The 121,896-nt window shown below is 47.1% G+C and overlaps 5 protein-coding genes, 1 long non-coding RNA gene and 3 pseudogenes across 16 annotated transcripts; 5 read left to right on the forward strand and 4 right to left on the reverse strand.

The window, feature by feature from the left end:
* Positions 1-19,915: 19,915 nt before the first annotated feature.
* RNF39 (ring finger protein 39) lies at positions 19,916-25,094 on the forward strand. Its single transcript, XM_051855821.2, has 4 exons — positions 19,916-20,482; positions 22,049-22,071; positions 22,286-22,377; positions 23,695-25,094. The coding sequence occupies exons 1-4, from the start codon at positions 20,120-20,122 to the stop codon at positions 24,273-24,275; spliced, it is 1,059 nt and encodes a 352-aa protein (XP_051711781.1). The 5' UTR covers positions 19,916-20,119; the 3' UTR covers positions 24,276-25,094.
* PPP1R11 (protein phosphatase 1 regulatory inhibitor subunit 11) lies at positions 25,027-28,473 on the reverse strand. Of its 3 annotated transcripts, XM_008262651.3 has the most exons (4): positions 28,020-28,041; positions 27,163-27,191; positions 26,961-27,069; positions 25,027-26,248 (listed from the first exon to the last, which is right to left on the reverse strand). In XM_008262651.3, exons 1-4 carry the CDS (start codon positions 28,024-28,026, stop codon positions 26,046-26,048), a joined length of 348 nt encoding a protein of 115 aa, XP_008260873.1. In that variant the 5' UTR covers positions 28,027-28,041; the 3' UTR covers positions 25,027-26,045. The 3 variants fall into 3 exon arrangements, with proteins under 3 accessions (XP_008260873.1, XP_002714389.1, XP_069930938.1); XM_002714343.4 differs by lacking the exons at positions 27,163-27,191; positions 28,020-28,041 and adding an exon at positions 28,144-28,473; XM_070074837.1 differs by lacking the exon at positions 27,163-27,191 and having other exon boundaries at positions 28,039-28,212.
* Positions 28,445-29,596, forward strand: LOC138849820 (uncharacterized). Its single transcript, XR_011389036.1, has 2 exons — positions 28,445-28,557; positions 29,391-29,596. It is a non-coding gene; the product is annotated as an uncharacterized lncRNA (long non-coding RNA).
* Positions 29,597-31,419: 1,823 nt separating this feature from the next.
* On the reverse strand, positions 31,420-34,435 carry POLR1H (RNA polymerase I subunit H). Of its 2 annotated transcripts, none has more exons than XM_008262652.4 (5): positions 34,246-34,435; positions 33,970-34,125; positions 33,692-33,792; positions 33,420-33,529; positions 31,420-31,628 (listed from the first exon to the last, which is right to left on the reverse strand). In XM_008262652.4, exons 2-5 carry the CDS (start codon positions 34,103-34,105, stop codon positions 31,604-31,606), a joined length of 372 nt encoding a protein of 123 aa, XP_008260874.1. In that variant the 5' UTR covers positions 34,106-34,125; positions 34,246-34,435; the 3' UTR covers positions 31,420-31,603. The 2 variants fall into 2 exon arrangements, with proteins under 2 accessions (XP_008260874.1, XP_008260875.1); XM_008262653.4 differs by having other exon boundaries at positions 34,210-34,356.
* Positions 34,436-36,889: 2,454 nt separating this feature from the next.
* Positions 36,890-89,809, forward strand: ZFP57 (ZFP57 zinc finger protein). Of its 7 annotated transcripts, none has more exons than XM_051855798.2 (6): positions 82,913-83,033; positions 84,143-84,270; positions 85,947-86,417; positions 86,783-86,909; positions 87,312-87,413; positions 88,555-89,809. In XM_051855798.2, the coding sequence occupies exons 3-6, from the start codon at positions 86,025-86,027 to the stop codon at positions 89,748-89,750; spliced, it is 1,818 nt and encodes a 605-aa protein (XP_051711758.1). In that variant the 5' UTR covers positions 82,913-83,033; positions 84,143-84,270; positions 85,947-86,024; the 3' UTR covers positions 89,751-89,809. The 7 variants fall into 7 exon arrangements, with proteins under 7 accessions (XP_051711762.1, XP_008260864.1, XP_051711758.1 ...); XM_051855799.2 differs by lacking the exon at positions 82,913-83,033 and adding an exon at positions 83,057-83,332; XM_051855802.2 differs by lacking the exons at positions 82,913-83,033; positions 84,143-84,270; positions 85,947-86,417 and adding exons at positions 36,890-37,515; positions 37,901-37,976.
* LOC100354118 (gamma-aminobutyric acid receptor-associated protein-like 1 pseudogene) lies at positions 55,463-55,813 on the reverse strand (annotated as a pseudogene).
* On the forward strand, positions 63,619-67,054 carry LOC127493151 (T-complex protein 1 subunit zeta pseudogene; annotated as a pseudogene).
* MOG (myelin oligodendrocyte glycoprotein) lies at positions 88,362-102,973 on the reverse strand. Of its 2 annotated transcripts, none has more exons than XM_008262640.4 (8): positions 102,790-102,973; positions 101,215-101,562; positions 95,951-96,064; positions 94,307-94,327; positions 93,707-93,727; positions 92,213-92,329; positions 91,950-91,970; positions 88,362-90,723 (listed from the first exon to the last, which is right to left on the reverse strand). In XM_008262640.4, the coding sequence occupies exons 1-8, from the start codon at positions 102,800-102,802 to the stop codon at positions 90,710-90,712; spliced, it is 669 nt and encodes a 222-aa protein (XP_008260862.1). In that variant the 5' UTR covers positions 102,803-102,973; the 3' UTR covers positions 88,362-90,709. The 2 variants fall into 2 exon arrangements, with proteins under 2 accessions (XP_008260862.1, XP_008260861.1); XM_008262639.4 differs by having other exon boundaries at positions 102,709-102,971.
* Positions 102,974-106,165: 3,192 nt separating this feature from the next.
* LOC108177334 (COP9 signalosome complex subunit 8 pseudogene) lies at positions 106,166-106,842 on the forward strand (annotated as a pseudogene).
* The last annotated feature ends 15,054 nt before the right edge of the window (positions 106,843-121,896 follow it).

Raw genomic sequence — 121,896 nt, forward strand, 5'->3', positions numbered from 1 at the left:
TTGTTCCTTCTTACCAGCTTGCCCTCTGCCTTGACCTCAAGTATCCCCTCCCCAGAAAGCCTTTCTTGATGGCCCTGACTCACAGACTGTTTTAGATTTACCTGCTCCATGATTGTATAGCAGTCCCAAGGGCAGACCTCAATCATTGCACTTATCTCCACAAATCACAATGCTCTGTTTATGTCTCTTTCCTAAACTCTTCCACAACTGAGAACTTCCTGAAAACGAGGGATAATGCTTGACTTGCCTATTGTCCCTAGCACTTTGGAACAGTCTGTAGTATATGTGGGTGCTCCATAAATACCAGTTGGATGAATGCATCACTAGATTTGGCCCTTCTAACAGCACCTCTTGCCTTCATATCATCTTCTCCCACACGGGGTGGGGCCGGATCCTCCATATGGGTCCCAGAGGGTAAGAAGGAAGAAGAGAATACTGCAGGTGATCAGTAGCCTCCAGAACACACCTGTGGCTGGACAAGTTGCAGGGAGGCAGAACACACCCCATGAGGAACCACGGGACATTTCAATGACAGACTGTTAGGGCTGGCCTTGCAGTGCAGTGGGCCTCTGCCACCCATGTGTGAGGCCTAAATGGAGTTCCTGTCTCCTGGCTTTAGTCTGGCCTGGGCCTGACGATTGCAGACATTTGGGGAATAAACCAGCAGGTGGAAGATTATCTCTCTCTCTTTTGCTCTTTCAGATAAATACAAATAAATAACACTGAAAAATAAGAGTGTGTTAGAAAACAAGCTATTGTAGGAGCTGGGCTTTGGTTGGATGATTGTGAGGAAGGTTTAAGAGTGAGTCTGAAGGGAGGTTGCTCTAGATTAATGCTGTGGAAATCAGGGTGAGTATTCTATGATTGAATATCTAGTTAATCTTATCCGTAGGAAGCGGTGACTAGAGCAAGGATAAAACTGTAATTGATAAAAAGCAAAGAAGGCCTGTTTAGTATTTTGTGGGTGGTACAGTGACTTCACTTTGTGTTCAGATAAAATTATGAACTGGCCTTGCTTTGTCTCGTTTCATCAGTCTCAGAGTAGACTTGTCTGAGATGGGTGCTCTGTAAGACAGCTTATACATAAAAGGAGAAAAGCAGAAGTCAGATCTGAGTGTCAGGACAGCTTCTCAAAGTCAGAAGTGCCCTTTTTTTCTCTCTTGGAGTTTAGACAGAGAGTTGGGGAAAAGCTGACAAAGTGGAGCATGTAAATTGTACATGTAGAATCCAGGCCAAACAGAGCAAGTCTTGAATTTATCTCCAAGGTGTCTGAGCCTCAGCTCCGAGAGATAATCCTTGGCCACAAGGCTGACACACTTAGCCCCCATAAAATGGTACAGGTGACCCTGGACCCTGGTGAGGCTGAGCACTAACAGACAGGTGCTGGCTTCCTTGGGTGGCCCTAGCTGGGACCCCTCTCTGGCCTCTGGCCCCCACATCTCTCACTCTCCCAAGGCAGACACCTGCAGCTTGTGTTGTCAGTGGGGCTGTTTTTGTTTGTCATTCTGCCTGGTGTCACAGCCTCCTGGTGACTCCCATACCTACTCATTTGAGCCCTGAGGAAAACCCATTAGATATGAATTCTTTGTTGGTTTTGTGACAGTGGCCTCTGACCAGACGGGTTCAGCTTCCTGGACCCCAAGGGCCTTCTTGTCGCTGCTCCTTGCCTTTTAGGGGTGGTGATCTCACTCTTGCCATTAGTTTCAGGGATCCAGTGACTCATTTCAGGATAAATCAACAGCCTGGTAGATGCCTGGTACCTGAGTTCTCTGAAGACACTCTCTAAGGATGTGGGGCCATGACCTTTCCACCTTTGGGGCAGTGCTTCTGTCTGATTTAGCCCCTGAATGACCACATCACAGGACGACTGCAGCTAAAGGAGACTTTCATTCTATCTGTCTTACTTAAGTGGTTTACAAATGAACACATACAGTAATGACTTACTAGGTATTAAAAACATGAATGCTCAGAACACTGCCAAAAGGTAATTACCATCACCCACAGTTTACAGGTGCAAAACCTGAAGCCCAGAGAATTAAGTAATTTGTTCCAGGTCTTAGAGCAGGCAAGCAGACCTGCTAAAAAGTAGATCTGAATCTAAAGGATGAGAAGGGAGGGACTAAAGAAAGGCAGGCATTGTGCATCTGTGTTGGGGGTATGAGGAACCTTTGAGAATAGGAGAGAGTCTGCCTTTGGCAAAAAGGGATGATGAAGGCAGGAGGCAGCAACATCAGTGCCGTGTGGATGGAAAGAACTGGTGAGGGCTGTATCAGGGCATCAGCTGTCTGCATCAGCCATGTCAGGATCGGCTGCCCACTCATGGCCTCAGACCAGTCTGACACACTTTCTTCCTCCCCCTCGCCATTCCCACGGTCCAGTTTGGAGCAGCTCTCCTGGTCTCTCACACCTAACTGGTCTCCCTCCCTCCTGTAAGTCATGCTCCGCCTGCAGCCAGAGTGACCTCCAGAACACATTTAATCTGGTGCATTTCCTCTCTGCCTGAAAGCCTGGGAGGCTTGTCTAGGACACCTGGATTGATGGGAAGCCCTTGGCACCATGAGCTCTGCGTACTTCGGAGCTCGAGCCCCAGGCACGGTGCCCAGTGCTCACGGCGCCCTGTCCTCAGGGCCGCCATGGGCTGCCTGCCAGCCTCCACATGCACCCCGTTCTCAGGCAGCCCTGGCTCTGTATTCCTTGTTCCTGCTCCAAACACTTCCCCCGTGTGTGTCTCTTCAACATGGGTCATAATTCATAGTACATAATGTTCTGGACTTCTTTGAACCAGGAGTCTTAGAGAACTTGTGTCAACCCACATGGGCCTTCTCCATTCTTATGAACATGAAGAATGAAGAAAAAATGAATTAAACTGCACAATGTGTGAAAAAAGTATGCAAAATGAGCACTTTTTAAAAAATATTTACTTATTTGAAAGTCAGAGTTACACAGAGAGAATGAGAGGCAGAGAGAGAGAGAGAGAGAGAGAGAGAGAATCTTTCATCTGCTGGTTCACTTCCTAATTGGCCGCAATGGTTGGAGCTGCATTGATCCGAAGCCAGGAGCCAGGAGGTTCTCTGAGTCTCCTACATTGGTGCAGGGGCCCAAGGACTTGGGCCATCTTCTACTGCTTTCCCAGGCCAGAGCAGAGAGCTGGATCAGAAGCGGGGCATCTGGGACTCAAACCGGTGCCCCCATATGGGATGCTGGCACTGCAGGTAGTGGCTTTACCCACTACGCCACAGCACCAGCCCTGAGCGCACTCTTAATTCCATTTTCCACAGACTTATTGAAGTCCCCTCCTGTGTGAACGCACCTTGCATCTAGGAGTGCTTGCTGAGTGCTCCACTGAAGTTGCCATGCCCCCAGCATAACGAAGATGCACCCCTGTGATCCTGTTGAGGTCCCCTCTCCCCTAACGTCAGCTCTGCTGTGTGTGCTGTCTTTGTTCTCCCCACTGCGTCTTCAGCTTCTTCCTCCAGGTTGCTTCCCATCCCTCCTTTGTTCTCTTTGGACACACCCAGCGGTGTAGCCCTCCCACACACAGGGCTTACTGGCTGTAACCTGAAAGGCCCTCTCTCTCTCCCCCACCCTCCAGCCCAGACTCTGGGGCGATGCCTCCCTTCTCCTGTCAGCTTTGTGAAGGCGTGTAGCTGCCCTCCCCAGGGGAGCCCCCTGTCTGTGCGGTCTGCTTGCTCCACTGCTCAGCTGGACACCCAGTCTTGGGAGGCCGACCTTGCGTGTTTCCATGCTGAGCATGTCTCCTGGCATCTACCATGTGTTCCGTGAGTGCTGGGTGAAAATCCTCAACTTCCTAAAAGTCAGTCCCTCTTATCCATTTAGCATGTTATGTACAGAAGCGGCAGCAGCTGTGGTATAAAAGATATATTCAGATTCTTCCTAGCTGTGCGACTTGAAGCAAGTCCCTTAATCTCTCAAACCTCAGTTGATTGGTAAATTCAGAGTAAAGGTGTCTACTACACAAACGTGAAGTGAGTTAAGATCTATGGAGGTGGGGCTGGTGCTATGGTGTAGTGGGTAAAGCCGCTGCCTGCAGTGCGCTTTTCCAGTCTTGGCTGCTCCACTTCCATTCCAGCTCTCTGCTATGGCCTGGGAAAGCAGTAGAAGATGGCCCAAGTCCCTGGGCCCCTGCACCCACGTGGGAGACCTGGAAGAAGCTCCTGGCTCCTGGTTTCTGTGTAGCCCAGCTCCTGCCATTGCGGCCATTTGGGGAGTAAACCAGCGGATAGAAAACTCTCTCTTTCTCTCTCTGCCCCTCTGCCCCTCTGTAACTCTTTCAAGTAAATAAATAATTTTTTTTAAAAAAAAGCTCTGTGAAGATGTTCTAAAAAGGCAAGAACTAGTATTATTACTCTCCGTCTTTGACCTCATTTTCAATTTTCTGTAGTTCTGATAAAACCCTCCCCCCAGGACAGCCACCCCTGCAGAACCGTGGGCTTTCCCCCGCTGACGCGTTTCTGGGGCTGCTGTTTCACCCCCTCCCCGTTGCCTCTACGTCCCTCGGCGGGCCCCCTTTTCCCCTAACTCCTCCTTGGCATCTGCTTCTCTGTAGCCCTCGCCGGCCTCCTTCCGGGCATCCATCTGTCTTCGCGGCTTCCGCAGAGCGACCCCAAGAGCTTTCATAAGTGTCTCTTCCTGCTCTTCCTGTCCCCGATGCCACCACCCTGCGGGCCGGGAAGCTGGGCCGGGGCGTGGGCTCCTCCACCTCGCGCAGCTTTCATGGACGCTGGCAAAGGTGCCCCGAGACTGCAGATAAAAGGGAGCGAGAGAGGGAGGTGCCTGGGGCCAGGGGCCGGGCGGGGCGGGACGGGGCCGCTCTGCAGGGTGGCCGAGGGAGAGGCTACCGGCGGGGTGCCAGCAGCGTGCCGGCCGTGTTTCGGCGACAGGTCACCAGGGAAGAGGAAGGAAGGGAGGAGGGAGAGTCTGCCACTCGGGCGAGAGCAGAAGGCACCCGGGCTCGCTCCCAGCTCGCCGGTCGTTTCTAGGTCACTCTCCGCGGGCTTCCTCGCCAGGTGCCTCGGGCTTCTTTTCATGTTCCTGAGTTGGTTTCTCTGACTCACAGTCCATGCCCCTGACCCTCTCTTTGTGTCTGTGCCCCTGGGAGCTGGGAGTCCGGGTTCTAACACTGTGTTGGGGAAAGAAGAATGGAGTCCCTCGCTTGCCCCTGCCCCCGCCCAGACTCTGACCTTTGGCTGCAAGCCACTTGTGCGGTGGCCTTGTTTCCTCCCTGTAGCAGGAACGCTACACACTGTCACCGAGGAGTTAACAGGTCAGCAGAAATGTTTAAAGCTTGACCCATGTAAGTTGTTATACTATGCTTTATATTAAATTTTATTTATTTAATTGGAAGAGGCAGAGACAGAGGCAGAGAGCTCCCAGTGGCTGAGGCTGAGCCTGGCTGAAGCTGGGAACTCAGGCCAGGTCTCCCATGTGGGTGGCAGGGACTCAACCACTGGAGCCATCACTGCCTGCCTCCCAGGCTCTGCATTCGTTGGGAGCTGCAATCCGGAGTGAGGCCAGAACTCCAGCCCAGGCAAGCTGATGCCAAGTGGCATCTCGACTGTTATACCAGACACCTGCCCCAAACTACTCTCATTCTTTTTAGTTCTGCCGCTGCTCATACTGTCATGTGATCACAGAGGGGCTGCACGGTTCACATGCTGTTGGGTGTCCAACAGGCAGCTCAGCTTCACATGTCCCACATTTAACTCCTGATCTTCCCACCCAAACCAGCCACTCAGTCCTCCTGGCCTGTCACCAGCAGCTCCATCCTAACAGTGCTAGGCAAAACCCCACAGCGCATCCTAACCACCCCCCCCCCCCGCGCCCTGTGATCGCATATGCTGCATCCAACCCAGCAGCACACCCTGCTGGCTCCCCACCACCTCAGGTCCTGGAAACAGCCCCTTCCCACCACCTCTCACCATCAGCTCGCCTTGCTCGGTGCTAAAGCAAGTCTGTACAGTGAGCCCCAGTGCCTCTCTGACTTTCCACTCCCCTCCCACTGCTCTCTCTGCTCCAGCGCACGGCCCTGGCACCAACTCTAAAGCACATCATCATCTTTAAAATGAGGAGTTTGGGCTCCTCTGAAGCAGTGGATTTCTCTTGATGCCTGCACCTCTTTCCAGTGCCTCCTCAGCTGTTTCAGTCCAAGTACCGTTGCCTCCTCCCAGCCTCGTTCCTTCCTGGTGTCCAAGAAAAAGAAGTTAAATTGTTTACCAGGCCCACTGGAAAGCTAGGGGTCACAGAATTACAGGAAACCTTTCCTTTTAGCTCCCTGTACTCCACCCATTGCACACTGGCTGAGCCTCTGAGTCTGTAGAGGAAGTAGGATAACTACAAAGCAAAAAGAAAGGAGAGACAATAAGAAAGAAAAATATGGTAGAGGTGAGGCCATGGAGGTGTGGTGGTGGGAGAGACAAGAGAAGAGAGAGAAAGAATTAAAGCACGTTAGGGACTGTTCTGCAGAGAGGAGAGGCAGTGGTTATGCACTGTTGTTTGAATGGAGCAAGACATCACTTTGTCCTTACCTCCTGCTGGGTGATTCCTTCCCAACACCCAAAGCCCACTAACAACTTTTCCCACTTCAGGGACTGTGGTGATAAGGACCAGAAATTAGAGTCATCCCTGATTTTCCTCTGCCTCGTCTCTCAGGAACACGCTAACATTTTTGTCAGCTCTAGCTACAAAATATGCTTCAAGTTAGCCTGCTCATTTCCAGCTCCACTGGACCCCATTCACTCAAATGATCATCATCTGTCACCTGAATTACTGGAATTGTTTTCCCTTTGCAGGATGAGCCCCTTGCACAACTCTGGGGGATGCCATTAGCATGGCCCTGGGGCTCCTCCACTCCACTTTTTTCTTACTCCACTACTGAAGACTCCACTGATCCAGTCCCTGTCTAAGTCTTCTCATTGGATTGCTTTTATTTTTTTACTTTATTTTTTTTACAGATTTATTCATTTATTTGGAAGGCAGAGATACAGAGAGGGAGAGGCAGAGGCAGAGAGAGAGGTCTTCCATCCACTGGTTCATTCCTGAAATTGCCACAAATGGCCAGAGCTGAGCTGATCCGAAGCCAGGAGTCAGGAGCTTCTTCCAGGTCTCCCATGTTGGTGCAGGGGCCCATACTTGGGCCATCCTCCACTGCTCTCCCAGGCCATAGCAGAAAGCTGGGTTGTAAGTGGAGCAGCCGGGACTTGAACTGGAGCCCATATGGGATGCTGGCACTGTAGATGGCAGTTTTACCCACTACGCCACAGTGCCGGCCCCCTGGGATCGTTTTCACTTTCATTTCACCATGTACTGGCTTTGCTTAAGTTAGTCCAAATTGTTCTTGTCTTGGGGTCTTCCCAAAGTTGACCTCTGCTGGGATGCCCTTATCTCCTCTCTGTGCCTGATGAACTCCCTTCATCTCTCAGGTCTCCCTTTAAATGTCAGCTCCTCAGAGAGGCCTTCTTCAACTCCAAGCTAAATGAAAGACTCCTGCAGTCTGACTCTGTGCTGGGTATGTGTAAGGTTGTGAGAGTTAGCAGATAAAAATTTAAATAATAATTATCTAGTGTAAGTTTGGCCTAAGTACTGTTTGGGAGATATTTGCACTAATAAATTGTTATTCACATGAAATTCAGATTTAACTGGGCAGCCTGTGTTTTATCTGGTAACCCAAAATCTGTGGACTGACTTCATTTCCCTTTTATTCGAAGAGAATGTAAAGCACAGAACTCAGTTTCTCAGAATTCTTTGCAGCTAGATGTGGGGAGCAATCCGGACTGGACTGAGTTACTGGAATTAAGACTTATTCTATGCATCTGCTCTCCCACAATATGGCGCTGGGAGAGAAGTAAACAGCTTCCGCACAGCTGCCTCCAGTTCAACCAATAAACTGTAGGACTTGCTCCTGATTGGAGAGCAGCGTACTCGGCGTGTGGGCAGCTGAGTTGGGATTGGCGGAGGAGGACTATAAAGGAGGAGAGAGACGGCATGCACCGGGGAACATCTAAGGGGAACATCTAGCTGAAGGAACACCTGTGCAGCCCCCCGAGAAGAGCCGGCCGGCGGTGTGCCGCTCCCCTGCGGAAGTGGGGAATGTGGCCAGGGGGAACTGCCCTTCCACGGAGGTGGAAGGGATAGTAGCCAACCCGGGAAGAACCAGCAGCAAACCCGGGGAGGGCCGAGCAGATGAAAGAACAGCGCAGGGTCCTGTGTTGCTCCTCCACGAAGAGGGGGAGCGACATAATGGTGCCGTGACTCGGATAGGAAGCCTAGGCAGGGCTTAGTGTCGTTCCTCCACGAAGAGGGGGAGCGACATAATGGTGCCGTGACTCGGATTAGGAAACCTAGGACGGATAGCAAATTTAGGAGGGAAGAAACGGGAAGAACTGGGAAAATATCGGAGAGAGAGACTAGCAAACAGCCTAGGGAAAATATCGGAGAGAGAGATTAGCAAACAGCCTAGGGAAAATATCGGAGAGAGAGACTAGCAAACAGCCTAGGGAAAAGCCGGACGAAAAGGGTGCCGGAGGAAGCTATTGAAAGCCTAGGCATAGATTCGGATACGGACTACGGGGGGAAGCTGGGAGAAATCTCTAAGGTCGAAAGCGAAAGTGAAAGCTAGAACAAACAGACTCGGATGCGGATTGTGGGGAGAGGCCAGGAGCAATGAGGGAGGAATATTGTTGGAAGAAAACTTAGGGAAACATACCGGGTAGAGAAAAGTGTTAGGGAAATTGAAGCTGCGGGGGGCAGGCCGAGGCTGAAACGAAAGCCACTTTGGGATTCTCAAGTTAGCCCGGGAATAGGGGGCGAAAAGTTGAAACCAGAAGCTGAAACGTAAGCCAGATTGGGATCCGTCTGATTAGCCCGGGGAGCAAAGGATGGGAAGCCAAACCGTGGGGCGGAGACGTAAGCTGGGTTGAATTCGCCAGGCTAGCCCGGGGAACTTAGATTGAATGCTAGTGGCGGACACGTAAGCTACGCTGTGTGACTCGCGGAGGCTGCCGTGCGCAGAGAGAGCGTGCGGGGCACAAGTAGATAGGGAACGGGGCTGGCGCGAGGCCGTGGTTCAGACGCGAAAGGGTTAAGTGCGAGACCTCGGAGTGTGCGCGCAAAGCCGAGCAGCGCAGATGAGAGAGGCGCGGGCTGAAGCGGCTCAGAGCCGGAAAGCTGCTGAGAAGCAGCCTCGGGGCGGAGCCCGCCGGCGGGGCGAGGCGCTGGGAAGCTGCAGGGATAAGAGAAATAGAAGTTTAGAAGTAAAGTGAGAGAAATAGGAATGTTGGCAGACAGAAGTAAAATGGGAGAAATAGGAATGCCCGGAGATAGAGAAATAGAAAGGCCTCCCTACAACACTGCAATGTGAGAGCTTGGACTCGGTCTGCCTGATTAAGTGAGGCGATGAGCACCTGCGGCGGCTAGCAGCTTATGCGCCGCAGGTCACCGAAGACAGGCACGAATTAACATCAGTAAGGCTTCCCCACAATACAACAATTAGGAGGCTTGGATTCGGTCTGCCTGATTAAGGCGGTAAGCACCAGCAAGCAGCTCGACCAGAGTATGAGCTGCAGGTCACCGAAGATAGGCACGAACCAACACTAATAAGTCTCCCCCACAATACGGCAATGAGAAAGCTTAGATTCGGTCTGCCTGATTAAGGCGGTAAGCGCCAGCAGGTGGCTCGACCAAAGTATGAGCCGCAGGTCACCGAACACAGGCACGCATCAGCGCCTAAAAACCTCCTCACAACATGGCGAAGAGAGGACCCGGATTCGGTTTGCCTGATTGATAGGACTTGTAAGAACCTGTGGCAACTCTAGCAAGTAGAGCAGAGTGTGTGCCGCGGGTCACCAAAGACAGGCGCGTATCAACGCCAAAAAATAAAAAGAAAGGGGGATCTGTGGGGAGCAATCCGGACTGGACTGAGTTACTGGAATTAAGACTTATTCTATGCATCTGCTCTCCCACAATATGGCGCTGGGAGAGAAGTAAACAGCTTCCGCACAGCTGCCTCCAGTTCAACCAATAAACTGTAGGACTTGCTCCTGATTGGAGAGCAGCATACTCGGCGTGTGGGCAGCTGAGTTGGGATTGGCGTGTGGGCAGCTGAGTTGGGATTGGCGGAGGAGGACTATAAAGGAGGAGAGAGACGGCATGCACCGGGGAACATCTAAGGGGAACATCTAGCTGAAGGAACACCTGTGCAGCCCCCCGAGAAGAGCCGGCCGGCGGTGTGCCGCTCCCCTGCGGAAGTGGGGAATGTGGCCAGGGGGAACTGCCCTTCCACGGAGGTGGAAGGGATAGTAGCCAACCCGGGAAGAACCAGCAGCAAACCCGGGGAGGGCCGAGCAGATGAAAGAACAGCGCAGGGTCCTGTGTTGCTCCTCCATGAAGAGGGGGAGCGACAGCTAGAGTTCTGGATATGAATTAAGTTCTTCTAATTGGATGAATCTAACAAGACTGGAAAAGTGGGAGTGAGGTGCAGGCCATTTTCCCGAAGCACAGAATGTGGAAAAGCTCTAACAAAGCTTTCTCGAGTAAGAAGTTCACGGGGTAGGACAGTTGGGACAAGGGTCACTGTGCTACAGTAGCTACAGCATTTCTGACCCATGGTGGCTGACCTCATTGAAGTTAGAAGTTCAGTTAGGATCTGACTTCTAATCTTCCAGCCACTTCAGTGACTTTCTTATTGTCAGCTACCCGAGCCCACCTTCTTATCCCAGTATTCCTGTGCATGGACCTCTCATTTGCTGCTTCTATTCCTTGTGAAGCTGAGCCTCAACTCCAGACATGTTGTGAGTGCTCAGTTAATATCTTTTCATTTAAATAGGTGCCCAAGAAACAGGAAGGAACCTGCTCCTGCATTCCTGAGGGATAAGGATCAGAAAGATTCCCTCACTTACACACCATCTACCTTGGACCAGTGAGGTCACCTCTCTGGACATCAATTTTCTTATCTATAATGTAAAGGTCAGACTTCATGCTATTCAAGTCACCCCTGACACTGATATTCTACAGATCTATGATTCTGAACTCTCTAATAGAGGTCGATGCTGGGATCAAACTTGCTACACTGAAACACTTATTAGAGATCCCAGTACAGGGTCATAGCTAATTTGAAAGATCCATACTCAGGCCAGCGCCGTGGCTCACTTGGTTAATCCTCTGCCTGAGGTGCCGGCATCCCATATGGGTGCCGGGTTCTAGTCCTGGTTGCTCCTCTTCCAGTCTAGCTCTCTGCTGTGGCCTGGGAGGGTAGTGGAGGATGGCCCAAGGTCTTGGGTCCTGCACCCGCATGGGAGACCAGGAGGAAACACCCGGCTCCTGGCTTTGGATTGACGCAATGCCAGCCATAGCGGCCATTTGGGGGGGTGAACCAACGGAAGGAAGACCTTTCTCTTTGTCTCTTCCTCTCACTGTCTGTAGTTCTACTTGTCAAATAAATAAAATAAAAATTAAAAAGAAAGCTACCTTTCAGAAAGAAGGAAGGAAGGAAGGAAGGAAGGAAGGAAGGAAGGAAGGAAGGAAGGAAAGAAAGAAAAAAATAAGGAAGGAAGGAAGAAAGAAAGAACCCGTTCTCCCTGATGGGGAAGCAGACAGGGGAATGTGAAGAGGCATGAGCCTTAGCAAGGGAAATGGAAAGAAAAGACTACTAGGAAAAAATGAATTCCAAAGTCCATACATTGGACCATGTTTTTTCTTTTAAGATATATTTTTATTTATTTGAAAGACAGAGTTACAAAGAGAGAGGTCTTCCATCCTGGTTCACTCCCCAAATGGCTGCAAAGGCTAGAACTGAGCTGATTTGAAGCCAGGAGCAGGAGCTTCTTCCAGGTCTCCCAAATGGGTACAAGGGCCCAAGGACTTGGGCCATCTTCTACTGCTTTCACAGGTGCATTAGCAGAGAGCTGGATCAGAAGTGGAGCAGCCAGGACACAAACTGACGCCCATATGGGATGCCAGTGCTGCAGACTTAGGCTTTAACCTGCTCTACCACAGTGCTGGCCCCAAACTGGACCATGTTAATCCCCCATTTATAGCTCTTCAGTGGCGTTTCATGGTGTTAGAACAAAACCTAACTCCTTATCCTGGTCCCTAAGGTCCTGCATTCCAGTCCCATGGCGAGCCATTCCCAGCACTTTATATTTCACCAAGATCATTCCCACTTCAGGGGACACTGTTGCCATTGCCTAGAGGGCTCTACCCCAGCTCTTCTCACTGCAAGATTCCTCATCAGTCAAGGACCAGCCGAGAGTTTACTTCCTCAGAGAAGCCTTTTCTAACATCCTATTAAACACAGGGCACACCTCTCCAGTTAATTCCTCTTATGTTCTTTATATTCTTCAAAGCACTATCACAATCTATAATTATGTTGCTAGTTTATTTGTTCACTTGCTTATTGTTGATCTCTCCCAGTAGAATCTACATTATCAGAGGACAAGGGGCCACATCTGACTTGTTCTTCACCGTGTCCCTAACTCCTGGAAAAGTGCTGCTTGGCATAGAGTGGATACTTAGTAAATAGCTGTTGAATAAGCAAACTATTGTATGAATGGATACACAGCTCTTAGGGGGAGAATGCTAAGGGACTGGGGAGTAAGTAGGCCTAGGGAACATTGAGAAGCGAGGAACAATAATGAGTGTGTAAAGGGAGACTTTAAAGGATGGATAAAGAAATATCAGTGACATTGATCAGTTGTTAGAAGGAAAGAGAACAAATGAACATCCAGATGACCCTGAAGGAATAATGATGTCTCAGAGAAACTGCTAGCCTAAAGGAAGCATTTAAAAGGAGAGAGAAGAGGCCAGCACTGTGGCTTAGTGGGTAAAGCCACTGCCTGCAGTGCCAGCATCCTATATTGCACTAGTTCAAGTCCCAGCTGCTCCACTTCTGATACAGCTCTCTACTATGGCCTGGGAAAGCAGTAGAAGATGGCCCAAGCACTTGGGCCCCTGCATCCGCATGGGAGACTGGGAAGAAGCTCCTGCCCAGCTCCAGCAGTTGCAGCCATTTGGAGAGCACATTGGCAGGTGGAGGATCCTTTCTCTCTCTTTTTCTCTAACTCTGCCTTTCAAATAAATAAATAAAGGAGAAGAAAGAGACTTCCACTGAAACAAAAAAAGAAAAGTGAAAGTCTCAGGAAAAAAGAGAATTGATGTGTAAGGGAAAGTGCACAGAATTTGGAGGCAGGAGATTTGAATTTCTTTCTTGGCATTGCCTCTAACCAGCTGTTTGAGCCTAGAGAAATCCCTTGCCCTTCCAAAACCCCAGTGTCTTCACTGCAAAATGGCTGACGTGGCCTCAGAGTTGTTACAGTACTGACAGAATGAACACTGGGGGGCTGGCGCTATGGGGCGCCGTGGTGCACTAGGTTAATCCTTCACCTGCGGCACTGGCATCCCATATGGGTGCTGGGTTCTAGTCCCAGTTGCTCCTCTTCCAGTCTGGCTCTCTGCTGTGGCCTGGGAGGGCAGTGGAAGATGGCCCAAGTGTTTGGGCCCCTGCATCCGCATGGGAGACCAGGAAGAGGCTCCTGGCTCCTGGCTTCAGATCGGCGCGGCTCCTCCTGTTGTGGCCATTTGGGGGGTGAACCAACAGAAGGAAGACCTTTCTCTCTCTCTCTCTCTCTCTCTCTCTCTGTCCGTAAGCTCTACCTGTCAATAAAAAAAAATAATAATAAAAAGAATGAACACTGGGGGTGACATTCCATAACACATTTACTCTCTTTGAGCATCAGGATTCATAGATTAACCTGGCTGAGTCTTCTATCTCCAACTAAAGTTCACTGCTGCTGAAATTGGGGACCTTAAGGGCTGTTTTACCCAGAGTCCTTGGAGTAATCACAAAGGAAAACTGAAGAGCTCTGAGGGAAAATTTCAGTTACATTAAAGCACTTCGTCAGTTACAGCCTCTTTTGAAAGATGAGTCACTGTAGGAGCAACTGAGATTGAAGACAATCTTTGCAGAGGGAACAGTGACTGGGAGGCAAGAAAGAATTGTGGGTTCCTCCATTTGTGTTTCTTATTTCTTGGGATTTTTTCTTACTTGCAGTTTTTTTCTCCAAAGATGATTCACATTTTTTTAAAGAAAATATTTTAATTAATTAATTAATTAATATGAAAGGCAGAGTTACAGAAAGAGGAGAGAGAAGAGAGAGGCTGCCATCTGTTGGCTTACTCCCCAAGTGTCTGCAACGGCTGAGGTTGGCTTCTGGAACTCTATCCTCATGGATGCATGGGTGCAGGGGTCCAAGCACTTGGGCCATCTTCCACTGTTTTCCCAGGTGCATTAGCAGGGAGCTGGGTCGGAAGTGGAGCAGCCAGGACTGGAACTGGCACTCATACAGGATGCTAGTGTCAGAGGCGTCAGCTTAACCTGATGAGCCACAACACTGGCCCCAGCTTCACATTCTTATTCAGAGGTTTTTCACTTCTCTCCCATTCAACCCAGCCCTCTCTCAGTTACGGTCACTTCTGCCAGGAAGCCTTTCTGAAACCATTCACACCTGCCCTCCAATCTGTCAACAGAATCTTCAACACAGACTTCCCTCTGCACACCTTTATAATTTTGTAATGACAGATTTGGGTTGATGATGGATATATCTTATCTGACTTATTACACATTCTAATTCAGTAATGATAGATTCTGTTTGGTGATGGATACACTTATCTGTCTATCATGTTCTCTAAGGGCAAAGACCATGATCTCATGTCATCAGTCTCCCAAACACCTCTCATACCTATCTCTCCCCCTGGAATGCTCTTAATGACTTGTAGACTAAAAGGATGGAGACATTACACTGGAGAGTAAACAGAAGGAAAGGGAGGAAAAGAATAAAAGGAAGGAGTGGACTAAAGCCTGTCCCACCTCTAACGTGTGTTAGTGAGTATAGCCGGGTATAAAGCGGCAGCATTCTACACCACCACTATCAGGCATCCACAAAGGAGGTGGAATGGGTGGAAGGAGAAGATGGGGCTACTAACAGAGTCAAGATGCAGTCATGGACAACTGGAGCAAGCAACGCCAAGCACACACACAAAATCATCTCCACCCTTCTGGCTCTCTGGAGATAAGATGAACTGAAGGGAGGATTATGGGATCAAGTGTTGAGTTGTTAGGGATTCTTGAGAGGGAGGAGAAGGTCTTGAGATGTGAGCTTTTTCCTGGCAGGCTCTGTCTCCAAATGCCTTTTTCCTTGCTGGTGTCTTGGAACCAGGGTGTAAAGACTGAACTGCAGCATTATTAACAGGAATCCTCATCATCTGATTACAGGAAGCAAATGACAACTAGCGATGGGCTTCTTAAGCCAGACTGAGCACCATGTATCAAACTACATGAGCTGGTACCTGCCAGTGAGGAATGGCTATTGATTGAAAAGGATAAGAATGTTTTTGTCCGGCATTTGGAAGGCATATGTAGAGTCAGCCAAAAGATCCTTGCACTTTTCCCCGTCAGTGATGAGTAATTCAACCAATGGCTATAGATTTATTGAGGCAGGTACCATTCCAGGTGTAGGGAAAGCAGCAGTGAACATGGGAGCTGGGTTTCTATTCTGATATTACTTATTTCCTGTAGAATAGAAACAAATCAAAAACAGATGAAGCGATTACTGTGGACAGTGATCAATACTACAAAGTCTGAGTAAAGAGATACTGAATACCTTTGAGGAAAACTACTTGAGCTACAACATGTAAAAGAAGACATCTGAGGGCTGACGCTGTGGAGCAGCAGGTTAAAGCCCTGGCCTGAAGCGCCAGCATCCCATATGGGCGCCAGTTCTAGTCCTGGCTGCTCCTCTTCCAATCCAGCTCTCTGCTATGGCCTGGGAAAGCAGTGGAAGATGGCCCAAGTCCTTGGGCCCCTGCACCTACGTGGGAGACCCAGAAAAGGCTCCTGGCTCCTGGCTTTGGATCGGCGCAGCTCCGGCTGTTGCAGCCATCTGGGGAGTGAACCAGCGGATGGAAGACCTTTCTCTCTGTCTCTACCTCTCTCTGTAACTCTGTTTTTCAAATAGACAAAATACATCTTTAAAAAAAGACATCTGAATATGTTACCTTTGGAATAAGACCTGAATAAGAAGATGGGGAGAGTCGTGTGAAACTCTGGAGAAAGAGGGGCACAAACAGAAGGAACAGTGAATGCAAAGTCTGTGCAGCAAGACCAACCTTGGCATGCTTGTACAGAAATCAAGACACTGCAGCTGGGGCCAGGGCTGTGGCATAGTGGGTAAAACCTCTGCCTGCAGTGCTGGCATCCCATATGGGTGCCAGTTCGAGTCCTAGCTGCTCCACTTTTGATTTAGCTCTTTGCTGTGGCCTGAGGAGGCAGTAGAAGATGGCCCAAGTGCTTGGGCCCCTGCACCCACTTGGGAGACCTGGAAGAATCTCCTGGCTCCTGCCTTCAGATTGGCACAGCTCTGGCCATTGTGGCCACCTGGGGAGTGAACTAGCAGATGGAAGACTTCTCTCTCTCTCTCTCTCTCTCTCTCTTTCTGCCTCTGCCTCTCTGTAACTTTTTCAAATAAAATAAATAAATCTTCAAAAAAAATAAAGACACTGCAACTAGAACATAAGGAAGGGAATGGAAGGGGCAGGTTCACCTGTACATGCCATTATGCAAGACAGTGATTCCTCCCTTGGTTAAATATTGTAGCCACCTTGGAGAGCTTTTAACACCACTGATACCTGGGACCCATCCACAGAGATTCTGTTTAATTGGTCTGAGGTGTCATCTGGGCATCAGGCGATTAAGTTCCCCAGAGGGTTTTAAAGTATAGTCAAAGCCATGAATTACTGCAAAGTCCCTGAAGGCTGTGTCAACGCACTTGCGTTTGTGACCAAGAGTACAAAGTTTCTGAAGAGACCTAGAGGCATTTCCGCAGTACTCTGGGCAGAGATACTGAAAGAACTCGTTGTCTGAGTGGCCATGGAAGTGGTGATGGAATCAAGGAAATGAAGCAATCCAAAGGAAATGAGACAAAGGGCTGAGAGAGACAGCAAAATCAGACAAATTAAGAGGTGCAAAAATCAGACCCATGGGGCCTGAGACTGAGGAAGAAAGGACACGCATGTGCATTTAGTTTCCTGTTGCTGCTGTAACAAATTACCATGTATTTAGTAGCTTGCACGTAACACATGTATTATCTTATAATACTGCAACTTAGAAGTCAGAGGGATCTTACTGGGGTAAAATCAAAGTGTGAGCAAGGCTCAGCTCTTTCTGGATGCTTTAGTGGAGACTCCATTCCTGTGCCTTTTGCAGGTTCTAGAAGCCACTCTCTTCATTGGCTCACAGAACCCATCTCAATCCTCAAAGCCAACAGCATCAGGCTGAGCACTCCTCCTGCTGCTGTCTCTCTACTTCTCTTCTGCTCGGCTCCTTCAAAGTGAAGGATCCCTGTGATTTCACTGGACTCACCTAGATAAGCTGGAATCATCTCCATACTTGAAGGTCAACTGATTAGCAAGTTTAATTTTACCTGCAAACTTAATTATCCTTTGCCAAATAAGTTAATGTATTCACAGATTTCAGGAACTTGAATGTGGTATCCATTATTTTGCCCATTATAGTATAAAAGTGCATCCTTCACAAAAACAGCTTTTGATTGTATCAGTTGTCTGTTGCGTGGGTATTTTATTTGCTTTCATTTTAGGAGCACTGAGCTGGGAGGTGTGTCCCAAAATGAATGTACCTGGGTTGTTTATGTGGGTTTGTTTATCAGGGTTTGTATTAGAGTATCTCCCTAATAAGTATGGAGGAGGAGGAAGAAGGGTGCCTGGAAGGGGTGCCTAATAAAGTACTGCTGCCCCATAACAACTCGGTACTGTTGCATTGTTGTTCTTATTGACAATAAAACTAATGACAGAGTGGCTCTTTGCATATTTTCTGTAAGCATGTCCATCTGCCCCTAAATAACAAGGTGTACCCTCCTAATGATTCCAATGTGTATGGATGACTCAGATCTAGCCATCATAATTGCATTACAGTATGAGTACATCTGTCTAAGAGCTTGGGCACATTTGGGCATTGGGATGTCAATGAACACACATGCATGTCGTTCATGTGTGCATGAACTTCAATATTTCCTCATTCACAATGTCTCAAGAATATCCAGATGGAAAAGACCTGGCATCAAGGAGGCAGAGGAACTAGGAAGAGAAAGAAGGAGAAAAGGAAAGGAGGGAAGAGGAGGGTGAAGGGAGAATCTTTTTTTGTTGATGTTGTTAACATTTTGTTTATTTCTTTGAGAGGCAGAGTTACAGAGAGAGAGGGATAGAGAAAAAGGTCTTTCATCCACTGGTTCACTCCCCAGATGGCCGCAACAGCTGGAGCTGGGCCGATCAGAAGCCAGGAGCCAGGAGGTTCTTCCAGGTCTCCCATGTGGGTGCAGGGGCCCAAGTACTTGGGCCATCTTCCACTGCTTTCCCAGGCCATAGCAGAGAGCAGGATTGGAAGTGGAGTTGCTGGGACTCGAACAGGTGCCCATATGGGATGCTGGTGCCACAGAGGGAGGCTTAGCCCACTAGGCCACAGTAGTGGCCCCAAGGAGGGATTATTTCAGAGATGTAAAGAAGGACATGGCGGGGGAGGGGGGGGACCAGGGAATATTGAAAAAAAAAATCAGAAAGCAGAAGGAACCTCCAGACCAAACAAAAAAAAAGGCAGAGTTGGGTTGGAGCTGAGGCACAGGTCAGAAGGTCTGAGTGTGGCGGCCCCACTTTTGGCTGTTCCCTTGCTGTGTGACCCTAGCAGTCCATATTCTCTGGGCTTCAGTGAGCTAAGAGATTTGACATAGATGATCCTTGGGCAGATTCCAAGGAAGGAGAGCAAGAGAGACATGGAAATAAAAGCACAGATGGGGCCGGCACTGTGGCATAGCCGGTAAGGCCGCTGCCTGCAGTGCTGGCATCCCATTCGAGTCCCAGCTGCTCCACTTCCAATCCAGCTCTCTGTTATGGCCTGGGAAAGCAGTAGAAGATGGCCCATGTCCCTGGGACCCTGCACCCATGTGGGAGACCCAGAGGAAGCTCCTTTCTCCTGGCTTCAGATGGGTGCAGCTCCAAGTGAACCAGCAGATGGAAAACCTCTCTCCCTCTCTGCCTCTCCTTCTCTCTGTGTTACTCTTTCAAATAAATAAATCTTAAAAAGAAAGGAAGGAAGGAAGGAGGGAAGGAGGGAAGGAGGGAAGGAGGGAAGGAGGGAAGGAGGGAAGGAGGGAAGGAGGGAGGGAAGGAAGGAAGGAAGGAAGGAAGGAAGGAAGGAAGGAAGGAAGGAAGGAAGGAAGGAAAACACACAGAGAGATAGAAAGAGCCAGAAAGAGAGCCACAGGGAGAAAGTAAGAAGAGGCCCTGGGAGGCAGTCAGAGGCAGCGCAGAGCCTGTCAGCTCCTCGGGGCAGGAGTGTGGGCTCCTGCTCCCTTTGCCAAGACTTTGGAGTGTCCTAAAGCCCTTAATAGGTAAGGCAAGAAGATGGAACAGAGAGAGGTGACAGCATGATAGCCGCACACCAACACTCAGAGGCTTGCCAAAGCCACACACACCAACATCTGAGCTTCCGGCACCCAGCCCCCAGGTGTAGGCGTGCCAGCCACCTGGGATGAGTCACGCCCTGGCGATGCGGGCGCACACGCCGGGAAGGAGCCTGGGCGCCCTGCCCACTGGCACACACAAGTCGAGGGGCAGGTGAAATTCGGCTCTTGGAGGGGGTTGACAGGGATCTACCCTCCCCATTCACAGCCGCATTACACGCCCCTACCCCGCCCAGAGCCCCAGCCCCCTAGTGACCGCCCCGGCTAGGTGCTGCTTTCTGGGCTCCCTGCCCCAAGCCCAGCCGGCGAAGCGGGAGAACCAGATGAGGTGTTACGCAAGGCCTGATGTTTACCTGCCGCGGGAGCCGCCTCCTCCCTATAAAGCCTGACGTGGTGGGGAGATTCGCCAGGACCAAGACTCTGAAAAGAGAGGCAATCCCCGGAGAGGGGCCGAGAAGCGGCGGAAAGTTAATGCGGGAGACGGAAAGAGGCAGCCCGAGTCAGCAAGCGGCAGGGGCTGTGCGTGCTCCAAGGCGGTTGCGGAGGTCGCGCAGGGGTTGGCGCCCAGACCCGGGCTCCCCATGGAGGCGCCTGAGCTGGGCCCGGGGCTGGTGGAGCGTCTGGAGCAGCTGGCGACGTGTCCGCTGTGCGGGGGCCCCTTCGAGGACCCGGTGCTACTGGCGTGCGAGCACAGCTTCTGCCGCGCGTGCCTGGCCCGTCGCTGGGGCAGCCCGCCGGCAGCTGGCACCGAGGCGCCCCCCACCGCCTGCCCCTGCTGCGGCCTGCCCTGCCCCCGCCGCAGCCTAAGGTCCAACGTGCGCCTGGCGGTGGAGGTGCGGATCAGCCGCGGACTGCGGGAGAAGCTGGCCGAGCCCGGGGCCCGCGTGGGGAGACGCCGAGGTGGCCGCATCCCCACCATGGGTTGCCTGGACCCGCAGGGAGAGGTGAGGCGGGGGTGCGCCGTGCGGGTCGCGACCGACGGGTGGGAGGGGGGATTCGTGGCATTTCCCGCAGTGGGCGGTCAGGCGAGGGCTGTCGTGATGGAGCGGCCGGGGCTGGCTCTGGGTCCTCCAGAGGAGAGGCGCCACCGGGGGAAGCAGCTGACACCTGGTCCAGAAGGGAGGAGGCTGGACGGGAGCCCGAGTCTTGTGAGAGGAGCTGTTGAGAGACGGTTCAGGAGGCACAGGCGGGTTGGGACGGCGGTTGGCACCCGGAGACCATGGGTGCCCCCGTGGAGAGCGCGGGAACGGCGCGAGTAGGGGCGGGGCGGCCATCGGGCACCCAGGGGGACCGAGGGCCGGCGGCGGCCGAGGGCGGAGGTGGGCAGGGATGAGTGGGGGGCGGCGGGGAGGTCCGAACCAGCGCAGAGCGCGGGGAGCAGACGGCTCGGGGAGAGCGGGGACAAGGCTGGAGTGGAGGTTGAGGAAGGATGAAGGGAGAGGGGAGCAGATCCGGACGCCCCCACAGCTCGTGGCCCTGGGCCGGGACTCGGGCCCCAGCCCAGCTGAGTTGCTGTTGTTGTTTGTTCTCGGCTCCTCCCAGGTCCCGGGGCAGGGGCGGCGACAGGTGGCGGCGAGGTCCAGGCCTCCAGCCATTGAGTCCCCTGGCTCCTCGCCACATCCCAGCCTTATCACCCACCCACCCCTCCTGCCCCTCCTGGGCCCCGTCTCCCTGACCACCAACCAACCCTGTTCCCTTGTCAGACTCCCAGGCGTTAGGGACGCCCGACCGAGTTCTCCCCAGCAGCCTAGCCGGGCTTGGGTCTGGCTTCCGTCCTTTGAAGTCTTCATAGACCTAATTAGTCTGGATGTAGTTGGCATAATAAGGCAAACTGCCCTTCCTCCGCCCTCCCCCTCCCCACCACGCTGGCCAGCTCCAGCCGTCTTCCCGGGACAGCCGAGCAGGTCCGTGGAGGGGAAGCCTCCAGCGCCCTCTCCTGGTCCCCGTGGCTCCACTCGGATCTGTTGAACCCCTTGGAACGCATCCAAGTCCAGCTGCCTTCCTTGGCCAGGGTAGAGACACAAAACAAAGGACCCAATAAACGCCACTGGGCTTTTATGACAACAGGGGAAGCAGCTTTATTGTAAGGCTTTTATATGCCAGCTCTTAGTGCTTGGGCTTTGAGCGTGTATTTGGTCTGTGTGATGGGGGTAGGGGGACAGATGATTGGATGCACTCAGAAGGTGGATAAGGAAGGGGTCACTGAAGGAGGCAGGATGGGGCTGGGCAAGCAGGGAGGAAGGCAAGGACTCTGGGAACAGATGTGGATAGCGCTAGGGGAAAGGAACTGATAATCTTTGGAGAATGGAGAGCGGAAGAAGCGGATAGTGGAGGTGGAGTGAGGGGAATGAGGAAGTTATGAAAGAGGAAGGGGGAGGGGAGCAAGAGAAGAGGTAAGCTGCTGTGTGGGGGCAGGGAGGACACCATCAAAGAGGACGGGGGAGGTGGCCCCATACCAGGAAGCCTGAGCTCACATCCATGTTTGTTTGCTTGTTTTTTGCCCATCCCAGGAGGTGAGGAAGACATGGAGACGGTGAGTTCCATTTTTTTCCCCCCATGACCAGCCACCATAGTCATCACCTTCCCACTGGGCACACTTCTCTGTCCCCACTTTCAAGTGGGTTTTCTGGGGTGTGGTCTCACCTCTTCCTACCCCAGGATGTGAGTAGGGCAGGGGTGGGGGCATTGGTATCAGAGGGCAGAGCACTGTCTGTTTATGTACTGACCCTTCTCTCTCATCTGTCCAGATTTGATGTCCGAACACCCAAGTCATCAAGCTCAGAAGAAGAGCTCCCTGAAGATTACCCAGTAGCCAAAAACATGCTGCACAGGCTGGCCGGTGAGTGACAGTCTGTTAGGCTTGCTCCCTCTTAGTTCCCCTTGTGTTCCATCTGTGTTAGCTTCCTAGGACTGCTGTAACAGAGTGGCACAAGCCAGGGTAGCTTCAACAACACATGTATTATCTGGAGGTTCTGGAGGTAGGAGTCTGAAATCCAGGTGTTAGCCAAGGAAAATCTGTTCCATGCCTCCCCCAGCTTTTTGCTTATACCTGGCCTTCACACTGTCTTCCCTCTGTGTGCATTACTACGTGGGTCAGCATTTCCTCTTTTGATAAGATGGTGGTCATACTAGCTTAGGGCCCACCCTGATGACCTCATTTTAACTTTAGTACTTCTGTAAAGACCCTTTTTCCAAATAAGGCCAGGTCTGAGGTATTGAACACTTCAACACATCTTTGTGTGCATGTGTGTGCATGTGTGTGAAGTGACACAATTTAACCCATAACAATGCCCAGTCTGGAATCCTCATATTCCAGCCATGTTCAGACCGCTTTCTTTATCCTACGCTCAGACCTGGAGGTTAGCTGCCTCCCAGGAATCTCTGCCTTCACCACCCCCCACCACTCCTCTCCAGAAGGGTCCCTGGAGCCCACCACCCTCCCTGCCCTGCCTTCCCTGCTCACTCCCAAGGTTGCCCTCAGTGCCTCTCTGCACTGCCTAGAGAAGATATTCTACCCTCTTGGTCACCCATCATCCTATCTAATCCAGATTGATTCTAGAACCCCCAATCTAGAAGTCTTCCTTCAAAGCACTCTGTACATACAAGGCCAATGGTCCTTTCTGGCCCCTTTGACTGTCACCAACTTCTCTCTGCTGGACAACCCCTATAGAAATAGACCTGTCCACCCACACCTGTTCCCGTGAGTGGGTGGGCTGGTTTCTCAGGATGCCTTGGATTCCTGCTTCGGTCCCTCCCTGCTGTTGCTTGGGGTTCCAGTATCAAGTATCAGTCTCTGATTCACCTGCCCCTTGCAGCTGACCCAGCTCCTGCCCTACCCTAGATGCTGCAGATTGAGGTATCAGTCCTCACTCCTCCCCTACTCTCATCAGACTCACTCTTCTCCCACAAGCCAAATGGTCCTTTCATCTGTGCCCTGGGTCAGCATAATTCTTCTCCAGGTCCAGCTGTACAAAAGCAGGGCATCGTGCGCAGGTCCAGGTCTTGCCAAGCCTGCTCTTCATATTTGTCCCTTTTTGGTCTCACAGCTGACTTCTGAGCTGTTGCAGGGTCTCTTAGGAGTCCTGCACTAGTAGTCTTACCCTTCTGGTTCAGAAACCCCTCTCACACTGTTCTCTCTCTGCTTTCTCTTCCCCAGCTGACCTGACCCTGGACCCTGGCACCGCACACCGCCTCCTGCTCATCTCTGCCGACCGCCGCAGCGTCCGGCTGGCACCCCCAGGGACTCCTGCGCCCTGTGATGGCCCCGCGCGCTTTGATCAGCTCCCCGCGGTGCTGGGCGCGCAGGGCTTCGGGGCGGGCCGCCACTGCTGGGAGGTGGAGACCGCAGACGCAGCCTCCTGTAGAGACTATTCAGGGGAGGACGAAGACGACGGGGAGAGCCGCTATGCCGTGGGCGCGGCCGGGGAATCGGTGCAACGCAAGGGCAGCGTAAAGCTGAGCCCTGCGGGGGCCGTGTGGGCCGTGGAAGGCCGTGGCGGCCGCCTGTGGGCTCTCACGGCACCGGAGCCTACCCTGCTGGGTGGTGCCGGGCCCCCACCACGGCGCATTCGGGTGGACCTGGACTGGGAGCGAGGCCGCGTGGCTTTCTACGACGGCCTCTCGCTGGACCTGCTCTTCGCCTTCCAGGCGCCCGGTCCCCTAGGGGAGCGCGTCTTCCCGCTGTTCTGCACCCACGATCCCCGAGCCCCGCTCCGCATTGTGCCAGCGGAAGGCTGAGCGTCGCCTCCAACCCTCTTGGTAGTTTGACCCAGCCATCCTGGAGGTGGAAATGATTCCAGGGATCCTGTCCATAGGCCCATTTGAGTACAGATAAGCACCCCTGCCAGTACACATTATCTCCCCCCACACACCCAGGTAAGACCTCAACCGGCCTCAGGTTTTCCACATCCATGCCTAAAGCTGAATTCATTCCTGCTCCCTCCCTCTTGGGAATCTCTCCTCACTGCTGAGCCCTCCCCTTCTACACTGTTCCAGACCTGCACTGGGGGAAGAAGCCCTTATGCCCCCAGGATTGATAAACGCCCTGTGATTACTACAGAGGCCTTGCTAGTCACACATTTAACTCCCACTCTTGCCTTGTCCAGCTCCAAAGAAGGGTTCAGTGCCTTCTCCAGAGTTCTAAGGCTTGTGTTTCCCCCCTGTGCTGTCCACTCTGAGGTTTCTCTTCAGGAGACAAGAGGCTTGACTGAGGGCTGGGCCCTAGGGCCTCTCCGATGCTTAAATACCCTTTAGGGTGGGGAACTGAGCAAGCCAGTTCTAGTCTACCTTCCTTAAGTGACTTCTTGCTGTGCTCACAGCCTTTTCCCAATAAGCCTCTAAAACTTCTTCCTGCACATACTCTCAGAAAGGAACCAATGGTGCTACCTCTCCGCTCCTCAACCTGGGAATGGTCCAAACATTCCCAGACTCACCCTTGTACAGTCTCACATCTCTCCCCATACATAGAAATGGGCCCGTATTTAACACATTTTGCAATGTTGGGTTATTTATTTTGCGCATCTGTGGCAATAAACGAGATCTCAGTGGTGGTATGGATTTGATTGATCTCTGATAACTGTGCATGGCAAGAGGCCTGGAAAATGATGACCAGATCCCAGAGTAAGGGGCAGGGAAGGTGGAGAGAGCGGGACATTGGGGCTGGCAGACATCAAAGCCTTGGAAGGAAGGGGCAAGAGTGCAGTACAGGGGACACACACTCATCTCCTTGCATAGACTAGGGACCCTGCGACTATGTTGTACCTCTCTCTGAAGCTCAAAGACCACAGGCTGAGGAGATAGTTGGCTCTAACTGACCTGTCTCAAGCCAGCTTTGTCAGAAATCCTAACTCACATGGCAATTGTGGGCACAGAAGACAAGGCTATTTTCCATTAGAGGTGAGAAGAACAAAGACCTCTCTCCTAATTCCTCTTGAGTGCATGAAGTATAGGCAGGAGGGGAGGGGCTGGAAGGCCTGAGGTCTCTCACAAGACCTCATATCCCACAGGCAAGGACAGAATTGGGTTACATAAATACTTTAGTAGAGGAGCTCTAAGCCAGAATTAACAAGCATAGCTAAGGTGAGATTGCCTGGAATCTGACTGGGACCCTGGCAGTGAAAGCTAAGACAGTTGGAAACTCAATTTAAGTATTTGGGACTCAAGTTGAGAATGCAGGGGGCCAAGATTACTGGATCCCAGGACAGGCAGTTTGGCAGTGAGAACAAAGGGAGGAGACTGGGACCAAATGCCTGGATCCCTGGAGAGAGGAGGGTGGGTATTGAGAGGAGAAATGAGGGCTGAGGGAAACCCAGAAACCTGGGTTCTGGAATAGCAGCAAGTCAGAATTCCAGGATCCCTGTCCACTTCCTCTTCCTTTTCTCTCTATCTGGTAGAGAATAGGGAAGGAGTGGGCTGGAGAAGGGATGAAACCATGGGTTTAGTCCCCAAGTAGCCACATGGACACATTCAGGGCCAGACAGACACAGGAATGGTGGGGGAGAGAGGAATTTAGTGCTGCATTGGCCCTGGAGGGGGTTGGGAGGGGTCAGGAGGCTGGGGAGGGGTGCTGGGAGTCGGTCCCAGGGCTGCATGACGCCGTCCTCTGCGATGGCCCCGTACACAGTGTGTATGACCACAGCCCTCATCTTCCTCCTCATCACTCTCCGTGGAGCTCTCACCAAAGGCCCGAGGTTTCTCATAAATACAGCAGCCTGAATGTGGAAGGAGGAGTCCAGTTAAAAAGGAGAAAGAGTAAAATGTATAGTGCATTCCGTTCCCACTGGATTTCAGTGGAAGTAGCGACTTCACTGTCTTCCCCTACCTTCCAGGATCCAGCCTCTCCAGGCCTGCTCCCTGGTACTCAGGCACCTGAACCCACTGTCCAAAATCCCACTTCTCTAACCTCTGGTACCTCTTGCCTTTAGGCCTTGGCACATCCCAGTTCTAGCCCCTCCTACATCTTTAACTTCCTTTTCCTGATGCCAGAGAACCACCAAGAAAGTGAAAGGACTATGACCACCTGAGGGCTTCTGCAAGGCCAGGAAATGCAAGAATTCCATGGCTTGGCGCTGGCCATGTGATGCAGTGGATGAAGCCTCCACCTTCGACACCAGCAACCCATATGAGCACCAGTTCTAGTCCTGGTTGCTCTACTTCTGATCCAGCTCTCTGCTAATGTACCTGGGAAAGGAGCGGAAGATGATCCAAGTAATTTGGACCTCTGCTACCCATGTGGGAGACCTGGATGGAGTTCCAGGTTCCTGGATGGCCCGCCCCAGCCCTGGCAGTTGTGGCCATTTGGGGAGTGAACCAGCAGATGGAAGAATCTCTCTCTCTCTCTCTCTCCCTCTCTCTCTTTTAAATAAATACATATTTAAAAAAATAAAAACATCCCATGGCTACTGTGGGCCCACAATTACTTACATTTTGATGAGCGGCGTCCCATATGTTCGTTGTCCACAGTGTCACTTGTCCATTCCACCTTCTTCTCTGGCTTCCGTTTCCGAAGTTTGATGGTTAGGCTCCGGTTCTCCTAGAAGGGTAAGAGGGATGGGCATACCTGTCTAGCTCCTCCTGACCCTTCCCCTTCCCACTCCCCTCCTCACTTCCCCAGCTCAATCAGTACCACAGACACAGAAGCAGAGGAGCTGAGTGCTGGAAGAAGACAAAATAGCACGGGTCTGGACAGAACAGGCCTGTGACCTCACTAAGTCCCTTGAGGAATAAGTGCTATTTCCTATTCCTGAGGACTATTTGCATACACAGAGACACAATTCCTAATCTAGGGAAGGTCCCAGCAAATCTTCAAAGAAAAGTAGAATCCTTGCTGCTTCTGTCTTCCTCCCCAAAACATCCTTGGTGGTATTAATACATGAAAATTATCATCTCAGTGCCTAATCTCTGCTCTCCCTCTCTTTTTCTGGACCCTTATTTTTTCTCACTATAGAAGGACCTACATTCTTATCTCTCCCGTCTTTAAGCTCAGGCTCCACTACCTGTCATCCACCTATTTCCTAGCATCCTGGCATCTCTGGTAGTGACTACTGCTGAACTACCAATTCCTAAACTCCCTTAATCCAGACGTTATTAAGTCCAACGCAACATTCTCTCTTGGAAAGCCATTTAGCTTGTTTGTACCAAAACGCAATTTGTTTTTCCATCTCCTCTTTCTGATTTCTCAAAACACGATCCCGTCTCTTTTTCTTGTTCCTTCACCCCCTCCACTTCTCTTCACACTCATCCACTCAGCATTTACTGGTAAGTGTGCTTCTGGTCCGAGTCCCCTAGCGCCCTCTCCAACCACACCGAGTACACAGCCTTTCCTCAGCACCTTCCTTGCCCCAGTCCTCCATTCCATTCTTTCACTACTTCTACCCAGTACCGCCCCAACAGCACCGTCTAACTTCCTGCTGCTTGTCTCTTGACCAGCCGTAAGCACCTCCGCCACTCCCAGTATCTCCAGTACCCTGTGGTCCTCCTAACCCGACATTCATCCCCGCACCCCAGGTCCACAGGCCCATTCCTCCACAGCTCTCCGAGGCCCCGTGCCCTCCTCCCTCCCCGGGTCTCCCAGACCCCTAGGCAGCGCCGCCCCCTCCTTTCTCACGGGCTCGGTTGTCACGGTAACCGTTGTCTCAGTGACGGTCTCACTCAGCCCGGCCCCTGCCTCGGCCATGGCTACGGCTGAGAGGGAAGAGGGAAGGGGAAGGAGACGCCTCTCCCTTTTTCTGTGTCTCAGATCTAAGAGAACCGGTGTCCGATTCAGAGTAGTAGCCAGGATCCTCCGCCTTTTTCCCCCTCCTCCTGGGCCTCCGCTTCCCCACCCCTGGGGATAACCTGTCCAACCCCACTTCCGGCTCTCTGCTTCCGGGTGTGACGCATCTGCAGTCCCCCTCCCTTTCCCTTCCCTGCACCAGATGCGTCAAAGCGCAGGCGTCGACTGATTAGTTCCGCCGTAATACGGAAGCGCGCAGGCGCCGCCCTCCGGAGACCAAATTTAGTGGAAGGGGCGTCACTGCGGGTAAGGGAGGAGGGGCTGGTCCTGGGTGGCCGACGCGCTCCCACCGGCGGTGAAGAGGGAGGGTAGGATCCGGTGTGAATCTGCGGACGTAGTAGCGAGTCGGGGAGGTGGGCGGTGCACCAACTTAAGTCGTCCTGTAGCCGTGACCCTGGGTGGGCGGCAAGGCGGGGAAACAGGGCGATAGGCTCGACCCTCTGTCGGCTTTCTTCCCTAAAGAGAATCGGGCCCTGGGCGCCGTTGGAGGAACTGGGTAAGGAGCAAGCCGCCTGGGTTCTCTCCCTGTGCTGTAGGATTTGAGCAGGACACTTAGTGCACCTTCGGCTGGGGAGTGTGCCAGGCTTTGAGGCTGCGATGCGCAAGACGCCCAGATCCTGCCTTTTAGCCCCCAGCCTAGAGGGGAAGACAGGCGAGCCCCGCAAATCATCAGTGAAACTGGATTTATATACTGTCATTCTCTGGGATGATGAATAGGTTTAAAGCAAAGTTTAAGTTACAGTATAGGTCATTTTATAAAAATTAAGCGCAAGTTTCTCATCAAAACAAATGGTAAAGCAAGAACCAGCAGAACAGACTTCTCTTTCTGAGGCAGAGAGCAGTTTACAAAGTCTTAAATGTGTGCGGAAGCAAATGCAGTTTTGTACTGCCGGGATGTGAGCTAGGTAGGGCATGGTGAAAACTGACAGGTTAGTAGTGGTTCCATAGAAGGCCTTGTGTGCTTTGCTAAGAAACCGTGGGGGCCAGCGCTGTGGCGCAGCGGGTTAAGCCCCAGCCTGCAGCATCGACACCCCATATGGGCTCCGATTCTAGTCCCGGCTGCTCTGCTCCCGTTCCAGCTCTCTGCTATGGCCTGGGAAAGCAGTGGAAGATGGCCCAAGTCCTTGGGCCCCTGCACCCACGTGGGAGACCTAGAAGCTCCTGGCTTCGGATCAGCTCAGCTCTGGCCTTTGTGGTCATTCGGGAGTGAACCAGTGAACCTCTCTCTCTCCCTTGTTTTGTAACTCTTTCAAGTAAATAAAAATAATTCTTAAAAAAAAAAAAACCCTCTTACTTCATCCTGTGTTGTGGGCCAGAGAGGCCTAAAGTAGGACTGAAACAAGAACAATCTGTTTGAGATTTCAGTAGTGGGTTAGGAAAGTCAGATTGGCAGCCAGTTCCCATGTACAGTGGGGCAAGACTCCCTGCCTGTGTTAAGTTGCTGTGGAAAGGGGGATGGGGGGGGCGCACAATGTACATTAAGGTCTCTGAATGCATATGGGGCACACAATTACAAGATAACTGTCACTGCATTTGTCTCTCAATCACCATGTAAACGAAGGAGCGAGAGGGTTTTTGGCCTAGTGGTTGAACCACCGGTTAGGATACCCACGTCTCTCATCAGAGTGGGTTCAGTGCTTGCCTCCAGCTTCTTGCTAATGCAGCCGCTGGAAGGCAGCAGTGATGGAGACCTGAATTGAGTTCCTGGCTCCTCTTTGGCCTTGGCACAGCCCACGCTGGCTGCAGGCATGTGGGGAGGAAACCAGCAGATAGAATACTGATTTCCCACAATCAGATCTTGAATGTTTTATATTGTGCCTGAGCTATGTATTTGTACTTCTTGCAAATTTTTGGTTCAAATTGAAAAAAGCAAGATTTAACATGTACTGCATAGCTCATTTGAAAAACCAGGGACAGGCACCTGGCCTAGAGGTTAAGACGTCCACATCCCATATCCAAGTGCTCAGGTTTGAGTCCTGCTCCAGTCCCCAGTCTAGTTTCTTGCCAGTGTGCACTCCTGGCAGCAGGTGATGTTTCAAGTAGTGGGGTCCCTGATACCCATTTGGAGGAACCAGACTGACTTCCTGGCTTGGGGCTTCAGCTAAGCCTGACCCTCAAATAAAGGAATAAATAAATTTAAAAAAAAGTTAAACCATATACATACAAACACGAAGACACTTCAAAAAGTCCTGGAAAATGGAATTTATTTTGGTGCAAAAACTTTTTGAAATTCAAACATAGTTTTTCGTAATACACATTTTCCATGAACTTTTTAGAAGTTCGTTCTTTGCATGGATTTTGAATTTTTCTTGCACCAAAACAGTCTTTCAATTCCATTTCCATGGACTTTATGAAGACATTTGTATTTCCATACATATAAAATACAGATGCATAATTTGGTTATCACTGTGGAGTGGGATTCTTTGTTTTACTTTTTTTCTACCTTTCTGTATAAGAATCTATGCCAATGAATAAATATTTATCTCAAGAGAAATTAAAAGTCTTCTATAGTAAGTACATACTGGTGTCCCTTAGTATCCCAGTTACCCAAATTTATATGCCAAATAATCTGGTTAAAGTTGCTGTTGAATCTCTCAATATCCAAATCCCAGCTTTTGTTTCCCTAAACTCAGGAACCAGACAGACAGGGAATACAAACTGCTTTTTTTTTTTTTTTTTAAAGATTATTTATTTGCTTGAAAGGCAGAGTTAAAGAGGGAGAGACAGATCTTCCATCTGCTGGTTCACTCCCAAATGGCGGTAGCTGAGCTGATCCAAAGCCAGGAGCCAGTAAGTTCTATGTGAAGAGGAGGGGCCCAAGCAGTTGGGCCACCTTCCACTGCTTTCTCAGGAGCATTTTCAGGGAGCTGGATCAGAAGTAGAACAGCCGGGACTCAAACCAGCTCCCACATGGGATGCTGGCACTGCAAACGGCAGCTTAACTTGCTACGTCACACTGCTGGCCCCACAATTGCTTTTATATTAGCCTAATTTCTGGCTCTAGTCTTTTGGTCTTTTCTTTTTTTGTGGCCATTTTCATACAAATGTAGCTCAGAAAACTTACTTAAATTCCTTTGGGATAAAACAAATTATAAATAACATGTAGAGTTCTTAGAAAAAATACAACTTTAATAAGTAAACTCAACTAGAGGTAGAAGTACTCTGGGGACAATGGTAGTCCCCACATGATGATTGAGCCAAACTTTGCAACTAATATCCAATGGACAAGGCATCTAAGAACCAATATGTTTTGCTTCTCAAGGAAGATTTGTAGAGTTGCCCAGAAAAAAATTTATGAATCTTCCTTCTCCTGGAACCTATGAAGAAAAAAAAGACTTGTTACACTGGATCAGAGGAGTTCCCAGCAATGTAAGATGAAATATTCCAACATTCAAAGGGCCTTTTATTTATGATACTGTGGAGACCTGGCTCCCCTAAATAAATCCTCCAACAACTGAAAATGCTGGGATTAAAAATAAATCAGATGAATTAAGACAAAGTATGCAAAGATGTCTTAGAACACAAAAGGCACTAGCCATGAAAGAAAAAAAGAATGTTTAACTGGACCTTATAAATATTAAAAACTGCTCATATAGGAAAGATATATGACCATAAATATTTTTAATCCACTGGTAAATTCCAAGAAAGGAAAGGCCATCTTCACACTGATAAATCCAGACAGGTAAGTTAAAACTGAAGCCCCTACTACTATGGTGTAAACATGTTTGATATATCTAATACACATTTAAAAAATAAAAAGAGATTTAAAATACAATTAAGGAACTGAGAAGTAAAAAATGATTGATGGGCCACCACCACTGTGGAGTAGCAAGTAAAGCTGCTGCCTGCAGAGCCGGCATCCCAGATGGGCGCCGCTTCGAGTCCCAGCTGCTCCACTTCCGATCCAGCTTTCTGCTATGGCAAAGGGAAAAAAAAAAGCAGTAGAAGGCCTAAGTACTTGGACTCCTGCACCTACGTGGGAGACAAGGAAGAGGCTCCTGGCTCCTGGCTTCGGATTGGCCCAGCTCTGGCTGTGGCAGCCATTTGGGGAGTGAACCAATGATGAAAGACTTCTCTCTGGCTCTGCCTCTCTATAACTCTGCCTTTTGAATAAATTTTTAGACAGGGTGAGGAAAATGGGAGGATGAGGAGAAAGTATAATAAACAATTAGAACTCCAGTATGTGAGAATTAAAAACATGGGAGAAAGACAGTATTAAATGAGATAATGGCTGGTAATTTTTCAAAGTTAATGAGAAATACATCAATTCTCATTTCAGAAAGTCCAATAAAATTCCAAACAGGATAAACAAAAGCGAGCTACATTTTGATATATCCTTTATTTTTTTTTTAAAAAAATTTGATTGAAAGGCAGATTTACAGAGAGGGAGATACAAGAGCAGGGGACTGGAAATGGGAGAGGGAGGAGGTGGGCTGGGAGTGGGGTGGGTATGGTGGGAAGAATCACTATATTCCTGCAGCTGTACTTACGAAATTTGTACTTATCAAATAAAAGATTTCCTTGGGGGGAAAAGAAATGAGGGAGAGACAGAGAGATCATCCACTGGTTCACTCCCCAAATGGCAGCAATACTGGGGCTGGACCAGGAGGAAGCCGGGAGTCAGGAGCTTCTTCCAGGTCTCCCACGTCGGTGCAGGGGCCCTAGAACTTGGGCCATCTTCTACTGCTTTCCCAGGCACATTCGCTGGGAGCGGGACTGGAAGTTCAGCAGTCAGGACATGAACCCAGGCTGGTGTCCCAGGCGGCAGCTTAACCTGCTCCTCCGCCACAGCGCCGGCCCACAACACTCTGATATATTCTAGTGGAACCAGAACACTAAATTCTGCAAACCATTCAGAAAGCTGCTGTTCTTTAAATCCCGTGTGACTAATTCTTACCATGGTCAAGCTACCTTGGCTGCAGTGAACAACTCCAGCCTTCTCTTGTTTTTTAATGAAAAAACAAAATAGTAAACGGTTGAGTTCACTGGATATACAAAAGACAAGTATTTCCTATTAGGGATGGAATCATGGAAGCAAGTGTGTGGTACAAGAATACGCCACTGAACATGTCAAGTGCGCAGACAGAGGGAGGGGAGCGGAGACCCACTTGCAGCTGGTGCAGGTGTAGAAGACGGTCTGCCCCTCGTCGGCTGAGCGCATCTGCCGGGTGTGGTACGCCATTCCCTCGTGGCCACAGCGAGAGCAGCGCCTGTCAACCTGGCCGGGAAGGGGTGCGTTAGGAGGCGGGGGCGCGCCCCTCACTTCCCAGGCTCTCCGCCTTCCTGGAAGTCGGTGCAACACTCTGCGGACCCCGCACTCGCCCCTCCGCTTCCTCTCCACGCCCCTCTCTGCAGCCAGCCCTCCATCTCAGTAACTCACCACGGGTCCCTGGAACTCGGGCCCTTCCTCCGCCGACGCAGGCACGGCTGCCCCCAGCTTGTGGAACACAAAGGAAGTCTGCACGACCTTCCCTTCGAAGTCTGCACGGGGCAGCAAGAAGCGGCTGTGGAGGCCAGCGGAGGGCGCGGACGGCCGCCTCGCCCCCGCCAGGCCTGCCTGCCTCCCTCAGGGTTCTTCCGCAGACCAGACGTCCAGGCGCCCGCTCTAAGGCTCTCCCTCCCCGGTCTCCAAACCGCGCACCGGCCCCCGCCCCTCACCCCGCACGTGGATGGAGAAGCCACAGCGAGTACAGACGACCGTATCCTGAGCTCCGGGCAGGGGCAGGACCGAGCCGCAATCCGGACAGAAATCCAAGTCCGACTGAAAGCTGGGGCAGGTGCTGGCGCCGTCCATGACGGACACGCGACGGAATGCTGGAAAGGGAACGACCAGTTCGTTAGGACACCAGAGAGCCGCACCCTCCCCACGCAGGGGGCCTCCCTTGTCTGCCCCAGCACCTAGGCACAGATAACCCGACCCCTCCTCCCACGTACGTCTCCGGCCTCGGCCACCAAGCAACCAGCCGGCGACGCGGAACCCCGCCAGGGCAGGCGAGAGGGGCCGGGTAGCGCGGGCTAGAGCGCCGGCCGTGCGCAAGCGGCGGGGCAGCGAGCGCGCCGAGGGCTAGAGCGCCGACGCGTCCGGGCGCACAATTTGCTGTGACGTCACTATTCCTCGCGCGCCACAGCGGGGGGTTTAGGGCGGGCAGACGGGCTGGGAGCGCGTTTTGCTGCGTCACTTGCCGTTTGGTCTCGTGGTGGTGGACCGGAAGGCGAGTCGCTGGCACTGCGCCTCCGGCTCCTTTTCCCACCTGGACACAGTAGTGGGGTATTCCTCTTCCTTGTCTCGCATCTGACTCACTGGCTTCCCACTCACGGGGGCCCCCAGAAAACAAGAGTTCGTTGGATTAGAAAAGTACAGGTCCCGCCGTTCCCAGCGGCCCTTTTTTCGCGGAGCAGAGGGTGTAGCTAAGCGTGCTGAGACTCGCTGGGCTCCGCTGGCCGGACGGGAAAGACGGAAGGGGCACGCCTGGGAGGGGGCCGAGGCCTTCGGAGGGGGTCATACACCACAGGGACCCTGGGCCGAGGACCTCGGAGGGCATCAGACACCACAGGGACCTGGCGTTAGGCCGGGGACGCCTGTAGGCAGGGGTTGCTAAGACCTGGGTCGAGTTTGGCTTTCAGTCTTCCACTTGGTCCCTCACCTCCAGTCGTGGTCATCCAGTCGGTGGTTAATTGAGTTGCTCCTTGTTTATAAAACATGAGAATAAGGATCTTTAGAAGACCTCACCATTTTCACGCGTCAGTAGCTTAGACTTGACCTGAAGAAACAGTTTCTATACGAGTTTCCTGGTTCTAGCCCTCCCACCACCATCCAGTTGTAGCTGTTGTGGGGCTCCTGCGTGTGCAAGCTCTGGAGCCATCTCTTTTCTAAAGGACAGATGTGAATTTACTTGGGAGAGAGGCACCTGTCTGTCTTTCCCTGCCATAAAGGAAAGACAACCCTAGTAAAAAGTTAGGAAATGCTGGGGAAATCACAAGCCCCTAATATCACTTAACCATGAAATCGGATGTCATTTTATTTATTTATTTTATTTTATTTTTTTTGACAGGCAGAGTGGACAGTGAGAGAGAGACAGAGAGAAAGGTCTTCCTTTTGCTGTTGGTTCACCCTCCAATGGCCGCCGCAGCCAGCGCGTTGTGGCCAGTGCACCACGCTGATCTGATGGCAGGAGCCAGGTACTTCTCCTGGTCTCCCATGGGGTGCAGGGCCCAAGCACTTGGGCCATCCTCCACTGCACTCCCTGGCCACAGCAGAGAGCTGGCCTGGAAGAGGGGCAACCGGGACAGAATCCAGCGACCTGACCGGGACTAAAACCCGGTGTGCTGACGCCGCAAGGCAGAGGATTAGCTTAGTGAGCCATGGCGCCGGCCATTTTATCTGTCTTAACAGATGGAAGTCTGTTGCTGAAGTTATGATGGTAGACACTTTATTCTCACTTCTCTGTCTCCTTTGAAAACAGGTACTGAAATTATCCCTACATCCTTCTCAGCTTTCCCTTATTAACTTGACATTCAAACCAACCAAAGCTCACATTACAGTCAATAAGTATTTTGAACTTACGTCAGGCTTTTAACAGAGGCAGGAGTTGCAAAGCTAAAATCTTGTGTTCCCTAAGCTCTGAAAGCACCAATGAATAATTGAGATACAATGAAAGTACACTAGGAGGTACAGAATGTGAAAGTCCAGGGCAGACTTATAAAACAAACATGTATATAAACTTCAAAGAGCACTACTAATGACAGATAAAATGTTGTGACAAAGAACAGGATGCTCAGATACATGATAATGATAATCAGCATTCAACAAATCATTAATTTTGAGAACTTAAGATCACAGACTCCAGTGTTAAGTACTGTGTTAGATGCTATGTAGAAAGAAAAGTAAGATGGTCATGTATTTTCAGATCTCAAAATAGATATACATAGGCAAATAAGAATGCATAAGATGTCAGTGAGGCCAAATATTTTACATCTGATCCTTTTGGTAATAAGCAGAGATTGTTGTAGATACAAATTTTACTCAAATCTTTTAGATACCTAAATTTCACTCCACATTCTGGAGTGCCTGCTTCAAGTCCTGGTTCCACTCATGGGTCCAACGTCCTACTAATGTGCATCCTGGGAAGCAACCCATGATGGCTCAAGTAATTGAGCCCTTGCCACCCACATGAGAGACCCACACTGATAAGAGTTCCTGACTCTGGGCTTGGACCTGGTCTAGACCTAGCTGTGGTGTGAACTAGTGAATGGGTGCTCACTCTCTGCCTCTCACGTGAATAAAATATAATAAAAAGTTGAGTGACATGTGAATACACATATCACAATGTAAATAATTTTCAAATGAATTATAGACATAAAATTGTTAGGCGTTTAGAGGAAGACAAATCTTTACGACAGAGCAGACTGAAAAGATTATAGAGTCAGGGGTTTGTGAAGGGTAGATGACTAGCATCTACTGAGAACATATATCAAGTATTATGTCAGTCTCTTCACATCGAATTCATATTTCTTCTTCATAATCCTAGAGGCAGGTTTTTGTCTTATCTCCACTTTATAGGTGAGGAAACTGGCTTAAAGAAAAGTTATTTACCCTGAGTTGTACACCTAGGAAGAGGTGGAATTAGAAGTAGCCCTGTCAGACTCTGAAGCCTAAGCTTTTACCCATAATGGTATAAACGGCACAGTGATAAAATGGCAGATATCCTCAGTGCCTTAAATACAACCTCATAGTGAACTCAAATTAGACTAGGGGTGATACATAAAAGTTGGTAGTTTTCATGGATGTTGTCATCTGCTTGCTCTACAAACAAACTCAGAGTAACCACACATTTCCATCCTCAGGGGTTCAACAGGGAATGTGCTCATAATGGATTTAGTGTGAAGGATGATGGGCAGTGTGAGACAGGCAAGCAGATGGGTAGGCAATGACACAGAACAGAATTTCAGAATAAGGAGTTGAAGTGCAGAGATGCTATATATGCTGATAGAGGCAGAGAGAGCCCGGAACATGAAACTGCGTGAAAAGAATGAACTGACAAACCCAGGGGTTAGAATTGTCTCAGAAGACAGAGGAGGTTGGAGAACTGACCCACTTGACAAAAATGGGCTTTGGCAACGTCTCACCAAGGAGGAGCCTGTCTCTTCCCTCTACCAAACCCCATTGCAAGATTCAGAATGGTTCACACTGAGTCCACAGGAGAAGTATGTTTTTGTTCATATGGAAGGAAAAATTCTTTCTAAAAAAGATTTTTAAACACTTTTGGGTGTACATGTAATACTTGTAAATTTTTATGGCATACTTCATATGTGTACAGCATAAACTAATAACAGCACACAATTAGAATTTCCATTTCCTTATCTTTTTTATTCTTTTCTTATTAAAAGAACATTTTTTATTTTCTGCCATAGGAATGCAGTGGGGAAAGGACCTTGTTATAGTCTTGTCCGTCAGCAGATTTTCTCTTTGTAAGGGAAATAGCCTTGGTCTTGGCCAAAACAATTGGGTTCTATGACTCAGACAACATGTAAACACATGTATTGTGACAGCTCCCACATTCTCATCTACCCCTTGTTTTTTATCTTCCAGATTGGCCTGGGCGAAATCGTCTAAGGACCCTAGGGTTGCTGTAGGTCAACAGTCTCCACTGGAGAAAAAGATCTCGGTAAATACATGACTTTCACATCATACAGTTTAGGTAACTACTCAGAAGGAACCATAAGTCTGAAATCCTTCTGCCCAAGTGACACTCTCACGTTGATATCTACACTGGCAAATGTTTGCCAGCTGTAGCCACAGCTGCAATATATATATATATATATATATATATATATATATATATAATTTTGAAAACTCCCAACACTTTATTTTTAAAACTGGTTGCTAATTTAGTGTGGTAGACTCATAGGTTTGCCTGGGAGTGATGGGAGTAAAATCCAATTATTGTGCTAGTAGATGTCTTTTATTGATGTCAGTAGAAAAGATAGGCTACTGTTTAAATGTGTTGAAAACGATGAATATATTATAAAATTTTGAACCTCATTTTTAAAGAACCTAGGTGGTGTGCATACAACAGCAGCGAGACAATTGATAATTCAGAAGCATCGAGAAGAATATGAAATACTCTGCAGGGAGCAAGCTCTTTCTCTTGACTACTGGCTTGCTAAAGCAGAGTCTTATTATAATAAAAGGATAATGACCATGATGAAAGAAGAAGGGACAGACAAGGAAATGAAGAAGGAAACGGAGGAGACCATAACTCAAAGCATAGAGGGGCAAAAATGTTACTATTTGGTACCTGAGAGAGAGTTGAAACACATGGAAAGGCACATACATCAAATAAGCCAGGCCAGAGGACTTAAAAAGAAAACAGTTAGGCAACAACCGCGACCCCCTGATAAAATCACATTACCGAAAATTGTGCCAGAAGAACACAGCATGCAAAGTGCACAAAGAAGAAGAAAGGTAAAAGAAAGGGAACAGATGCAAATAAAAAATCACCAGGAACGCATGATTCGAGGGAGAGAACTCATAGAGCAAAAACTCAAGGAAAGAATCTTGAGGAAATGTCAGAACCAGCTACTTAAACGTGAGAAGTGTGAGAGAGTAAAGAAAGAGATTAAAGAGTTTGAAAGAGTTGTTGCATATCCACTTTTCCAGCCAGACAGCAGAAGTCAGATTAAAGTGAATATTCTTATGGAAAAGTCTCTGAATAGAGAGATAGCAAGTGCAATTGTAAAACCAGCTGAAAGAAAATTCTTGGCTGTGCCACCCTTCTTGAGAAGTCAAATAGGAAAAATAAAATATTAGTGATGGAATCCTGAATCTTGAAAGAATCTTTTTCTTTTTAATAGTTATTTTACTAGAAGTTCGGTGAAAATTCCCATTTGTGTCAGACACAGAAGTGTAAGATAGTTCTGAACTTGAAATTTGCTTAACTATTTTTAGTTGCCTTGTGTTTGTTCAAGTTGCTTACCCCTTTCCATATTGAGTTTCCTCATTTATGAAATGGAAATAATGATATTTCATTGCATAATACTTAGGGGAAGATTATGATTTTTGTGAAGCATTAGTGTGCATTAATTGCTAAATAAATGTTAGTTTCCCAACTTGAGAAGCCTTAGCTTGGGCAATGCCTTTCTCATTCCTCCTGCTCCTAACTTTCCAGTTGATATAATTGCTAAGGTTCAATATGTGGTCTTTAATTTCTCTTTGATTCCTTCATCAGAAAACTGTTAACCAAGCCCTAAAAATCTAACTTTCACTGTACCATTTAATTATATGAGAAACTTAATTTTGAGGACTTCCTATAAACCAGGCATTATATTAGTTACTGGGAATGAATACAGAGAAGTTCCTGCAATGAGTAATTTAAAACTAATGGCACAAATGACTCTTTAAGCATTTAACATAATGTAGTAAAGATTGTGATTGAGGTGTGTGTGGGGTACTGCACAAAGGAAGGATAGTAACATCACCCAGGAGGGCAAGCAGAAAGGAAAACAGGTCAGAGAAGGTAGTGTAACAGTCTCATGTTTTCTCCAGCTCTGCATCTTGTCACTTTTTTTTTTTATTTTTAAGATTTATTTTGTTTATTTGAGAGCAAAGTGACAGGGAAGGAGAAACAGATCTTCCATCTGCTGGTTCATTCCCAAAGCGTTCTCAATGGCTGGGGCTGGGCCAGGTGGGAGCCAGGAGTCTGGACTCCATCTGAGTTTCCCACACAGGTGGTAGGGTCTAAGTATTTAGAGCATCTTTCACTGCCTTCCCAGGTGTAACAGCAGGGAGCTGGATTAGAAGTGGAGCAGCCAGGACTCGAACCAGTGCTCTGATATGGGATGCAAGTGTCACAATCAGTGGTTTAATCTGCTGTGCTACAATGCTGGCCCCATATTTTGTCACTTTGTATCATACACTTAAAACAAGACCTTCCTACATTTGGACCCATTCAAGGTTGACCCAACTCAGCTTCTTTCAAACACATGCCTCCAATACTATACTTATTGATAAGTCAGAAAGCACAATTTTGAATTTAGTAATAATTTTAATCACCAAATAGAATGTGATTTATTGTTTCCTTGTCAGTTCATTATCTTCCTAGATACCAGAAAGTTGTGAAAGTAAGGATTCATAGTTGGTTAGTACAGAATAGAGAAATAGAAACTGGATGCCTTAAGGATTGTTATACTTGGGGCTGGTGCTGTGGCGTAGTGGGTAAAGCTGCCACCTTCAGTGCCAGCATCCCATATGGGTGCCAGTTTGAGACCCGGCTGCTCCACTTCCGATCCAGCTCTCTGCTATGGCCTGGAAAGCAGTAGAAGATGGCCCAAGTACTTGGGCCCCTGCACCCACATAGGAGACCCAGAGGGAGCTCCTGGCTTCAGATCGGCATAGCTCCGGCCATTGTGGTCATCTGGGGGGAATGAACCAGCGGATGGAAGGCCTCTCTCTCTCTCTGCTTCTCCTCTCTCCGTGTAACTGTGACTTTCAAGTAAAATAAATAAACCTTAAAAAACAAAAAAAGAATTGTTATACTTAAGTTGTGATGAATTTTTTTAAAAGATTCATTGTATTTATTTGAAAGGCAGAATTACAGAGAGAGAGGGAGAGAGAGACAGACAGGGGTCTTCCAGCTGCTGGTTCACTCTTCAGATGGCCACAATGGCCGGTGCCAGGAGCCGGGAGCTTCCTTTTGATCCTGCACATGTGTTCAGGGGCCCAAGGACTTGGGCCATCTTCTGCTGCTTTCTCAGGAGCATTAGCTGATCTGGTGTATGAGCCTGTGCCCCATTCCTTGGAACTGTTTGTAGCTCATTCTTTATGTACACTCATTTGCACTGTCTATCCTCTGGTCTTCCATTACTGTGTCCTGATTTTAGATTCTTTACTTTCCATAAAAGTGGATCATGAAAATGCAAGAGTCAGAAGACTTAGAAATACAAAATAGGGTATTTACAAACCTTTTGAGTTAAATGGAACTGAAAAGTCATCTAATAAATGCCTATTAATAGTTGTTTATCATTAATATTTTCAGTCCTGGACACATATGGTGAGTTTGCTTGCCCACCCTCCTCCAAATCTAGCATATAAGTAAGATGATAATGGGCAATTCTACATCTAATATGGATATGAATGAAAATCTGTGGTTAAAGGGTTCACTTTTGTATGTTCTTTCTTGCCTCTGTCTCTTTCTCTGATTAGTAAAACTTTCCTCACTTTGGAGAACTGCTCCCAGATCCCTTTGGCTACAATAATTGGCATCATTTAACCATATAATATAAGAAAGATAATATCTGTGTATGTTACCAGTACATTTCAGAAAAGCAGAGAAAATTGTTGGTTAGATTCTTACCTCAGATTTTTCTGTCAATATGAGAGAATTTGTTTAAAAATTCATTTGTAACTTAGTCAAGAAATATAAATTTCCCTGGGAACTCCAACCTGGTCTCCCACATGAGTGGCAGGAGACCAATTCGAGTCATCTGCTGCTGCTGTCCCATGTCCATTAGCAGGGTGGTTGATCAGATGTGGGGTAGTGGGTACTCTGATATAGGTTATAAGTGTCACAAGTGGTGGCTTAACCAGCTGTACCACAACACCCATTCCCCTTCACCTATTTTTAAGTTGTGTTTTAAAATTTTGGTTATAAGAGTTCTTTATATATTCTAAAAGCAAGTCTCGTATCAGATATTTGATTCATAAATATTTTCTCCCTTTCCATGGATTGTATTCAGTTTCTTGATAGTATCTTCAAGAGCACAAGTTTTTAATTTTGATGAAGCTCAATTTATCTCCATTTTCTTTTGCTACTTTTTGTGTCACATCTAAAATTCCATTGCCAAATCCAAGTTCATGAAAATTTACCCCTGTGTTTTCTTGCTAAGAATCTTACAGTTTTAAAGCCGGCACTCAACAGGCTAATCCTCCGCCTAGCGGCGCCGGCACACCGGATTCTAGTCTAGTCCCGGTCGGGGCGCCGGATTCTGTCCCGGTTGCCCCCCTTCCAGGCCAGCCTTCTGCTATGGCCCGGGAGTGCAATGGAGGATGGCCCAAGTGCTTGGGCCCTGCACCCCATGGGAGACCAGGAGGAAGCACCTGGCTCCTGCCTTTGGATCAGCGCGGTGCGCTGGCCGTAGCGCGCGGGCCGCGGCGGCCATTGGAGGGTGAACCAACGGCAAAGGAAGACCTTTCTCTCTGTCTCTCTCTCTCACTGTCCACTCTGCCTGTCCAAAAAAAAAAAAAAAAAAAAAATCTTACAGTTTTAGCACTTACAATTAGGAGTTTCTTCCATGTGGAGATAAATTTTTATATTATGTGAGACAAGGGTCTGAACTAGTTTCTTAGAACTGCTTTAACAAATTACTACCAATTTGACGGCATTTTCACTCACAATTCTGGAGGCCAGAAGTTTGAAATCAAGGTGTTGTAACCAGTGTTGTTTCCTTCAGAGTCTGAGGGAGAATTCATTCCATGGTTCTTTCCTAGCTTCCGGTGGTTGTTGGCAACTGGCAGCATTCTTTGACTTGTACATCACTGCACTCTCTGCCTTCATCTTCACGTCACCTTTTCTGTGTCTCTTCTGTGTGTCTGTCTCAGATCTTCCTCTCCTTTCTTTTAGGGCCTACTCTAAATCCAGGATGATGTCATCTTGAGAACCTTAATTATACAGGCAAAGACATTATTGTACTTCCACATAAGGTCACTTTTGCATGTAGCAGGGGTCAGGTCTTAGGCTTATATTTTAGAGTATACAATTCAACACCCTAGAGATTTCAACTTCATCCTTTTGTACGTGGCTATGCGTTCCCCAGAGTCAGTTGTTAGATCATTGTTTCACCGTTGATTAGTCTGGGCATTGGAAAAAACAAACGGCCTCTCCATGTGGCTAAGTTAAGTTTACTTTTATTGAGGATTTTTGTATCTATATTCTCAAGAGATATTCTGTAGTTTTCTTCTAATGTATGTTTGGTTTTGATATCTGACTAATACTGGTGTCATAGCATGAGTTGGGTTGTGTTCTCTCCCTTTTGAAAGAGTTTGTGAAGAGTTGGTATTAATTTTTCTTTTTAAAAAAAAGATTTATTTATTTATTTGAGAGAGAGAGTTGCAGACAGTGAGAAGGAGACACAGAGAGAAAGGTCTTCCATCTGCTGGTTCACTCCCCAAATGGCCAGTCTGAAGCCAGGAGCCAGGAGCTTCTTCTGGGTCTTCCATGAGGGTGCAAGGGGCCCAAGTATCTGGGCCATCTTCTACTGCTCTCCCAGGCCATAGCAGAGAGCTGGATCGGAAGAGGAGCAGCTGGGACTAGAACTGACGCCCTTATGAGATTCAGGCACCACAGGAAGATTAACCTACTGAGCCACAGTGCCATCTCAGTATTAATTATCCTTTAAATATTTTGTAGAACTCATTAGTGAAGTCATTTGGGTGTAGACTTTAACTCATGGGTAGTTTTTGATTACCAGTTTAGTCCCTTCACTTATTTTAGGTATATTCTGATTGTCTATTTATTATTGAATCAGCTTTGGTAATTTGTATTCTTCTAGGAATTGTTCCATCTTATTTCTGTTATATAATATATTGACAATTTTTGCACCCAAATAAACTGATTTTTTAATTCAATTTTCCTGTGTACTTTTTGAAGTACTCATGTATTTTGCTGTTGGATATAGTGTTTAGATGTCTGTCAGCTCTAAGTTGGTTGATAGTGTGTTCAAGTCTTCTGTTGCCTTGTTGATATTTTGCTTCACAATTGAAAATGGAGTTTTGAACTTTCTCACTCCCAGTCTGCTCAGGCTATCATGCCAAATACTGGTTGGCCTGCACAACAGAAATTTATTTTCTCCAGTTTTGGTGATTGGAGCTCCAAGTTGAAAGTCTTCTAAGGTTGCTTCCTGTTGAGTTCCTCTGCATGCATGGAGAAGAAGAAATGGAGCTCTGGTGTCTTCCTCTTCTTATAAGGACACCAGTCTTAGTGGATTAGGGTCCCATTCTTATGACTTTACTTAACCTTAATTACCTCCCTACAAACCTTGTCTCCAAATAGTCACATTGGGGAATGAATAGGGCTTCAACAAATGGATTTGAGGGAGAGGGGTAATTCAGTCCAGAACACCATTCTCTGCTTCTCACTTCATTTTGCCTTCATGTGCTTAGCTAAGCTTTGCTATTTGGTGCATGCATGTTTGTAATTCGTATATCTTACTGATTATCATTTTCCATTATGAAAGTTCTGGTTTATTTCTATTAACCTTTTTTAAAAAAAAGTCTTTTTAGGAGCTGGCACTGTGGCATAGTGGGTACAGCTGCCGCCTGCAGTGCCAGAATCCCATATGGACGATGGTTTGAGTCCAAGCTGCTCCACTTCCGATCCAGCTCTGCTATGGCCTGGGAAAGCAGTAGAGGATGGCCCAAGTCCCTGGGTCCCTGTACCCGCATGAGAGACCCAGAAGAAGCTCCTGGTTCCTGGCTTCAGAATGGTGCAGATCTGGCCATTGCGGCCATCTGCGAAGCGAACCAGTGGGTAGAAGACCTCTCTCTTTTTCTTCTCCACCTCTGTCTCTCTAACTCTGCTTTTCGAATAAATAAATAAATGAATCTTTTTTAAAAAAGTTTTTTTTACCTGATATTGTTGTAACCATTTCACATTTTTTATGGTTATTGTTTGCTTGTTAGATCTTTAACATTCCTTTAGTCTATTTGTAATTTTGAATCTTTACTATGTGTGCTGTAGACAGAATATAGTTTGTGGACTTACATGGTGATTGCTGGCGCTTATGCCAGCCAAGATGCTGACCATGCTGTGATGTCCTACAGCTGGCTCCCAGGTAACGGAACCTTTTAATCAACCTCAACTTTGACCAAGAAAACATCAGTCACATGTGGGCAAGGAAACATCTGCCATACCTTAAGAAGGAGAAAGCTTTATGTGTTAGGACAATAGTAGGAAGAGTGATCAGTGACCCACTGTTTGCCTCTCCTTACACATAGGTGACATTCCATATAGGACTGAGTATGGGAGTGTAAGATGGCTCCTTAATCAATAATCAAGCCTGTTAGCTATTACCAGGTACTCTTCAATTTTCAATGAGGTATTCTTTTATTTTCAATGTGATTGATAACCATACATAAATATGTATTGTTTTAAACCTGACAAATGTATGTACTAACCCTGTAAGAGAAGCATAAAACCTGTAACTTGTGCCTGAGTGAGTGCTGACAGAGGAGTGCCACTTACTGATAAATTTTGGAGTCTTTTATAGCCGGCAGCTGAGAGTGGGCTCATGCCCCAAAGACTTCTCAACCCTAAAGCGCAACAGGTTTTTTTTTTTTTAAAGATGTATTTATTTATTTGAAAGTCAGAGCTACACAGAGAGGGGAGAGGCAGAGAGAGAGAGAGAGAGAGAGATCTTCCATCCGATGGTCCACTCCCCAGTTGGCCACAATGGCCAGAGCTGCACTGGTCTGAAGCCAGGAGCTTCCTCTAGGCCTCCCATGTGGGTGCAGGGGTCCAAGGACCAGGGCCATCTTCTACTGTTTTCCCAGGCCATAGCAGAGAGCTGGATTGGAAGTGGAGCAGCTAGTTCTCGAACCGACGCCCATATGGGATGCCAGTGCATAAGGCCAGGGTGTTAACCCTCTGTGCCACAGCGCTGGCCCCAGCAACAGGGTTTATAAAGGCAAAAAGCACAAAAACAGGAAGGGGAATACATGGTTACTGGAGTCAAGCTAACCTAAGGCCTATGAGAAACCAATATCCTGGCCGGCGCCGCGGTTCAATAGGCTAATCCTCCACCTAGCAGCGCTGGCACACCGGGTTCTAGTCCCGGTCGGGGCGCCGGATTCTGTCCTGGTTGCCCCTCTTCCAGGCCAGCTCTCTGCTGTGGCCAGGGAGTGCAGTGGAGGATGGCCCAAGTGCTTGGGCCCTGTACCCCATGGGAGACCAGGAGAAGCACCTGGCTCCTGCCTTCGGTGTGCCGGCCGTGGCGGCCATTGGAAGGTGAACCAACAGCGAAAAGGAAGACCTTTCTCTCTCTCTCTCTCTCTCTCACTATCCACTCTGCCTGTCCAAAAAAAAAAAAAAAAAAAAAAAAAAAAAAAAAAAAAAAAAACCAATATCAATTATAATTTTGACAATACCAGTTACAATCTTAATAAGTCCAATTATAATATTGACATTTATCCAAGTATTGGCCTAAATCATATGTGGGACATAGACAAATTATAATCTTATTAACCCAGGTGCCACCTATCTTTTTTTAAGTTTGAGTGATCATGCTACGGGTTTTCTATGCTCTGCCAAGTGTGATGTAGTGGATTACTATTGTCTGAGTTTTTCAGATCATAGTTTTAGACCAGAGTTTCACAGTAGGGGGTGCTTTCTCAAGATGGAGTCTTGGGTGCTCCAAAATGGAGTCCCTACTGTCAAGGTGTTACTTCATAACCAAACCCAGGTTTGCAGAACAGCCAGCTAAGGCAACCGATTTGTTGTTTCTGAGTTTAAATCCTCAGTTTGACTACTGAATAAACTTTAACTGATTTTTCAACTAGATTCTGATTCTCCCCATTAAGAATTTTTTTGTTTTTTTTTTTCCAGTCAGTCTGATAACCTCTGCCTTTTTTTTTTTTTTTTTTTTGACAGGCAGAGTGGACAGTGAGAGAGAGAGACAGAGAGAGAAAGGTCTTCCTTTTGCCGTTGGTTCACCCTCCAATGGCCGCCGCGGCTAGCGCGCTGCAGCCGGCGCACCGCGCTGATCCGAAGCCAGGAGCCAGGTGCTTCTCCTGGTCTCCCATGGGGTGCAGGGCCCAAGCACCTGGGCCATCCTCCACTGCACTCCCGGGCCACAGCAGAGAGCTGGCCTGGAAGAGGGGCAACCGGGACAGAATCCGGCGCCCCGACCGGGACTAGAACCCGGTGTGCCGGCGCCGCTAGGCGGAGGATTAGCCTAGTGAGCCGCGGCGCCGGCCTTACCTCTGCCTTTTGATTGGCTTGTTTAATCCATTTACATTCAGTATTAATGTTGACACAGTTAGATTTGTGACTGACATTTTACCTTTTGTTTCTTGTGTGTTTATGTTGCACTATTCCTCATTTATTGATTTCTTTTGTGTTAATTTTCTGCTGTGATCTTTTAATTCCTTTAATGATTTTTCACTGTATTGTGCAATTATTTTCTCAATTACTGTTCTAAGGCCTACCATATATATCTTTTTTTAAGATTTTTATTTATTTATTCGACAGGTAGAGTTACAAACAGTGAAAGAGAGAGAGAGAGAAAGGTCTTCCTTCCATTGGTTCACTCTCCAAATGGCCGCCATGGCTGGAGCTACGCCAATCCAAAGCCAGGAGTCAGGAGCTTCTTTCCTGGTCTCCCTCACGGGTGCAGATGCCCAAGCACTTGGGCCATCCTCCACTGCCTTCCCAGGCCACAGCAGAGAGCTGGACTGGAAGAGGAGCATCCGGGGCTAGAACCTGGTGCCCATATGGAATGCCGGTGCCTCAGGTGGAGGATTAACCTAGTGCGCCACCGTGCCGGCCTCTACCATATACATCTTAACTTAGCAGAATGTACTTCAAATTTATACTAACTGAATTTCAGTGAAACAAACTCCATTTACTGTTCATTTTTTGTATACTGCTATTTCTTTTTTTTAAATTTTTTGATTCATTAATTAATTTATTTTTGACAGGCAGAGTTAGACAGTGAGAGAGAGAGAGAGACAGAGAGAGAGTTATAGACAGTGAGAGAGACAGAGAGAAAGGTCTTCCTTCCGTTGGTTCACTCCCCTAATGGCCTCCATGGCCGGCGCTGCGCAGATCTGAAGCCAGGAGCCGGGTGCTTCCTCCCTGTCTCTCATGTGGGTGCAGGGCCCAAGGACTTGGGTCATCCTCCACTGCTCTCCCGGGCCACAGCAGAGAGCTGGACTGGAAGAGGGGCAACCGGCACAGAACCTGGTGCCCATATGGGATGCTGGCGCCGCAGGCAGATGATTAGCCAAGTGAGCCAAGTATGCTGCTATTTCTTTATACATAGTATATCTAATTATGTTAAAAACCCATTAATACATTGTGATAATTACATATTTTATATAATTTTAGAACCTTTATATTACTATATAAGGGTCACTAATCTTTTCTTCTTCAGTATTGATATAGCATTAATCCCATCTCACATCCAGACATTTTCAACTCTAGAAGTTTGTTTGGTCTTATATGAGGGATTTTCAAAATGTTGAAGGAAATGCAAGTTATGAAAAAATGCATATATTTCAAGCATTTTTGCATCAAAATAAACCAATCTTAATTCTATAGTTCCATGAACTTTTTATAATTTTTAAAAATCATCTCTGTGAGTTTTTATTGATGGTCAACTTCATACTCACAGATATAGATGAATTGTGTACAACTAGGAATGCATCATTTCCATGAAAAATTTTTTTAAAGATTTATTTTATTATTTGATAGACAGAGTTACAGAAAGAGGTAGAGACAGAGAGAGAGGGCTTCCATCCACTGGTTCACTCCCCAGATAGCCGCAACGGTTGGAGCTGTGCCAATCCGAAGCCAGGAGCCAGGAGCTTCTCCCAGGTCTCCCATGTGGGTGCAGGGGCCCAAGTCCTTGGGCCATCTTCTACTGCTTCCCAGGCCACAGCAGAGAGCTGGATCAGAAGAGGAGCAGTCAAGACTAGAACCTGCACCCATATGAGATGCCAGTGCTTTAGGCCAGTGCTTTAACCCGCTGCGACACAGCGCCAGCCCGTCCATGAAATTTTTCAAGTACCCTTGTATATATATATATATATATATATATATATTTTTTTTTTTTTTGACAGGCAGAGTGGACAGTGAGAGAGAGACAGAGAGAAAGGTCTTCCTTTTGCTGTTAGTTCACCCTCCAATGGCCGCCGCAGCCGGCGCGCTGTGGCCAGCGCACCGCGCTGATCCAAAGGCAGGAGCCAGGTGCTTCTCCTGGTCTCCCATGGGGTGCAGGGCCCAAGCACTTGGGCCATCCTCCACTGCACTCCCTGGCCACAGCAGAGAGCTGGCCTGGAAGAGGGGCAACCGGGATAGAATCCGGCGCCCCGACCGGGACTAGAACCCGGTGTGCCGGCACCGCAAGGTGGAGGATTAGCCTAGTGAGCCGCGGCGCTGGCCCTTGTATATATTTTTCATACCTTATATAACTTTTTGAACATGTGGAATACAATTACAATAACTGTTTTCATTTCATTGTTAATTCTAATATCTGGATCAGTTCTCAGATTGATTGCTTTTATCTGCATATGGGTCATATTTTCTTTGTATGCCTGGCTATTTTTTATTTGATGGCGGACATTATAACTTGTTAGGTACTAGACATTTTTCATTTCAAAAATATGATGTAGCTTTTATTTATGTGACACAGTAAATTATTTAGAAGCTGTTTGATTCTTTTAGGTCCTGCTTTTAATCTTAGACAAAAGTCAGAAAGCGTTTAGTCCAGGGTTAATATCTCTTCACTTCAGATACACCTTTCTGTACCCAGTGAATTATAAAGCTTCCCAGTCTAGCTCATGCACATTATTCCCAGCCCTGTGGATCATACCATACTGTTGTCTGTTGTCTTTTTGGACCAATCTTTCCTGTACTGGAAAAGTTTCCTTAGTGGTCTACATGAACAATGTCTGGACATCATATCCTACCCATTACAAATTATGAGCCCAAGAAAACTTACAGTGAGACTTCTACATTTGACAAATTCACTCAGATTAAAGCAGCTTTTCCCTCTAGATTCATGCTCATATTTTTATTTTGACCAAATTGAGTATTCTCTTGTTTGTTCTTTTGTATTTTTAGATGCTTTTTAAATGTTTTACCTAGTACTTTTTAGTTGTTTTCAGTAGAGAAAAAAGCCTTAAAATCTAGCCCAACCTATTGCTAGAAATGGAGTCCTCATTAACAACTGATTAATTCCTGCTGTTTGTCTACCTCTGGAGTAGATGCTAGAGTACAAGTCCATCTAGAACATTGCTCATCTAAGTGTAGTACTACTCTATGGGCTGGCTATTTGTTATCATCCCAGAAGGAGATACAAATTGGGAATAGAGTTAGCATGTGAACCTCACTATTACCTTGTCCCTGGCTGGTAACAGTCACACAAGGCAAACATTGACAAACTGTCTTTTGTTTACTTAAGACAGCTTGAGGGACCAGCATTGTAATGCAACAGGTTAAGCCACTCCTTGTGCTGATTCTAGTTCTGGCTACTCTGCTTCTGATGTAGCTTTCTGCTAATTCACCTGGGAAGGCAGCAGAAAATGACTCAAGTTCTTGGACCCTTGCCACCCATGTGGGAAACCAAGATGTAGTTCCTGGCTCCCAGCCATGGCTTAGCCTAGCCCTAGGGGTTGCAGACAACTGGGGAGTGAACCAGTGGATGGAAGATCTCTCTCTCTCTGTGTCTCCCTCTCTTTCTCTCTCTCTTCCTCTCTGTTGCTCTGCCTTTCAAATAATAAATACAAAAATAAATCTTAAAAATGTTCTGTTATTAGCTATTTATGGACCAGAGTTTGAGAAACAGTTTGTAAGCTAGGATGCTTTCTCTCTCTTTGGGTTTTCTGCCTTTAGAATACATAAAAATGAATAAAAAATATTTTTAAAATGGGGCACATGTTGTGGCCCAGCAGATTAAGCTCCCACATGGCATCCTGGCATCCCATTTTGAAGTGCCAGTTTGAGATCCAGCTCTTCTGTTTCCCGTTCAGCTTCTGTTCACTCATCCTAAGGAGGCATCAGAAGGTGGTTCAAGTGCTTGGGTCCTTGCTACCCATGTGGGAGATCAGGATGGAGTTCATAGACTCCTGACTCTGGCCTAGCCCAGCCCTAGAGTTTGTGAGCATTTGGGGTGTGAAACAGTGGATGTAAGATCCATCTCTGTCTCTTCTTTTTTTCTCTGTCACTCTGCCTTTCAAATAAGTAAATAAATATTGGAGGAAAATAAAACAAGGGGAAGGAGTAAAAATGTTCTTTATCTTTGGAGTCAGATAACACTGGCTCTCATTCAAGATGCTGAGCTTGGAGTTCTAAGACTATGTCTAGGGGCCAGTGTTGTAGCGTGATGGTTTAAGCTACCACCTGCAATGCCAGATTTTCATGGGGGTACCTGTTGGAGTCCCAGATGCTCTGCTTCCAATCCAGATCCCTGCTAATGTGCCTGGGAAAGCAATGGAAGATGGTTCAAATTTTTGGCGCTCCTGCCACTCACATGAGAGATCCAGATTAAGCTCCTGGCTCCTAACTTCAACCTAGCCCAACCCTGGCTATTGCAACCATTTGGGGAAGTGAACCAGCAGATGGGAGATTTCTCTGTCTCTTCTTCTCTGTCTGTAACTCTGCCTTTTAAATAAATAAGTCTTAAAAAAATGACTTAATGTCTATCCTGTTGGGGCTTGGTTTTGCTTTGGACTAATTACCCCCTTCTACTTCCCTGCTTCTACCTTTTGGAATAGAACTGTTTTTCCTATCCCTATTTTGTCATTGTATTTTGGAAGTATGTAACTTATTTTTTTATTTTTTTAAATAAGGACTCATAGCTGAAAGAGTTTGCCTTGAATCCAAGATGAGATTTTTAGCCTGGACTCTTTAGTAATGCTAGAACAAGTAAAATTATAGGACTACTGGGAATGAAATGAATACATTTTGCAATATGAGAACATGAATGTTGGGGAAATAGGGACAGAATACTACTGTGGTTTGAATGTTGTTTGTCCCTAAAAAGCCTTTCTGTTGGGAACCTTGGTCCTTGTGTAGCAATGTTGGAAGGTAGAACCTTTACAAGGTAGATCCAGTCTCTCTGGTGCACTGTTTGGTCTTGTGACCTCTTCTTCCTGCATGTGCTCCTGACATCAACTATGGGTCCCTGGCCAGATCCAGTGCTATACTGTTTGGACTTCGAGCCTCTGATATAGCAAACTAAATACACCCCCTTCTTAATCAAGTAAGCCAGATATTTCACCATAGTAATGAAAGACTAAAAGGGAGGATGAGGTAGAAGAAAATGGTATGTGACGGAAGTCTGACCAGGTGTGTTGACAGATTTTAGTCTTCCTGTGGTGTGGGTTTGGTTAATGAAACTCAAAGAAGGGACTAGAATAATTGTTGACTTTTTTTGGTAGTCAAGACTTTAAGCAGATTTAAGGATATTGGAAAATAGTCTCTTTGCAGCATTTGCTGTTCTCTGAGTTTCTTTAATATAATCAGCATAGTAGGACATCATATTTTGGAGTGACAATTCCTGTACTCCTTCATAAACAACTAGATTGTACAGACATTAATTAAAGTATGATTTAATACATCAAGGTCATAAGTATTCAAAAATGCCTGCCACTTGTGCTAATCCTTGTCTGTTTTACTGGGACTTCACTTATCATTCAAATTCAAATGATTTTGCTTCTACTTCACCCTTGAATCTCTTTCTCCTCATGTACTCTCTATCTTCATGAAAATATCCCAGCTGGTGCCACGGCTCAATAGGTTAATCCTCCACCTGCGGCGCCGGCACACCAGGTTCTATTCCTGGTCGGGGCGCCGGATTCTGTCCTGGTCGCTCCTCTTCCTGTCCAGCTCTCTGCTGTGGCCAGGAGTGCAGTGAAGGATGGCCCAGGTCCTTGGGCCCCGCACCTGCATGGGAGACCAGGAGAAGCACCTGGCTCCTGGCTTTGGATCAGCACGATGGCCACAGTGCACCGGCTGCAGCGGCCATTGGAGGGTGAACCAACAGAAAAGGAAGACCTTTCTCTCTGTCTCTCTCTCTCTCACTGTCCATTCTGCCTGTCAAAAAAAAAAAAATTTCATAATTGTAGAATGATGAATTTTCTAATCATGACCCCAAAATGAAAAGCCAAGAAAAAAAAAAAAAAAGAGAGAGAGAGAAAAGTTCTCTAGGTCAGCCACAAACTCACACACATATAAAGCTATGACCATAATTAAACTCAAGGACACAGGAAAATTTTTTTTATAGACAAGTAGATAAGATAGGCCAATGCCTTTCAGTCAAAGACTACCAGAAACAACTACAGTACAGGTTGGGCTTATTACCCAGCAAAGCAACAGAATACTCACCCAAAAGGGAAACACAGGATTTCATAATATGAAGGTGTTAGAAAGAACATACTATTGGGTTTGTATTTGATTGGATATTTTGGGGGAAGGACTAAGGGAGGATGGATTACTTTAGTGGGCAGTTTTACTATTAGCTTTCTCAATAAATCTTGTCTATGGGGAGGAAGGGCTAGAGTGTGTATAATGCTGTAATTGATAACCTAGTAACTATCACTCATATTAGGACAGGAGGACATTTGGTACTTTGAAAGTTGAACATTGTCTAATTTTTGTCTATGGTTAAACATGCATTGGTCTTTTTTTTTTAAATCTCATCTATCAGGATCTAATAGTATTCTTGTCTGATGTTGATGTTTTGTAGGATGGTTTATGTCAAACAGGAAAATAACATGGCCTAGCTATGAGCACCAGACCAGCTTCTAACAACACTGAGGCGTAGCTATAAATCTCAGGCCTGTTCCTAGATGAAAGGAGACAATCAGTAGACCTATCAGGACCTTGCTATTATATCAGTAACATCCAAAATATTTTCTTTTAAAAAGGACATGGCATTTATTAAACAAGAACATAATTATATACACTGATATATAGTCAGAGAATAAGAAACAGCTCTTGGAAATTAAAAATACAATCATAGAAATGAATAAGGTACTAGATTTTTCCCCCAAAGAAACCTTTTATTTAAGGAATATAAATTTCATAAGTACAACCTTAGGAATATAGGGATTATTCCTACTATACCCGCCCTCTCACCCATACTTCCACCCCTCCAACTCCTCCCCTTTCCAGTTCCATTCGCCATTAAGATTCATTTTTCAAATAACTTTGTATACAGAAGACCAACTCTATAACAAGTAAAGGTTTCAACAATTTGCACACACACACACGCGCGCGCACACACACATAAACTGAGAACAAGTTTTACAGTTAACTCTCATAATACAACTCATTGAGGACGGAGGTCCTGCATGGAAGTTGGTGCATAGTGACTCCTGTTTTTAATTTAACAATTAACACTCTTATATAGGATGTCGGTGACCACCTGAGATTCTTGACATGAGCTGCCACAGCTATGGAAGCCTTTTGAATCCACAAACTCCATCAGTATTTAGACATGGCCATAAACAAAGTGGAAGTTCTCTCCTCCCTTCAGAGAAAAAGTACATCATTCTCTAATGGCCATGTCTTTCTGCTGGGGTCTCACTCACAGAGATCATTCATGTAAACATTTTTTGTCACAGTGTCTTGGCTTTTCATGCCTGAACTGCTCTCATGGGCTTTTCAGCCAGACCAGGAAGCCTTAAGCTGATTCTGAGGTCACAGTGCTGCTTAAAGTGCTACTTAAAGTGAGTCTGCTGTGTAGACTGCTTCCCATGTTGGAACAAATATCTGGTAATAATAATAGATAGAATTAAAAAGGCACTAGTTTTTTTTTTTTTAATTAGCTTCCAGGGCCACTGCTGTGGCATAGTAGGCTAAGCCTCTAACTGTGGCACCAGCATCCCATATGGGCACCGGTTTGTGTCCTGGCTGCTCCTCTTCTGATCCAGCTCCCTGATAATGACCTGGGAAATCAGTAGAAGATGGCTCAAGTCCTTGGGTCCCTGTACCTGCATGAGAGACCCAGAAGTAGCTCCTGGCTCTTGGCTTTGAATTGGCCCAGCTCTGACTCCCATTGGGGAGTCAACCAACAGATGGAAAACCTTTCTCTCTCTCTCTCTCTCCCTCTCACTGTCTATAACTCAACTCTACTTGGTATATTTTGTCAGTAGTAACAGCTGTCCAATTTCAAGGGTTTGGCCAAAATTCCTTAGTTGTCCATACTTTGCTACATGTGATATTTGTTGGGCTTGGTCTTCTCCTGTCCTCTCAATCCTCACTTTCTCAATCAGTTCCCTGGGCACGATTTGGTGGTTGGTGGATTCTTGTTATGGATCTTCCTAACTTCCTTTTTGCTGACTCTGACACATTTCATGAAACTCTATAGAGGTAGACACCACAGGGAATATAGCCCCAAGTCCAGGTGCTCCCATCCGCTGGGCTTCCAACACTCATTTCCCATAAACACTCTCATTGCTGTCGGCCACATACAAAATAGTTTTCCTCATGGTTGTCCTCATACAGCTGGTCTCAGGTGGCATTAGTGGAAGGGATAGTGTTGCTGACAAAGAAGAATAAGACGTCCTCAAGTCTCAAGTGGATCCCCTCCAAAGTAAGATGTAGAATTGGCCAATAGTGAGGCCAGAAGGCAGTAGGTACTTCCTCTTCTCCAGATCTGGTACTCTGGCTTTAGGTGCCTTCTCCACAATTACAGGGACCCTGTCCGGATATTTCTTCTGGATCTTTTCTCCTTTCTTTTTCCAGTACTCAAGAGGATGGTCCTCCTTATACTGGAACTTCATGATGGACCACAGGTTTTCCAAGATCCTCGCACAGAGCCTGCCTCTCTTGCAGATGGTTGTGTCTCACGCTTCTCTGCCCTCTGCCAACTTCTGTGGTACCAGGATTGCCTCAGAAGCCTTCACGCTCTTCACCACGCTGCCTGGCCTCATGCTCAGGAGGGATGCCTTGGGACCCTGACCTGGAGGTGGAAAGTGGCCAGGTGAGGAAATGCAGGTGCTCTGCTCAAGCAGGCAATAGATGAATTGCAAGAAAAAGTCATATTCCCATTACGTAGTATAAATGGAAAGGTAATGGGAAACTACAGATAACACAATGAGTGTTCCCAACCATCGTTATGAAATCATGAAACTTAGACTTTGAAAATTCTAAGAACTTGTTTCTTTAACCAAACCAGTTCTGAAATCCAGAAGACACTGAAGCAATGCTTTCCAGATTGCAAGAAAAAAATATTTTAACACATAATTCTATACTAAAACAAAATTTGAATAGCTGTTAGGTAGCCTAAAGAGATTTTCAGATGTTTAGGCTGTCAATATTTTACTTTCCATGTTCATTTCCTCAAAATACTATGGATGGGGCAAGCATTGTGGGATAGCAGGTTGGACCACTGCCAGCAAATGCTGGCATCCCACATGGGCACTGGTTTGAATTCTGGCTGCTCCACTTCTGATCTTGCCCCTGATAATGTGCCTGGGAAAGCAGTGAAATATGGCCCAAGTGCTTGGGCTCCTGTGCCCATCTAGGCTCCTGGCTTCTGCCTGGCCCAGCTCTGGCTGTTGTGGCCATTTGGGCAGTGAAATAGCAGATAGAAGATCCCCCCCCCCCCACATCTCTTGTAACTCTGCCTTTCAAATAAATAAATAAATAAATATTTTTAAAAAATGCTACAGGGAAAAGTGGGAAAACTGAAGGAGGAAACCAAAGAGGGAACACATGAGATCTAGGCAACAGAGAAGCCAGCATGAGAGTGGCAAGGAACTGTCCAAGAGGTGAAGATCAGGGGACAGCACTGCCCCAGATGTGCCCCATGTGTGGAGGAACTTAGGGCAGAGGAGATGAAGTTGGTAGAATCCCAGCTGTTCTTCAGTATATTCATGGAAAGTTAGACCCTGGAGGAGAGTTTGGGAACAAATCTGTAATGAGGACAACAGAAACTGAGTATCTCAGTCTTCTTGGGTCACTATAACAAAAGACTATAGATTGGGTGGCTTATAAACAACAGAAAATTATTTCTAACAGTCCTGGGGGATAGGAAGTCCAAGATCAAGGGACCACTAAATTCAGTCTGGTGACTGCCCACTTCCTAATTCACAGAGGGCTGTCTCGACAGACTTTTTGCTGAGTTCTCAACATAGTAGAAGGGGTGAGAGAGCTCTCTGGTTTTTTTTTTGTAAAGGCTCCACCCTCATGGCCTATTCACTCCCATAGTCCCCACCTCCAAAAACCATCACACAGGGGTTGGGTTTCAACATATGAATGGTGGTGTTTTGGGGCAGGGGCAACACACAGATATTCAATCTACATTACTTAGTAAATCAAGGAACTTGGAATTTGTCAATACAGGGATAATTTATAAATCAATTTCATAAAGGAAAAATAAGCATAGTCTACCAAATGCCCAGTCCTAATAGTATTTATGAATGGCCATGATAATGTAAACATTGAGCTAACCAAAATTGTGAAATCATTATTATGAGAGGACAAAGTATGTGTGAAAGAGATAATTCACTATAGATAACACATACATCTGAAAAACAAGCAGCTCAATAAGGTGTGACTTAAATGTACAGAAGTAACAACAAGAGAACCAGGGAAAAGGAGAGATTGCCTCAGGTTCAAAATATGGGGTGCATGGAAGGTCGGGGATGTCTGTCTTCAAAACAAGCCTTGTAGGAGAATTAGACATTTTTATTTTATTTATTTATTTGGCAGGTAGAGATAGAGAGAGAGAGAGAGAGAAAGGTTTTCCTTCCGTTGGTTCACCCCCCAAATGGCTGCTACGGCTGGGGCTGCGCCGATCCGAAGCTAGGAGCCAGGTGCTTCCTCCTGGTCTCCCATTGGTCTCCCATGTGGGTGCAGGGCCTAAGAATCTGGGCCATCCTCCACTGCACTCCCGGGCCACAGCAGAGAGCTGGACTGGAAGAGGAGCAACCGGGACAGAATCCGGCACCCCAACCGGGACTAGAACCCGGGGTGCCGGTGCTGCAGGCGGAGGATTAGCCAAGTGAGCTGTGGTGCTAGCCTTGCTTCTTTTCTTTTCTTTTCTTTTCTTTTCTTTTCTTTTCTTTTCTTTTCTTTTCTTTTCTTTTCTTTTCTTTTTTCTTTTCTTTTCTTTTCTTTTCTTTTTTTTTGACAGGCAGAGTGGACAGTGAGAAAGAGAGAACAGAGAGAAAGGTCTACCTTTGCCGTTGGTTCACCCTCCAATGGCTGCCGCGGCCGGCGCGCTGCGGCCGGCACACCGCACTGATTCGATGGCAGGAGCCAGGTACTTCTCCTGGTCTCCCATGGGGTGCAGGGCCCAAGCACTTGGGCCATCCTCCACTGCACTCCCTGGCCACAGCAGAGAGCTGGCCTGGAAGAGGGGCTACTGGGACAGAATCCGGCGCCCCGACCGGGACTAGAACCCAGTGTGCTGGCGCCGCAAGGTGGAGGATTAGCCTAGTGAGCCGCGGTGCCGGCCACTCTTAATTTATATTATCTTTCTTTTTTTGGACAGGCAGAGTGGACAGTGAGAGAGAGACTGAGAGAAAGGTCTTCCTTTTGCCGTTGGTTCGCCCTCCAATGGCCGCCGCAGCCGGCGCGCTACAGCCGGCACACCGCGCTGATGTGAAGGCAGGAGCCAGGTGCTTCTCCTGTTCTCCCATGGGGTGCAGGGCCCAAGCACTTGGGCCATCCTCCACTGCCTTCCCAGGCCACAGCAGAGAGCTGGCCTGGAAGAGGAGCAACCGGGACAGAATCCGGCTCCCAAACCGGGACTAGAACCCGGTGTGCCGGTGCCGCTAGGCGGAGGATTAGCCTGTTGAGCCGCGGCTCTGGCTCAATTTATATTATCTTTAATTGGAGTGTGAACCAGTAGATTTATTGTAGTTGTTATGATAGGTTTTAGGTCTGCAATGCTATTTTTCCTTCTGTTTCTCCTTTCCTCTCCTATGACTTCATCACAGAACCAGAAGAAAATTCCACAATACGCTTAAAGTTCTGAAAGAAAAAGGTGAACCCAAAACTCTATTTGTAGTAGAAATGTCCTTTAAGATTGAAGGCAAAATAAAGAGATATTCAGATAAAAGAAAATTCAGAGACTTTGTCACCAATAGACTCTGGCCTGTAAGAAATGGCAAAGGGGGCAGCTTTACCTGCTACACCACAGTGCCGGCATCCCATATGGGCATCAGTTCGAGTCCTGGCTGCTCCACTTCTGATCCAACTCTCCAGCTATGGCCTGGGAAAGCAGTGGAAGATGGCCCAAGTTCTTGGGTCCTTGCACCCACACGGGAAACCTGGAAGAAGCTCCTGGCTCCTGGCTTCGGATCAGTGTAGCTCTGGCCGTTGCGGCCATCTGGGGAGTGAACCAGTGGATGGAAGGATGGAAGGCCTCTCTCGCTTTCTCTCTCTCTCTCTCTCTTCTCTCTGCTTCTGCCTCTCTGTAACTCTGCCTTTCAAATAAATAAATAAATGTTGAAAAAACTTCTATATTTAGGTGAACTGGTACATTATTACCTGGAAGTAAGGCTATTAAAGGCTAAGGATGTGCATGGTAATTCCTATGAAAACCACTTCAAAAATAATGAAAAGAAAAACTAACAGGAAAATTTAAGTGGGAAGCTAATGAATTTTTAGTAGAACTTATTCCTGCTTCTCTAACTTCAGAATCTGGTTCCTTAAAAATGACTGGAGAATGGGGCCAACACTATGGCATAGTAGTAGGTTGGGGCTCCACCCATGGCACCAGCATCCCATGTGGGCACTGGTTTAATTCCCACCTGTCCCACTTCCAATCCAGATCCCTGCTGATATGCCTGGGAAGGCAGTGGAAGATGGCCCAAGTGCTTGGGCTCTGAACCCATGGAAGGCCCAAAAGGAGCATCTGGCTCCTGGCTTCGGATCTGCTTAGCTCTAGTTGTTGTAGCCATTTGGTGAGTGAACCAGCAGATGGAGAACCCCGCTCTCTCTGTATCTCTCCTTTTCTCTGTAACTGTGCCTCTCAAGCAAATAAAAATAAATCTTTTAAAAAAATGGTTGGAGAAAAGACAGAAAATACAATCCAGAAAACAGCCTTGGAAGGTGGGGAACAGTTAGACTGTCCTGAAAATTCATCTCTTGGCGTCAGAGCCTCCTGTGTGCAGGGGCTTTCATGCGCCTTATGAGGACAATGACAGAAAAAAATGCAGCTGCCCTAGAGGAGAATGAGACCAGAATTCACATAGAGGAACAAGAAGAACAGGTACAATCTTCCACAGAAACATAGGAACAAAAATCAAACACACAAAAAATCGGGAGCTGAGAGCCAGACACAGGCCTCAGCTAGACTCAGACCTAGGTAGACCTGGTCAGAGGACCTGCCCATGGTCCTGCATACAGGACAAGGCCTTGGCAACATCTCTGTAATGAAAGGTTTCAGTGGGACAAGATTCTGCTGGAGGGAGTAGGAAAAACAGACAGCGAAGATGACTAAACTAAGGAGTGACTAAATCCCCACACCATCTGCCTGATGCCTGGCCGGGGCCTAAGGCAGCGGTTCTCAAATGTTTGGGTTGCAGAATCTCCACATGCTCTCAGGAATTGCTAGGACTTAGAAAGTGATCTTGCTTTTGTGAGTTATGCCTATCAATATTTACCATATTACAAATTAAAGCCACTTTAAATGAATTTATTTAGAATATTAGTGGTTCATTGTATTAACAATATTTTTAATGAGAAATTCCAGTCTTCCAAAATAAAACAGTATAGTGAAGACAAATGGGTTTTTCCACACTTAACATTTTAGCAAGGCCATTTTTTTTTGTCTGTCTCATCGCAAGATGTGGGTTTTCACAGGTACTGAATTTAACCTGTTGTTATGGTTGAAGTATATGGGGAGAGAAAAAGCTCAGCCTCACATAAATATGAGCAAGCTTTGCAAAATTCATGAAAAACAAATACTGTGAAAAAATATGCATGGATTTCAAAAATTTTGCACCAAAATAACCTTATCTTTTAATTTCATTTTCCACAAACCTTTTGGGGTCCTCTCTTATATAGGAAGATTTTAATAACATTTAAGATAATGATAGACACATTCGTCTTTGGTACTACAATGATAAAAGGTTATTCTCCAAGGTTATTTTGCAATGTGGAACCTGGAACACTGTTGAATATTTGGTGTTCTGTTACATTAAAATCTATAGGTCTTGTACATGGGATGTATGTTGTGCTAATGCATGATTTTTAAGTGATATATTGTTTCCCCAAGTTATATAGGTTTTCCAGTACTGACACATGTAATTAAAAATTATCAAAAATTCATATTCATTAATATTGTGCCAGATCCCACCAGAAAAGGTTGTAAGTATTGGGAAGATGCCAAGCTGTCAGTGGCAGATAGAAGTTCTTCAGAAGTCTAATTTTCACTTGAGAGCGTGCACTTTATCATCAAAAATACTGTAAGAGGTTTACCTTGAAGAAGCAAGGTTATGTGCAGCTTTGGAATACCATTTTTACATGAAATAATAAATCACAGAGAAACTATGCTTAGATATTTAGCTGACACTTTCAGTTGTCCACCGTGAAAAGTTATATTGTGACTCATAAACTGAAGTATGTTAAAAATTGTTTTCATGTAGAAGCCAGGGGGTTGTCTATGTGAGTCTTAGACACATCTCTAATATTCATCATGCCCAGGAATGTTGAATGTGCATTTTAACAACTAGGATGTACAGATTTTGCCAAAACGTGTTTTATCACCTCAGGATCATAAATTTTCAAAAATAGTCACCACTAAGCTAATCTTTGTCTATATTTCACTAGAAGTTTTGGTGATATTGTTTCCTTTAGCTTGTTGAACATGAAAAGACACAAAAGTCTTCACTTAGCCCCAAAGAAAGTATGTATTGACGATGGCATACATATAAAACATCCTGCAGTTCCTGTAGATATATTTTGTAAATCATAAACAATATATTTAGAGCCATGCTGAGCTGGCTCTTGGCACTCCTCATGCCAGTTTGCTCCTCTCCCTCTGCTGAGTCAACTAAGGCATCCGTGAAGACCCTGAAAAGTGGCTGGAAGTGGCTTGAGCCCAGGAGGCCCTAGGAGTCAACAGCAGCACAGCACAGGGCTACCAAACCTTCCAAAGACCAATTTGAGACCCAAGGGCATTAGGAAGAAGTTTGTTTCAGGTGCTGCAGACATTGAATTAAAAAAAAAAATAAAAAGGCAGTGTACTGCTTCGTGAAATAAAAATTTAACCCTCAACAGCCTCTTTAACAGCAAAAGTAGCAACATCCCAAGGTGATTGACCTCACGATGGTACTACTTCCAATGTTCTTGTCACTGGAGAGCTGCTTAAACAGGTGGATTTCTACAGTTCTGAAGGTCTTCATCCCAGAATAATCAATGTAGGCTTTGGAACTGTAAACGGCCTTTAAATTTTTTTGAGTAAATCAAAGCTGGCAGAGAGGTGGACAGGGAAGCACTTATGGATGTGGCTAGAGCACCTCTATGCACTGGAGTTTGTGTTGAACTTGCTCTAACAGGATGTTGTGGACTCACTGTGGCCATTAAAATAAGACAAACCAATCACGGTGATGAGACACGAATCTGAAACTGATGCAGGCTTGGGGCCGGCGCCATGGCTCACTTGGCTAATCCTCCACCTGCGATGCTGGGCGCCGGGTTCTAGTCCCGGTTGCTCTTCTTCCAGTCCAGCTCTCTGCTGTGGCCCGGGAAGGTAGTGGAGGATGGCCCAAGTGCTTGGGTGCCTGCACCTGCGTGGGAGATCAGGAGGAAGCACCTGGCTCCTGGCTTCGGATGGGTGTAGCTCTGGCCATAGTGGCCATTTGGGGGGTGAACCAACGGAAGGAAGACCTTTCTCTCTGTCTCTCTCTCTCACTGTCTGTAACTCTACCTGTAAAATAAAAAAATAAAAAATCTTTAAAAAAAAAAAAAAAGAAACTGATGCAGGCTTAACCAGAGGTTTTGTTGTGGTCCATGGGGCATGGCATCCTGATATGAAGTAAAGAGTAGAAAAAGTTATATGTTGCCAGAATTTAAAAAAGCAGAAGTGAATTCTGGATTTACTTGTTTGTTTTTTACAAGAGTGCAGAAGAGAGAGGAAAAAAAAACAGTAAAGGCTGAAAGAGAATTCATTGAAGAGAGTTAAAAAAATTGAACTGAAAAAGTCCAAGGTGATTAAGATAAAATTTTTCTTGTTATTAATCAAAAAGGAATTGACACCTTTTCCTTAAATGTTCTTGCCAAAGAAGGCTTAGAAGCTCTGCACAGAGGCAAAAGGAGAAACTCAGAAAGGTTGATCCTTGTTTGTGGTGGAGCCACTACATTTTGCTGTTTTTAGAGAGGAAGACACACACACACACACACACACACACACAGAGCTTCCATCCATTGGTTCACTCCTCCAATGCTTACAGTGGCCAAGGCTGGATGAGTATAAAGACTGGAGTTGGGAACTTAATCTAGGTCTTGCACATAGGTGGCAGGGACTTAACCACTTGAGCCATCACCTGCTGCCTCCAAGGGTCCACATTAGCAGGGAACTGGAAATGGGAACAGGAGTCCTGACTCAGACATAGGTAAATCCTGACTGGGATGTGCAGGACTTGCTGTGAGAACACTTTGGGAGAAGAGAAGTTCACCATTGTTAAGAAATGTAACAGTCCTTGCTCTGCCACATCATTGGTCAAAGGACCAAGCAGACATAGATTTATTCAAATCGAAATTGCATTAAGAGGTGGCATAAGGGCTGTATTGTTCCAGGTACTGGTTGAGTAGAAGCAGCAGTGGCAGAAGCCTTCATTAAATGTAAGGCCAGTTCAGACATTTTCTGGTGCACTGCTCATTTACTCAAGGTTTTTGCTTGGAACTCTGGCTTTGACCTTCAGGATTTTTGCTTAAAAATCAAGCAGAACATTCAGAATCAGAATGTAGGTGTGGGCTTGAACACAGGTGGGCCAGTGGTGGCAGCAGAAGTAGGCTCATGTACAATTACTGCTTAAAGAAACAGCTTATTCACTCCTGCGCTGTGATTGCCACCAACCTTCTGGCTGCTGAGACCATTCGGGCTGGAAGGTCTTCCCTAAAAAGTTGTATTGAGGGGCTGGTGCTGTGGCGTAGCGGGTAAGGCCACTGTCTGAAGTGCCGGCATCCCATGTGGGCGCCAGATCGAGACCTGGCAGCTCCACTTCTGATCCAGCTCTCTGCTGTGGCCTGGGAAAGCAGTGGATGATGGCCCAAATCCTTGGGCCCCTGCACCTACGTGGGAAATTCAGAAGAAGCCCTGGATCCCAGCTTTGGACTGGCCCAGCCCAAGCCATCAGGGCCATTTGAGTGGTGAATCAGGGGATGAAAGATCTCTCTATATCTCTGTCTCTGTCTCTCTCTCTCTGTGTAACTCTGCCTTCCAAATAAATAAATAAATAAATCTTTAAAAATAAATACATACATAAATAAAAGAAAGAGTTTCAGAATAAGAGAGGAAGGGAGGGAGAGGTCTTCCATCGCTGGTTTGCTTCCCAGATGGCTGCAATGGCCAGGGCTGGGCCAGGCTAAACCCAGGAGCCAGGAGCTTCATCCAGGTCTCCCATGAGGGTAGCAGGGGCTCAAACACTTGGGCCATCTTCTGCTGCTTTTCCCAGGCCATTAGCAGAGAGCTGGATTAGACGTGGAGCAGCCAGGAAATGAACCAGCTCTCATACAGAATGCTGAGGTTACAGGCAGTGGCTTTACTTGCTACTCCACAACATTGACACCATTGTTTTGAACTTTTATGCTCGTATAAATGGTACTTAAGTAATTTAAAGTTTTAAAAGACTTTCTTGGCCGGCGCCGCGGCTCACTAGGCTAATCCTCTGCCTAGCGGCGCCGGCACACCGGGTTCTAGTCCCGGTCGGGGCGCCAGATTCTGTCCCGGTTGCCCCTCTTCCAGGCCAGCCCTCTGCTGTGGCCAGGGAGTGCAGTGGAGGATGGCCCAGGTGCTTGGGCCCTGCACCCCATGGGAGACCAGAAAAAAAAGCACCTGGCTCCTGGCTCCTGCCATAGGATCAGCGCGGTGCGCCGGCCGCAGCGCGCCGGCCGCGGCGGCCATTGGAGGGTGAACCAACGGCAAAAGGAAGACCTTTCTCTCTGTCTCTCTCTCTCACTGTCCACTCTGCCTGTCAAAAAAAAAAATTTAAAAAAAAAAAGACTTTATTTAGCACACATTTTTAAAAACATTTATTTACCTATTTATTTATATTGGAGAATGTGAGAAAGGGAAAGACCACCCCCCACCCCCATACACACAGATCTTCCCTCCACTGGTTCACTTCACGTATGCCTGCAAAAGCTTATTCTGGGCAAGGCCAAAACCAAGGGGCAGAACTCCACCTGGGTCTCCCATATGAGTAGCAGGGACCCAAGTACACGTTTATTTTCTCAGTTTTTAAGGCAGGGAAGTCAAAGGTCAAGGCACCATCTGGCAAAAGCCTTCCTGCTGTGTTTTCACTCAGCTGAAGGGGGAAAGGCAGGTGGTGAACCTACTCCTTAGACAATGGCATTGACCTCTAGAGAAGGCAGAGTCCTGGTGACCCAAACACCCCCAACTGGATTCCACCTCCCAACACTACCCCATTGGAGACCAAGCTTTCTTTTATTTTTTTTCCTTTAACTTTTTTTTTAAGAAATTTTTTATTTAATAAATATAAATTCCAAAGGTACAGCTTTTGGATCATACTGGTTCTTTCCCCCATACCCACCCTCCCAACCCCACTCCTATCTCACCTCCTACTCCCTCTCCCATCCCATTCTTCATTAATATTCATTTTTAGTTATCTTTATATACAGAAGATCAACTCTATACTAAGTAAAGATTTCAACAGTTTGCACCCACACAGACTCACAAAGTATAAAGTACTGTTTGAAGACTATTTTTACAGTTAATTCTCATAGTACAATGCATTAAGGACAGAGATCCTACATGAGGAGGAAGTGCAGAGTGACTCCTGCTGTTGATTTAACAATTGACACCCTTATTTATGATGTCAGTGATCACTGGAGGCTTCTGTCATGAGCTGCCAAGGCTATGGAAGCCTTTTGAGTACACAAACTCCGACCTTATTTAGACAAGGCCATAATCAAAATGGAAGTTCTCTCCTCCCTTCAGAAAAAGTGGAGACGAACCTTTCAGCAGGTGGACACATTCAAACAATAGCAGAGACCCTGGAGGAACCTTGGGGAGGGATTTTGCAGTGAGAACAACAGAAACTTAGCAAATGAAGAAGATGAGAGCTTCAGGGAAATAAAAAAAAAATCAATTCAAGCAAAGAAAAGTTATCATAGCCACTAGCCTAGTTGTGATAGAATTTACATGGTCATTGGGGGGCCGGCGCTGTGGCGCAGCGGGTTAACACCCTGGCCTGAAGCGCTGGCAACCCATATGGGCGCCGGTTTGAGGGCCAGCTGCTCCGTTTCCTGTCCAGCTTTCTGCTATGGCCTGGGGAAACAGTAGAAGATGGCCCAAGTCCTTGGGCCCCTGCACCCGCGTGGGAGACCCGGAGGAGGCTCCTGGCTCCTGGCTTCGGATTGGCGCAGTTCTGGCTGTTGTGACCAACTGGGGAGTGAGCCATCAGATGGAAGACCTCTCTCTCTCTCTCTCTCTCTCTCTCTGCTTCTCCTTCTGTCTGTGTAACTCTTTCAAGTAAAAATAAATAAATATTTAAAATATAAACACTGAACACTGAGCTAACCAAAATTATAAAATAGACACATTGGCAGGACAGGGGCATGTGAAAGGAAGCTATCTACAAATGATGATACATAAAACTGAACTGAAAGACAAAGAAGGAGGCCTAAAAGGGAAGGCAGACAGGCACAAAGATCTTTAGTGGCACAGAGGAGACAATAAAAGAATTAGGATGCTTGCCTCTGGGATCAGCAAATGGGGATGCAAGGAAGGCTGGGGACGTCTGTTTTCCTAACAAGCTTTGTAGAAATATTTGACTTTTAAACTAGCTAACTTCATATATCCATTTTATTTTTAAAAAATAAAAATTCAGGCACTGACGCTGTGGCACAGCAGGTTAAAGCCACTGCCTGCAGTGCTGGCATCCCATATGAGTGCTGGTTCGAGTCCCACCTGCTCCACTTCCAATCCAGCTCTCTGCTATGGCCTGGGAAAGCAGAAGAAGATGGTCCAAGTCCTTGGGCCCCTGTACATGTGTGGAAACTGGAAGAAGCTACTGGCTCCTGGCTCCAGCTGTTGTGGCCATTTGGGGATTTAACCAGTGGATGGAAGACCTCTTTATCTCTCTCTGTCTTGCTATAATTCTGCCTTTCAAATAAATAAATCTTAAAGAAAAAAGAAATGGAGCTGTTATGCTAAAAAAATAAAAATTCTTTGCTTTAAAGCAACAACTTGAGGGGTGGACATTGTGGTACAGTGGGTTCAGCCGTCATCTAGGACACCCACATCCCATATCAGAGTGCCTGGGTTCAAGTACTGGCTACTCTGCAATTCCCATTCAGCTTCTTGCTAATGTGCCTGGGAGACAGCAGATTATGGCTCAAGTGCTTGAGCCTCTCCACCCACATGGGAGGCCTGGCTGGAATTCCTGGATCCTGGCTTCAGCCTGGCCCAGTCCTGGCTGTTGCAGGCATTAGGGGAGTGAATCAGTAGATGGAAGATCTCTCTGTCTCTGTCTCTGTCTCTTTCTCTCCGTGTCACTTTGCCTTTCAAATAGCGGAAAATATGCAAAAATTTAAAAGTTGGGGCTGGTGCTGTGGTGTGGTAGATTGAGCCTCCGCCTGCAGTGCTGGCATCCTATATGGGCGCCGTTCATGTTACAGCTGTTCTACTTACGATCCAGTTCTCTGCTGTGGCCTGGGAGGGCAGTGGAAGATGGTGCAAGTGCTTGGGCCCCTGCACCCACATGGGAGACTCAAGAGAAACTTCTGGCTCCTGGCTTTGGATTGGCCCAGCTCCAGTCGTTGCAGGCATTTAGGGAGTGAACTAGCAGATGGAAGACCTTTCTCTCTGTTTCTCCCTTTTTCTGTAATTCTGTCTCTCAAATCAAGAAATAAAATGTTGAAAAAGAGTATTTTTCACCAGGAGTTGGTTGAATCTGTGGATACAGAACCAATGGATGCAGAGGCCTGACTGCATTGAGTTTGGCTTCCGCCACCATGCAGCAAATACCCCAGTCACCACTAAGGAAGAGTCATTTTCCTTGAGTTTCTGTTCAACAGAAGGCCCATTCCTTGCTCAGCGCTTCTCAAATTCATCAGCACCCTTCTAGTCACATGTTCGAGCACTTTCTCTGGGCTGAGCACTGTTTTATGCACTTCATATGTGTGCTTGTTTTAATATTTATTTAGTTATTTGAAAGGCAGAGTTAGAGAGGGAGGGAAAGAGAGAGGGGTGTTCCACCTGCTGTTTTACTCCCCAAATGGTCACAACAGCTGGAGCTGGGCCTATCTAAAACAAAGAGCTTCTTCCAGATCTACCCATGGGATGCAGGGGCCCAAGCACTGGGCCATCCTCCACTTCTTTTCCTAGGCATGTTAGCAGAGAGCTGGATCATAAGTGGAGCAGCCAGGACTTGAACTGGTGCCTATGTGTGATGCCAGCACTGCAGGTGGGTGCTTTACCTGCTGCATGACAATGCTGCCCCCTCACATGGTTATTTTTTAAAGATACTTTTACTGGGGGCCAGAGTTTGGCACAGTGGGTTAAGCCACCACCTGCAATGCCAACCTCCTATATAGGCACCTATTCAAGTCCTACCTGCTCCAACTCTGATTTACCTCTCTACTAATATGCCTGGGAAAGCAGCAGGAAATGACTCAAGTGTTTGGATCCCTGCCACCCATTTTATGGGTGATATCATGGAATGTTTGCAGAAATGCATGAACCAGAAGAGAGTGATAACTGGTGATGCAGGAGAGGGAGGGGCTGGTGTTGTGCACAGATGCAGGGGTAGTCTCAGCGGTGAGACCATCCATCCATCATCCCTGGAGGGAAGGCCGAGAAGAGCAGCTCTGGCTTGTGGGGTGCTGTACAGTTCTCACCTGAGTCCTTCTTTAATCCTGAGTGAAAAAAGAGATAAGTTCATCCTCCAAGTGAGTAGAGTGGGGTGTGGAGGGGTGTGAGGAGGAAGGAGAAAGTGAAGAGTAGCCCCTCAAGGGCAGTGAGAATGAACTGATGAGGACATCAAGAGGGAGAGAGGGAGACAGAGACTGGGTAGCAGCAGCAAGATGTCTGGCACACTAACTACAAGGAAATATGACAATATATTATGTCTGCTGTGAGGAGTATGGGTTACTTTTACTTTGTCATTTATCATTGTCATCATTTTACAATTTTTCTGCAAAAATATATTTTCTACACTATATGTAGTATGGTATAGTATACATAATATAGTATAGAAAAGCAGCTTTGTTTAATATGTTAGAAGGCAAAGCAGATGGGTACAAAGTCAGGAGCTTGGGCCTCTGTGTCTGGGCTCTAGGACAATGACTCAGAGTCCTGGCCCCATTGCCTGGGACACTGCCCTCCTTGAAGGCCAAGAGCCTTCTCCCCATTCTTTGTGTGGTATGGCCATTTATTACTTTCTTATCAGCAGCTGATGCCTTTAAGAAGTCTTGACATTTTCAGCTTTTGTCAGTGGGAGACTTTGTCCCTGTAATATAGCTGCCTTCTCCAGAAATGGGAATTCTGAGGCAAAACAGTCCAGTGTGAAGATCACCGGTCCTGAGTAGAGCTTCAGAATCTGGGTCTTCACACAGGATCTGGAAGTGACTGCCGAAGGTTCACGAATGTGCCTGGTTTTATGTGACTTACTTTTTAGAGCAGTATTCATTCATACACCAGAAAACTCAAAAGATACTTGAGCGAATACAAAGACACCACTGTTTGCTAAGTGCCTGGCACAGTGCCTCCAACAGAAGGGGCCTTTGATATCTGTTGAACAATTAGAATGTCTTTGGATGTTAAAAGTAATAATATACAAATATTACTTGGTAATATCCCTTTTCCACTCCCACCACCATCCTTCAGTTCCTCAAGTCATCTACTCAGAAAACACCACAGTTGGTGGTTTTCATTTCTTTTCCTTCCTTTCTCTCTCTCTCTCTTTCTTTCTCTTTCCACATACTCTATTCCTCTCTTGCTAAAAGAACAAGTTGACAACAAAGACTATTTAAAAGAAATGCTCGAGGCCAGCACTCTGGTGCAGTAGGTTAATCTCTGCCTGCGGTGCTGGCATCCCATATGGGTGCCAGTTCTAGTCCCGGCTGCTCCTCTTCTGAACTAGCTCCCTGCTATGGCCTGGGAAAGCAGTAGCAGATGGTCCAAGTCCTTGGGCCCCTGCACCCTTGTGGAAACCCGGAAGAAACTCCTGGCTCCTGGCTTCAGATCAGCACAGCTCCCACCAGTCGCAGCCATCTGGGGAGTGAACCAGCAGATGGAAGACCTTTCTCTCTGTGTCCTCTTCTCACTGTCCGTAACTTTACCTCTCAAATAAATAAAGTCTAGAAAAAAAGAAAAGAAGTGCTCAACTCTCAACAGAGTTGGGGCAGCAACACTTTCCATGTAGAACAACCTTCTGCTTTCCCAATTAACACTGTTATTTTTCCAAGATACATATCCATGTAGAAAAACTTGTCAGGAGCTTTTGTCTGCACCATGAGATCAAAAAGGGAGCATGTCCTAATTTGCTAATTGTAATTTCTGTTAATGTTTTTGGAACACATTCATCTAGCCATTGTGTTGTTAAACATTCAAAAGTAGTGGATTGCTAATCCCTTAGCCAGAGTTTCTGCGCAGTATCTCAGAGCTGGGCACAGTCCTCCGTAACTCCTCAGGACTAAGGTGGGTGCTGGCCATCAAAGTCTGGAATGCATCAGGAGCGTAACCACCCTTGGATGCACACAAGGCCATGTGCAGGTGGTAGAATCCCGGCAGGAGCATCAGATGCCCAGGAGCAGCACCAAACTGCTCAGTTTGTCCCACGCCCTCCCCCCTTCTGCTAACTTGCCTGCCAGAGAACGGAGCCTATGATAAGGAGAAGGGCGCCAACCAGAAGCAGTATGGTGGTGAGTGCAATGGCCTTGTAAGGGAATCTCAGGAGGGCTTTTCTTAAACTGAAGGTCAGTGTGGCACTGGAGAGCCCAGAGTATTTCACTTTACTACTGGGGATTCCAGTAGCCAGGAAAGTGCAAGACAGCAATACCACACACTAATGCTGCTGCAGTCAGAGCACTGTACTAGGCCACCCCCATGGAGAGCTCACCCACGGTTGGCAGCTCAGGCACCCAGGGCCCACCTAACTGCCATCCTGCCCACCGCAGCAGGCACCAGCATCCCACAGGATTTCTCATTTATCTTCTCAAATATATAAAAATATATCTGCACTAATGTGCATTGTTATGTCAGTAAAGGGCAGAGACTGGGAGAAAATATTTGCAGATCACACATCTGATAAAGTGCTTGTATGGAGAAGATAAAGAACTCTTAAAATTGAACAATAGCAAATAATCCAATTTAAAAAACAAGCAACCATCTCCAGATGCACCTCTGCAGCAAAGGAGACTTACTGATGTGTGTGATGGTATTTACCCACATGAAAAAAATGCTCAATGCCATTTGTCATTAGGAAAATGGAAATGAAACACTCAACACTCATGATTTATTATCACACAGCTATTGGAGTGACTACACTCCAAGAAACTGATCACACCAAGTGCTGATGCAACACAGGACAATAAGAACCCTCATTCTTCCTGGCAGAAATGTGAATGGTGCAGCCACTATGGGAGATGCTTGGCATTTTCTTATAAAACTCAACAAAGACTCGCCATAAAGCATAGGCACCTAGCACTCTGCTAGGTATTTGCTTGACTCATTTGAAAACTCTGTCTGTGTGAAACCTACATGCACATGTGGATAGCAGAGCATCACTTAACTGTGGGCTGGACATAGTGGTTTCGCTTAGAAGACTGTAGTATGGAAAGGGGAGGGGAGTAAAAAGGGGACATCACAGAGAGACACTGTCTTAGCCAGGTGATAAAGGTTAATATCATCAATGATAAATCCAGCGGGTGGTATATACCCTTGACATGTTGTGATGAATGGCATTTCATACCTGTTGTGCTCTTCTTCCTCAAACCCACAGCTGAGTCAACCAAACTCAATTGAAGGGACATTATACGATGATCTGACCAGTATCTCTCAGGAACGTCAAGGTCATTGAAGTCTGAGACACTGCCACAGCCAGGAGAAGCCTAAGGAGACGTGACCGGGATAAATGTAATATGGTGCTCTGGATGGGATCTTGGAATGGAAAAAAGACATTAATAAAAGTCAATGAGGGGCCAGCACTGTGGCACAGTGAGTTAAACTGCTGCCTGCAATGCCAGCATCCATATGAGGGTGCTGGTTCTGATCCAGTTCCCTAATAATGCACCTGAGCAAGCAGCAGGAGCTGGACCAAGTGCTTGGGTCCCTGCCACTCATGTGGGAGACCCAGGCTCCTGGCTTAGGCCTGGACCAGCCCCAGTTCTTATGGCCATTTAGGGAGTAAACCAGCAGATGAAAGAGCTCTCTTTGTGTCTCTACCCCCCCCCCCATCACTTTGCCTTTCAAATAAATAAATAAATCTTAAAAAAAAAAAAAAACGAACGAGGGATGGGAATTGTGGAACAGTGGGTTGAGCTGCCACTTGAGATGCCCACATCCCATACCAAAGTGCCAGTTAGAGTTCTGGCTGCTCCACTTCTGAGTGGAGCATGTGGGAGACCGAGATGGAGTTCCTGGCTCTGGCTCCAGCCTGACCCAGCTCCCACTGATGCAGGCATTTGGGAAGTGAAACAGTGGATAGAGGATCTCTCTCTCTCTCGCTCACTCTCTTTTTCTCTCTCTCCCTCCCTCCCTCCCTCTCCCTGCTTTTCAAATAAATATTTTTGAGAACTAATGGAATCCAAATGCAATTTGAAGCTCAGCAATTATGTATAGATATGGCTTCAGTAGCTGTGACAAATGTGTAATAGCAAAGATGCTAACAACAAGGGAAACTGGGTGTGGGATACATGAGAATTCTGCACTATCTTTGCAACTTTTGTGTAAATCTAGACAATCTCTAAAAATGCCCTCAGAAGAATAGGAAACGGAAGTAAAAATGATTTGCTTCTCAGTTTTCCAGGGTGGTGTTATCAGGGGAGGGAGGAGGGGCCCCTGGGGAGGTGATGGATATCTCAGAGCCAGGGTTCCTGGAGCTGCTCCCCTCTGACTCCCGTGCACTGCCCGGTTGCTCAGAAGTGTTTTCATCCCACGTTGAAGTCCAGCCCTGGGACCACCGGTTCTGCCTGACTGAACAGCGCACGCCCCTCCCGGGTACCTCAGATAGGATGACAGAAGGGCTGAGGCGCCTGTGTGTGGCCCCCAGGCTGAGCACAGACGCCGCAGCTCTCCTGGCTCCTGCCCAGCCAGGATCTCCCCAGGGTCTCCTTGGGCTCCCAGCGGCAGGACAGGGCTCCGCACACAAGGGGGCGCCACTACACTGTGTCAAGTTAGGGATCTGAGGTTTCCACGAGCATGCTGACGCCATGTTTCTTGTCTGTTGAGTGAGCACAGAACAGAGTGATGTCTCCAAGTTGTGACAGCTAGCCCTCAGGCCGCAGATGGACCCCGAAAAATACTGTCACTTGCTCCTGGTGCTGCTTCTTGGAAGTCAGCCTCCACGCTCCAACCCTAGGACAGGGGAGGGAATCAGGAAATCGCCTACAGCATTGTCCTAGGTTGGGACGATGGAGGGTGAAGGGGCTCCAGAGAAGTGAAAATGAGAAGAGAATGGGGCTTTATTGGGGGGGTGCTAAGAGGAGTGGAGAGGGAGAACTGGAGAGGAAAGGGCATAGAAACATAGAAAGGGGTTGCCTCAGTGGGTACTTGTGCAGGGCAGGTGGGCTCTGTCTTGGGACAGGCTGGGGGGCTTCCAGCTGGGATTCTCTCTCCTGTGGATAGTAATTGTTGAGGCCTCATTTCCTATAGTTGATCAATAAACTATATTTACTTTTTTAAAATATTTATTTATTTGAAAGTCAGAATTAGAGAAAAGGAGAAGCAGAGAGAGAGAGGTCTTTCACCTGCTGGTTCACTCTCTCATTGGCCACAACAGCTGGAGCTGCACCGATCCAAAGCCAGGAGCCTCCTCTGGGTCTCCCATGCAGGTGCAGAGGCCCAAGGACTTGGGCCATCTTCTACTGCTTTCCCAGGCCATAGCAGAAAGCTGGACAGGAAGTGGAGCAGTTGGGTCTTGAACTGGCGTCCACATGGGTTGCTGGTGCTTTAGGCCAGGGTGTTAACCCACTGTGCCACAGTGCCAGCCCCTCAATGACCATGTAAATTCTATCACAACTAGGCTAGTATCTATGATAACTTTTCTTTGCTTGAATTGATTTTATTTCAGATTGTCTTGGTTAACTACCCTTGTTGGCTCTTAGCTGGAGACCTCAATTGCTCAATGCATGGGTTACTACGCAAGTGAGTATCTTCACAACCTCTGGTTTCTTCCAAAACAAATGATCTGAGGGAGATAGAGAAGCAACAATGCCTCTTAAGACCTCATCTCTTTAGCCACACACCACCACTTTCACTCATTCATTGCAGGTGAACCACTGAATCTAGTCAACACTCAAGAGAATTAGTTTCAGGCTCTCAAAGGAAGGAGTATTACACAATTTGTGAATGGTTTAAAAACGGTACGTCCGGTATGAAAAGTGTCATCTCTTGCTGCTTTCAAAATCACATCTTTGGTTTTATCAGTTTGTGTTGAGCTTAGTTGTGGTTTTCTTTGTGATTATATTTTAGAGAATTTCATGGATCTATTCCATTTTTAAACCAAATTTGAGTAACTTTAAAACATGCCGTTTTTTCTCTTCTCCTTTTAGGACTTGAATTAGTCATCTGCCTTTTTAAAATCTATTCCCCACTGGGTGTCTGAGGTTTTATTTGTTTTCCTTCAATCTTGCTCCTTTTTTGTGTGTATTGGGTAGTTTCTAGGGGTTTATGTTTAAAGTCACTGATTCTTTACTCTGCCTTTTCAGACTTTCTGATGAGCTCATCCTCTACATTTTTATTTCATTGTTTTTCTTTTTAGTTCTAGAATTACTAATTTTATGTAACATAGTTTTCATTTTATAGTTTCATAGTTTTCATTTCTTTGCTCAGATGTTCTGTCTGTTCACTGCTTTCCTTTAGTTACTTCAACATGTTTTCTTTTCTTTTTTTCTTTTTTTTTTTTTTTTTGACAGGCAGAGTGGACAGTGAGAGAGAGAGAGAGAGACAGAGAGAAAGGTCTTCCTTTTTTGCCATTGGTTCACCCTCCAATGGCCGCCGCAGCCGGCGTGCTGCGGCCAGTGCACCGCGCTGATCCGATGGCAGGAGCCAGGTACTTCTCCTGGTCTCCCATGGGGTGCAGGGCCCAAGCACTTGGGCCATCCTCCACTGCACTCCCTGGCCACAGCAGAGGGCTGGCCTGGAAGAGGGGCAACCGGGACAGAATCCGGCGCCCCGACCAGGACTAGAACTCGGTGTGCCGGCGCCGCAGGCGGAGGATTAGCCTAGTGAGCCGCGGCGCCGGCGCTTCAAAATGTTTTCATTTCATTCTTCGAATATGTTTCATGTAGTTACAGCGAATCTTCGGGTACTAAATTCAATATCTGGACCCATGGGAAGTGCTAGAGGCCACTTAGAAAATGTTACCACAGCCCTGTGAGGAATGCAGTGGAACTAGGCTGGGAGATACAAGAACAGTCTGACCAGCTGTGGGACAAAGCCCCTTTGCCTGCAGAGAAGTATGTTCTCAAGATGACAAATTCAAAAACTAGTACACAGCAGGATGTTCTACTCCCTTCCCTTTTTTGGGTCAGGCGGTGATCACATAAGAGTCTAGTTAGGATCTGCATCCACATCTCCATGGAATGCTGTTTTTAGCTAAGCAGTAGCTTGGCCTGGTATCAGAAAGAATATCTGGTATATAACTGCAGAAATAAAAGTTGCAGGGCAAGGCAGAGAGGGGTTCCTCCTCCTAACTCGGAGGGAATCCCTCTGCCCACACGCCTTCTATAGTCTATCTTTACCTTTATCCATTGTGCCCAGTCCCCTCTTCACCGTGGAGAGTTGCCAGTGGGTTGCAGCAGGAACTACATTTCTTTTCTTTTCTTTCTCCCTTCCTCCCTCCCTCCCTTTCTTCCATATTTATTTATTTATTTATTTTAAAGGCAGCATGATAGAGAGAAGAGAGAGAGAGAGAGAGAGATCTTCTATCTGCTGAGTCACTTCCCAAATGGCCCTGATGGCCAGGGCTAGGCCAGGCCAAAACCAGGAACCAGGAGCTTCTTCTATGTCTCCTGCATGGGTGCAGAGGCCCAAGTACTTGGGCCATATTCTGCTGCTTTCCCAGGCACATTAGCAGGGAGTTGGATTGGAAGTGGAGCAGCTGGGATGTGAACTGGTGCCCATATGGGATGCCAACACTACAGTGGAGGCTTCATCTTCTATGCCACTGTGCTAGCCCCAGAAAGTACGTTTCTATTGATTTTTTCTCATTATTATAACAAATTCCCTATGTCCTTGGATGTCTGGTAATGTTTACTTTGTTATATTTTTAAGAATCTGAAATCTATTTTTATTTTTCTGATGATTGCTGTTTTGTTTTTCCAATTTACCTTCCTAGAAAGTAGTAGGTTTTCCTGGGCCACAGATAATCTTTGAGTCTGGTGGTGTGCAACAGCGATGTCGCTGTTCCATTTCCCCATTTCCAGTTGCTGCAGGTTTGGGCTGGGTCTCAGGAAGTTGCTCTGCATCTGTGTTAATTAGTGGTCAACCAAGGCTTGGGTCAGGTTCTGCTCAGTTTTGGGGACTCTCCTCTCTGTGTTTGTTTTGTTCTTACAATTTCTCCTAAATTTTCTAAGTGTGCTAACAGCTATGAATGCTGACCTTTGGTACCTTAAACCGTTAAGACTTTTGATTTCTACTTCTGAGCTATGTGTTACACCAGCCAAAGGTGCAGATTTCACAAGAAGCAATTCTGCCTTTCCTGGGTGTGCCTCCCGCTAGGTTCTGTCTGCTTTTCATCATGTTCCCCAGGGTGTCTAACACCACATGTATGTTAGGGATCAGGTTGGAGTTTGGATAGTGTTTATATTCAGATTTTGGATCTCAATCCTTCTGCATCTCTCTCATCCTCAATTCTGCTGTTCTGTGCCCTGTACCCTGCTAATGCACCTGGGAAAACAGAAGATGGCCCAAGTACTTAGGTCCCTGCTCTGCACATGGGAGACTTGGATGGAGTTCCTGGTTCCTGGCTTTAGCCTAGCCCAGCCTGGGCTGTCTTGGGCATTTGGAGAGGGAACCAGTGGATGGAAGCTGTCTCTTTCTCTCTCTGCCTTTCAAATAAATAAAAATAAATAATGTTTAAAAATATAGAAAGATGGCATCAACACGATTGAATTCCCAAGACCCTCAGTTCTTTAGGATATCTGATATCATTGCTTATGAAAGTGTCTTGGGGTCAGCACTGTGGCCTAGAGGGTAAAGCTGCCACCTGCAGTGCCAGCATCCCATATGGGCACTAGTTCGAGACTTGGCTGCTCCACTTCCAATCTAGCTCTTTGCTATGGCCTAGGAAAGCAGTAGAAGATGACCCAAGTCGTTGGGCCCCTGCACTCACATGGGAGACCTGGAAGAAGCTCCTGGCTTCAGATTGGCGCCACTCCGGCTTTTGTGGCCATCTGGGGAGTGAACCAGTGGATGGAAGACCTCTCTCTCTCTCTCTCTCTCTCTGTGTGTGTGTGTGTGTGTGTAACTCTGATTTTCAAATAAATAAAAATACAATGAGAGGGGATGAACCAGTGAGCTGATGGAAGACCTCACTCTCTCTCTGCCTCTCCTTCTCTTTCTGTGTAAGTCTGGCTTTCAAGTAAATAAATAAATCTTTGAAAAAAAGATTTGTTTATTTGAAAGGCAGAGTTAGAGAGAGAGAGAGATCTTCCATCTACTGGTTCGTTACCCAAATGGCTGCAATGGGCAGAGCTGGAACTCTATCTGGGTCTCTCACATGAGTCACAGAGGCCCAAGCACTTGGGCCATCTTCTGCTGCTTTCCCAGGTGCATTAGCAAGGATCTGGATCACATGTGATGCAGCCAGGACTCAAACGGGTGCTCATATGGGAGGCTGGCATTATAGGTGGCACCGTGACCCACTGAACCACTCATGTTCAGTTCCTTGCCACATAGCAAGCTTTCAGTGTGTTTAACCTACCTACTGGTCAGTGTTGGCTACAGGGTCTCCTGGCCAACATTTATGCTGGTCCTGAGGTCCCTTTGATTCAGGAGCCACAGCCACAGCTTTCCAGCTACAGCATGGGGTTTGTGTCTTCAGGATCACTTGAGGGTGGTTTGCCCAGGGTCCACCTGTTACCAACCAAGATAACACTTGTTACCTTCTACTTAGGTTTCAACATTAAGACAGGAGAGGTTTTCAGAATGGCAGGGCTGACTGTAGGTGTTCATATAGATTGCCTTTGTTCAGTTTTGTTTGCTGGTGGGTCATTTGCATCCGTACCACAATACCATGCCAGAGTAGTGGTATTACTCATCTGTTTGTTCTCATTGTACTTTGTCTCAGGGAGGCCTTCCTCAGGGGGCTGAAGTCTCCTTATAGCAGCTGGGACTCACTGCCAGGACCTCTGAGACCTTTTGCAGTTGCTTAAACTGCAGGAGGGACTGAGCTGTAAGAGAGCACAATGGTTGGCATTCTTCTTCCACAAGCATGAACACTCCACCTCCTTCTCTCCTCCTCCTTGTTCCTCCCAGAAGAACCAGATAAAGTCGAATGATTTGGTTGGATTTGCCCACAACCACTGTGAATCTCCCTCCTTTCATATTTCCTGTGTATTTGTGTCCTTTTCTGAAAGGAAGCAGAATCTTCTGCCCACTGAGGATGAGTCTTAGTACTGGCTCTTACAACTGGAGGGGGGAATTTCACTTCATTGTCTTTTTATTTATTTATTTATTTTACTGCTTTGTATTTTGATGAGGAAGAATTGGGCAGTGCTTACAGGCTGTTGAACTGGAAACTGATTCAAGGACAGCTGCCCAAATGGTACCCTGGCTGGTGCTATGCTCCTTCAGCCCAGGGTCTTATTCACCAATTTGGCAGGTAGCTCAGGGTTTGTGTTGGTGTCTGGAACCACATAGACCAGAGGTAGCAGAGTTTCTCCCTTTTCTCTTTGTATCAACTTTCAGTTCTATCAGTCTAAGGCCCATAATTCTTTCTACCCTAGGCTCCATATACAGAAGTGCCCTCAATACCCAGCTTACCTATGGCCCTCTTCCTCCAGCTCACTTTTGACACACTCAGACCTCAATATCTGCATCTCTTGTTCCACCTCAGTCTCAGCCTTCTTCCATCCCACATTTCAAAATGTTCCTGATTTCTGTCATCAGAGTTTAATCAACTTCTCTTATATGATTTCTTCTTTTGGGACTTTCCATTGGGTGGTAGTGCATAGTACTGCTCTCCTGTCTAGATTATAAACTGGTGCATCAAGTTGCATTTAGCAACTATCTGTTGAGCGTCTACTGCAAACCCCTGCATTGAGGTTGCTGAGGCAGATGCAGAGATGAATGAGCTGGATCTGTTCCCAGCCCTTCTCCCTAAACCTGTGGCCAAATGCTTATTGAATGAATGAAGAATGACTATTCTGAAAGAACTGAGGATCTAATTAAATTAGTAAGCTATAGTCTGGTGGTTGGCTGTCCAGTTTTACAAGTAAAGTGATTTGCAACAAGAGCTGGGTTGAGGGTAAGGCAAGCTCATGCAAGTGGGCCAGAGTCTGTCTGTATTAAAAGACTGGCTTAGTTTCTTCGTGTTTAGTGGAAAGTACATTTGCTGCCCCAACCTCCAGCCTGTTTCCATGTGAGTGTGAAGATGGAGGTAATTTACATGACTGCTCTAGACTCATGCCTGATGCACTTCCCTCTACCTTGCCCCTCACCCATCCTCTGCCTTACCCTTACTACCTGAGCTGCCTCAACCCATAGACATGGATTATCTGCCTAGAAGGGGCAGAGCCTGATGCCAGGTGTCTTTTCCCAAGATAACATTAAAGAGATGTAAGGTCTGCACCTGCCAGCCAGCCATTATTTTTCTGTGTAGCCAAGGCAGAAGTGTGGATATTTGAAAGCACAGGGTCTGGTTTCCAGGGCTGGTACAGTGGAACATGGTCTTGGGCAAAGCTCCACATCTCTAGGTCTGTCTTCTCCCCTTCAAAAAGAATAGCAATTCCTTCCTCCCAGGGTGGCTGTGAGGACTTAATGGAAGTTATATTTGCAAAAGCATTTTCTTTTGCTTTTTTTAAAAAAGATTTATTTATTTATTTATTTGAAAGTCAGAGTTACAGAGAGAGAGAAGAGGCAGAGAGAGAGAGAGAGAGAGAGACAGTCAGACAGACAGACAAAGAGGGAGAGAGAGGTCTTCCATCTGTTGATTCACTCCCTAATTGGGCGCAATGGCCAGAGATACACCAATCTGAAGCCAGGAGCTTCTTCCGGGTCTCCCATGTGGGTGCAGGGGCCCAAGGACTTGGGTATCTTGTACTGCTGTCCCAGGCCATAGCAGACAGCTGGATCAGAAGTGGAAGAGCCAGGACTCAAACCAAAGCCAAATGGGATGCTGGCACTGCAGGTGGCGGCTTTACCCGCTATGCCACATCACCAGCTCTGCATTTTGTAAATTATAAAATCCTACGCCAAAGTAAAACATAAAAGAATACTCATAATCCAAAATAGGATATAGTAAGTGCTGATTAAATGAAAGGAAAATTAAATGTTGTGATTTCAGTTGAACTGATTAAATAGAAAAAAGTACAAATATCACTGAGAAGGGTTGAATTGGGTTGGGTAAGTGTTGAGAGCTAACTGGAAGGAGTTTGCCTGGAGTAGTCCCCTCTGCTCCCCTACCTCCATCTGGTGTCTGCCTCATGTGAGTTTTATTTTGTGTTCTCTTCCTTTGTCTTTACCCCTTTCTCTTCCCCTCCCCTCCCCTCCCCTCCCCTCCCCTCCCCTCCCCTCCCCCCCCTTCCCTTTCCCTTTTGATTGTTTCAGAGGCTGGCACTGTGCCATAGTGAGTAAAGCTGTTGCCCACAGTGTTGGCATCCCATATGGGTGCCTCTTCAAGTCCCAGATCCTCCACTTCCAGTCCAGCTCTCTGCTAAGGCAGCAGAAGATGGCCAAGTCTTTGGGCCCCTGCACCCATATGGGAGATTCGGAGGAAGCTCCTGGCTCCTGGCTTAGATTGGCCCAACTCTGGCCATTGTGGACATTTGGGGAGTGCACCAGCGGATGGGTGCATTCCATATGGGTGACAATTCAAGTCCTTCCTCCTCCACTTCTGATCCAGCTCCCTGCTAATGTGCCTGGGAAAGCATCAGAGGATGGCCCAAGTCTTTGGGCCTATGCACCCATATGGGAGACTTGGAGGAAGCTCCTGGCACCTGGCTTCAGACTGGCCCAGGCCTTGCCTATTGCAGCCATTTGGGGAATGAATCAGCAGATGGAAGATCTCTCTTTCTGCCTCTGTCTTTCCTTCTTTGTAACACTGACTTTCAAATAAATAAATAAGTCTTTTTCTAAAAAATAAGAGATTTATTTGAAAAGCAGAACAATGAAAGAGAGATAATATCTGTTATCCTCTGGTTCACTCCCTAAATGGCTTCAGCAGCCAGGTCTGAGCCATGCTGAAACCCAGACCTCAGAACTGCATCCAGGTCTCCTATGTGGGTGGCAGGGGCCCAAGTACTTTAGCCATCTTCTGCAGCCTTCCCAGGAGCATTAGCAGGGAGCAGAGCAGCCTGGACTCAACCAGGTGCTAGGATGTGGGATACCCATGGCACAGGCATAGCTTAGCTCCCTGTGCCACAACCCTGGCTGGTGCCTTTCCTTTTCTAAGATGCTGTGTCTCCTTCTAGGGATCCTGGAGGCCTCTCTTTTTACCTTTGAGTTCTAGTTGATTTTTTTTGTGGTTATGTGTATGTTTTAGTTAAAGATAATTTAGACATTTTATCCTAGGACTAAATTAAAATTAGAAATAAGGGGAAAATCCTAGTGCAAGGTGGAACCAGTGATTATCAGTTGAAAAGAGGAGCAAGTTGTTGGGGCAGAAGGGTGCTCCCAGTTTCCTCTCTCTCCCCCTCTCTTTCTTGAGAGAGGGGGACAGAATGCCTGCAAGAGCCCACCACCTGGTTCATTGCCCAGATGCTCACAACAGCAGAGTTTGAGCCAGGTTCAGTTGAGAACTCCTGGGTCTCCCACATGGTGGCAGTTGGGCCACTACCTGCGGCTTCCTCGTGTGCAGGAAGCTGGAATCCGGAGCGCCCGCTTCCCTCGGGGTGCGAGCTCTTGACCTTGAGAGGACACCATCTTTTTTTTTATTTTTTTTATTTTTTTTTATTTTTTTCTTTTTGACAGGCAGAGTGGACAGTGAGAGAGAGAGACAGAGAGAAAGGTCTTCCTTTGCCGTTGGTTCACCCTCCAATGGCCGCCGCTGCAGCCGGCGCACCGCGCTGATCCGATGGTAGGAACCAGGAGCCAGGTGCTTTTCCTGGTCTCCCATGGGGTGCAGGGCCCAAGCACCTGGGCCATCCTCCACTGCACTCCCTGGCCATAGCAGAGAGCTGGCCTGGAAGAGGGGTAACCGGGACAGAATCCGGCGCCCCGACCGGGACTGGAACCCGGTGTGCCGGCGCCGCAAGGTGGAGGATTAGCCTAGTGAGCCGCGGCGCCGGCCGAGGACACCATCTTAGTTAGGTCCCAGGGCAGGTGGGAGGTGGCTTGCGGACTGGGAGGGAGCGGAAGCAGGCGGGGTCTGGGCGGGGTCGCCGGCGCCCGGGCTGCGATCGCTGGGCTGCAGCCTGCTCGCCGCTGTACCCACCCGGGACCTTGGGCTCTGAAGTCCCCGCCGTTGGCGCGGGCGGGTGAGTGGGCGTGGTGGGATCGCGCTCGCGGCGGGAGAGATAGATGGACTGGGGCTTGTCCCGGACTCTGCTGCTCTTCTCAGCAGGCGAGATGGCGCCTTCTAATCTTGGGGGAGTTCCAACCCCTGGGATCCCGCGGGGAAGCAGGGGCGTGGCCGCGCGTGCTGTCCTTGTCGTCCACGCTGGGGCCTTGGAACCGAAGCGGGGCTGCTGGCTCGGGCCGAGGGAGTCGGGGCAGGGGGCTTCGGGCGGTGCGATCCCGGCCTGTGGAACCATTTCGGAGCACACGACCCCATTCAGTAAGCGCTGGGAAGCTCCTGCAGTGCCACCCAAAGGGGCGAAAGAGCCCCCGTTTTTGCTGGCCAGCAGCCGCCAGGCCGAGGTGCGCCCTGGCTGGAAAGGGGCCTTGGAGGCGGAGGGCGCTAGCGGCTGGAGTCCCCGGGCTGGGGCGGCGCCGGAGGGGCCCGTGAGACCCCTTTGGTGTGCTGGGTCGTTTTCAACACTGCTGGGGGAAGCCGCTAAAGGGGTGTGGAGCTGGAGGACTATGGACGGGAAGATGGCGCCACATTCCCTTCGGGGATTACCGCCTGGAAGGGTGGGACCGGCCCAGATACAGATAAGTCTGTCCCAGATGACTCCTCAGCAGTCACACACGTCCTCCTTGCGTTGGCCCTCACGGGTGAGCTCCGGCGCCTGTGGGTGAGGGGCAAACCGTGGGCGGCGATGCAGGGCACTGCAGCCGCCAGAGATTGAACCTTGGTGGAGCTTAGAATCCGCCCTGAGCGCCGTTTCCACCATCCGTAGTGGCCTTGAAGACCAGGGACGAAGGCAGGGGTCTTCCTCGCTGGGGAGGACGCTGCTATGGAGGCTGTTTGCTGTGTGCGTGGCTGGAAAACGGGAGAGTAACCCTGGACATGCACGCCTCACAAAATGATTGTGAAGTGTGTTGGCAAGGGAAAATGACATCAGTGCGCGGCCCTCCTGACAGCTCCTGAGGGTTCAGTTAACTCTGCTCCTCAAACAGCCTTTTCCTTGCTGCCATTTGCAATTCCATTACTCTCCACAAAAAAATGAAAGAAAAAGTCAACAGGTTTTTGTGTCGTTCACAGGAGGGAGAAGAGATTAGGTGAGTTGCTGTCAGCAGGAAGAGGCTGCAGGTCCAACGAAGTGTTTGCTTCTGAGCCGGAAGTGCCGGTGCAGGAGCAGGGAGCTCATTCCTGGCTCTTGTGAGCCCTGAGTAAGTGACTGGTGTTGGGTGGTTACCAGTCTCATTCTTTGCAAATATCTGTCTATACAGTCAGTGTCTGACTTTCCAATTTTGTTTTTTTAAAGGTTTATTTGTTTGAAAGTCAGAGTTACAAAGAGAGAGATCTTCCACCTGTTGGTTCCCCCCTTACATGGGCCAGGAGCCAGGACTTTCTAACAGGTCTGTGTGCGTAGCAGAGGCCCACACACTTGGGCCGTCTTCTGCTGCTTGATTTTCCAGGCCATTAGCGGGAGCTGGATCGAGTGGAGCTGCCAGGTGTGCCCATATGGGATGCCGGCATTGCTATGCCGCAACATTGACTTTTAGCTTTGCCATGCTGTGAAATCATTAGGCCTTCATTAGCAACGGTACTTTGGATTTTGAGTTTTGATCATTTCTCTGGCTGGTTATTTTACAGTGTTCTCTCTCAATGCTGGGCAGAAGCAGCCCCCAGTCAGCCCCACAGTCAGGAGAGAAAACAACCAAGGCTCCACAGTGTGTTCTGTTGCTGAGCAAGGATGTCAGATAGTTAGGGATATTTTTTTATTTATGGAAAGGCAGGAAGACACGGATCTCCTATCTGCCGGTTCATTCCCCAAATGCCTCTAACAGCTGGGGCTGAGACAGGCTGAAGCCAAGAGCTGAGACCTCCATCTGGGTTTCCCATGTGGGTGACAGGGACCCAAGTACTTAAGCCATCACCTCCTGCCTCCCAGGGTGCACATTTAAAAAAATTATATATATGTATATATGTATATATTTTGAAGATTTATTTATTTGAAAGGCAGAATTACAGAGAAGCAAAGACAGAGAAAAAGAGAAGCCTTTTGTCCGCTGGTTCACTCCCCAATTAGCCGCAACACCTAGAGCTGGGCCGATCTGAAGTCAGGAGCCAGGAGCTTCTTCCAGGTCTCCTATGTGGGTGCAGGGGCCCAAGGACTTGGGCCATCTTCTGCTGATTTCCCAGGCCATGGCAGAGAGCTGGATCAGAAGTGGAGCTGGCACTCGAACTGGCACCCATATGGGATGCCAGCACCACAGGCGACAGCTTTACCTGCTATGCCACAGCACCAGTCTCCAGGGTACACATTAGTAGAGAGCTGAAATTGGGAGCAGAGTTGGAACTCAAACCCAGGAACGCTGATATGGGATATAGACGTCTCAAGCATCTTAACTGCGCACCACATACTCGCCCAGGTTAGGGGTAGTAAGTGCATTTTCAGCTTCCAGTGGGTTTATCCACACATATCCCCATTATAATTCAGGGAACAGTTGTATATTAAAATTCAGGACAGACTCAAACATTTGTTTTGGGTTCTGGAAGGGATCTTTGAGAATGTCTTCTTTATTCTTACATTTCCAATAAACCACAGAGAATGAAGAGACTCAAGGTGCTTTGCGATGGATTCGGGCCTGGTTACCCCAGGCACGTGTTTTCGGTGGTACTGAGTCCAGGGTTACACACTCGTTCTCGTGGAAGCTGCTCAGCCTCCCTGCATCCCAGGTTCCTTACGGCAAGGCCAGTAATCGTTACATCAAGGAGCACTGCGGAGAGGTTCAACGGCATGGAGCAGGTGTTTGATAACCCTTGGCCCCTTGGCCAAAGAAGGAAGCTGTTGTTGCTTACTCTTCATACTGCTGTACGTTTTGTTTCTCTCTGACCTCAGGTGGGCACCAGCGAGTGGCTAGAAGCAGGGTGGAATAGAAAGCGGACACACCTAACCCCAGCCTAGAATTACTGGACCATGGCAGCCGAAGCGAAGGTGACTAGGGCCCTGAATTCTGTGACCCAGGCTTTGAGGGAACCGAAGGTGCTCTCAGTTGGGCAAGAGGAGAATCAGAACAGTGGGACAACCAAGGAAGGCAGCCCCTTGGAGCAGACCCATTTCTTGCAAGAGGACACGTCAAGGCCAGGGCCCCTCAGAGGACCTGCCCCTCTGCCTGGATATGGGCAAGCAGAGAACCTCCAGAAGGAATCTAGCGTGCCCTGGGGGCCAGGCCAGGATTGGGGAAAACTGGGAAGAGGCACCGAGGACGAGGCGTTTGACCAACTGAAGCAGATGCCTCATATGGACAAGGTGTCAGACGTCCTGCAGGAGGTCCTGAGGAGAGACTGCTGGTGGAAGGCGTGGGTGCAGGTGAGGAGACCAGGCTGGGACGCGGCCTTGACTGCAGGAGCTCTCATTCATTCTCTTGCCTGCAGATCAGGTTGCTGTAGGCTGAGTGACGCCCTGGAGAAGGAGCTGTGGGACCTTTCTCAGCCTCCCAGACCGCTATGTCATTCTCTGTGGAGCACCTCCTGAAACTTGTTGGCACGGCAGCCTTTTCTCCTTTGTTTCTTGTTTCTATTCAGTATATACCCTCCCTTCTGTACTTCGCAGTTGCTGGCTTCGTGTCCTCTCTACCTTCCATGGTTTATTTGTCTTGGATTTGCAGTTCTTTGAGGGCTAGATCTCAGCCTCTATGTGTGTGTAGACTTCCTGAGTCTCTCCTGCTCTTCCAGAGGCCGGTCACCTTTGAGGATGTGGCAGTAGATTTCACCCAGGATGAATGGGACTACCTAGATGACAGTCAGAGGGCGCTTTACCAGGATGTGATGTCAGAAACCTGCAAGAACCTGGCATCAGTGGGTGAGAGGCTGCTCCTGTCTTAGGGCCCTGGAACATTTGGTTTCTTTGGGTGGGAAGATCAGCTAACAATTAGCTTCACTGACCCCTAGTTCTATACCTTCTAGGTATGGGTGATTAAGCTCAGGGATAGAGGGAGAGGAGAGCAAAGCCCTTGTGAAGGTGAAGATACTACTTGTAAATGTGATGGTAGTGTTCTCAGATATGCAAATTTTCCTGTTCGTCCAATCAATATTTACTCTGTGCCAGGCACTTTGCTAGGCGCTTTTGAATGTCCCTTTCCTGCGTCTCAGTATCCCAGATGGTGACTCTTAAACCAGGACACTGGAGGTAGCCTATTGTCCCCTTCAGGTATGAAGGGACCAAGCCTGAGATTAACTCTCCTCTCTCATCTCCACTTACCAGCCAGAATATTTCTGACCAAGCCAAATGTGATCGCCAAGTGTGAGCCAAAGGAGGCACCTTGGAGAGCAGCTGTCCGTCCCCCAGACAATGAAGTTCTTTCAGGTAGGACTTGTGAAGGAGAAGAGGAAAGAGTTTGGGACTAACCCTGGAGGGGCAGAGAGACAACTGAGAGGGTCGAGGCTGTGCACGTTCCCCCTCGCTCACACCTGTCCAGCCTGGTCCAACTTGGAAGAGACCTTGAGGTCATTGGCTTGAGCCCCTTGTTTTCAAGATGAATATCCATGCAGAGATGCCCTCTGTTTCTACAGATTGAGAGGTTACTTGTAGGTTGATTATGTCCGTGATCTCTTTGGATCTTAAAGTTCTTCCCAAGAGAAAATAGAAGCAAGGTAGATACACTTGATGAGGGGTCAGAGGAGGAGAGGATTGTTCTTGGGGTGTAGGGTAAGTTCTTGGGAGAGGTACGAAGCCAGGCTGAGCACACCTCCCAGTTGGCCCTGCTTGATCACTAATGACATCTCTTTTCACCCTCAAGTCTCCCAGTTTGTGACAGCCTTTCTTTACCTGTAGGAGATAAGTTCTAAGACCTGCAGTGGATGCTTGAAACCATGGGTAGTACAGAATCCTGTCTACCTGTTCTATATTTTTTCCTACATGTACCTACCTAAGGTAGAGTTTAATTCATAAATTAGGCACGAGACAGTAAACAATAATTAATAATAAAATTATTACAATATGCTATTCTCTCTACCTCTTTGTAACTCTTCCTTTCAAATAAATAAATAAATCTTTAAAAAAAAAACAGAAAACAATAATAAGTGTTATGGGAATATGGCCTTTCTGTCTCAAAACATAGAATTTTCTGTGTGATATTTTTCCACTGCAGGTAACTAAAACCTGGGAAAGCAAATCCACTGATAAGGGGCTACTGTATATTATGTGATCCCCTGTGGGTATCTGTGGGGTGTCTGGGAGTGTGAGCCATACTGAGAATGGGAATTAATGGATTTTTTAAAAAGTGCTTATAAGTTAAAATTTAAATCTCTGACATTTGTGCAAAGATTCCAGTTGAATTTTTATTTCCTTATAATTTGAAAAGCTGAAGGTTTTCTTATCTCTAGCCTATGAGGTCCAAGGGTGAGGCTGAAATGTGGGAAGGGGAGGGCCGAGAACAGGGAAGTGGCTTGGGCTGGACCAGTGTTCTCATCGGAAGCCTTGTGTTGTTCTTCCTCACTCACTGTAGGGGGCAAGAAGGAGGAGCTTCAGGAACAAGGGCAGAGTCTGAGAGACGAGGGCACTGGCGATGACAAGGTCTCCCTTGCTTGCAGAGGCACCCGCCGGAGTCCACCTTCAGCTCCAGCTGGGTCTACAGACAGAACCCCAGTGCTGCAAGCATCCCAGACTGGGCCACCCTTTTCCTGCCTCACCTGTGGTAGGTGTTTCAGCAAGAGCTCCTACCTGTATAGCCACCAGTTTGTTCACAGCCCCAAGCGGACTAACAGCTGTAGCCAGTGTGGGAAGTTATTTCGGAGCCCCAAGGCCCTCAGCTACCACAGACGCATGCATCTTGGGGAGCGGCCCTTCTGCTGCCCGCTGTGTGACAAGACATACTGCGATGCGTCTGGCTTGAGTCGTCACCGCCGCGTCCACCTGGGCTACCGGCCCCATTCATGCCCCGTGTGTGGAAAGAGATTCCGGGACAAGTCTGAACTCAAACGCCACCAAAAGATACATCAAAACCAGGAGCTCCTGGTGAGGACTCTAGACACCATGGCTGGGCTCCAGGCGCCCATTGACGGGAGCCTAGGGCTTGTGGATACAGACCATGCACCTGGGACCAGGGCCCAGCAACCTGAATTTAGAACTCAGGATCCTATGACCAGGAACCAGGTGATGACTGGGAGGAATCAGACAACAGTTATTAGAACCCCGGGGCCTGTGTCTAGGACGGAGGCACCCTACACCAGCGGCCCCTGCCTGGATACCAGATCCAACTCTCTTCCAATGAAGTCCTCGAGATTAAAAATCTTCATTTGTCCCCACTGTCCCCTGACTTTTACCAAGAAAGCGTATCTGTCCAGGCACCAGCAGGTCCACTTTAGAGAGCAGCCCAGCCGCTGCTTCCACTGTGGCAAGTGCTTTGGCTCGGTTTCCAGGCTCGTGGAGCACCAGCAGGTACACTGGACACAGAAGATCTACCGATGCCCTGTCTGTGACCTCTGCTTTGGGGACAAAGAGGGCCTCCTGGGTCACTGGAAGAACTATAAAGGCAAGGAACTGGGCAATGCCCCTAAGTGCTGGGCTGTCCTGGGTCAGTGGCTTGACTTTCTTCATGATGCCTCCCCCATGGCTGGGAAAGACCAGAAGCATGGAGGAAGTGGATCCCCTAGAATCCAGATTCTCAGGAGAGGGAAAGTGAGAAAGGAGGTGAGCAAGTGAAACAGAGCAAAGGAAGCAGCGAGGGTCTGGCAATGCAAATAAACGGCCTTTCTGACTGAGGTCTGTCTTTGTGTTTGCTTTCCCTGAGGACTGACCCTTAGGGTCAGGAGGGAGAGAGGTGAGTCGGTAATGAAGGAAATAGAAAAAAGAAAAGGAAACTCGCATTATTATTAATGAGCACCTAGCTTGTTTCTTTGTGTCTGGTGGGCCATCAAGTAGCGATTTGGAATAAAACAGCTAAGAAGGTGGAGAGAAAGGATGAGGGGAGGGGAGAGGGAGGCCTCCACAGAGGGTGTGGAAGTGGAAGGCAACATTCCAAAGCAGACGGGTTGCCGCCTGCCATGCTTCACTCCCCTGGGTCCTTGTGAGGTGCTCAAGTCAGATGGACCTCTGGCCAGTGTTTTGTGGGCTCCTCTCCATCACTGCTCTTTGGTTGGGGGCTCTCTGCATCCTCACTCTGCAGCTCACTGAGCTCTGTCTTGTGTTTTAGATCCTTAAGTTCCTTCCCTTTTACCCTCCACACCTCTGAGCTCTGCCCTATCTGGGTCAGGGTCTTGGAAGGAACTAAGCTGGCACGCTATAATTCGCAGTGAGTAGGTTCTTGGTCTCCAGTTTGTGGCCGAGACCCTGTTGGCTGTCACTCTGAAGCACAGGTGTGCAGAGCACCTTTCTGGACTTAGCCAGAGAGTGCTTCCAGGTAGAAGATTGAAGAGAAGAGTGGAAGGATGTGAGTGGCAGAAAGGAAGGGAGGAGTTGGGAAAGAAACATGACAGAAGGAGGAAAGATGACAGAAGAAGGGAAGTCCATTCTATTGGGAATTCATGTTTCTGGAAGTGTGGGCTGGGAGGTTTCCATAGCAAAGAGGCCGGTCAATGTGCAACTTGATGGATGAGACATCCCAAGGATTCATCCCTGGGCCAACCAGGCTCTCCTCCACCCTTGCCAATATGGGACATCACTCAGAAGGGATTTCCTAGAAGAAAAATAATTTGAAAAGTAACAGCTCAAAATTACAATAGCAAAGATGTGGAATCAGCCTAGATATCCATCAATTGATGGCTAGATAAAAATGTGTATGTATACAAGATGGAATGTTGCTCAGTCATAAAAAGGAAAAATCCTGACATTTGCAACAAAATGGATGCAACTGGAAATCATTATGCTAAGTGAAATAAACCAGACCTAGAAAGACCTCTTATTGGTGGAAGTTTATATGGTATAAAAATTGCCTGGGGGCCGGTGGTGCTGTGATATAGTAGGTAAAGCCAGTACCTACCATGCCAGCATCTCAAATGTTTCAAGTGTTGAACATTTTGGATTTCATTTTGTAGTTTTTTAAAAAAAGATGTTTTAATTTTGAAAGTCAGAAATAGAGAGAGACCTTCCATCTGCTAGTTCACTTCTCAGTTGGCCTCAATGGCCAGGGCTGGACCAGGCCAAAGCCAGAAACCAGGATCCAGGAGCTTCATCTGGATCTCATGTGGATTGCAGGAGCACAAATGCTTGGGCCAATTTCTGCTTTCCTAGGCCATTAGCAGAAAACTGGATTGGAAGTGGAGCAGCCAGGACATGAACTCGTGCCTACATGGGATGCTGGCATTGCAGGTGGCAGCATAAGCCACAATGCCAGCCCTAATTTTATAGTACTTTGTTATACTTGTCTTGTTAATCTTTAGTATTAATCTCATTTTAAAATTTTTTGCTGGTCTGTAAAATTCTTAAATTTATTTAATTTTGTTAGGTTTATCTGTCTTTGAGATGCAGAATTTCTGCTTTGGTCTTCCTGTCTTATATGTGTATTGGATCACCAGGTTTTCAAGCTTGCACTGTACAATAAACATAAATTTGAAAAAGAAAAGTCTATATTGGCATTTCTAACATTGAGCCTCTGGGGTCACCTCAGTGACTTGTCTTGGAGATGAGGCATGGGCAGGTGCTCTAGAGAATGGACAAGGAGGCCAACTGGAGTGGATTCTGGAGAGGGGTGCCCGGAAGTGGAGCACAGCACATGGGAGCACCCCAGCTTCCTTCTCTGCCATCTGTAAACTTCTCTAATAGTTGTCTCCTTGGCTTCTACTCAAAGGGGGAGTCCTCCCTCCAGCCCCTCTCCCCCAGGGACTGTGACCCCTAAATAGCCCCCTGTTACTTCTGTCTCCCTTTCCTGGCTTTTTGTCATAGCTTACATGAAAGAGAACTTACGTAGCTCTTCAAGAAATTGCCCTGAAAACAAAAGAGAAACATGAAATCAGTGGAAGATAAGGAGCTCCTTCCCCTATAACCACCCTGTGGACAGCAGGGTTCACCCCATTTCCCTTTCCACTGAAGGACCCCATGAATGGTTCTCCCCAATAGGGACAGAGGAAGAATGAAATCCCAGCTCCTGAATTTTCCTCTGGTTCCCATTTCAGGCTGAGTTTGGGCCCCACTGCTTGGTGAGCCTGTGTGCTGCCCACCCACTGCACCTGCCAGTCTTCGGTGGAGCCAGTTGTAGCAAATGATCAAGGCAACCAGGGGTCCAAGAACCGGCACGATTACAAACAGGGTTATCTTCCAGCAAGGCACCCTCAGGAAGTGGGGATCTGAATCGTTCATCAGAAGAAACAGGGTTAACACGTGTTCCCTCCCGCTGTGCCCCACCCACCCTTCTTTGTATTGGGTTTTCTTACCCTGGGGCCCAAGAACACCAAAAGACCCAAGACAGAATCCAGGGAGTCAGTGAACTTGGATGAAAAAAGTGCTGCTTTGTGCTTTCTCTAATCTCTAACTGGCTTTGGCATTCTTTTTCATTAAAGATAAAGGCAACAAATGAGCATCCTCAGTACCTGAGACTATGGCCAATGGAAACCACAGATGCTTTCGTTCCTGGTTCAGTTGCAGAAGTCACAAAATTATATCTGTCAGTATCTTGAAATTACAAGTTATTAGACTTACTGCTACCTTGTTATTTAAAAAAACATGCTTCTGAATCACAAATTAGTCCAAATGCTAATCACAATATTTCAACACAACTTTCTTTATAATCCTATGTTGTAGTCTATGTTTATTTTTAAAAACATTTTGAGAAGAGGCCCAGTAGGTTTCTCTAGATGGCCAAAGAGGAAATTCCTGGGACAAAAAGAGTTCATACCTTTGAGATTCTAATTCTACAAAAAAAAAATCCTGTTCCTTCTTTTTAGGTGTTCAAAGACTGTGTGTGTGTGCGTGTGTGTGTGTCTGCATGCCCATCCAATGTCATAAATCCTATGATGGAACTGTCATGTGTACTAGGTGCCCGAGGAGCAGAGTAGGGTCACCCATGACCCTGAGCCCCAGGAAAAGGTATTAGGAAGGCTGCTCAGAGCGGGGGCCACCTGTGCTCTGCCTGGTGCCACCTTAAAACTTTTGCAACTCTCATTCAATAAATTTCTGGGCACCCTTCTGTTGTAGGCCCTGTCTGTAGGCATTAGGCAAGTGAACTAAAAGGGCAGAGGCCATAGCCTCTAGTGGTCAACTTTCTATTGGCTTTTTGGTGGCTTCACTCTCCAGGAAGCTTTCTATGATTAGTGATAGACAGTTATTCTGTCTCTATTCCATGTGAAAATTAATTCTGCCAGGTAAGCACAGTGGATACTTTTTCTCTTATTCAAGTATGTGTTTCACCTCTCCAATTTATATGCCAAGAATCTGTTTATCTTCTTTTTGACATTTCTGAATATAATGTGCATAGTGGATTAGCAGAGTGTGAGTTAACATTTGTAAAGCTGTTAGCATGGGTACCAGACACATACATAAAAGGGTATATAAGTATTCACTATTATCTTCCTACTCCAAGTCAAATGCAAGTGGCCACTTATTGAAGAAACAGTGAGAAGAGGGAAAGGCACCCAACTGGGAGCCAGGGTCCTTGCTCCCCTAGGGGACTGGACCAACACCCAAGTGGAGGCAGGAGGGCAAGGATAGGCCCCACTTGCACTTACCAAAAGTTCGGTGGAGATTCTCTGAAAGAGGAACAAATGGAGATGCCTTTAGTATGGCCTTCAAGGGAGATCATCTCTATGGTGAGTCTTATTTCACTACTTCACTAGTGTGACACATGACAAAGGAAGGGAAGCTGTACAACTTCACTTCTACCCTGGCTGGCTGCAGTGGGGAGCAATGAACCTTTCCACAGTTGTCGGCTGGGTTATAGGAGTTTTGTTTTAAAATCTCATGGTGTCGGCTTATTGTTATTAGAAAGGCAGAGAGACTTCTTCCATCTCCTGGTTCACTCCCCAAACGCCCAAAGCAGAAGCTTTGGGGCTGTGCGAGGAGTCACCCACATGGGTGACAAGGAATGCAAATACTTAAGCCATTGGCCACTACCTGCATATTAGCAGGAAGCTGGAATTGGGGGCAGAGGTGGAACTCCATTCCAGGCACTCAGATCTTGGATGTGGGAGTCCCATTAACCTGCTGCACCACTACACCAGCCCAGATTATAGGAGTTTTAACTGATGAGTTTCCCAGAAAATGACTGTTTCAGTTATGCTGAAAGATTGACAGGGAGGATTTGGGGAGGGAGGGTGCCTGGAACTCACCTATCTCTGCATGAAGTTTTCCTAAAATACAAAAAAAAAAAAAAGGCAACAGTGTTAGTTCTTGCACCAAGCCTAGCTGCCTGCCCCGGAGCCGTTGTGTGATTCCTCTGCAGCGTGACACTCTGTCAAGAGGTTAGGAAGAGCGCTGCTTTTAAAAGAGTTCAGGCTCTTCCCCACCTCTGTCGCCTGGATCAAATACTGGAATCAAGAATGCAAAGCGCCTCAGTAAATGGCAATGCCCCAAACCATCCCCAGATTTTATTGCCTCTTCTGCTGCTTTTTTTGGTGGCTCCAACTTCCCGTTGCCATGCCACCCTGCTGGGTTGTCACTTTGAGCGAGGAAGGGAGGGGCTGCACATTCAGCTTTGTGACTGGCCTCTCCATGATGCTTTCCCTTTAACTCTCCCTACAGCTCAGGAGGGGGGAGGTTGGCTCTACCCACAGCAAGGCAACTGAAACTTGGAAGACCCAGGAGCCTTGCTCAGAGTTCAATGCATCCTGACTCCAGCATTCAGATCTTTATGCCCAGCGATGAGGGCTGGGACTTTCTCCATAAGGGAGGAGCAGGGAGCTGAGCATCTCGGATGAACCCAGGGTGGGAGAACAGATCCCATGTTTGACCCCACCAATACCCATCTCCCCTCACATGCCCCCAACCACATTGCTGCTCCGTCCTCTTGGTGATGGCAGGGGCAGTGGAGGTCCTTGTGCGTTGGCACTGGGGGGAACTCTTGGTACAGGAGAGAAAGCTCAAGGCGGAACTCTTGGGCATAAAAAGGAGCCTTATCGACAGCTGAATCTGAGACCCCTGTGTTGAGTGGACAACGTGGAGGCAATAACTTTCGAACGTACTATGTGTGTGTGGGGGCTTTCACTTCTTTTAATTAAGCCTCCTAACAGCCTAGACTTGTCTGCCTTTGAGTCCCCGGTTGCATGAAGCTGCTAGGTGTAAGACAGAGGCCTGGGCTCTGCCACTGACAGCATCAGCCTCAGTGGCTTCCTCTATAAAATGGGGCTGTTGTATGTCAGACTGATCTCATAGGGGAAGACAAGGTGGCATTATGCATAGGGCCGCGTACGGGAAGATCTAAAACTTCTCATTATTGCGGAATCATGAATCCAGAAATCTCTCAAAAAAGAATTGTTAACTGACCTAATGTAGATTCAAATCAAAATAGAGTAAAATGTGGCTAACAGTTAATTGCAGATCTCTTGCTTCTGTACATATTAGCTTTGTTTGCTAAAGGCTAAGGATGTATCTTGTGAAACTATGTGGGCCCGTATGCCAGGAACTGAGAAAGAGCACAACTGGAGTGTTCTGCCTAAGTTGACAAAAATGCCCCCTGCACTGTTATCTTACAACCATATTCTGGGTTTGTTATTGTTCACTGCATACCAGGGGTTCGAAATTGTGGACAGAAATCTATAAAAATCTGTGTAACTTGCTGTTGGGGGCTGCACTCTGGTAAGGAGTGTCGATCTAGATCGGTTGCTTGCCTCTTATTTTCAATAAAATTCGCGTGTGACTGTCACTGGTTTTTGTAATATTCTATTTCAGCTGATGAGCAGATGCAACACTAGGTCTAAGGGGCCAGCTCCTGCCAGGGAAGGGTGGTGACCCCCGCCTCCACCCGTCGCCCGTACCTCTCAGTCTGTGCTGCAGGCAGAGGAAGACGAGGCCCACGGTGACCTGCAGGAGGAGCACGGGAAGTACAGCGATGAGAACCAGCATCCCCGGGTTGATCCAGTAGAAGGGATCTGAAAGGCACAACCAACAGCGCCAGCTGTCTCCTCAGCACCCTGTGCAAAGCGGTTGTGGAAAAATGCACAACCTCCCACATGCTTTAACTCATCACTAATACAATACCTAATCCAATACAAATGCTGTGTAAATAGTTATTATATTACATTGTTTGGAGCATAACCCAACTAAAAAAAAAGTCTATACATGTTCAGTATAGATCACTTTTTAAATTTTTTTTTCAAACTTTTTTCCATCTGTGGCTGGTTGAATCCACAGGTGCAGAACCCACAGTGACAGAGAGAACATAAGAGTTGTTGTTTTACTTTTTGCACACATTTTGTAGTTCATGAAGCATTAGAATCATTCAAAAAAGCCAAAATTATCAGCCTCCTGATGGACAGCAATAAAAGTATATAGCATTATCTACGAAGTATGCTTGCCAAAATGAATCAAACCTGAATCTGATCAGACCTCTGACTATCAGTTTGCAGGAAATTCAGGGCAGAGAGGAGTGTGTTAAAGCCACCTGGGGTATTATTAGCAAAATTCAGACTGTGAGAAACCCTGGGGGCAGACACTAACATGAGGATCCTGCTTGAAATCGATTATAAAAACATATTTATGAAATAATCAGGCATGTTTCAACACAGTGTACACATTTGATGACATCAAGGGATTTTTGTTGCATTTTAAAGATAGCATTGTGATTGTTTTTTAAAAGAGTGCTTTTATTTTTAAAGATTCATTTATTTATTTGAGAGGCTGAGTGACTGGGGAAGGGGAGCAGTGGATATCTTCCATCCGCTAGTTGCTTCTCGAATATCTGCAACAGTCAGGTTGAGACCCGACTGAAACCAGGAGCCAGGAACTCTACCTGGGTCTCCCACGTGGGTGGCAGGGATCCAAGTACTAGGGCCATCTTTCAGGTACATTAGCAGAAAGGTGGATTGAAGGTACAGAGTAGCCAGGACTTGAACCAGGCACTCTAAGGGGACCTGGGTGGGGGTGTGGGGGGTCCCAGGCAGTGGCTTAAGCTGCTGCGTGACAATGTCCACCCCTAAAAGAGTTCTTAGTTTGAACGCTACCTTCTTGAGCACTTGACAATGAAATGGTGTTTCTGCCGAGGCGTTGCCTCAGCAATGCAGTAAGAGTGGGGAGCAGGTCGCACAGGTCACCCTTGACTGATAACTGTTGCAGCCCGTGATGGGCATTGCAGACTCATCTTAATATTCCCTCCACTTTCGTGCCTTTTCGACGTTTCATAACGAAGTTTAGAGAAAGGATTAGAGACAGGAGTAATAAAAATCACAAAAACAATCAAAAAAGTTTAAAAAGAGAAATCAGAAACTCCTTCACAGAAGAGTTCATTACACCAAAACACAATTTTATAGTAACAAAATACAATGTATTTCAATTACAGTTACTACACTGTCTCCTTCTAGGATTCCAGGGCTAGGTGAGCGGTCCCTGTTCACTTGTAAAATAGTCCCCTTTTTTTGAGATTCTTAGGCATGCAGACTGCTAGGTGGGAGGAGGGCATTGGAATGTGAAAGTCAGCCCAGAGGAAAACTTTCTCCCCTGAGGCAAAGTTTTTTTTTTTTTTTTTTTTTTTTCCTCTTTCTATTTTGCAGTCGGTCACGGTACTTAGGGAGTCCTTTGGGAAGGCAGTTTTTTTTATTTTTTATTTATTTTTTTATTTTATTTGACAGAGTTAGACAGTGAGAGAGAGAGACAGAGAGAAAGGTCTTCCTTCTGTTGGCTCACCCCACAAATGGCCACAACGGCCAGCGCTGTGCAGATCCGAAGCCAGGAGCCAGGTGCTTCTTCCTGGTCTCCCATGTGGCTGCAGGGCCCAAGCACTTGGACCATCCTCCACTGCCCTCCCGGGCCACAGCAGAGAGCTGGACTGGAAGAGCAGCAACCGGGACTATAACCTGGCGCCTATATGGGATGCCGGCGCCGCAGGCGGAGGATTAACCAAATGAGCCACGGCGCTGGCCCCCCCTTTTTTAAAATTTTATTTATTTTTAGGATCTATGTATTTATTTGAAAGACAGCATTTGAGAGAGAGAGGAAGAAAGGGGTGGGGGAGCACTAACTTCCATCCACTGGTTCACTCCCTAAATGTGCACAGTGGCTGGGTTGGCCCAGTAGAAGCTGCTAGCTTCGCAGGAGGCACCACAATGCTGGCGGCCCAGGAGGCAGTTATTGCTCTGGGAAGTTACTGAGCAGGAAGGACACAATTTGCAAACTGGAGAAGTCCTCACTATCAGACTCTGTGCAGGTAAAAATTCCCCAGTGAAAACAGCTGTGTGTGTAGAGTCAATCAAAATGGAGTGAGTGTGGCTAACAGCTAATTGCAGATCTCTTGCTTCTGTACATATTAGCTTTGCTTACTAAAGGCTAAGGGTGTATCTTGTGTAACTGTGTGGGCCCAAATTCTAGGAACTGAGAAAGGGCACAACTGGAGTGTTCTGCCTAAGTTGACAAAAATGCCCCCTGCACTGTTATCTTACAACCATATTCTGGGTTTGTTATTGTTCACTGCATACCAGGGGTTCGAAATTGTGGACAGAAATCTATAAAAATCTGTGTAACTTGCTGTTGGGGGCTGCACTCTGGTAAGGAGTGTCGATCCAGATTGGTTGCTTGCCTCTTATTTTCAATAAAATTCATGTGTGACTGTCACTGGTTTTTGTAATATTCTATTTCAGCTGAGGTGTAGATGCAACATGTGAAGAACATTCTGTGACAGCTGTTTTCATATCCCTGCCGTCATCTCCAGAGACAGGGCTTTGTTATCGCACATACAATGCCTTCTTCTGGTCCCTGCACCAGACACAAGAGTGATGGATTGTCTGATGCTTGCTCTGCAGGTGGGAGGGAGAAGGCTCAGGCACTTGGACATTTTTTTTCTCCAATGAAATGGCAATTAACTTTCAAAGTCCCCTCCATCTGCTTTATCTTGTCCACATCTGAACTGTCCCAAGATGGAGCAAAAGAATAAACTCCAGGATCGTCCCTTGACAAAACACAGTGGGAAAGAAGTTCTGGAGATGGCCTACATGTCAGTCTGTAATCATATCAGGCATTTGCTTTCCTTGTTTTTCATTGGGACTATGTTTTGCCAGGAATATGCTTTTCAGAAATTTTCCTCATCCAATGAAACAGCACAAATATTCATTGTAATGAGATTTCATCAATCTGCCTCCTAAGGAGTAACATCTTTGTAAACCAAAGAACATCCAAGGTCAGAGAAAGAAAGTCCACTTGGATACTTAGATTAACTTTCAGATTATTCCTATTCCCCTCTAGTAGCACAAAATAATCAGAAAACCATTACATTGGATTTTTGCTGCCTTCATTTATCAACTTCTCTCTTTTGGTTTTTATTTCTTAAATTTTTTTTTTCTGGGGCCAGCACTGTGGCGCAATGGGTTAAAGCCCTGGTCTGAAGCACTGGCATCCCAAATGGGCATCAGTTCTAGTCCCAGCTGCTCCTCTTCCGATCTAGCTCTCTGCTATGGCCTAGGAAAGCAGTAGAAGATGGACAAGTCCTTGGGTCCCTGCACTCACGTGGGAGACCCAGAGGAAGTTCCTGGCTCCTGGCTTCAGATCGGCGCAGCTCCTGCCGCTGCAGCCTTCTGAGGAGTGAACCAGCAGATGGAAGACCTCTTTCTCTCTCTGCCTCTCCTTCTCTCTCTGTGTAACTCTGACTTTCAAGTAAATAAATAAATAAATCTTTAAAATTTTTTTCTTTTTCCCACATATACATATTAGATGTACCTTTTTATAACAACTCAAATAGATAATCCTATACTCCTCTTTAAAAAAAACTCATTTATTTGTTTGACAATCAGATTTACAGAGAGAGAGGTAGAGACAAGAGAGAGAAAAAGAGAGAGATCTTTCATCTGCTGATTCACTCCCCAAAATGGCCAGAACAGCTAGGGCTGCATCAAGCTAAAGCCAGGAGCTAGGAACTCCAATCTGGTCTCCCACATGGACAGCAAGAGCCAAGTACTTGGGCCATCCTCCACTGCCTTCCCAAGCACATTAGCATGGAGATGGATCAGGAGTAGAACAGCTGGGACTTAATCCAGCACTTTGATATGGGATGTTGTTGTCATAAGTCTCAGCATAACTGGCTATGCCACAACACTGGTGCCCCTCTTCTGTTTTATTTTTCAGCTGGATCACACACTTCTTCTTCTTCTTCTTTTTTTTTTTTTTTGGCAGGCAGAGTGGACAGTGAGAGAGAGAGACAGAGAGAAAAGTCTTCCTTTTTGCCGTTGGTTCACCCTCCAATGGCCGCCATGGCTGGTGCGCTGTGGCCAGCGCACCGCGCTGATCCAATGGCAGGAGCCAGGTACTTCTCCTGGTCTCCCATGGGGTGCAGGGCCCAAGTACTTGGGCCATCCTCCACTGCACTACCTGGCCACAGCAGAGAGCTGGACTGGAAGAGGGGCAACCGGGACAGAATCCGGCGCCCTGACTGGGACTAGAACCTGGTGTGCTGGCGCCGCAAGGTGGAGGATTAACCTAGTGAGCCGCGGCGCCGGCCTGGATCACACACTTCTATGCTATTGCTTTTCCCTCTTCCCCCAGACTGAACTATGTTAACTTTCCTGCGATTATTTTTCATTATATTTCTCTGATTATATATGTATGTATATTTATATGGGTATTTCAAGTTTACAGAAAATAAAATTAAAATAGAAGTTTATTTTGTTATAAAAATGTTTGAAATTCATCCATGTGAATGTATATTTAGAAATACAGGGTCATGTTTTGTTTTCCATGTTCTGTAGCTTGCTTTTCTTACCCAATGATGCCTCGTGGATTGCCTCCAAGCTGTTGGACATAGCTCGAACCCAGGCTTTTTAATGACTATGTCATATACACGGCTTGGATACTATTGCTGATGCAGTCTCTTCCCTACTCATGAACACTGACTTTGATTCCAAATTCCTTTGCACCAGAAATAGAGAGGCAGCAGAGATTATGAGCATATCAGCTCCTGTCTCCTGCTGTGCATATTTCTGTGGAGTGGATTCCCAGGAGTGTGATGAGGCCCTCATCTCAATCAAATGACTGGACTATCAAGGGACGCCATGGCCCCTCCGCAGGTAGATAGTACCTGACACTGTAGGGCAGTGCTCACCTTCCACTTTCAGCTCCATTGCTGCCTCCTCTTGGTAAGAATGATCTCGGAAGAAGCAGGTGAAGCCTCCCTCATCTGAGAACCTTACCCTTCGGATCTTGAGGGTCACCTTTCCTTCGCCAATAGTCTCTTTCAGCAGCTCCGTCCGGCCCCGATATTCTGGCGCCTGCTCTGCGTCTTGGTCCCTGCCGTTTCGGTAGAGATGCACCACCCTGGAGAAGGGGGGGCGGTACCACCCCACTTCCATGCCTGTAGCGTTCTTCCCAGGAGATATGCGACATGGCAGCTCCACCTCATCTCCCACCAGAGCCCGGATCGGGTGCCCTGGTCCTATCACTCTGAACTGTCCTGTCCAAGACACCACAGGAGAGAAGGAGGGTCAGAGGGGAACCTTCACAAACAAGCACAACGCTAGAAGGACTGCTTCAGACAGGGGAGAAAGGAGATGCCTCATTCTTATGTGGAATTCTGGAGCCAAGAAGGGGTCTCTGGCTGAAGAGAGGCTGTGTTTTGGACAGAGCATCCTAGCCCGTCACCATTCGGTCATGGCTGCCCACCTTTCTACCAGTTGTATCCATCTCTGCTCAGCCCAACCTTTGGGTTCCTATGTCTGTGGCCCAGCCTATTGACGTTTAATTCCCATGGGCCTCCCTGTGTGGACTTAGCCAAACCGATGCCTATTCTCCCTTAGAGTCTTTGCTTTTGTGGCTCCATCCACTTTAACTGCCTCTGTGCCCCCTCCCCAGCCATTTCCCCCGGTTCTCGTCCTGTTCCCCAAGTTCCCTGCTGAGACACAAGCCCCCACCCCCATCCCTGGGGACAGCTCTGTCAACCTTGCTGCAGCTCCCGGCCCCTGCTCCTCTGGACAGGTTGCCAGTCTTTCCCATACAGAACACGTTCTCCAACTCAGATCTGAGCTGCTGGAAATAAGGCTGGTTCCTCCTGTAGACCTGGGGAGATTTCTCCAGAGTGCACAAGACTGAGCCTTCTTTATCAGTTAGTTGCTGTCTGAGGTTAGGAATCTGCTTTCTGCTTCCTTTATTTCTCCTCTGCCCTGGAGGGCAGGGCTCCTCTGTAAAAACATATTGGTGCCTGATCCTGCAGAGCGAGCTCTCAGTCATAGGACAATTCAGCATTTATTGAGATTTACTGTGGACAGGCATAGGGCAGCATGCTTACATAGCTCATCTCATTTAGCTCTGACAGTGACTCCAAGAGGCTGTTCTTGTTTTATGGCTGCTTGGGAGGGGGAAAGCCAAAGCTGGAAATAGCGGCTTAAGGAGGACTCTGAGTTAAAGTCACAGGAAAGAGTTTGGATCTATTCTGAAGGCTGCAAGGACCCCATAGAAGTTTTAGGGGAGGATTTCTGAGCAGATCTAAGCTTTAGAAAGTCAACTTGCATAGCAACTTGAGGGGGATGGAAGGAGCAAGCCCAGGGAACATGGTCCTTGTGTTCTAAGTTCTCCCCAGGGCAGGAATAACCACAGGTCTTACCTGCATGGCTGGAAGACAGCTGGAGGAGGAGGAGCAGGTGGAGGGAGAGGAGGCAGCTGGGCAGGGAGGAGCTGGACAAACCTGTCATCTCCATTGTTAGCGGGCACACTGAGCCCCGGCGGCTGCAGGGTCAGGCCAGGCAGAGATCCGCGGGGAGCGTGTCCCCTGCCAGTGAGGCGCCTGGGGGCGGGTCTGGGAGGGCAGTGCTGCCCAGGCCCTTCCTCCACCACAGTTGCTGCCACAGCTGTGCCCGCCAGAACAGCCCACGTCACCCTTGCCAGGCACTTACACAAAAGGGCTTCAGAAGAGGGGAGGATCAGGGCTCGCCTTCCCCACCCGTCCAGAGCATCGGAGCGATGACTGCCTGGTACAGGGCCTTCCACCCCCATTCCAGGAACCCAGCCTTCGAGGTGGGTGTCTGGGGCCGACCAGTGGAGACTGATCACTCGCTGGACCTTGGGAAGAGGCTTGTTCATGTAATCTTCAGGTTCCTTCATTTCATCTCACTATCTTGGAACCAGCCAAGGGAGAGGAATTATTGTTGGCTCTTAAAGAAATAAGATGTCTACTGTTTCCCATTACTATTGTCTCACAACCGTCATCACCAGGCTGTTCTTGCTGCCTCTGTTACTGCAATGCAAACATTCTTCCTTGTGATTACATCCATGATGAGTTGCTGTGGTTCAGTCTCCTTCATGCCCCACAAGATGCACTAAGGTGCACAGCAGGAGCTGGTGGTCACCTGTGCCTGGAGGGAACAGTAAGGGCAGCACCTGTGTGAGTCAACGCACACAGAGCCAGCATGCAGGACACAGCCCATCATTCTCTGATCTCCTCAGTGTCACTGGGGAAAGTGAAATCCTAAATGGAAATAGGACCTTTGTCCTTACCCTGGGATTTAGCTTGTGAGAAACACAATGTGAGACCAGCATTGGCACCGAGTTACAAAAATGTGCTTTCCAGGGCTGCTTCTGTGTGTGGCCGGTGAAGCTGCTGCCTATGATGCTGGCATCCCATTGGGTTCCAGTCCCAGATGCTCCACTTCTGATCCGGCTCCCTCCTGACGGCTTGGGAAAAACAGTGGAGAATATCCCAAGTATTTGGGCCCCTGCCACTCATGTGGGAGATCCAGATGAAGCTCCTAGCTCCTGGCTTTGGCTTGGCCCAGTGCTGGCTGTTCATGGCCATTGTGGCCATCTTGGGAATGAACCAGAGGATGGAAGATCTTTCTCTCTCTATCTCTCCCTCTCTCTTAGGAATTCTGACTTTCAAAGTAAATAAATTCTTTAAAAATTTATTTTCCAATCTTAAAGCAAGGAAGCCTTTGTCAAATAAAAAGAAAAGGCCAGATGGACAACGTAAAATTGTGCTGTCCAATATAGTAATCACAGCCACACGGGGCTATTACAAGTAAAACTAAATTAAATTAAAAATCAAGTTCCTTGATTACAGGAGCCATGTTTCAAATGTTCAGTGGTATTCTAGCTAACATTTACCACAATGGACAGCACAAGCATTTCGAGCATCACAAAGGGTTCTCTCAGGCTACACAAAAAAATTATACTGGGCTGCAAGGGCCGGGAGCACCGCTGGGGCACACTTTTCTGCTTTTGTTCACGATGGGCTAGAAGGACAGATTCTATCAGCTGAGACTTATTTACCCTTTCTGCCTCCAAAGCTACCAGAGTTTTGACACAAGCAGGTTTGGCCTCTTTAGAGCTTTGTAGGTGGGAGTCAAGGTTAGAGGGTGAATTCCATGGGAAAAGGAGCCTCCATGCCTCCCTGGCTTCATCTTGAGTTGGGATTCTCTCCTTCAGAACTATTTTTTAATGTGTGTTTTTTCTTTTTTTTCTTTTTATTATTATTATTTATTTGAAACACAGAGTTACAGAGAAAGGTAGAGCCAGAGAGAGATGTCTTCCACTCTGCTGGTTCACTCCCCAAATGACCACAACGGCCAGAGCTGAGCTGATCTGAAGCCAGGAGCCAGGAAACAGGAGCTTCTTCCGGGTCTCCCATGTGGATGCAGGGGCCCGAGAACTTGGGCCATCTTCTACTGCTTTCCCAGGCCATAGCAGAGAGCTGGATCGGAAGAAGAGCAGCCGGGACTCGGACTGGTGGACATATGGGATGCCGGCACTGCAGGCTGGGGCTTTAACCCACTGTGCCACAGCACCCGCCCCTCTCCTTCAGAACTTAAACTGTTGTGGAATGTGGAATTATGCACTAGATGCTTCCTCCAGGAGGGCTTGGGTGGAAGAGTGCTTGCCTTTGTCCAGCCCCAGACCAGCTGTCAAAAGCTGGCTAGGAGATTGTGGGGGCGGGGGAGGAGGGAGAGTGAGAGAGCAGAGAAGGTCAGGAGCTTGCCCATCAAAGCCACTCTGGAGAAATCACAGCGTCTCTGAACAAAGCAAACAGGAAAACAATTATCTTAGTGAATGCTTTCACGTCCCACTCTTCCGAGTGCCTTCTGTGCATGAACTCATTTGATCTCACACCGTAAAACAAATGCCACACTGTTCTCACTCATGTTTCACAGAAGTAAAGTAACTCACTCAGGTCACACCATTGGGGAGTGGCAGAACTGGGGTTTCAAGCCAGGCTTTCTTGGCACTGGCAACCACTACTGGTAACCACTGAAGCGTATAGTAAGCTTGCCTTCCTTGACTCTGTGCCCTTACCTGCCTCAGGTCTCCTGAAACGGGGTGGATTCTTGGCTCTGTGGCAGGCTGACCCTTGGATAACATGGTCTTGGAGAAATGCGATGTATGTAAGGGGGAAGAGAAGGGAACCACTAGCAAAATGAAGCCAATGGTGGTGTCCCTTGCAGAAATCTGGGGCTGTAGGAGCAACAGGTTTTGCAAAGTGGGTAGCATGATGTGAAGTCATCTAAAAAGAGAACCCACCCTGTGTTGATCAGAACTGGTCGTTTCTTTCAGCGGTTATTTAGGAGTTATTTTAATTGAGGTTATAGCACATGTGATCTTGCAAGTATCCTCAATTTGCTTCTTCTGGAGTTGTGTTGCTCTCCTCAATAACTTGACTTTCAGTTGCATTTTTCATCAGGTCTAATAACAGGTTGCCTGCAGTCACCTATGCACAGTGACATTGTCTGAATCCAATGACTGCATGCTAGTTAATGAGATTTCTGTAAGTGGAACAGTAATCATTCAATCAATGGCAGTTTGCCCACATTGTCACCCACAAACAGCTTTTCTAGGTCACGTGTGAAATTCATATCTTCACAACTTGTCTATATCACACATGAAAATAGACACCTGTTCTGCTTCCTGTGTTTCCCACTTAATGACTGATTCCACACTATACAAAATATGGGTCTCTCATATTTGAAAATAATGATTTTTTTATAAAATATCACAGCTTGAAAGCTAGTAATCCCAGGGACAGAGTGGGGTTTGACTGTCAGGAAGGTGTGGCGGCGAGACCAACCAGGAACATGCCAGAGGCGGTGATGGCAGAAAGTGCCTTCAGCTTCCAGAAGTTACTGGATCAGTGAAAGAATCAGGAGCTCAAGGCTCCTGGAGGAACTGCTACACCCCCAGTGTATGGTCAGCTTCTAGCTTTGTATTTACTCCATCATGATGTGAATAATGCAAGATACTTTGGGAAAATAATACCACCTGCTACAAGCTCTGCAAATTCTGAACTTGGGGGAATTTGGTCACTAGGGCAAAATCTCTGGCAGAGGGATTTCCCTGGGATCTGCACAACCATCCACGCTCACCAGTGGTCTGAGATGGCCAGGCAACCCTGGAAGCACTGAGAGATGCAACAAAGAGATGAGATTTTGCCCTGGTCTTTCAAGCATACACCTCAGTAATTGCCAGTGACTTTGCAGCCTTGGTTGGGCTTCCTGTGGAAGAGGCTGTGAGAGGTGTATTGGAGCAAGGATGGCAAGCCGGCTCCATCACGAGGATGGTGCTGCCTGGGAAGCCAGGTGCAGGGGTCCTGGATGGTTCCTTTAACAGATCTATTCACTGATCAGAGCCTGCCCCAGCACCACGGATTCCTAACAAGTAGCAACTAGCCAGACTGACCGATTATGTGGCTTTCCTGGAAAACTGGTCGCTGAGTTCAAAAGATCTACCTTCAGGGGCTGGCGCCGTGGCATAGTAGGCTAAGCATCTGCCTGTGGCGCCAGCATCATACATGGGCACCAGTTCCAGTCCCAGCTGCTCCTCTTCCAATCCAGCTCCCAGCTGATGGCCTAAGAGAGCAAAGCAGTAGAGGATAGCCAAGTTCTTGGGCCCCTAGACCCATGTGGGAGACCCGGAAGAAGTTCCTGGCTCATGGCTCCTGGCTTCAGACCGGCCCAGCTCTGGCAGTTGTTGGGAGTGAACTAGCAGATGAAAGACTTCTCTCTCTGTCTCTCCCTCTCTCTGTCTGTAAGCCTCTTAAGTAAATAAATAAATCTTAAAAAAAAAAATTCGCCTTCAAAATCCTGTATACTGACTCATAGAGAGATGTAAAATTTTTATTTTCAATTTATTGGCTGGATTAAGCACCTCAGCATTCCTTACTGAGTATGTGATAACATACATGTAGAATATAAAGTGTATTATGTACACCTTGTCCTCAAACATGCTGAATAGTCATTGAAACAATTCTCCACTTGTAAGACTTTGCAATTTGATGGCGCCTGTCAATATTACAGTTTCTATTTCCTAGTGACTCAAAATCAGCTTTCCGCTTCATGCAGGACGGTGGTTGTCAGTGGTCTCTGCCCTGCCCCAGCACACACTGCGCGCCCGTCTGTACTGCTGGCTGGTGCTCATCACGACTGGCTGGGGTTTCAGGATTGTCCCCATGGGCATCCCTGGACTGCTGGGGATTGCGGCTCACCCTCTTTGGAGACTGTGCTATCTTTTCTCCCCACCTCCTGAGAATCACTAATGTGGAATATAGAAAAATAGCCAAGCAACAAATAAAGAAACCGTTTCCTTAGTAACCCCTCCCCCAAAAACCAAAAGAAAGAAAATCTAGTAATCCAAAGCAAATCTGTAGGAGGGCACTTCAGCGAGCCTGTGGAGGGGCTGACGTGGCTCAGCAAGTTCAGCAAGTCAAGCTGCCATCTGTAACATGAGCTTCCCTTGTCAGAGCATCAGCCTGAGTCCCGGCTGCTCTGCTTCTGACCCAGATCCCCGGGTCAAGGAGTTTTAAAGATGGCGGGCCCCATGGCCCACCACGTGCTGTATGCCTGGTTAACAGAGCTGTCTTTTAAGCCATTTTATTATATGATTTATATTGTATTATACACACACACACACACACACACACACACACTACGGCAGCTCAAGAAAGAATGCGCAGCCGGCCGCAGCTAGTTCGGAGCAAGCACAGGCTCAGGCCGGGTTCTCTGGGGGTCGAGCCTGCCCGCAGGCCGCGACCCGCCGCAGCTCAAGGGAGTGCACGACCCGTGCCGAGCTCCGTAAGGCCGGTTTGGCTAGCAGCAGCTCGGCAGAGGCGCAAACTAGCCCTGTTTTGCTGGTAGCTCCAAGAAGGGAAGACGCTGGTTGGGTTTCTTTGGCAGTTTTGGCTTTAAGGAATTTTTTTCTTTGGTGATGTTGCTAGTGCAAAAGAGATATTAGTGTGTTTCAAAGACAATTTACCTGCTTTCTAGGGCTAAGTCTTAACTAGTATCAGTGGCTAAAAAAGTTCTGAAATTTCTTCTTCCTGGGCGGTAGCATATAAGCTTTCAAATGCTAATTTCAAGCTGGAGAATTGATTTTTGTTGCTTAGAAACGTGTTAGCGTCTGGGAGGAGGAGTTTTAAACTTGGGTGATGCCCTACTTCCTGCCAGAGTTTGGGAGTTCCGCCCCAAGGTGGCTGCCTACTATAGGAACTTCTGCCCTCACAGGAAGAAGGGCAACAGACTCCGCCCCAAAATGGCGGCCCCCATGGCCCACCACGTGCTGTATGCCTGGTTAATAGAGCAATGTCTTTTAAGCCATTTTATTGTATGATTTATAGTGTATTATATATATAGTATATATATATGCAGCATAAGTATGGGGTATATATATGTGTGTGTGTGTGTGTGTGTGTGCGCGGCATGCCTGGTTAATAGAGCTGTGTCTTTTAAGAATGGAGATATATATATTATATGTGTGGCATAGGTGTAGTGTATGTATATACATAAATGTGCATGCGTGGTTAATGGAGCTGCATATATGTGTATATATAGTATATATATGGATGGCATAGGTGTGGTATATATGTATATATATACACATACATACATACATGTACTGCATGCCTGGTCAATAGAGCTGCATATTTTAAGTCATTTTTATATGTATAGTATATATACAGCATAGGTGCAGTGTGTATGTGTATATATATATATGCCACATGCCTGGTTAATGTATGTGTATTATATATGTATACAGCATAAGTATAGTGTGTATTGGTATATACATGCTGCATGCATAGTTAATACAGTTGAATCATATTATTATGATTTATATTATGTTGTGTGTGTATATATATAGTATATATGTATGGCAAATGTGTGGTGTATATGTATATATATATATATGCTACATGCCTGGTTAATAGGGATATATGATTTATATTGTATTGTGTATATATAGTATGTATATACAGCATAGGTGTAGTGTGTATTTGTATATATACATGCTACAATGCCTGGTTAATAGAGCTATATATTTCAGATCATATTATTCTGATTTATATTATATTGTATGTACATATAATATATATATATACAGCATAAGTGTAGTGTGTATGTATATGTACATGCTACAATGCTTGGTTAATATATATACTTTTTACATAATTATTATGATTCATATTGTATTATATATATAGCATATATATACAGCATAGGTGTAGTGGGTATAGGTATATACACATGCTACAATGCCTGGTTAACAGAGATATATATATTTCAGATCATATTATGATTTATATTATATTATATATATAGTATATATATATATACAGCATAGGTGTGGTGTGTATATGTATATACACATGCTACAATGCTTGATAGAGATATAAACTTCAGATCATATTATGATTTATATAGTGATATCTGTATAGTATATATATATATAGCATATGTGTGGGGTATGTATGTGTATACACATACATAGTTAAAATAGTTAATATAGCTACTTAATATAGCTATGTATTCTAGATCATATTATTATGATTTATATTATGTTGTGCATATATATAACATGTGTAATGTGTACATATATACACATGTTAATGTTTATATTGTATTGTTTATATAGTATATATGTATAGCATTTGTGTAGTGTGTTTGTTTATACACTGGCTACATGCCTGGTTAATAGGGATATATATTTCAGATGACTTGTATGTATACTATGTATATACATGCTACATGCATAATTAGTATAGTTAATATAGCTAGTTAATATAGCTATGTATTCTAGATCATATTATTATGATTTATATTGTGTTGTGAGTATATATATAAATATATAGCATATGTGTAGTGTGTATGTATATATACACGCTGCATGCCCGCTTAATAGAGCTATGCATTTCAAATCATATTATTATGATTTATGTAATATTACATATATAGTATATATATAGCACATGTGTATATCTGTATATATACATAATATAATATATATGGCCTGCACATAATATGTATATGATATATATATATTATGTTATTTATGTTATATTATGATTCTATAGCAGCATTAAATCATGTTATTCTTCATTTCTGTTTTTGTTATTTTTGTTCCTGAGGTGGTATTAGCACAATTAGCTTTTTTTTTTTTTTATTTTCGATCTCAGGACGGTTCTCTTCCTTTGTTTGTTATTTTCGTTCCTGAGGCAGTGTTAGCATGATTAGCTGTTTTTTTTTTTTTTATTTTCGACTTCAGGACTTTTTTTTTTTTTTTAACCTTTTTTGTTATTTTTGTTTCTGAGGCAGGATTATAACTGTCTGAAATGACATTTCTCAGACTGAGTGGTTTATATCTCCTTGGTGTGATATATACATTAAACCCCATAACAGCCATAGTAGCACTGAAATGCGAGATTACAGATTAAGTTAAAGAGGAGTAAATGCTCTAACATGGGAAGCAGTCTGTACAGCAGACTCATAGAGTGGTAATGGCTTTGAGTAGCACTCAGTGACCTCAAGATCAATCCTAATGGCATTCTGGTCTGGCTGGAAAGCCCAGAAGAACATTTCAGGCATTGAAAGCCAGGACACTTGTGTGAAAGGTCTCCACATGGAGAACTTCCCCAGGTGAGATCCCAGTGGAAAAGAGTGGCCATTGAAGGATGAGCTTTTCTCTGGATGGAGGAGAAAACTTCCACTTTTCTTATGGCCCTGTCTCAATACTGATGGAGTTTGCAGGACTAAGAAGGCTTCCATGGCCTAGGCAGCTCATGTCAAGAGCCTCGGGGTGGTCACTGATGCCACACATAAAAGTGTTAATGGATAAATTAACAACAGGAGTCACTATACTAACTTCCCATGTAGGATCTCTGTTCTCAAAAGAGCTACAGTAGTAACTTTAACAGAAAAACTTAATCCCAAAGATTTGCTTTCCTCTATTGTGTGGTATTATGCATCGTGAGTTCTAGTTATGTCTAAGTGCCAAACTCCATTTCCTGTGTTTCTAGGTATTTATTTAAGGTTTAGTAAGTGCTTCAAACATAAAATCTTAAGTACATGTCTCTCTGTGAAATTCCTATCTTGTATGTTTTAACATAGGGTCAGATATTTAAAGGCAGCAGAGATTTCTGAGAATGGCAAAGTTCTGTGGACTTTGGATTCCAAGATTTGGATCCCAGGCTTTTGTGTATAGCTTTAAAGACGCCCTGATACAGTCTCTGTACTGAAAAGGGTAGCTGCAAAAGTTGTTCCAGAGAACTAAGGAGCTTCTAAATAAAAGCTCCGGTTTTGGGAATTACTGATGACAGGATTCTATAGAATTTGAATTCCAAGATTTGGATTCCAAACTTTTGTATATAGCTTTAAAGAGGCCCTGATGCAGACTCCATACTGAAAAGGGTAGCTACAAGAGTTATGGATTCCAGGATTTGGATTTTAAGCCTTGTGTTTGCTTAAAAGCCTCTGAAACAGACACTGTGCTGGACAGGGGAGCTGCAAAGGTGTTCCAAGGAATCAAGGAGTTTTTAACAAAAACTCCAACATTATTAATTCCTGAGCAAGTCATTCATAAGAAGATCCTCTTCAGATCAGTTTCAGCATAAATGAAAGGGACCTTACTAGGTGCTATTGAGCACGACTACTTCCGTGAAATTAGGACTAAACTTCTACCTCTTAAGTCTTCACAGCTGAATGCGAAAAACATTCCTGGCTGTTCCTATAAGCCAATCAGAAACCTTAAGTACTTCAAAGCAAAAAGGATAAGTAAAGCTTTTGCCTTTGTCTCCTTAAGGCAAACATGCTGTACCTGCCTTTCTTAATTATCTCTGGGAACTGTTATTGAGGATAAAGCTACCTAATGATTTCTTCTATTATTCTCTATACTCAAGCTAAATGGGTTTATAATCTACATAAGGGTGGCCTACCACTACCCACTATCTGGGAATCTGTAAGATACATTGTTTTTATGTAAAGGGACACCCCCCTTACAATTGGTTTTGTTCCAGTTTTGCTTATACTAATTAATGACTTATATGTTTCAGAACTCAACTTCTGGGAGAAACTGACCATGCAGGGGATACAGACGTTGGTGATGACCGAGACTGCTCCAGCTCACAAAGCAAATTCGATAGATAGGATAGGCAGACCTCCAGACCCTGGACAGGCAGGGCCTGCACTATGCCCCTCATAAGCAGGAAGCAGTTACAGAAGAGATAATTCGATGTCCATCAACTCCCCTTAGGATTAAGGGGATGGAGTCTCTGAGGGGGGAATGAAGTGGGCAGGCATACAGGTTAAAATTGTTAGATTTGTGAACTGGAAGACCATGCCTTTGCCACGCTCCTGAGTGGCCTCATTCCCCTACCTGGCCACACCTGGGTGCCCACCAGCCAATCAGGTTAATTAACCACTCCCCTTCGGAAGTGGGTTAAAAGCCGGACACGGTGTGGCCTGGCCTGCTCTTTTCCCCTGGCCTCTTGCTAGGAAGGGGCTTGCTGTAGCCTTCAGACCATGTGCTCTAGGTTTCCTGGCCTAGATGCTCATCCACGTGGCTGGTTCCTGGTGCTTGGTATGAACCCCTATTTACCTCCCTCTCTTAAATAAAGCTCTCACTCTCCTATGCATCTTTCTCACTAAATAAAAGCTTAAAACGTACCATGATGCCTTATTGTCTGTGCCGGTATTTAGAATTCTTCTCTAAATATTAGGCAAGAACCCTTTTGGGCTTATTAATATTGGGAATTTAGTAATAAGCCCGTGGTGAAATCGTAAGGCACCCCAAATTCTGGTAGCACATGTGGCACCCCAGATAGCATTTCTAGGGAACTCCAAAGGGCCACATTTCAGTGTAAATTTTAGGGGATCTTTTCCAATTTCACTGGGAAATCAGAGGAGATGACCCAAGCGCTTGGTCTCCTGCCACCCACCTGGGCAACCCAGATGGAGTTGCTGGCTCCTGTCTTTAGCCTGTGGACGGCTTTCCTTCTCCCTCTCTCCCTTCTTTCTCTCTTTTACTTTGCTTTCTAATGGAAGAAAAGCTGATAAGAAATGGAATTAAAAGACTATTTTAGTTCAAACAATTTTGAAATTCATGCTTTTTTTTCATAATATTCATTTTCCATGAACTTTTTCAAAACCCAATGGATTTTCTCTAACTTTTTCCATACATGCTACACAAATGCCACTAGAGGGCACTCCAGGAGACTCACTGCACTTACACATCCCCTTTCTAAAAAACACATAAGGGTAACAACGCTTTATCCTGGATATCTTCCTTTAACAGCACCCAAGGAACTGCTTGTTATTTTATACAACTACACAATATTTTATTGCATGGCTATATCATACTTACTTAGGCAATTTTTCAGGGCATTTAGATAGTTTCAATTTTTAAAATATATATTTTATTAGATTGAAACAAAAATGTATTACTTTAAAGCAATAAATGTTTAACAGAAGTAAAATTGTATGGAGTAAGCTTTATATTAGGTTTTGATTATTTAAAAATGTTATTTATTTGAGGGGTGGGTGTTGTGGCATAGCAGGTTAAGCTGCCACCTGTAGCTCTGGCATCCCATATAGGGGCTGGTTCGAGACCTGGCTGCTCTACTTCCAATCCAGCTCCCTGCTAATGTACCTGTGAAAGCAGTGGAAGATGGCCCAAGTGCTTGGGCCCCTGAACCCACATGGAGACCTGGATGAAGCTCCTGGCTCCTGGCTTCAGCCTGGCCCAGCTCCAGCTATTGCAGCCATTTGGGGAGTGAACAAGCAGATTGAAGATCTCTCTCTCTCTCTCTCTCCCTCTCTGTAAGTCTGCCTTTCAAATAAATAAATAGTCTTAAAATTTATTTATTTGAAAGACTGAAAGGGGAGGGAGCTAGAGGGAGGGGAAGGGAGAGAGAGAGAGAGAGAGAGAGAGAGACCTTCTATTCACTGGTTCTCTCCCTGAATGGCCACAACAGCCAAGGCTGGGTCAGGCTGAAACCAGAAGCCAGAAACTACAATTGGATCTCTTATGTGGGTGGCAGGAACTCAAGTACTTGAGTCATCATTTGTTGTTTCCATCATTTGTTGTGCATCATCAGGGAACTGGGTCAAAAGCAGAGTAACTGGGACCAGAACAAGCACTTCAATATGGGATGCAGGGCTCTCAAGCAGGACTTTACCTGTGGTGCCATAATGCTCACTCCTAGGCCCTGACTTTAAGTTTCAGTAAAATAGACAAGGTTCTTGCCTTCCTGAAAGTGATATCCCAGCTATATGGGCAACTATATTGCATGTATGTTATCTAAGGACACATACCAAAGAGTACAAGGCCATGATTTTCAAACTTTTAGCTCATGCATACAACTTGGCAGCAAATATCAGTCTCCCGGGGCCAAGGGTCTAATGTAAAACTATGGGGCTTCTTGTTCATAAAGTGGGGAGAAATATTTTTCCCCTCTTCTGTGGTTTTCCTGTGAACTTGCCGTGGGGCTTTTCTTTGTTTATTTTTGTGTTTGCTCTAGAATGTGGCACTCTTTCAGGCATGAAAGCACTTAAGTGGTGAGTGCAATCTGTCACCAGTGCCTGGGATTCAGCCCCCTGACTTGCCAAGTGTGTGTGCCTGACCCCCCTCTCATCTTCCCCATGCCAAGGTTTCTTCTGTGAGGGGACATCACAGGCAATGGTTCCTGGGTGTGGGAGCGGGCAACTGAAAACTGGTGCTGGGGAGGCTGGCTGTGGAGGGAGGGAAGCTGGACCAAGTTGGAGCCTAGGTTGGAGCCTAGGTTCTGCCAGACTCTAAACTGGGAGATAAAATTAGTAAGAATTTCAAGATGGTGACCCCAGAGCACTAACAGGTGCACACAGGGACTCCTTCTGAAGTCTTGTGCAATTGTCCTGGTGGCAAGCCCAGGAAGTTTACTCTGTCATCACAATATTTGTGTGTTTAAATTGGTCTACATATTCTGCAGTGACTTGAAACTTGATGACCGATAGCCTGTCATGCATCTAACTCATATCCTCTCATCCAGATGCTTCAGGGGTCTGGTTGAAAAATGAGAACGTGAGTCTAGTCAGGCTCACGATGCTGCCCTGCAGGTGAGTGCCTGCAGTGGGTGTGAACCGGTGTGTTGTAGTGAAGCTGGGGCAGCTCTTTTATACTGTTGCGTTTGACTTGTAGAAGAAACAAGGCTGGATGACACTTACTAACATTAGTGTCATTAAAGTTGGTATTGTCAGTAAACTGGCGCAGTCTTATCTATGGCGTGACCTACACCAGACACTGTCCTAGGCTCTGCCCCCCACCATGCTGGAAGCCAGGTGACCAGATGGCCCAATCACCAGTGTCAGCTCCACTCCCACCCTAATGGGATTCGCTGCTCCTACTTCCCTGCCCGCCCCTGGCAAAGGTTTAAGAGGACCTGTTCCTGAGCACATGGCTCTCTTGAGCTCTGTCTCCGGAGCTCTCTCTCTCAACTCTTACACTCTTCTTCCTCTTTTCCTTCTTTGCCCCTTCCCTCTGGTCTGCCTGGTTTCCCCACCAATAAACCCTTTCCCTTACTCCAGTGTTTGGGTTTGGTGTGTTTTTGGGCGGCCTTACAGGTATACACTCCCCCCACCCCTCCCTTGCTAAATGTGACTGGCTTTTTAACATGGAGGATAAAATCAACAAATTCGCAGAGGCCCTTGAGACCCATGAACTCCAGGGCTGAGTCCAATAAACACTTTATTCCTCAGGGCCAGCACTGTGCCACAGTTGGCTAAGCCTCTGCCTGTGGCACCAGCATCCCATTTGGGCAACGTTTTGTATCTTGACTGCTCCTTTTTCTGATCCAGCTCTCTGCTGTGGCCTGGGAAAGCAGAAGGCAGCCCAAGTCCTTAGGGCCCTACACCCGCTGGGAGACCTGGAAGGAGCTCCTGGCTCCTGGCTTCAGATCGGCCCAACTCTGGCCACTGGGGCCATTTGGGGAATGAACCAGCAGATGGAAGACCTCTCTCTCTCTGTCTCTCCCTCTCTCTGTAATTTGCCTCTCAAATAAATAATATTTTTTTAAAAAAGGACTTCCTAAAAAAAGACATGCACAGTGTAGAAAATTAGAAAGAACTAAATATATAGAGACAGGACCAAAAAAAAAAAATTATGCGCCAGTATTTTTTCTCAAAGAAAAGCTGTTCCCGCTCCACCGCCCGGAAGTGGAGATGCATTTGTGCTGTTTTTCACCGTGGGCTTCCCGCAGGCCTCCTAGGGGTGTGAGACCCGCACTGAACGCACTGAACGGTACTGCCGAGGCTGGACAGGGCCGCTGGCAGGTGGGGTGGGCAACGCCCTCTTCCTGGATGTCCAAGCCAGAGAAGAACGGGGGGATAGGCCAGACACCCCAGGTTCCTCTCTGTAGCATGGTAGAGAACGTGAATCTCGCCTCCCCGTTTTCTGCCTTCCGCTCCTCCGGTCCCCGCACTGCTCAGCACCGCGCCTGCCAGGCCTGGCGGGTGAAGGTGCCGGACGCGGTCCCCGTCTGCCCCGCAACAGATGACGTCACGGCTTCGCCGAGGAGGATTGGCTGCCAAGAGCCTTTGGGGGCGAGAAAAGACGATTCTAAACGGATCGAAACCAGGCGCCTGCGAGCGGTGCAGTGGATCCTTTCCTGCTTTTTGGCCCTGGGCCACTTGCTTCGCGGCCGCTGCCCTCTTTGTTGCTGTTGTAGCCCTGCGCCGTCGCTTAGCCGGGATGAGCCAGGTGGCGGTGTTCGTTCCTGGCTCAGTCCCAGAAGCGGCCACCTGGTGTCGGCCCTTCTGTCGCTGCGCAGCTGCCAGGAGGACGCCGAGGTGGCCATTTTGGAACCGGGAACCGGAGCCTGGCAGCCGCAGGAACCCTTTCGGGACTCGTTCTAGGATACGGAGGGCCCAGTGGTCTTCGCTTTCCGCAGGAGGTGTATTGGTCACGCTCTTGGCACGCTCGAGGCAGATTCCGGCCCGGGCAGATGCAGGAACACGCCGGGCTCTGGACAGATCGCTCCAGGAAGCCTCAGGTTCCTTCTCTGTGGAGTGGTCACTGACCTCCAGGGGGGTTGACCGCGGGTTCAGTCGGGATTTTATTTTCCCTGTGCCTGCCTAGGCATAGAGAGTGAGGACTGCACACCAGAATAAGGTTGTGGAAAGAATGGACAGCAGATCAACACCCTCACCATCAAGTTTCCGGCTTCACACTGGGGTTTTGTCCTCAGGCACCTTCCGGCCTTGTACCCCTGCAGGCCAATGCTTACACTTTTTACATGATCTGTATTGCAGCAGTCTGCTAACCGTCAGGCTAATGTTTTTGACTTTTGATCTCCAATTCTTTTTTTTTTTTTTTTTGGCAGGCTGAGAGAGAGAGACAACAGAGAGAAGGGTCTTCCTTTGCCGTTGGTTCACCCTCCAATGGCCGCTGCGGCCGGCGCGCCGCGCTGATCCGATGGCAGGAGCCAGGTACTTCTCCTGGTCTCCCATGGGGTGCAGGGCCCAAGCACTTGGGCCATCCTCCACTGCACTCCCAGGCCACAGCAGAGAGCTGGCCTGGAAGAGGGGCAACCGGGACAGAATCCAGCGCCCCGACCAGGACTAGAACCCGGTGTGCTGGCGCCGCAAGGTGGAGGATTAGCCTAGTGAGCCGCGGCGCCGGCCTGATCTCCAGATTCTTGATTAAAGAATTTTGAGTCCCCACCTTGAGGCCTGGCCCCTGAAAAGCAACTTAACTGTTTTATCTCAGGTCACCTGCCCCCTCGCCTCTCAAAAATAACTTCTCCAGTAGAAAACACCTCTGTGTGTGTGTGTTTGTGTGTGGGTAGCTTTGCCTTTAAATAAAAAATAAAAAATTTTTAAAAAACTTACAAGACAGAGTATTCTTTAGAAATGCTCAATTTCTGGAGACCTAAACTTGCCTTGTCACTAGTGCCATCTAATGGTCGATCTGAGTTATTGCTCTGAGACTGGACACAAGGCAAGGAAGACCTTGATGCTGGGAAGTTTAACAGGAATTTGTCAAAGAAGAGCGTGACAGTATTTTGTGGATATGCGAACTCATCTAAAAACTTGCTCAAGTTGTACAGAGTTTACTCTTTACTGAGCTAGTGATCTGCCGATTAACTCACATCTCGGAACTTGTGGGGACAATACTAATTTGTGTTCATAAGAAATTCTTACAACTTCAGATTTTTTTTCTGTGATTACATTGGTTTCTTACAAAAGTCTATGAATTCAGCAGATCAAGCGGCTTGCCATTTTATAGGAGAAATTGAACCCAGAGGGGCTGTGATGTGCCAAGGGCAGCCAGGGTGTTATTGTCAGGGCAGGATCTAGGGCCTTGGATTATGGGTTGTCAGACTGGCATCTTTCCCAGGTGTTTGTGCTGCTGTTGAGGGCAGAGATAAGCAGGCTTGATTTTAGATGTAGATGCTTTCTTACAGACCCTAAGCTAGGAGTTCTCTAAGTTTTCTTTACCATTTTTGTAGCCATTTTGTTCTGTATGCTTTTTTTTCTTTTTAAATTTGAAAGGCTGAGTTACAGAGAGGCAGAAGAGAGAGAGAGAGAGAGAGAGAGAGAGAGAGAGAGAGAGAGAGAGAGAGAAGGAGGAAGGGAAGGAGAGTCTTCCATCTGCTGATTCACTCCCCAAATGGCCATAATGGCCAGAGCTGGGCTGATCTGAAGCCAGGAACTGGGAACTTCTTCTGGGTCTCCCTCGCAGGGTGCAGGGGCCCTAGCACTTGAGCCACCTTCCATTGCTTTCCCAGGCCATTAGCAGGGAGCTGGATCAGAAGTGGAGCAGCTGGGACTGGAACCAATGCCCATAAGGGATGCCAGCATTGTAGGTGGCGGCTTTATCCATTATGCCAAAACCCTGGCCCCTGAAGGTGTGATTTTTTTAAAATAAAGATTTCTTTATTTATTTGAGAGAGTTACACAGAGATAAGAGAGGCAGAGAGAGAGAGAGAGAGAGAGAGAGAGAGGTCTTCCATCCACTGGTTCACTCTCCAGTTGGCCGCAATGGCCATAGCTGTGCCAATCTGAAGCCAGGAGCTATGAGCTTCTTCTGGGTCTCCCATGTAGGTGCAGGGGACTGAGGACTTGGGCTATCTTCTACTGCTATCGTAGGCCACAGTAGAGAGCCGGATCAGAGGTGGAACAGCTGGGACCCAAACCGGTGCCCATATGGAATGCCAGTGCAGCAGGCTGGGGCATTAACAATGTTGAGCCACAGCGCCGGCCCCAATCTAACATGTTTTAACTTGTAACTTGTCTTCTAGTCACCATCACATGTATATGTATGAGTGTGTGAATGATGCTTTTCCAAAGTAAGGAAACTTGATTTTTAAAATAGGCCTCATGACAAATATATGTATCTGTTCTGAGTTATAATAAACCCTGAACACAGACTTATTTTTCCTTTTTCTGTACTCCAGCTTCAAAATCACCATAGCAGGGCAGGTGTTTTATGCAGGGGTTAAGACACCACTTGGGACACCTGCATCCTGTTCCGCAAGCCCTGGGTTCCAGTCCTTGTTCTGTTTCTGATGCAACTTTCTGCTAATGAGAATCCTTGGAGGCAGCAGCTGTTGGCTCAAGTACTTGGGTCCCTGGCTTCTCTGTAGCCTTCAGATCTGTGAGCTGAATAAGCTTTTTATATTTTATTTTTTAAAGATAATTTATTTACTTGAAAGAGAGAGAGAGATATCTTCTACCCACTGGTTAATTTCCAAAATGCCTCCAACAGCTGTGACTTGGTCTGGCTGAGACCAGGAACCAGGAACTTCATCTGGGTCTCTCGTGTGGGTGGCAAGGATCCAGATACTTGGGCAATGATCTACTGCTTTCTCAGACACATTCCTAGGGAGCTAGATTAGTATAGTAGCTGAAATGTGGGATGCTGGCATGGCAAACAATGGCTTCACTATGCCACAATGCCTGCCCAAACACTTATTTTTTATAAATTACTCAGTCTGAGTGTTCAGTTAAAGCAACAGAAAATGGAGTAACACAGCAATTTAGCTATAATAAAGAGGAAGCTCTTTATGTATTGCTATGGAACAATCTCCTAAATTATAGTACACTACCATTGTGTCATAATAAGAGAAATATGTTAAAATATGCAGGAGCTTATCCTAGGAAGAATATGTAAGATTCTGATCCTGTCCATTATGAGGCCTCACCAGGAGTCTCTTCTCTATCCACTGTGAGCCAAAGGGACACAGGGAATTCATCATTATTCTGTTTTTTATGTGCTTAATAAACTCTACAGTAGCATGAATTTCTTTCCCCAAGACGTTGTACTAATTTACACTCATGCTAGCAGTGTACTAGGGGTCTTTAAAAAGCTCATGGGAAATGCACATTTCATTTTGCATGAACTTTTTTCAAAAAAAGATTTATTTTCTTGTTTGAAAGGCAGAATGACTCAAAGAGAGGGAGACACAGAGAAAGAGGTCTTCCATCTGCTGGTTCGCTCCCCAAATGCCCACGACACCCTGGGCTGTTGTTTTTTACACCAAAATAAACAGCATCCGATGTGCTATGGGAATGGCTAACAGGGTGGAGGAGCAGGGAGTCTGTCTCAGGAATTCAAGGAAGGCTTCCCTGAGGAGGCGGCTTGTACACTGCTGGTCAGGTGAAGGCAGCACGGGCTGGGAAGGCTGAGGAGGGCCCACAAGGCCGAGGGGACGGATGTGCTTAGTCGCTGAGTTGTTTGAGCATGGTGAATGAGGGGAGAGGCCTTGACACCTGCATTTGAGACCCAGCTCTGCTGTCTGGTGGAGGAACCTGAAGGGACATTTCTGAGCCTTGGCTGTCTTTTCTGACAGATGGAGGTAATTCCAAACCAGCGGACGAAAGAAGAGATGGTGAGTGCTTTGTAAACAGTGCGGCAGTAAGGTAACCTGCTTCTGTGCAGGTCTAAGTGTGATGAATAGGGAAAGCAGCTGAAGGTGTGTGTGAGTCATGCCTGCTCTCTACAACTTCAGAGTGACAGCTTGGAAATGCAGGGAAGAGAGTAAACTCAGCAGGTGTTTGTTTACTCTGATGGCTGAAAGTGGTGCTTACATCCTAGCTGTTCCTGGACTTCCTCTGTGCGAGGATTCGAATGGCTCAGACAGTTCTCTGGACCTGCGGCTACCAGGTCCTAGGCGTGTACGTGGTCAGGTTTCACAGAAGGCCTTCATGGGGCTACTCACCGGCATGGTCTTTGCATGAATACAGTGTCTAGCCCGTGTCCTCAGATTTGTGAATATCTTCTCAGGTTTATGAATTTAGTTCCACTCATCCTTTTCTGCAGTCCCAAAATCCACAACACCCTGACAGTTTTTTTTTCTGACTCACCTAAGGGAAAAACCCATCCTGACTTGCATTCTTTTTGTGGCAAAGCCAGAGATGAAGCTCTTTATAGTTATATTATAAAATATTTGTTTATTTGATCAGCCTAATGTCAACAGCAATACATTTAACCTAGAAATACAAGGGTGTTTAACATGGACTTCAGACCTGAATACACACATTAAGTGATTCACTTTTTTTCAGCATACTGT

This window comes from Oryctolagus cuniculus, chromosome 5, assembly GCF_964237555.1.
Source record: "Oryctolagus cuniculus chromosome 5, mOryCun1.1, whole genome shotgun sequence".
In the NCBI taxonomy this organism is placed as follows: Eukaryota; Metazoa; Chordata; class Mammalia; order Lagomorpha; family Leporidae; genus Oryctolagus; species Oryctolagus cuniculus.

Bases quoted from the DNA above. Each gene is read 5' to 3' on its own strand.
- RNF39 (XM_051855821.2), top strand. From the start codon at position 20,120: ATGGAGGCGCCTGAGCTGGGCCCGGGGCTGGTGGAGCGTCTGGAGCAG. The intron at 22,072-22,285 runs GTGAGTTCCATT...TCATCTGTCCAG, and splicing joins GTGAGGAAGACATGGAGACG to ATTTGATGTCCGAACACCCA. The intron at 22,378-23,694 runs GTGAGTGACAGT...TCTCTTCCCCAG, and splicing joins CATGCTGCACAGGCTGGCCG to CTGACCTGACCCTGGACCCT.
- PPP1R11 (XM_070074837.1), bottom strand. From the start codon at position 28,212: ATGGCCGAGGCAGGGGCCGGGCTGAGTGAGACCGTCACTGAGACAACG. The intron at 27,070-28,038 runs GTGCGGGGATGA...TTACCCTTCTAG, and splicing joins AATGGGCCTGTGGACCTGGG to GAGAACCGGAGCCTAACCAT. The intron at 26,249-26,960 runs GTAAGTAATTGT...TTCCACATTCAG, and splicing joins GGGACGCCGCTCATCAAAAT to GCTGCTGTATTTATGAGAAA.
- POLR1H (XM_008262652.4), bottom strand. From the start codon at position 34,105: ATGGACGGCGCCAGCACCTGCCCCAGCTTTCAGTCGGACTTGGATTTC. The intron at 33,793-33,969 runs GTGAGGGGCGGG...TGCCCCGTGCAG, and splicing joins CTTCTCCATCCACGTGCGGG to ACTTCGAAGGGAAGGTCGTG. The intron at 31,629-33,419 runs GTGGGTCTCCGC...TTTTCTTCATAG, and splicing joins TACACCTGCACCAGCTGCAA to GTTCCAGGAGAAGGAAGATT.
- ZFP57 (XM_008262642.3), top strand. From the start codon at position 86,025: ATGGCAGCCGAAGCGAAGGTGACTAGGGCCCTGAATTCTGTGACCCAG. The intron at 86,910-87,311 runs GTGAGAGGCTGC...TCCACTTACCAG, and splicing joins CAAGAACCTGGCATCAGTGG to CCAGAATATTTCTGACCAAG. The intron at 87,414-88,554 runs GTAGGACTTGTG...CACTCACTGTAG, and splicing joins AGACAATGAAGTTCTTTCAG to GGGGCAAGAAGGAGGAGCTT.
- MOG (XM_008262639.4), bottom strand. From the start codon at position 102,802: ATGGAGATGACAGGTTTGTCCAGCTCCTCCCTGCCCAGCTGCCTCCTC. The intron at 101,563-102,708 runs GTAAGACCTGTG...TGTCTTGGACAG, and splicing joins GCTGTCTTCCAGCCATGCAG to GACAGTTCAGAGTGATAGGA. The intron at 94,328-95,950 runs GTACGGGCGACG...TTTGTATTTTAG, and splicing joins CCTGCAGCACAGACTGAGAG to GAAAACTTCATGCAGAGATA.